Source organism: Sus scrofa, chromosome 6, assembly GCF_054392235.1.
Source record: "Sus scrofa isolate SSC_HxYL_T2T_F1_AM1 chromosome 6, Sscrofa_HxYL_maternal_Yorkshire_Landrace_v2.0, whole genome shotgun sequence".
In the NCBI taxonomy this organism is placed as follows: Eukaryota; Metazoa; Chordata; class Mammalia; order Artiodactyla; family Suidae; genus Sus; species Sus scrofa.
Window position 1 is genome coordinate 86,737,144 of NC_139388.1, and position 113,600 is coordinate 86,850,743.

The 113,600-nt window shown below is 45.1% G+C and overlaps 1 protein-coding gene and 1 pseudogene across 50 annotated transcripts; one reads left to right on the plus strand and one right to left on the minus strand.

The window, feature by feature from the left end:
- Positions 1-14,320: 14,320 nt before the first annotated feature.
- On the minus strand, positions 14,321-24,680 carry LOC100522323 (fatty acid-binding protein, heart pseudogene; annotated as a pseudogene).
- Positions 24,681-25,242: 562 nt separating this feature from the next.
- On the plus strand, positions 25,243-63,885 carry SRRM1 (serine and arginine repetitive matrix 1). 50 transcript variants are annotated; one of them, XM_021095579.2, is made up of 19 exons: positions 25,243-25,289; positions 27,999-28,088; positions 28,382-28,504; positions 28,794-28,923; positions 30,631-30,801; positions 31,625-31,740; positions 34,493-34,696; positions 35,141-35,335; positions 35,615-35,734; positions 37,790-38,064; positions 43,096-43,176; positions 43,644-43,730; positions 48,127-48,271; positions 48,617-48,658; positions 53,660-53,770; positions 54,524-54,988; positions 55,683-55,878; positions 58,001-58,210; positions 59,360-63,885. In XM_021095579.2, exons 5-19 carry the CDS (start codon positions 30,646-30,648, stop codon positions 59,462-59,464), a joined length of 2,508 nt encoding a protein of 835 aa, XP_020951238.1. In that variant the 5' UTR covers positions 25,243-25,289; positions 27,999-28,088; positions 28,382-28,504; positions 28,794-28,923; positions 30,631-30,645; the 3' UTR covers positions 59,465-63,885. The 50 variants fall into 50 exon arrangements, with proteins under 50 accessions (XP_020951238.1, XP_084819451.1, XP_084819453.1 ...); XM_084963325.1 differs by having other exon boundaries at positions 43,647-43,730; XM_084963327.1 differs by having other exon boundaries at positions 37,790-38,058.
- Positions 63,886-113,600: the final 49,715 nt, after the last annotated feature.

Sequence of the window (113,600 nt, forward strand, 5' to 3'; positions counted from 1 at the left end):
TATTTTGTTTCTGACAGGTGCCTTTCCTAACTGGGCAGAGGCTGCCTTATTTGGCCACTGAATCAATAAAAGATATTAAATGCTTACAGAAAAATGTCTAAAAATAAAAAAAGTTTAAATCAAACCTTTATGGAGTTGATTTCAATTAACTTTAGAGCTAACAAATACCTTTTCTAAAAACTTCTTTTCCCTGGCAATGCAAATAGGGTCCCCTGGGAAAGCCACAGCTGTTTCAAACATTGTGTTCTGGAGTTCCCGTTGTGGCTCATCAAAAACAAATCTGACTAGCATCCATGAGGATGCAGGTTTGATCCCTGGACTTGCTCAGTGAGTTAAGGATCTGGTGTTGCTGTGGCTGTGGTATAGGCCAGCAGCTATAGCTCTGATTTGATCCCTAGCCTGGGAACCTCCGTTAGCTGTGGGTATGGCCCTAAAAAGACCAAACAAACAAACATCGAGTTCTCACTTCTGCAGGATGGTGAAAGGGGTAGACTGCCATCCGTGGACCTTGCTGTCTTGATGAAATACTGCAAAGGGAATCCAATTTGCAACAGGCTGAGACGCCAAGGTTTGGGGACTCCTGGCAGTGTAGGAAACACTAGAATGGAACCCAAATCACCAACAAGGATGATTACCATTAACTAAGCTCCTCCTGTGTGCCAGGCACATGATGGGCACTTTCTACCCCTCAGCTCCGTTAACCTTTACAGCTTCCACGCATAGCACCATCATTATTTCTGCTTTTTCTGGAGGAGGAAACAGGTGCAGGGATGTGGCTTGTCCTTCCATGCTGCCATTTGTCCTTCTTTTGGTGATGTTGAGTTTATTTGACTGGTCTAATACTTAAATGGACACGATACAGATGAACAGGAGAAAAAAATTAATTCATATGCACCAAGGTCTCATAAAAATGGGACCCCCTGAAGTGACCAAAGCAAGTTTTTTATGCAATATCATTTTCAGACAGTCATTTGTGAAGATTTAGCAAAACAAAGGGGCTTGCACTTAGGGTAGCAGACTCATGAGGAAGTAACAATGTTTTGTTCCTACAGCTCTCTTAGCCTTGAATTCCCTAACTCTGCTGATAAGGGTGCTTTTTATCCTCCTGATGTAGGGGGGTTACCTTCACATGGGAGTTTGGTTTTGTTTTTTGTTTTGCTTTTTAGGGCCGCACCGTGGCATATGGAGGTTCCCAGGCTAGGGGTCTAATCAGAGCTACAGCTGCTGACCTATGCCAGAGTCACAGCCACACCAGACCCAAGCTACGTCTGCGACCTACACCACAGCTCACAGCAACACTGGATCCTCAACCCACTGAGCGAGGCCAAGGATCGAACCCTCAACCTCATGGTTCCTAGTTGGATTTGTTTCCACTGCGCCATGACGGGAACTCCCACATGGGAGATTTCTCTCACAGATATCCCACACATTTTCTTGTGATAGGAGGAAGTTCAGGGTGTTGGGGAAGCCTCTTGCTTGGGCTCCCAGCTCTGCCCAGAGGTTGGTGCTCAGAGAAGGCTCCATGGAAGAAACAGCATCTATTTTAAGAGAGAAAGACTGAGTAGGAGAGAGTGGGAGGAGAGGAAGGGATGAGAAGAGGAGAGTAAAGCTGGAGGGAGAAGCTGCAGCAGGGCAGATGGCCAAGGAAGCAGCAGGAGAAGGGTGAGGAAAAGAGAGAGGGGCTCCAGGGTAAAGGATCTTCAGTATTTCGCTGTTTGAAAGGCAATAGGGAGCCATGGAAGGTGCTGGAGCATGGAAGTGGCAAGATCAGATCTGTGCTTTAAGGAGATGAATCCTGCTGCAGTGTGCAGAATGGATGGGTGTGGGAGGGACTGGAGGCTGGGAGAACAATTTCCAGTCTATCGCAAGAAGTAACAGGAGCATCTGAGGATCTGTTCATTTTTAAATGCCTTTTCTGAACAGCCCTCTAATTGGGAAGTTTTGTTCTTTTCCTTTTTTAAAGTAGCTATTTGTGGGTGTGCAGTAACCCAACAAAAATGTCTCCAGGAATCGTCTTGGGCCCACTGGATGGGAGCACACAGCGGGGCATTGTGTCAGCTCTGTAGCCCTTTGTCCCAGGACACCCGTTCCCTGCACAGAAAATTTCCTGGCAAAGAAGCAAACTACTGTGGTTCAGCGTCAGATGAATCTACTGTCCAAGCCTGCAGGGCTCTGCCTGCCCACATTTGGGAGAAGCAGGTAAAAATAAGAATGACCTTCAGGTCTCTATTGACATGAAAGCCTCTGTCTGATGACAGACCATATATTAGTTGAGAGGGGCCCTTCCTGGCTCAAACTCAGTCTCTCGAGTGAATTTTACCTCAGTCTCCTGAAGCTTTTAAAGAATGCCGCAGTGCTGGGAGTTTCCTAGTGGTCCAGTGGTTCAGATCCAGAGCCTGCACCCCGGCAGCCTCGGTTCAATCTGAGATCCCATATCCAGCCACTAATTTATTCATTCTTTCTGGCCTCCAGTTCTTGCCATAGGAGGCTTTTGGGGTAAAAGAGATTAAAAAAAAAAAATTAGTGTCTGAGCATTCACAACCTTTAAGGGAAGAATCTGTGAACTGGGCAGTTTGCTCTGCATAATGACCAGCAGAGGGGAAAAGGGGGTGTTGTTTGTTTTGTGTACTTGCTCCCCCCGCCCCCCAGCAGTCCCCAGCAGAGATAGCTCCACCATCCCCTCCAATTCATGGCATTGTCATCTTTGACCATATAGAGCCCCTTCTTAGTTTATGTTTTCCGTGGCAACTTGAATCCCCCAGTTTACTTTTCCACCACAGACATTCCCTTTATTTAATTTGCTTCATTAAAAACAAACAAGGAGGAGTTCTCCTGTGGCAGGTTAAGCATCCAGTGTTGTTATTGTAGCAGCTCAGGTCTTGGCTATGGCACAGGTTCAATCCCTGGCCTGGGAACTTTGACAGGCTGCAGATGCAGCCAGGAAAGAAAGAAATAAAGTGAAAAACAAACAAGCAAAAACTTTCCGCTGGCCATACAGTCCTCTTTAGGCCACCTCTCTGCTTCCCCTGATAGCAAAATTCTTCAAAAGTGCTGCCTGGGGAACAGTCTTGGGAACGATGCGGTGGGGACAGAATGGAATGGAGGAGTGACCATAGGAGTGGACTGAGGGCTTGAGTAGAGTAAAACAGACCCCAGGGAAGTAGAAGGTTGAGGGCCAAGTGAAATTTCTGTCTCGGTCCCTCTGATCAGGTCAGTGGCCAAAGACCTGGGACCCCCAACTGGTAGTTGTCGGACTGTTGACCTGGGTGGCCTTGGGGCTGCTGGTGGCCAGATCTGCAGGAGGATTTCCATGGGGACAGCCATAGGCACTCAGAAGTGGGTTTCCACCAAGGACAGTCATGCCCATACCCATGGCCAAACTCAGGAGAGCATCTGGCATGGGCACACCCATAGTCACAGCCATGGATGTTCACAGGAGGATTTGTCCTATGGCCACTCCCATGACAGCCTCGCCCTCAGAGGACATGGACACGACCATGACACAGCCTATGCACAAGGGCCACAGTGCTGATCTCTGCAGCTCCATTTTTCTTCCTCTTCCATATTCGCCGGGAGCCCAGGCCCCCTGGCATCCCTCTCCACTCCAGACAGTACTCAGTTTTGTTTTGGGTGGGCTCCTGGGAGATGTCTTCCTGCCCCTAGTCCCTCTGCACCTGGAACCTCCTTCTCACCACCTTCTGTTTGCGAGGTGATGGGGTCCTCGGGGAAACGGTCACCTCTCCTTGGGACACTTGGTGGGAGGATAGGCACAGACTCTTGATCCACACGGAAGTCACTGTCGTGAAAGACAAGAACCTCCTGCAAAGCAAGGGAGGGGGCAGGGCCTCAGAAGGCGAGAAGACAGAGCCCAGGGCTCAAAGACGGGCCAGGGAAACCTCAGAACTCGGAAGAGTCAAGTTCAGACCTGCATCTATTGGAGTCTGGCTGTTGATTGGCAGCAGCTTCACGGATGGTCTGGCCATGACGCTTTCTTTTTAGGGGTTTCAGGGGCTGGAGATCCTGAACACAGTGACCATCCTGCTGCATGAAGTGACTCACGAAGTTGAGGACTCTCCCTCGCAGCTCCAGTCTGGCAATAGGGGCGCTGTGGGGTGCAACCTGTGGCCTCCTATCTCAAGGGGGCGCTGTGGGCAGTAAAGTGCAGGTGGGGTGGGTCCTGCTGCTCACAGAGCAAAGATGTCCCATGTCCCTGCTACCTGCGGCAGTGAGGGAGGCATGGCCATTGCAGTCGCTTCTGGAGGTGCTAGGGTGAGTGGTCATGATGGTGCCGACGCTCCACCTTGAGTCCCTGCCCCAAACTTCAAACCTTTAACTCCTCAGGGGGTCTGCGGGGGCTGGGGGCTCTGGGCAGGGACCATTGCAAGGGAAGGTGTTGTTTCCCAGGGAAGTGATCGCTTTGGCACAAGGGCCTTCAAGGAGTGGCAGTCCTACAAGGGGCTATCAAGGTGAAACTGGGAGACTAGAGGGACGGTGCTCTTGGGCGCGGCTGGCCATGCAGCTGGGTTTGGAGGGTGACCTGGGGCCGTGACGGAGGCTGGGAGAGAGAGGGGATGGCAGCCCATCCTGTGTCCCCGACTCTATCTGTCCTCAGAGGATCAAGCTGCCCCACACATGCTTCTCCAAGGTCCGCCTCCCTTTTCCCACCTGATGGTGGAGGGTTCAAGGAAGACTGGGGCACTGGACAAGGGGGAAGCAGGAGGAGCTGAGGATAAACATCAATTAAATTTCAGTCATGTGTCTGATTAGGGAGCGGGAGTGACTAGGGAGGAGGGGGATTAGCTGCTTATCTCACATCCTGATTTGCGTTTCTATTTTCCTATCACTGTTTGAATGGAGAGGAAGGGTGGTGACCAGAAATAAAGATTTCTTAGATTTTCCTTAGATTTTCTTTTTTTTAATTTATTTATTTATTTATTTATTTTTATTTTTATTTTTAGGACCGCACCCATGGCATATGGAATTTCCCAGGCTAGGGGTCAAATCGGAGGTACAGCTGCCGGCCTACCCCACAGCCACAGCAACTCAGGATCTGAGCCTTGTCTGCAACCTACACTACAGCTCTTGGCAATGCTGGATCCTTAACCACTGATCGAGACCAGGGATCTAATCTGCAACCTCATGGTTCCTAGTCAGATCGTTTCTTCTGAGCCACAAAGGGAACTCCATACCCACCTATTATTAAATTGCTATTTTAAAATTCTCTCTCTTGGAATTCCCATCATGGCTCAGCGGTAGCAAACCTGACTAGGATCCATGAGAATGGGGGTCTGATCCCTGGCCTCACTCCGTGGGTAAGGATCCAGCATTGCCGTGAACTGCAGTGTTAGGGCGCAGACACAGCTCAGATCCTGAGTTGCTATGGCTGTGGGGTAGGCCAGCAACTGTAGCTCTGACTGGACCCCTAGCCTGGGAACTTCCATATGCCATGGGTGCAGCCCTAAGAAGCAAAAAAAAAAAAAAAAAAAAATCTCTCTCTTGGCTCAGTTTGCAACTTGTCTTTTTACTCTTGGTGGTAACTCTCTCTGTCTCTTTTTTTTTTTTTTTTCCGTCTTTTGTCTTTTGAGGGCCTCATCCTCGGCATGTGGAGGTTCCCAGGCTAGGGGTCCAATCAGAGCTGTAGCCACCGGCCTACACCACAGCCACAGCAACGCCAGATCGGAGCTGCATCTGCGACCTACACCACAGCTCACGGCAACACCGGATCCTTAACCCACTGAGCAAGGCCAGGGATCAAACCCACAACCTCATGGTACCTAGTCGGATTCATTAACCCCTGCACCACGACGGGAACTCCTTTTGGTGGTATCTCTTGAGGAATACATGTTTTTAATTTAATGGAGTCAAATTTCTATTTCTTTTATGGTTAGCACTTCTGCAAAATAACCATGATGATCCTGTAAAAATAAGCCAGATCATTTCATTCCTCTGCTAAAAAGCCTCTAACGGATTGTCATTTTGTTCCAAGCAAAACCCGAAGTGCTTACCAGAGCCTGCAAGACCCTGTGTGAGGTCGCCCATCACATCTCTCACTTCCTATAACTCCCTCTCTCGCTCTACACCAGCCACTCGCTGGCCACCTTCATATTTTTGAAGCCAAACATACTCCTACCTGAGGACCTTTGCACGTACTGTTCTCTCTGCCCAGATGTGTCCCCACACATCCAGTCTTGCTCCTCCTCCTAAAGCAGTCCTCTCCTCCCAGGTCCCCCTATCAGAGAGGACTTCCATGGTCACCTGACATAAAATAGAATATCTCCCCGATCCACCATCTCCATCCTGTGCTCCTCATTTGTTTTTCCTCATCATCTATCTTCTTCTAGTCGCATCTAACTTCCATAAAAACAAGAATTTTGCTTTGTTTGCTGCTATGTTCCCAAGGTCAAGAGTGGTGCCTGACACATAGTAAGTACTAAAAAAATACTGCTTGGGAGTTCCTGTTGTGGCTCAGTGGTTAATGAACCCAACTAGCATCCATGAGGATGCGGGTTCAGTCCCTGGCCTCCCTCAGTGGGTTAAGGTTAAGGATCCAAGGTTGCTGTGTCTGTGGCGTAGGCCAGCGGCTACTGCTCAGATTTGACCCCGTGCCAGGCAACCTCCATATGCCATGAGTGTGGCTCTAAAAAGACAAAAACATCATAAAAAAAAAAGGATGGCATAAAGTAGGACTTCCAGTAGACCTTGAGTCTCATTACATGCCCAGTGTAAAACATTGGCATAGGCTAAATGACAAGGCCAGAGGCACCATGATATTTCCGAGGCCAACCACGAAAGGCCAAAAAGTTTGTGGTGGGCCAATCCTGGAAATCCCTACCTCTTTTCCTAAATAGTTGGAATAATCCTCCTACTCATTAGTCTATGAAATTATCCTGAAAACTCACCACCCCATGTTTCCAGGCCTCTTGGCTTTTGAAATGACCCACACCCTGTCTCTGGAGTGATTCTCCAGAGCCACTCTCTTGCCTTTTGAGATCCACCAAGGACCTTGTTGTGTCTATGGAATGTGTGTCTTCCAGGCTGCTCCCACCTAGTCTTTGTTTTAGGGTCACACCCACAGCATATGGAAGTTCCCAGGCTAGGGGCTGGATCAGAACTGCAGCTGCCAACCTACACCACAGCAACGTGGGATCCGAGCCGCATCTGTGACCTACACCACAGCCTGTGGCCACGCCAGATCCTTAATCCACTGAGCAAGGCCAGGGATGGAACCTGCATCCTCACGGACCCTATGTTGGGTTCTTAACCCAAGAGCCACAATGGGAACTCCTGCTCTCAACTTCTGAGGTGGCCCACAACTCATCTTTCTCAGTATATGCACTTTTTTTTTTTGTCTTTTTTTTTTAGGGCTGCACCCCAGGCATATGGAGGTTCCCAGACTAGTGGTTGAATCAGAGTTGTAGCTGCAGGCCTACACCACAGCCACAGCAACGCCAGATCTGAGCCTTGCATCTGCAACCTACACCACAGCTCATGGCAACCCTGGATCCTTAACCCACTGAGGGAGGTTGGGGATCGAACCTGTGTCCCCATGGATCCTAATTGGATTCATTGACCCCTAAGCCATGACAGGAACTCTTTCGGTATACCTACTCTTACCTATCACTGTGTCCCTCCACCACCCCAAATTTCTTCTGTACTAAGAAGAAGACCATGAAATTTAATAAGTCCTAAGACCAGGTGTGTGAAAACAGTGGGTTCCATTTCCAGTCTGGGTTTGGGCTGGGTTAGAGTCCCAGCAAGGGTTGGAGTTCCCGTTGTGGCTCAGCGGAAACGAATCTGACTAGGAACCATGAGGTTTCGGCCTTGCTCAGTGGGTTAAGAATCCGGCATTGCTGTGACCTGTGGTGTAGGTCGCAGACATGGCTCGGATCTGGCGTTGCTGTGGCTGTGTCGTAGGCCAGTAGCTACAGCTCTGATTCAACCCCTAGCCTAGGAACCTCTATATGCCTCGGGTGCGGCCCTAAAAGGACAAAAATAAATATAAATAGAGTCCCAGCAAGTGTGTTCAAGCCCCAGTCTGAGTCATGCAGTTTCAGGTGACTCATTTTCCCCTGTCAAATCTTTGTAGAACCCTACAAAGAAAGATTGATATTTATTACATCTTCCAGAGGCCCCTTCTACATATACTCCAACCGCCGCCCCCCCACCCCCACTTTCTTTTCTCTCGGAGTAAACATAATTTCTCCAGGTAGCTCTGGAGACCCTGCCGAGCTGAGCCATCAAAGCCCTCTCTGTCAAACCTCAGGGAAGATGGGGATTCTCTGATCCCAGATAATGGCACCCTCACATTATAGATTACCACTAAATTCCCTTCTTCAGCTCTTACCCCAAAACTGGGTTTGCCTCTTGGTGAGTACTGGTGTAGGAGAAAATGTCCTGATAAAAAGCTGGAAAAGAGAAACCCTGGCCATGATGACAAAGCAAAGTCCAGTCAATGGCCACAACCACCGCCCCCCCCACACACACCTCTGCTTCTGTAAACTTGCTTCTGCATCTACTGCCTTCCCTGACCTCACTCCGGTCCGACCAGCCAAGCACGGACCCGGAAGAGCTAGGCCATAAAAGCCTTGTGAAACCCTTCTTTGGGGCTCAGACTCCGGAGAGTGATGTCCTCTGAACCCACCGGTGTAATAAACCCAGGTTCTCCAACTCTCTGAGTGCTCGCTTGGTTTCTTGCTGGGTAAAAGAGCTGCTGGGGCTGGTACACGACAGCCACAGGGCTGTTGCTAGAGCTGAGACACTGCGGCGCAGGGCTGCTGGGCAGCTGCCGTAACACTGGGAGTTCCTGTTGTGGGGCAGCAGAAACAAATCCAACTATAAACCATGAGGTTGTGGGTTCGATCCCTGGCCCAGCTCTGTGGGTTAAGGATCCAGCGTTACTGTGAGATGTGGTGTGGGTTGCAGACACAACTCGGATCTGGCGTTGTGTGGCTGTGGTGTAGGCCAGCAACCATAGCTCTGATTCAACCCCTAGCCTGTGAATTTCCATATGCTGTAGGTGCAGCCCTGAAAAAAAAGCAAACAAAAACAAAAACAAACCTCTTGGTGAGTACTGAGTCAAAGGACACAACTAAGCCAAAGAAGAGGAGAAGGAAGTATTTATTACATGGAGAACATCAGAGATCTTTCCCAAAGCAGTGACTCCCCAAACAGCAAAACTGGGGAAGTTTTAAGCTGTGGGTACCTGCATATTCATGAAAGGGCTTGGCTGGTTGAGTCCAAGCTTTAGCTGGTTGAAGTCGGAGGTTGGGTGAGTGTCAAAAAAGATTAACGTCATCCTCCCTTAGATTCCAGTAGATCTGGTGGTGGCGTGCTTCTGGCTAACCTTTGCCATTGAAAGAGAACGGGGGTCTTTACAACTGATTTGTTATCTTTGCTGTTGTTACTTCTCTTGCCAGATAACAGATGATGCTTCTGCATTCTTTTGTTCCCTTAAGATCATTAATTACTGAGATCTATTCAAGAGTGAGCACTGTGGCCAGGCTTAGATCACAAAATGCCTTCAGCCCAAAGTAGCTTCTCTTAGGTCCAGAAAGCCATGCCCAGTTCTTTTTCTCTGGGAATATCCTGCCCTGTCTGCTTACACATATTGGGGGCAAGTGACCCCCAGCTCGGATGTCAGTGTCAGAAAGTAAGACACACGAACACAGGGAGATCTCAGCAAGGCTCTTTAGGCGTTCCCGTCATGGAGCAGTGGTTAACGAATCCTACTAGGAACCATGAAGTTGCAGGTTCAATTCCTGGCCTCGCTCAGTGGATTGAGGATCCGGTGTTGCCTTGAGCTGTGGTGTAGGTCAAAGACGTGGCTCAGACCTCGCATTGCTGAGGCTGTGGTGTAGGCCGGCATCTACAGCTCCGATGAGAGCCCTAGCCTGGGAACGTCCATATGCTGTGGGAGCGGCCCTAGAAAAGGCAAAAAAAAAAAAAAAAACCCAAGGCTCTTTATTTCTGCAGAAGGGCGCAAGTGCTCCCTGTCAGTGATGAGCAGGCAAGTGAGCAAGTGCACGAGAAGAAGGAATAACCCATTATTTAATCCCTAACACAAGCAGTACATCTGTCCCCTTCCCATTGGTCAGGTCAGGGCACACATTCTTCTCGGTTGGCTGATCTGAAACAAACTCTTACTGGGAGGAGAGGGAAAAGGGGAAGGGTGGAGGAGGGTGTCTCAGGCAAAGCAGGAGCAAAATGGAATAACCAAGGCTTCCCTTGATAGAAAAGACATAGGTTAATTCTTACCCACAGTCACAACCCCTCAAAAGTTTTAGGCAATCTGCTGCTGCTCCCTGAAAAGGATCATTGCCACCTGTGGGAAACGCAAGGCATGAGGGACAGAATAAATAAAGTGGTCCCCCATTCAACTCACCACAAGACCAAGCTGCCTCTGGGCATTCCTGATAAGGAGGGCTTATCTGCTATGCTTCAGGTCCCCTGGCCGAAGCTCAGCCTCTATCCAACCTTGCCGAATAAAGACGTGGAGACAAATTCTGGGTGAAGGAGAAAAAGATAGCTTTATCGCTTTGCCAGGCAAAAGGGGCCACAGCAGGCTAATGCCTTAAAGACTGTGTCCCCCTTGGAAGAGATTAGGAGGTGGTTTTCTAGTTTGGGGAGTGGAAAATAGGGCCACAGATAAGGATCAGGGTAGAGGCAAGCTTACATTGTTCTCCTACCCCACCCCTGCTTTTTAGGGCCACACCCAAAGCATAAGGAAGTTCCCAGGTTAGAGTCAGAGCTACACCTGCCAGCCTGCATCACGGTCAGGGCAACACGGGTTCAGAGACAAGTCTGCGACCCATACCACATCTCATGGCAAGACAGATCCGTAACCCACTGAGCGAGGCCAGGGTTCCACTGAGCCACAACAGGAAATCCTGCATCATCTTTCAAAGCTGGTGTTTAGTGGCCCCAGGACTCGTTCTGGTGGTCCTCTTCCTTCTTCCTGGAATGAAAAATGCTTCATAAGTAGTTCTTCCATTTGTTGGGCATTTTAGTTCTGCAGAAAGATTCAAAGATATTGTGATGTATGTTCCTTGAGGAAGCAGGATCCTGCCCTAAGGCTGCACTATTGTCTCTTGATGGCTCCTCCTTGGTCTATGCCTCCCCTCCCTTTCCGGATTAGCAACTGCCATTTGGAACTCAGGGAAGGTCGTGGAGGCTGAAGCTTATTCCCTAAAAACAAGAAATGGGGGACACAGGAAGGCTCATGTGCCCAGGAGCCCCACAGGCCCCTGCTTGGTTACAGACCTTGTTTCTCTGGGTCGGTCTTATAAAAGTTTGGGCATTAGAGCCAGCTCTCCAAGAAAGGGCATCTCAGGTCTAAGCTATTTATGGTCTTTCTAGGAACGCCCAAGACAGTATCTCTTTACTCCTCAGCCCTCAGTGGTTTCATCAAGAGCAATAATTTTTTAGATGATGGGGAAGAGATTAACAGTTCAAGCTTGCCATGGAGTTCTCTCGTGGCACAGCAGGTTAAGGATCCGGCATTGTCATTCCAGCCACCTGGGTCACTGCTGTGGCACAGGTTTGATCCCTGGGTGTTTTTTTTTTGTTGTTGTTGTTGTTTTTTGTCTTTTTGTCTTTTGTTGTTGTTGTTGTTGCTATTTCTCGGGCCGCTCCCGCGGCATATGGAGGTTCCCAGGCAAGGGCAGGGACCGAACCCGCAACCTCATGGTTCCTAGTCGGATTCGTTAACCACTGCGCCACGACGGGAACTCCTTTGGGTGTTTAATCAATTAAAAAATTTGCTCTAGGGAGTTCCTGTCCTGGCTCAGTGATTAACGAATCCAACTAGGAACCATGAGGTTGTGGGTTCGATCCCTGGCCTCTCTCTGTGGGTTAAGGATCTGGTGTTGCCATGAGCTGTGGTGTAGGTCGAAGAGGCGGCTTGGGTCTGGCGTTGCTGTGGCTGTGGCAGTGGCATAGGTCAGGAGCTACAGCTCCAATTAGACCCCTAACCTGGGAACCTCCAGATGCTATGGGTGCAGCCCTAGAAAAGGCAAAAAAGACCAAAAAAAATAAAAAATTTGCTCTAGGATTTCGCACTATAGCTCAGTGGGTTAAGAACCTGACATAGCCTCTGTGAGGGTACAGGTTCAATCCCTGGCCTCACTCAATGGTTTATGGATCTGGCATTGCTGCAAGCTGTGGAGTAGGTCGAAGGTGAGGCTCAGATCCAGTATTGTTGTGGCTGCAGTGTAGGCCTCAGCTGCAACTTCGATTCTACCCCTAGCCTGGGAATTTCCATATGCCATAGGTACGGCTGTAAAAAGAAAAATATATATATATAAGAAAACTGTTCTATTATGGAAAAAAGAAAATGGATAAATAATTAATCATGGTTGGATCAGATAAAAAGTAAAAAATTAAAAGGGATTTCTAGACTCTCGATAGAAGACTTTCAGATTCTCAGATAAAAGTCAATTGGGTAGGTGAGTAGCAGAATAAGTCTTAACCTGATTAGCATTAGAAAATTGCTAAAGCATTTTTCTTTCTTATTTTAATACATATATTAAATATATAGTAACATAATATGTATATATGTATATACATATATATATAGTGTGGCTGTATATATATATCTATATATATAGCCACACTCAGGACATGTGGAAGTTCCCAGGCTAGGCATACTGCAGCAGTGACCTGAGCCATTGTAATGACAATGTCAAATCTTTAACCTGCTGTACCACACAGGAACTCCTACTTAAGCATTTTCTCAGATATGCTACTTTTGTTTTTCCTAGAGGGAAGCTGAGAATTAGATCCCATAAAAGGATTTTGTCCTAGACCAAGTTTGGGACAATTTTATCTTTTGCTTATCATTAAATAAGTTTATATTTGTGAAATGTTTGGCATAGTCCTTGGTATATACAAAGCTTTAGATGTCACAGAAAGAGAGAGAGTGGGTGGGGGAAGAGAGAAGGAGAAGGAAGAGGAAAAGGAGAAGAAGCCTTAGCTCTTAACTCTTATTAAGAAAAAATATTCAAAATTTGGAAATAGGCTAAAAGGAATTATTACATTTCCTTTCAATATTTCAGGGCATTGTCTAGCAGACTGTCTCAGTGATTATTCAATTCTTCAAGGAATGTACCTTTATTTCCTTTACTACATACTCTTGGTTAAAACATTTTAAAATTCTGTAAGGGTAGATGGAATTCCCGTCGTGGCTCAGTGGTTAACGAATCCAACTAGGAACCATGAGGTTGCAGATTCGATCCCTGGCCTCCGTCAGTGGGTTAAGGATCCGGCATTGCTGTGAGCTGTGGTGTAGGTCACAGGTGAGGCTCAGATACCTCATTGTTGTGGCTCTGGCATAGGCCGGGGGCTACAACTCTGATTAGACCCTCAGCCTGGGAACCTCCATATGCCTCGGGTGTGGCCCTAGAAAAGGCAAAAAAAAAAAAAATTCTGTAAGTGTAGATATTAACTTATAGAAAAATGAAGGCAGTGCAAATGATTTTTGTCCAAGAGATGAAAAAAAAAATTTACCAGAAAAGATAACCCCCAAAAGTATTGTTTTATTGCCACTTTGGACAATTGGTTTTCCCTTTCTTTCTTTTTTTTGGGGGTGGGGGGGCTCCTGTGTGGCACAGGGAAGTTTCCAGGCTAGGGGTCAAATTGGAGCTGCACCTGTCAGCCTACACTACAGTCACAGCAACGTTGGATCTGAGCAACGTCTGTGAACTACACTGCAGCTTGTGGCAATGCTGGATCCTTAAGCTACTGAGTGAGGCCAGGGATGGAACCTAAATCCTCATGGACACTATGCTGCATTCTTAACTGGCTGAACCACAATGGCACCTCCAACATTTTTTTTTTTTTTTAGGGCCACACTGGGGCACAGGGAGATTCCCATGCTAGGGGTCCAATCGGAGCTACAGCCACCAGCCTACACCACAGCCATAGCCACACCAGATCTGAGCCACATCTGTGACATACACCACAGCTCACAGCAATGCTGGATCCTTAACCCACTGAGCAAGGCCAGGGATTGAACCTGCAACCTCATGGTTCCTAGTCAGATTTGTTTCCACTGCGCCACAATGGGGAACTCCCCAACAATCTTTTTTTTTTCACTGGGTGGCCTTGGCTATTTTATTGACCTCGGAGCACCCTTTGGATGAAGTTAAAAAAAACAAACATACACAAAAAGAACCGGAACTAAACGCAGGCTGGTGCAATCTGACCCCAGGAGAATATCTCCAAAGTGGGTTTTTACAAAATGCCAGAGGAAAAAATGAGGCAATCTGGTGCTGAGTCCAGGAGTAGCCAATCGGCAGGAGTAGTTGATGAAGGGATGGGCAGGTCATGCCTCTTTCTCATAAGTGCGAATGCACACTTCACTGCCGTGGGTGAGTGTCAGGATAAGTTTCCCATCAACTAGTTCCCGAACAAGCGTTGTCTCTTGTCCATTCCACTTCTGCACGTGGACAAGTTTGCTTCCATCCGGTGTCACTATGGACTTGACCTTCCTGTCATCTGCTGTTGTCTCATCAAACGCCACTCCCAGCTTGAAGCTGATCTCTGTGCTCTTGAAGGTGCTTTGTGTTTTTATGGTGACTGTGTCCCCATTCACTTCGATGATTGTGGTAGGCTTGGTCATGTTGGCCACCTGCCTGGTGGCGAAACCCACACCAATTGATTTCATGTAGTCATGGAAATTCTTGCTGTCCACTAGCTTCCAGGTGCCCGCGAAGGCATCCACCACGGTGAGGCTGGGCTAGGCTGAGAAAGAGATGACAGAGCAGGCGTGCAAACATTCTGGGGACTGGCAACAATCATTTTTAAAGTGAGGAATATTCCAGAAAGTTGTTTCTTGGGAAGGGGGGGCAGGATTGAGGATAAGACAGGGAAAGAGGAGTTCCTGTCATGGCTCAGGGTTGTTGTGAGCTGTGGTGTAGGTCGGAGGTGCAGCTGGGATCTGGTGTTGCTGTGCTTGTGGCCTAGGCCGGCAGCTATAGCGGTGATTAGACCCCTAGCCTGGGAACTTCCATTTGCCTCAGGTGTGACCCTGAAAACCAAAAAAAAAAAAGACAGGGAAAGTGCACAAATTATTAAACAGTGCTTGTAATGCTCCCACTCTTGAGCTGAGTTGGGGTGTGTTCAGATGTTCAGAGCCATTTTCTTTTAAATTTTTAATTTATTTTTTCAGCTACCCCCTGCCCCTAACCCGCCCCTGGCATATGGATGTTCCGGGGCTGGGGATCGAATTCCAGCAGGAACTTCGACCTTACCACAGCTAAAGCAATGCCAGATCCATAACCCTCTAAGCCACAGCAGGAACTTCCAGAGTTGTTTTTCCAAAATGTTACACTTTTTTTTCTTTTTGGCCACATTGGTGGCAGGCAGAAGTTCCCCGTCCAAGGATTGAACTCCCGCCATATCAGTGCCCTGAGCCACCCCGGTGACAATGCTGGATCCTTGACACGCTGTGCCACCAGGGAACTCCAAAGATATTACATATTTTACTTGGTATTTTACAAATATAACACAATGTGGGAGAGAAGAAAAATTCCTGACAATATGATTAGATTATTGACAAAAGATCTTAATAGCTGGGATGCAGAGATGGTGGAGTAACATTTTTGAAGTACTGAAGGAAAAGAATTTTGAAACTAAAATTTTATCTCCAGCTATACTGTCATTTAAGTACTTGAGGAAAATAAATATTTATTCAAGTCCTGAAGAATGTTGCCACATAAAAACCTTCTTTGAAATCCCTTCTAAAGTAAGCATAAAGCAAGAAGAGAATTGAATCCAGGAGAAAGCAATGAGATATGGGGAGTAAAGAAGAATATATGACTTAATAGAGTTCCCATTGTGGTGCAGGGGAAACGAATCCGACTAGGAACCATAAGGTTGCGGGTTCGATCCCTGGCTTGTTCAGTGGGTTAAGGATCTGGCATTGCTGTGGCTGTGGTGTAGGCTGGCAGCTGTAGCTCCGATTTGACCCCCTAGTCCGGGAACTTCCATATGCCGTAGGTGCAGCCCTAAAAAAGCAAAATAAATAAGTAAATAATAAAAATAATTACATATAAAAAAGAATATATGACTTAATACATTTCCTTAGCTTCTAAATAGTGATTTCTCCCCATTCCCTCCCTCTCTCTGCTCTAAAAAAAAAAAAACCAAAGTGTTACAAATGTCAGAACGGAAACGCTATAAGCACTTACCTTCTTACCTGGTAATCAGAAAAATCCAAATGAAAACAACAATTAGATAATATTTTAATATCCATAATAATTGCAAGAAATAGAAACTCAAGGGTATTCAAAAGGCCTGTAGGGATATGGTGGAAACAGGATTTTCCCCAAGTTGTTGATGGAGGAGGGTATAAATTATGTGTGCTTTCTCCCTGGCAAGTCTTTTGGCTGTACTTAGTTGAATTAAGTATATCTATGTTTGTCCTACGACTCACCAGTTCTAGTCCTGGGTATATTTGCCATCCTTCTCCCTCCACTCTCCACCCCCAAATACCAAAAAGACCTCTCACTGATTCATAAGGTATATATTTCAGAAAATTTATTTCATGCTGTGTATACATTTGGGGCTTGAGGCAAACCATGTGTCCACCATTAAGAAGACGGATGAGGAAAATGTGGCATTTGATGACACTCTATGCAGTCCTCAGAAATAATGAACTGGATTTACATTCAGTAATATGGTGCGGCATATGGAGTTCCCAGGCCAGGAATCAGATCCGAGCCATAGCCTCGACCTAAGCCACAGCTTTGGCAGCACCAGATCCTTAACCCACTGTGGAGGGTGGGGGAATCGAACTTGCATCCCAGCATTGCCAAGACACCGCCGATCCCATTGTGCCACAGTGGGAACTCCTGTCTTCTTTGCATAAATGTCTATTTAGGTCTTCTGTCCATTTTTTTTCATTAGGTTACCTGTTTTTGTTTTTGTATTTTCTAGGACCGCCCCAGGGCATATGGAGGTTCCCAGGCTAGGGGTCCAATTGGAGCTACAGCCACCGGCTTACACCACAGCCACGGCCACACCAAATCCAAGCCACATCTACAAGCTAGACCACAGCTCACGGCAACACTGGATCCTTAACCCACTGAGCGAGGCCAGGGATCAAACCCACAACCTCATGGTTCCTGGTCGGATTTGTTAACCACTGAGCCACAATGGGAACTCCTCATTGGGTTAATTGTTTTTTGATGTTAAGCTGTCTAAGCTGTTTGTGTATTTTGGAATTAATCCCTTGTTAGTTGCATCATTTGCAAAAATATTCTTCCAGTTCTTAAGTTATCTTTTCTTTTTTTTAATTGCACAATGAATTTTATCACATTTATAGCTGTACAATGATCATTACAACCCGATTTTATAGCATTTTCATCACAAACCCCCAGCCCATCCCCCACCCCTCAACCTGTCTTATTTGGAAACCATGTTTTTCAAAGCCTGTGAGTCACTATCTGCTCTGCAAAGAAGTTCATCGTGTCCTTTTTTTAGATTCCACATGGAGGTGATCGCATTCGATGTTGGTATCTCATGGATATAAGCTGTCTTTTCATTTTGTTTATGGGTTTGTTTGTTTTTTACTGTGAAAAGCTTTTGTTTCTCATTTGTTTATTTTTAGTTTTATTTATTTATTTGTCTTTTTGCCGCTTCTTGGGCTGCTTCCGTGGCATATGGAGGTTCCCAGGCTAGGGGTCGAATCGGAGCTGTAGCCGCCGACCTACGCCAGAGCCACAGCAACTTGGGATCCGAGCCACGTCTGCAACCCACACCACAGCTCACGGCAACACTGGATCCTTAACCCACTGAGCAAGGCCAGGGATCGAACCCGCAACCTCATGGTTCCTAGTCAGATTCGTTAACCACTGCACCCAGACGGGAACTCCTAGTTTTATTTATTTTTTAAAAATGTATTTATTTTTTGGCTGAACTTGGGCATGTGGACGTTCCTGGGCCAGGGATCAAATTCCACGGCTGCCACTAAGAGCCACAGCAGTGACAATGACACATCCTTAACTGGCTGCTCCACGAGGAAACGCCTTATTTTATTTCCATTACTTTAAGAGACGGATCCAAAAAAAATATCTCTGTGATTTATGTTGAAGAGATTTTGCCTATGTTTTCCTCTAGGAGTTTAATAGCATCCAGTCTTACATGTAGGTCTTTAATCCATTCTGAGTTTACTCATCTATGTGGTGTTAGAGAATGTTTTAGTTTCATTCTCTTACATGTAGCTGCCAAGGCCATAGCATCGTTTTTTGTTTTTTTTGTTTGTTTGTTTTTTGGTTTTTTTTGGCTGTGTCTGGGTCATGTGGAAGTTTCTGGGCCAGGGATAGAATCTAAGCCGCAGCAGTAACCCAGCCTTCAGCAGTGACAATACCAAGTGTCCTTAACTTTTAGGCCATCAGGGAGTTCCCAAGGCCATACCATCTTCGTCTTTAAACGGGTGCCTTTGATAGTCCATGAGTTGCTTGCAGGTGTGGAAGCTCCTCACTCTCTTTCCAGCTGCTGCCTGGGCCTTAGGACACTGGAAGAATGATAGGCACGCCTACTGTGGGAACAGGTGTCTCCCTGTGAATGCACATGCTGTCTCTACTACCCCTACTCATCTGTTTGCAGGTTTGACATATAAGTTAGACAGCCCCAATGTGTTGCAGGAAACACATGCTGACAAAGCAAAACTTACTGAGATTTACTGGGAAGAGGCACCCAGGTGGAGAGCAGCAGGGTAGGGGAAGCCAGGAGAAGTGCTCTGCCATGTGGCTCACAGCCTCAGGTTTTATGGGAATGGGGTTAGTTTCTGGGTTGTCTCTGGCCAGTCATCTTGCTCGGTCCATACTTGGTCTGGCCCAGGGTCCCTCTTGGTGGTAAGCACACCTCTCAGCTAAGATGGGTTCCAGCGCCAAGGATCCTGGGAGGTTGGTTGTCTCTTCCCTCCTATCGGCCCCTCCCACATCCTCCCAGTTAGTCTTCAGGGTGGCCCAAGTTCCTTATCAGGGCCTCCTCTTGTAAGACAGCTCATGCAAGTGGCTATTACCGTGCCTGGCCACGGTGGGCAGTTTCAGTCACTGGTTCCCTAACATATATGTTAAGTTGTAGTGATCCTCCTTGGGATGTAAACAAGGGGTCAAGTCATAATTCACACACTTTACACCTGGCCTAAGTGTCTTAATCCAGTGCCCAGGTCCAAGGTCTTCATCATTGGACCATAACTCCTCAAGTATTCCACAAGACCACATGTTCACGCTGTGGCAGTGGGTTAAGAATCCAACTGCAGGAGTTCTCATCTTGGCTCAGTGGTAACAAACCTGACTAGTATCCATGAGGATGTGGGTTTGATCCCCGGCCTCACTCAATGGATTAAGGATCCAATGTTGCCGTGAGCCATGGGGTAGGTAGTAGACAAGACACAGATCTGGTGTTGCTGTGGCTGTGGTGTAGGCCAGCAACTACAGCTCTGATTGGACCCCTAGCCTGGGAACATCCCCAAAAACAAACAAACAAAAAAAGTCAAGAATGATTTGAATCACTGACTGCTTGTGGCCATGACTGTCAGAAGGGTCTTTGGCCTGAAGGTGAAGAAAATTGAGCCAGGCCTCTCTGGCTTTCCCTTCCTCTCACCTGGGTGAGCCTGGAAGGCACTCAAACACCAGATTGAGGAGGCCTGTTTGCTTAATGACTGGTTGGATAAGGTCTGTCTACTTTCCCTCCTCCAGCCATTTGCTTAACATGTATACGAATGTCAAGCCCTTTGGAATGTTGTGGTCTCCACCCTCAGCAGGTCCATGGAACCCTAAACCTGAGTTTTGCTGTATGCTGGCTGTGTGATTTTAGGCAACTAACTTCTCCTTCCTGTTGTAGGAGAAAAATATCCCTATAAAAACATAGAAAGGAGGGAGAGGCTGCGGCCATGATTACTAATGAAAGTCTGGCCAACGGCCCCTAACCACCCCTCCCCTACACATCTGCTTCTGTAAACTTGCTTCTGCATCTACTGCTTGCCTGTCCCCACGCTGGTCCTCCAAGCATGGACCCGGAAGAGCTAGGCCATAAAAGCCTTGTGAAACCCTTCTTTGGGGCTCAGACTCCGGAGAGCGATCTCCTCTGAACCCACCGGTGTAATAAACCCAGGTTCTCCAACTCTCCGAATGCTCGCTTGGTTTCTTGCCGGGTAAAAGAGCTGCTAGGGCTGCTATACGACAGCCACAGGGCTGTCGCTAGAGCTGAGACACTGCGGTGCAGGGCTGCTGGGCAGCTCTCATAACACTGGGTCTCACTTTACTCATCTCTAGCATGAGGATAATACCTGTGTATTAGCTTGTGAGGTCTGCTCTACCAAAGTAACACAGAAGGGTGACTTAAATTTATTTTCATACATTTTGGAGGCTAGAAATCTGAGATCAAGATGTTGGCAGGGTTGTTTTCTTCCAAAACTTCTCCCCTTGGCTTGTAAATGGGCACAGGTGAAACTAACATGGTCTTCTCTATGTGTCTCTGGGTTCTAATTTCCGCTTCTAAGGACACCAATCATCTTGATCAAAGCCCAATTAATGACCTCACTTTAACTTAATTATATCTTTAAAGACCCTATCTCCAAAATGCAGTCATATTACGAGGCACACAGGGTTAGGACTTCAACATTTTGGGAGGACACAATTCATCTCATGACAGCCTACCAGGTATTATTGTGAAGACTGAATATCTAAGGTGTCGAAATCATTAACATAAAGCCTGCCATAGTATGCCCCACAAAATGGTAAATGTTGTGAGTCTAAGGCCCTACAGAAAACAAAGAGACTGTCATCGGAACACAAGAGAACATAGGCGGGAAAAGGAAATTCTCCAATTATGGTTCTTCATTCCCAACCTGATGGATGTTTCTGTTGCTCTTCAAGCCCTTCATTTATTTATTTAGTCTTTTTAGGGCCACACCCAAGGCATATGGAAGTTCTCAGGATAGGGGTCAAATCAGAGCTGTTAGCTGCTGGCCTACGCCACAGCCACAGCAATGCTGGATTTGAGCTGCGTCCAAGCCACCAGCTCACGACAATTCCAGACCTGTAACGCACTGGGTGAAGCCAGGGATCGAACCCATGTCCTCATGGATCCTAGTCAGGTTTGTTACCACTGAGCCATGACAGGAACTCCTTCAAACCCTTCTTTTAAAAATGTGCGGGGAGGTCCCGTCATCGCTCAGTGGTTAATGAATCCGACTAGGAAATGTGAGGTTGCGGGGTTCGATCCCTGGCCTTGCTCAGTGGGTTAAGGATCCACCGTTGCCGTGAGCTGTGGTGTAGGTCACAGATGCGGCTCGGATCCTGCGTTGCTGTGGCTGTGGCATAGGCTGGCGGCTACAGCTCCGATTCGACCCTAGCCTGGGAATTTCATACGCCCAGGAGCGGCCCAAGAAATGGCAAAAAAAAAAAAAAAAAAAAAAAAAAAGACTAAAAAATAAAAATGTGCAGACCGGAGTTCCCCTTGTGGTGCAGCAGAGACAAATCCAACTAGGAACATGAGGTTGTGGGTTCAATCCCTGGCCTTGCTCAGTGGGTTAAGGATCCAGTGTTGTTGTGAGCTGCGGTGTAGGTCACAGACACGGCTCAGATCCATCATTGCTGTGGCTGTGGTGTAGGCTGGCAGCTGTAGCTCTGATTCAATCCCTACCCTGGGAACATCCATATGCTGTGGGTGCGGCCCTAAAAAATAAATAAATAGAAAATAAAAATGTGTGGCCACATTCCTGAATATAACTTCTGTGGGTAGACTTTCTGTGGGCTAGGAAGCAAAGGAGAGTTACAGTTTTCTTTTATGCCTGTTGCTCATACCCTTCCATCTGTATTATAAACTCTCTGAGGACTGTCTTAAACTTCTGTTGCATCTTTTACTATATCTAAGAACACCATGCTGAGCTTGGTGTAAGGGCTCAGTAACATAAAAGAAAAAAAAAATCGTATGTCTTTGTAATTACTTATTTCTAGTAACAAGTCCTGGCCAATCAAAGAGGCGTTGTCTTGAGAGGGTAGATCGCCATCTAGTGACTCTTGTTACTAGACTAGAAAAGTGTGTTTCAGAAAAGCCCAGGTCACTACTTCTATGTCTTATACATTCGATATATTCAAAAACAACTAGAAATCTTCCTATAGTTTGACAGCATGATGTATTCATAATAATGATGAATTCAACTAAGCTTTTATTTTCCTTTAATGCCAAGGGATTCCTGACCTACATCAATCTCGAAATGAAACAGAAATTTACCAAACAAAATACAGACTAAAATAATCTCATGGCTGAGATAAAGGTGACTGATGAATAAAAGCCGATGTATTTTGTTTTCCTTTATTGAGGAAAACAAAAGGGTCAATGACAGAATCACAAGGAAAACCACCAATTACAAGATTGGCAGCAAAAGAGCAGATTCAGTGAAGGGAGGTCAGTATCATAGAGAATATTAAGATGTGGACATTGTGATTTCATAGTCCCATCTGGTTAACTTGCTCTTTCTGTGGAAGCCAGTCTTTGACCCTCTGACAGTGCTTTTGTTTATGCAACAAATTTTATTGAGGTGTTCCTATTGTGGCTCAGCAGAAACAAATCTGACTAGTATCCATGAGGACACAGGTTCAATCCCTGGCCTCGCTCAGTGGGTTAGGGATTCAGCGTTGCCATGAGCTGTGGTGTAGGTTGCAGATGGGGCTCAGCTCCTGTGCTGCTGTGGCTGTGGTGTAGGCTGGCAGCTACAGTTCTGATTCGACCCCTAGTCTGGGAACTTTCATGTGCTAAAGGTGTGGCCCTAAAAAGACAAAAAAAAAAAAAAAAAAAAAAAGACAAAAGCAAACAAACAAACCCACTTTAACGAGCCTACCCTATAGGACAGACACTGTTTTAGGTGCTAGGGCCATATCAATATACAAAACAGACAGACATCCTGACTTTAAGGAGCTTACATTCTAGTGTGGGAAACAGACAATAAACATATTAAAAATAGGTAAATATTAGAAGGTGATAAATGCTGAGGGTGGGGAAAACAGTAGGTTAAGAGGCATCAAGGGTGTAAAGAGAGTTAAGTGATCAATTTCCAGGGTAGCCTCATTGAGAAGGTGATACTTGAGTAAAGCTTGAAATTTGCAAGTAGATATGTGGGGAGAGAGCATTCTGGCAGAAGATACAACCAGAAGTTCAAGCACTGCGCAGTGTTAGGGTACTAGGAAATGAGATTCAAGAAGACGGGGTGTGTGTGTGTGTGTGTGTGTTAGTTCCCATCGTGGCTCAGTGGTTAACGAATCCAACTAGGAATCATGAGGCTGTGGGTTCGATCCCTGGCCTTGCTCAGTGGGTTAAGGATCCGGCATTGTGTAAGCTGTGGTGTAGGTCGCAGACGTGGCTTGGATCCCGAATTGCTGTGACTGTGGCGTAGGCGGGTGGCTACAGCTCCGATTAGACCCCTAGCCTGGGAACCTCCATATGCCAAGGGAGTGGCCCTAGAAAAAAAGGCAAAAAAAAAAAAAAAAAGATGTGGGGGCATTTCCATTTCCTGGGATTCCACCTTTGCTGGAGAAAAGGAGGAGGTATTGGGAGGTTTTGAGCTTGAGTGACTTGCCTAAGGTTTTCCAACGGGCTCACTCTGGTGCATTTAGAACAGATGCTGATCCGCAAGGGTAGAAGCAGGGAAACCAGATAGGAGGCTAGGGCAGAAGTTCAGGCCAAAGATGATGGTGCTTTGAACCTAGACGATAGCAGAGTGGGTTTCTTGATGGTTTGGCAGTGAGATGTGGGAGGAAGAGGAGTCCAGCTTTTTTTTTTTCTTTTTTAGGGCCACACCTTTGGCATACGGAAGTTCTCAGGCTAGGGTTCGAATGGGAGCTACAGCCGCAGGCCTATGCCACAACCACAGCAACAGGAGATCCTTACCCTCCTGTGCAAGGACAGGGACCGAATCCGTGTCATCATGGATACTAGTAGGGATTTGTTACCAATGAGCCACAATGGGAACTCCAAGAGGAATCGAGATTAACAACCAAGGCTTGTATCTTAAACAAAAGGAAAGATACTGCCATCAACTGAGGTAGGGAAGACTTTGGGAGGGACAGGTCGGGTTTTTGGCCTGGTGGAGGGTGGAGGGAGGGAGTTCCAGGCAGAACAGGAGAAACGAGGAGCCCAGTTCCTACTTATGTTACGTTCGTGACGTCTGTCCAAGCGGAAACATTGAACAGGACGTTGCCAATACACGTTCGAAGCTCAGAGGAGAGGCCTTGAGCTGGAAACCTATGAAGTTGTTGGCAGAATTGGTATTTGAAGCCAAGAGAGTGAATACATTAAGTGTGAACAAAAATCAGGAAAGGGAGGCAAGTGTGTGTTGGGGGGTGTGTGTGTGTGTGGTTACGTTACAAAAGATGGCTAGAGAAGGGTCACATGTTCCCTTTCAGAGAAAAAGAGAGTGCATAAAGGAAAGGAGGCAGAAGGCATCCGGTTGCAGGCCCTCGCAGCCAGAGCTGGGCCGGTGAGGCACACGTGAGCTCCGAAAGTCCCGAAGCCTGAAGGCCGGCTTCCTTTCCGTCAGACTCTGCCCGGGGGCCCCGGCTCTCATCAGCTTCCTGCCGGTTCCGAAACTCATCTAACGGACATTTCCAGCTTCTCCCCAAAGCTAAGGAGTTGTAGCGGAAGTCGAGGGTGCGGGACCAAAACGCAGATTTCATTCATAGTACAGAGCTCGACTACTTCAGGGCCGACCTCGATAACTGGAAACTCGTAAAAGCAACACAATCACAACTTTTCTAACGAAAGCGGAGGCCGCAGGCTTCTCCTCTGCGCAAGAGCGGCCTCACAAGCGTCACCCTGAGGTAACAGCCTTTCTCCACAAGCTCTCCATGGAGCCCCCCCCCCCGGGGGGGGGGCAGAAAGCCGCCCCCACTACGGGTCGAAGGAAGGGTCAATTCACGCTGAGCGAACAAGGCTGGTTAAGCGCCACAAAAGGTTTTGCAGGGCGGGGCGACCGGACGACACTCTCTTGCTCGCTCCCATTGGCTGTGGTCGCGAGGCTCTCCTCAAGGACTGGCCACTGGAGAAGCTCGGAGTCCGGTAGCAGCCCGCCTCCCGGAACGCGCGTGCGCACACTTGGCGAGCGCTCTCCACACTGAGCAAGCGCGGCCTCGTGTCCGCTGGAAGGGCGGGTGGAGCAGCGCGAGCTGCGTCCCGGCGCTCGGCTTTCCCTGCCGGTCCCGCCCTCCGTCGCGGTGGCGCGGTGCACCTTGGGATAGGGAGCGATCTCCGAGCGAGGCAGCAAGATGGACGCGGGATTCTTCCGCGTAAGTAGGAGCGCGGGGATCTGGGGTGAGGTGAGGGGCTTATCGAAAAGGCCCAGCAGGAGGCCTAAACTCGAGATGGGGTGGCCAGCGAGCGGAGACTTCGAAGATCCTGAGGATCCTCGTTGCCAGTGGACGCTTCCCCACTACCCTGCGGCGGGGACCGGTGCGCCCCTGCGCAGTCTCCTCCTCCGGGATCGTCCCCCCTACGCGGCAGCGACGGTCGCCGGAAAATGGCGGCGGGAATGGGCCTGAGCGGTACCTTCCCGCCCGCCTCCCTGGCAGGGCCTGCAGGGAGAGCCGCGCGCCCCACCGGGTCCTGGGGCCTAGCGGACGCGCGAGGAGGAAGTCCCTGGGGGGAGGCCGGAGGGAAACCCTGAGGTGACTGGCGGCAGGAGGGCCCTGGGGAGGACAGGTTTGGGGGTACCGCCTCAGGAGAGCGGGTGAGAGGACCGGAAGCAGCCTTGAGCCGCTTTTCTTGAGAAAGCGGGCACCAAACCCCCTCCCCCCGCGCCTCGCGCGCCCTCCCTCTTGGTCTAAGCCTTCCCGAAGGCTCCGGGTCAGAGTTCGCGGGAGCTCCCGCCCAATTTGATAGCCCTTCAGGGAGGGGAATGCAGATAATTTGTAGTTAGAACGTTTGAGTCTGAGACTCCAGGCAGAGGGTGCAACAAAAAGTATGCGCGTTTGTGGAGGCAGGGGTATGGAGTGGATCTACTCTTCGTTCCCGCTCACCGCCCCCCACCCCCTGTGAACGTTCTCTTGAAAATCTTTTTGGTGAAAAGGTTCCTCTTGATTCTCGCCCATCACCTGGAGATGGGGACGTTTTCTCGTCGTAGTTGGCCCTCAGGGCCCATACTTTTACCGGGCGCGTGCTGGACTCTTTTGGTCCCCTTTTACACTCCCGTAGGACCCATTCGAGATCTCGATGGGTGGGAAGTGACACTGATTGGACTAGAGTTTGCAAATTCTTTTTAAGGCAGAACGGACCATATAGAGACCAGTTGATTTAAGTCAGAATCTGTAGTGCATATTGGCTCTTTCCATTCCCTGGAGCATGTTACATGCAGTTTCTGTGTGTTTAAAGGAAAAGATAAAAGAGGGTAAGACCGGGACTTTAAGATATGTCTTGACACTCCAAAGCTAGCATTGAAATGCCTTTTGTCTTGGCTTTAAATGTGCCAACTAGTTTTTCATTAAAGGTTGAAGTGTTATTCCAAGAATTTGATACAGCCGGTTGTTTGATTGTTCTTAGGTTATGCAAACAGTACTATAGTTATTTATGTAATGATCGTTTCCAGTGAGTTTATATCAAATTTTCACACTGCAGATGAACTCTCCATTTTGTGATTTCCATCAAAGTTTTTTTGTGGTAAATACTCAACATATCCTGTAGTCTGAATGTATTCTTTTGAAACAAGTCTGTTCTTTTAATTTTTTCTTGTTATTGTCACTTTCCCTTGGAAGAGAGTTCCAACAGAAAAAGAACAAAGTGGCTGTTTTAAGAATGAGATTTGCTTTTAGTGTTGGTAAAAATCTGGAAGGAAAGGGCAGTGTTTTATATATTGCCTTGGGTTCTTAGAGAAGTTGATTAGATTTGAGCTCTGAATTAAAGATTTTAGGGCAGTTATTCTTTTAGTACACTTCCATCGAGTAATAGACTGAATTTTTCAGTTAAGATGGAAATAGTACCTTTCATTTGCTGAACTTCTGCCACACACCAGTTACTTTATGTATATCGTTTCGGATATTCTCAGCCTTGGGAGGTAGGTTTTAGCAAGTTAGGGAAAGTTTCTCAGACAGGTTAAGTAACTTGCTTTGAGGTCATGTGGTTTACATAGTGACAGAGTTGGGATTCTAATCAGGTTCTTTACTTTCTTAAAAGAATTTTCTCGATCACTTTCCAAAGGATTAGTGGCCAACTCTGAGAACTGATCAGTAGATTTCTTTTTTTTGATGGGCAAGAAGTGGGTTAAGATAAAAAGCGCTTGCGAGAGATACAGGCTGGCAGGCAAGGAGGCTCTCCCAATCAGTAGATTTCATATCACATTGTATATCCGGGTTTAATTGGGTCAGTAGGAATGACAAAATGCAGTCTGGTGGTTACTTGATGGTCTGGTATGTTTGTAAGCTCTCATTTTTTTCCAGTTTGTTTGCAGAAATTGAGTTTATATGGTAGACCTTTATTTTTTATGCACTCTGAGTTCTTCAAGTTGTGAAAACTTAACATACAGTCTTAGGTTCTTCCTTTTTCTGTGTTTATATGCATTGCCACAATAATTTTGTAAGATGATCCTGGCTTTCAGAAGAGGATGAAATGGTCTCGTTTGTAAAGTATAGAAAGTGCTCTCTTTTGAACAAACAAAAAAACCCCTTAAATGCTTTATTAGCATAGAAAGGGGTGTAAAAAGATACATAGCAAACTTGGTTGTGAGGGGGGTGTTTTATGTTGTATTCTATATTGCTGGACTTAATACAATGAATGTATGTTTTGTGTTTTTTAAATACAATCCAGTTTTCAAAATGTTAGCTACTTTGGAAAAAGAGTATGCATTCTGTACCTATGAATATGAGCTAGGGTGTTTCTCTTTACTTTGGTGTTTCCCTTTACTTGATTATCCTATTTTGACTGTAAAGGTCATAGCCATCATTAGCTAATAAAAAGCAGGAATTTAACTTTGAGGTCTTGATTGGAATGTGTTTCTCTTCCTTCAGGGAACAAGTGCAGAACAGGATAATCGGTTCAGCAACAAACAAAAGAAGCTACTGAAGCAGCTGAAATTCGCAGAATGTCTAGAAAAAAAGGTATACTGGATAAAGTGTTCTGCACCTTTACGTAGCACAGTTGATTCAAACATTTTGGGATTGTTTTGGAGATGCACTGTCACATGAATACTAGGGGAAACATTTATAGTCAAACATTTTCCACCTTTTAGTAACAACAGAGAATAGCACAAACAAATAAGAATGAGCTAAATTGTACCAAACTAAACAAAGTATTTCATAAGCTAAAAGGAACTTAGCCAGGACTCTTATGTGAGTTTTCTTTTAGGATTGCAAAGTTGTACTCAGTAATAATTACTTGCATATTTTATCAGGTGGACATGAGCAAAGTAAATTTGGAGGTTATAAAGCCTTGGATAACAAAACGAGTAACAGAAATCCTTGGATTTGAAGATGATGTTGTGATTGAGTTTATATTCAACCAGCTGGAAGTGAAGGTAATAATAAACAAATGGCTCTTATTTCTGAATATGTGAAATAATGTTGTGAATCTATGGAAACTGAATTTTTCTATGGAGTACAAATATAGGAGGGTTATTTTACAATGTTTTTTGTGAAAAGAATTCACTTTGTAAACAACTATTAAGGCTGGAAGTTTAGTGAAGGTACATAGTTTTGAAAGCTACACAGGTGAAAAATCAAACTTATTGTTTGTAATTTTGCTGTTACATGTTAAGTTACTTTGACAGCAATTTTCTAATGATAATGTGATTTATGATTTAAAAGGCCTGAACCAAAATGGAAGTTATTCCTTGCGTCTGAAGTATAGCACCATCACCTTATTAGGTCACAGCAGAGTGAGTGTCCCAATGTCGCTCTGACCCAACTCCCTTGATGATGCAGTGTGTGTTTGGAGGTGAGTTGTGTAAAGTGGCCAAACATCAACAACAACAACAAAAAATACAAACAGGAAAGAGCAATGGGTAAATCTGTACACTGCTCTTTAAAGTACTATTATGAGATGGATTTTTATGTGAAGCATGAGGGGCAATTCTGATTTGATTGGATATTGTTTTTTTAAAATAATCGAAGAACTAAAGTTTTTAGTTGTAGCTGCATGTCAGCTAGTCATCAATTACATTTTAGGCACAGAGTTTTTGTTTACATTATAGTTAACTTCAGACTGAAATAAATTGACAGTATTTTTAGAACCAGTTAATATAATTGTTCCTTTCTTCATACATGAGATGATATGAGATGGCAATAGAATTGATGTTTAAAAAGAATTTTAATAAAAGATAGTTTGCTATTTTGCAACAGCAACCCAAAGGACAGTAAGATGTGTACCATATAAACTTTTGGCAAATATACCAATGTGCATTTACTTTTACGTTAATCCTTTTCCCAAAGAGTTCGCCCTTGTGTTTTGACAGAACAGTTGGCATTTCAACTGATAAGGTATTTCTATTTTTAAAATATAATTTGAAAATTACGTTTTGTTTTGGATATTTTTAAATATTTATTTTTAAGAAAGTGCTTTCTTTAAAATGTATACATTTTACTTAGAAAACCAGGAATATGGGAAAACGTTTTTTAAATGATGATTAGATAGATTTTATTGGATGATGCTTTTCTGATTTGTATTTTAGTGCATTTTTAAAACCTAAGTATCTGGTAGTATTCCCCTTGTAGTGAGCATGAGATTAAAGTTTTAGAACTTATTAAAACAATTTTTTCTTTTTTTGTGGTTGTGTACTCATTATTGCTTGTTCGTCTTTTGCAATTTAGATAAATGATATAACATTAAACTCAAGGTGGTTGAGTTGCAGTAGGGAGTCGGAAGCAAGCCAAGGGAACATCTTTCTCTACAGGGGACTTGGCGATTCCAAACCCCCAAGGTTCCAAGAAGAAACTGAAGACACCTGGAATCTGTACTTGCTTTGTGCTATTGAGCTGTGCTTGTTATACGGACCTTGTTGCTTGACCAACAGATTTAGCATTTAAAAACCCAGTTATTTTTGAGAAGTCTTGACCTCTTAGCCCTTTGTGGACAGTTGAGAATTTGAAGCATTGTTATAATAGGTTATCCTTATATAGAAGTCAGGCTTTCAGCTTAGTCTTCAAAAGTTAAAGAGTGCATGCATAACTTGTTAGTTTTGATAACTGGACAGTAGATATTTTGTAGAAAGTTATCTACAGTGTTAGAAAAGTGAACAGTTTGTGTACTTTTCCATTTCTCATTGAGGGAAAATTTCCAGACAGGCAAACACTTGTTAGCAGACACAAGAATTTGTGGATATTCCATGATGGTTTTTAAAGTTAATAAATGTAAGGCCCACTAACAGCCACATAGTCTAAAAATACTTATGAAATCCACAAAGGATTAACAGGCTGCTCTGATAGCTTTTGGTAGAGTGAGAGAGAATTTGGTAATCTGTGCTAGTGATTATATTGCTGAGAAACTACTAGAAAAAGCTATTTTTAAAATAGTAAAGAATATATATATATATATCTCTAAGCCCCTATGATAGACTTAAAAAATACTAATTGAAATGAGCTTTAGGTTGATTGATTGGTTTGTTTTGGAGTAACCTGTTTCTCTTCCTGTCATGTCTTTTTGCAGAATCCAGATTCCAAAATGATGCAAATCAACCTGACTGGGTTTTTGAATGGAAAAAATGCTAGAGAATTTATGGGAGAACTGTGGCCCCTGCTCTTAAGTGCACAGGAAAACATCGCTGGAATCCCTTCTGCTTTCCTAGAACTGAAGAAAGAAGAAATAAAACAGAGACAGGTAATAGCCTTTTCCTTTTTGTAATGTTTTATTTGAGAGAGCAGTATCCAGACTGTTAAGATGTTTAAAATTTTACATGTCCTGGCTAGGCTTAATAGCCTTTTCTTTTGTGTGTGTGTGTGTGTGTGTCTTACTAGGAATCAAAAAAAAAAAAAAAAAAACCAAACAAACAAAGAAAAGGAGTTCCCATCATGGCGCATCTGAAATGAATCCAACTAGGAACCATGAGGTTGCGGATTCGATCCCTGGCCTCAGAGGGATCAGAGGCTACAGCTCAGATTAGACGCCTAGTCTAGGAACCTCCATATGCTGCAGATGTGACCCTAGAAAATACAAAAAAGAAAAAAACTTACTAGGGTTGCACTTGCGGCATATGGAGGTTCCCAGGCTCCGGGTCCAATCAGAGCTGTAGCTGCCAGCCTATTCCACAGCCACAGCAGTGCAGGATCCGAGCTATGTCTGCGACCTACACCACAGTTTATGGCAACACCGGATCCTTAACCCACTGAGCGAAGCCAAGGATCGAACTCCACAACCTCATGGTTCCTCATCGTTTCCATTGCACCACGATGGGAACTCCGAAAACAGCCATTTTCTTTAGTTAAGCCATTCAGTATTAATTTTCAGCAAGTATTTGAATTATTCATTACTAGTTCTAAAGTTTACCTTTAGCGGGGATGAAGAAAGAACGGTCTTGTTGAAAGCAGAGGCTGATGAAACGACAAATAGTATTGGTGTTTATCCAATGTGCAGTCAGTTTTCCGTTTGCTTGTTGATTGTAAATGTTCGATTGTGTTTTACTTTGAAAATCTGATCTTTACAGATTGAACAAGAAAAGTTAGCATCTATGAAAAAGCAAGATGAAGACAAGGATAAGAGGGATAAAGAAGAAAAAGAGAGCAGCAGAGAAAAAAGGGAGAGATCTCGAAGCCCAAGAAGGTACAGGACAATCTGCATACATACCTAATATTTTATGAGTATGTTAGAGTATTCTCTATGCAGAAAGTTACACAGCTAAAAAAGGAGCTGGAGGAGTTCCCGTCGTGGCGCAGTGGTTAACGAATCCGACTAGGAACCATGAGGTTGCGGGTTCGGTCCCTGCCCTTGCTCAGTGGGTTAACGATCCGGCGTTGCTGTGAGCTGTGGTGTAGGTTGCAGACGCGGCTCAGATCCCGAGTTGCTGTGGCTCTGGCGTAGGCCGGTGGTTACAGCTCCGATTGGACCCCTAGCCTGGGAACCTCCATATGCCGCGGGAGTGGCCCAAGAAATAGCAACAACAACAACAAGACAAAAGACAAAAGACAAAAAAAAAAAAAAGGAGCTGGAGTTCCCGTTGTGGCTCAGTGGTTAACGAATCTAACCATGAGGTTGCGGGTTCGATCCCTGGCCTTGCTCTGTGGGTTAAGGATCCGGCGTTGCCGTGAGCTGTGGTGTAGGTTGCAGACGAGGCTCGTATCCCAAGTTGCTGTGGCTCTGGCGTGGGCTGGCGGCTACAGCTCCGATTAGACCCCCAACCCCGGGAACCTCCATGTGCTGCAGGAGTGGCCCTAGAAAAGGCAAAAAGACAAAAAAATAATTAAAAAAGGAGCTAATAGCACTGTTCAGGAAATTTCTTCTATCATAAAATTTTCATGGTGAGCTATTGCTTGCCTCTGGGCCAAAATACTTCATCTTTTGAGACAGATCATCATTTGACTGTAATAATTATCTCTTAAATCTTGGTGAATCAGTCAACCCTTAATTCTTAAATCAGAATGTAGACTTCTCATTCATATTGCTTTACTTTAAATTATTTTGAGTTATTATTTTTTCCATTGATTCAAAGTTTTATTACTCTTTATGTCTTGTTCTCTTTTGTATTTAAAGTTCAGTTGATTTACAGTGTTGTGCCAATCTCTACTGCAGAGTTATTTAATGTATTCCAGTTCTTCCTTCTCCATTTTTAAATTAGAAATCTATGCCCATTAGCTCTTTATATTATACTTACCTGATTCTGTTTTCTTTTCTTTTCTTTTTTTTTGCTTTTTGGGCTGCACCTGTGGCATATGGACGTTCCCAGGCTGGGAGTCCAATCAGAACTACAGCTGCTGGCCTATGCCACAGCCACAGCAACGCCAGAGCTGAGCTGCATCTGCACCCTACACCACAGCTCACAGCAGGATCCTTAGCCCACTGAGCTAGGCCAGGGATTGAACCTGCATCCTCATGGATCCTAGTTGCATTCATTAACCGCTGAGCCAAGAAGGGAACTCTTGTTTTGCTTTTCTTAGGTGATTGTTCTGAACCCAAAACAGGTCATTTGCTTTCTTCCTTCCACTGAGACTGGTTAGCCCCCCCACCTTTTTTTTTTTTGTCTGCACTTGTATGTGGAAGTTCCTGGGCCAGGGACCAGACCTGCTCCACAGCAGTGACAAGGGGGGATCTTTAACTCCTAGGTCACAAGGGAACTCCCAAGTTTCCCATTATAAAATCCATGATTCAAGAGTTGTGGTGTAGTGGGTTGCGGATCCAGCATTGTCACTGCAGTGGCTGGGGTTGCTGCTATGGTGCAGGTTTGATCTCTGGCCTGGGAACTTGCACATGCTGAGGGCATGGCCAATAAGTAGAATAAGTAAGTAAATAAATAAAATCCATGATTTGGCTTCTGTAGTTGTGATGAAGGGTGAGAATTCCATTAGACATTTCATTTTTAGAGTTCTGCTAATTTTAATTTCTTCATAAATCTGCCAGAATTAGTAAAGGGAGAAAGTAATTTTTCTTCGTCCCCTTCATTTATAGATTTGATATTAAAAGCTGCTTATCAGGAGTCCTTCTCAGTGGCTCTGCGGTAATGAACCCGACTAGTATCCATGAGGATGCAGGTTCGATCCCTGGCTTCGCTCAGTGGGTTAAAGGATCTGGCGTTGCCGTGAGCTGTGGTGTAGGTCACAGATGAGGTTTGGATCTGGTATTATTGTGGCTGTGGTATAAGGCCAGCAGCTGTAACTCTGATTCCCACCCCTAGCCAAGGAACTTCCATATGCTGAGGGTACGGCCCTGAGAAGAACCCCCCCCCCCAAAAAAAAGCTGCTTATCAGAGAAGCAGTATTATTCCTAGAGTTACGCACAAATCATGGTAACTATTTGACTATTGATGGATCAGGTCTGCTGTTTTACTTCAGGTTAGGGAAACTACTGTTGAAATGGAAAGGCTTCTCTTTCAAAAAAGCTGTCTTAGCCAAGTTTGAAATGCTTCTTTTCGGAAGAACATATTGCTTTAGTTGCAGCAGATGTTATCCTAGAATACTTGGACTCTACCTGATGAACTCTGATGGGATCTGTCTGCATCCAATTTCTGTTTTGTTGGGTTTAATTTCATTATATTTCCTTCCTTTTAAGCACCCTCTTCCTCTGAAAAGTTGCTCTTTGCTTTCTTCATTTCTGGAGGTGATTAAGAACCTAAATCTAGAATCCTTAGTATGTTGTAACTGGTATATTTCGGAGAATATTATAATCTTCATTTGCTTGTTTTTCTGGTTTTCTCTTGGCCTTTTTCCTCTTAAGTAAATGTGATAGGATATCTTATTTCCATAGGGAACTTCTCAGATATAAACAACAGTAGTGTAATTAAAAAGATTAATCTCACTTCTTTTGACCCTCTTCCCCAGTCCACATTATTCAAAAAACCTGAAAAAAATTGCTTTCATCCTAGACGCAAATCCAGATCTCCTTCCCCTAGAAGACGATCTTCCCCTGTCAGGAGAGAGAGAAAGCGCAGTCATTCTCGATCTCCCCGTCACAGAACCAAGAGCCGGAGTCCTTCCCCTGCTCCAGAGAAGAAGGAAAAAACTCCGGAGCTCCCAGAGCCATCAGTGAAAGTGAAAGAACCTTCAGTACAAGAGGCCACTTCTACTAGGCAAGTACATAATAAATGTCTGCAGTTTTAGGCTGTTATTCGGTGAGTGTAAATAGGTGTACCTCTGAGTTAGAAATGTAAGCTTACTAATTTTCTTTTTAGGTTATTTAAATTACAAAGTTAGATTGTTGAGAAATTTAAATTGTATAGGAGAGTATAAGTAAAATGCCCCCAAGATGACCACTGTTATCTGCTGTTTTTTTAATTTCCAATATTATATACTGTAACTTGCCCCCGTCCCAATATTATGGACAACTTTGCAGTTTTAAGAAATGGATGTGGTTAGAATTGTTGGTTGTTCACTGAATTTTACTGATGTGTATATATCTTTCTAGACATCTTCATGAATTTTGAAAACCAAAGAAAGATAAACTTTTTGTATCATTGTATTATGACTTGGGATTCTGAGAAGAGGGGGAAAGTAAGCTTTTTTTCCCCCCACAGTGACATCCTGAAAGTTCCCAAGCCTGAACCTGTACCAGAGCCTAAAGAACCTTCTCCAGAGAAGAATTCCAAAAAGGAAAAGGAAAAGGAGAAGACCAGACCAAGATCTCGGTCACGTTCCAAGTCAAGATCCCGGACACGTTCTCGCTCTCCTTCTCATACTCGACCTAGAAGGCGCCATAGATCCCGATCAAGGTGGGTAATGGCTGTAATATCTGCCTAGATCTTAAATTTTATGTGCTAACTCTCCTAGATAGAATTGGGTAAATTATTTCAAAGCAGTAGAAAAATTTTGCACAAATGTTAAACTTTGAATTTAGAGAGAATTTGAGGGCACTTTGTATGGTCTGTAAAAATCTACACACTCATATCCCTTGAAAACCGTTTTTTGGATGTAGTTGTCAAGAAAACTATGTCAAGGTGTTTGTTCTTGCTCAAGATTTATTCAGATTCTAATTCTGTTTGTTATGGTAGATCATACTCCCCTAGAAGGCGGCCAAGCCCAAGAAGACGGCCATCTCCTCGAAGAAGAACTCCACCGAGACGAATGCCTCCTCCACCAAGGCATAGAAGGAGTAGATCTCCAGTGAGACGGTGAGAGGTGGTTTTTTGTTTTGGAAGTGACCATATATTTGTTTTAGGCTAATCTTTGAATTAGTGTCATCCTGGGAAAAAAGAAGTCATGAGTGGTATTAAGCAATGTCTTATAAAGATCATCCTCATTTGAGGTTGTAGTGCTGTTACTTGTGCAATGCTAAGCAACACTAATCCAGATTTGGAAAATTAAAAACAAATTCACTATCTTATTGATACTTGTTATCTGTGTTAACCTTGATCTTTTCAGATGCTACCAAGAAATCCTATCAAGTAAGGGAATTGGCTGCCTTACCCTTTCTTTGGGTTTTAACCATTAGCTTCTAAATATAGATGACTGCAGAGCCAGTTGATTGCTCTACCAGTATTAAAATAATTCACTTGATTTATACTCTTAAAGATTTTTTTCATATTTAAGAAGTAGTGAGCAGTTATTATAAACAGTTAAAACAAGTAAAACGAACTTAGAGTTACCCAGTCCCATTCCATAGATATAACTATTGTTAGCAATTTGAAGAGGCCGCATAAAAGTAACCCTGTCAATACCAGTGTTCCTTTTTAAAAATCATTTTTAAATTAGCATAAGGTGGAAGTTGCTGTTGTGGCTTAGTGGTTAGGAACCCAACTAGTATCCATGAGGATGCAGGTTCCATTCCTAGCCTCGCTCAGTGGGTTAAAGGATTCAGCATCACTGCAAGCTGTGGCATAGGTCGCAGATGTGGCTTGGTTCTGGTGTTGCTGTGGCTGTGGTGTAGGCTGGCAGCTGCAGCTCTGATTTGACCCCTAGCCCAGGAACTTTCACGTGCTACAGTTGTGGCCCTAAAAAGAAAAATCAATAAATGAATAAATTAGCATAATCTATCACTTGTAATAGAAAAATTGTTACATCTGCCCAAAGTGGAGGCATGGTGTACTGGTAGCAGAGCTTTGTACCTTTTAAATTTTTTTTAATTTTTAAATTAAAAAAAAAAAATTATGGCTGCACCCAAGGCATGTGGAAGTTCCTGAGCCAGGGACTGAATCCTAGCCATAGCTGCAACCTATGTGCAGTTGCAGCAATGCCAGATTCTTAACCCACTGTGCCATGGCGAGAACTCTAGTTTTGTGCTTTCTTGACAATACATTTCACCTGTTTTTGGAAGGACCTGATAATTATGCTTCAGATTATACTTAGGACAGAGTTTTTGGTTTTCGAGTTTATTGAACCATTTTTTATAACTACTGCTAAAAATTACGGAATTGATGTTACCATTGATAAATAAATAAGACTAAGGATGTAAATGGTCAGCCAGTTTAGGCGTCATACTTTTCTAAAAATGATTGTTCCTTAGAAAAGTAGAGCTACTGCTTTCTAGTAGAAGATTAGTGGAAACAGCTATTTCTTACATTGGAGTTTTGCAAAAAGTGTGTTTTAATTGCTTACTGAGCCATTTAGCAGTCAAATAATTTGCAGATTGTGTAAGATTCCCTTTCAGCCAGTTTTTATCTCACACTTAAGGTAGGGTTTCTTTTTTTCAGGTTCTCAGGAATTCTTCCGCCAAAGGTGAATTCTGCAGGTACACATAATTGCACAGAACTTACCACAAATTTTGCCGCAGAATTCGAGAGGCCCCTGCTTCTAAGTTTATGTAGCTAAATGAATTCCTAATCCTGCACATCTTTTTTTTTAAAAATGCAGCCTAAAGGTTGACATTTTATTATTGAGTGAAAAAATACTTTGCCATCCAAATTTTATATGCAAACTCCAAAACACTCATTATTCCAAGGAAGGAAGAGACTGGCTAGTTATTATATTGTAGCACTGGACATATTTTATAGCTGGAAATAAAAATCAAACAGAAGCATTTATCAGAATAAGTTATTTGTAGTTAGTCTCAGAACTAGCTGTTTCCTGCCTAGGTTATGGTGTTGTTTCCCTTTAAAAAATTAATGTGCTTAGCTACATAAACTCAAAAGTTGGATACAAATAGCTGTATTTTTGTGTAAACTGTACATTCCTGTAAGGTCGTTCTCGGTACGTATGCAGTTAATGAATATGAGCACTTTATTCCACAGAAGAAGGCGTTCATCAGCATCCTTGTCTGGAAGTAGCTCATCATCATCTTCGTCTCGTTCCCGGTCACCGCCAAAGAAGGCTCCAAAGAGGACATCCAGCCCCCCTCGAAAAACTCGTAGGCTATCTCCTTCAGCAAGTCCTCCAAGGCGAAGGCATAGGCCCTCACCTCCAGCAACTCCACCACCAAAAACTCGTCATTCCCCAACACCCCAGCAGTCAAATCGTACAAGGAAGAGTCGTGTTTCTGTCTCTCCAGGGAGGACTTCAGGTAAAGGTAAAAATCAATATGTTCTTTCTTTGTTCATTTGGCTACAAAATACCTAGTCGTCATTGTTGTCAAAGTATGAAGTAGCTGGGTAATATTCGTATGTGATGTTTTTATAAATTTGCTGAGAAGCTCACCTTTTCTTTCGTGCTGTAAGTTCTTGGGGTTTGTTAATGGAGTCTACATGGTAAAGCGTTTTGCTCTTAGCATGCCCTCGGCGTTGAGTAGGTGGAGAGATGTGCTATTACCAGGCGTGGGCTGTTTGAGTTGAGGTAACTTAACTGAAGTTTGTGTTGTCATGGTAAGGGAACATTTTATTATTATGAGACCAGTTAACTTTTTTTTTTTTTTTTTTTTTAACCCAGAAGATTTTTTGTTTGATACCTTAATTGAGGACTTCATATTTTGTTTTAATTCTTTCTTGGCCACATTGTACTCCCCAGGGCTGGACATGGTGTCCTCCTAAAAGCTGATTTCTGCTTTTTAATTTAGGCTCTAGGCAGGGTCCTTTTGAGTGTTGTCCTTGCTTTATTCTGCAAATTGACTTTTGAGGAATTTATGATCTGTGATCCTGCCAGGTAACCAAGCAAGTAGAATGCCAAGTTAGTCTGAGTGAAGGTTGTGGTCTATTGGGGCTTGTTTCTTCAGCATTAAATCACAGAGAGAAAAACTATGGTGGCCATTTGAATTGAGCCTCTGGTGCTTAGGGCTGGAATTATAAACACAGTCTGATACGTGAGTAGTGGAAAAGGGGGGAGATCTTAAAAGAACTGTTTTAGTAATTAAATTTTAAGGAGCAATCTGTAAATATACTGGGGTTGCTCTGATCACATTAAATTTTCAAGTTATAATTGAAGAAAACAGGGATGGCCAAAATCTTGACTATAGGTTTTTATGAAGTTGATGAGAGCAGAATTTCTAATCAGCACCCTCTTGCTGCATTTGTGTTCACCTCACCCTCACCCCCACAAGTACAATGTGGTGATAGTTAGAAAAGCAAATTTTTCTTTTGAGCTCTGTTACTGTGAGTTGTAGTCACTGTCAGAATGAAATGGGGACTGGCAGGTAATGGTAATTTGTAAAGAGTAATATATTCTGAATTTTAACAGGTTAATTTGTTAACATAAGTATGTGGAACGTTTTTGTTAGATTGGCTCTTTAGACTTAGGCAGCTGGCTGAAAATAGAGAAACCTTTACGTCTTCTAGGTTCAGGCTTAAGTGTGGGAGAGGTGTCCTAGGATCACGTATTTTCATTGTACCATGTCCTATATTACTTTTTGCTCGAAATAGTTTTCAGTCACCATTACCAAATCTGATGCCTGTTGTCTTCACCTGTTTTTTGTTTTGTTTTGTTTTGTTTTTAATCTTAGGAAGTGCTTTGTTTGTCTTTTTAGGACTGTACCTGTGGCATATGGAGGTTTCCAGACTAGGGGTCAAATGGAGCTGTAGCTGCTGGCCTGCACCACAGCTCATGGTGATACCGGATCCTTAACCCACTGAGCGAGGCCAGGGATCAAACCCAGGTCCTCATGGATACTGATTGGGTTTGTTAACAGCTGAGCCATGACAGGAACTCCTCTTAGGAAGTTTTTATACTTATGAATATTTCTTTGTTTCCTTTGTCTAGAGCCAGAAAGTTCTTTAGTGAAAAAAATAGCATGAATATTTCTTTTTTTTTTTTTTTTTTTTTTAATTTTCTTTTGCTTTTTAGAGCTGTACCTGCAGCATATGGACGTTCCTAGGCTAGGGGTCGAATAGGAGCTGTAGCTGCTGGCATGCAGACCACAGCCACAGCAACATGGAATTCAAGCTGTGTCTGCGACCTACACCACAGCTCATGGCATGGCAGTGACGGATCCCCGACCCACTGAGCTAGGACAAGGATGAAACTCATATCCTCATGGATGCTAGTCAGATTGTTTCCAGGGCTCCCTGATGGCAACTTTTGAATGTTCCTATTTGTTACTTTGCAAAAACACATCAAATTATAAGGTTTTTTTTCTAGCTGTGCCTGCGGCATGTGGAAGTTTCTGGGCCAGGGATCAAACCTGAGCCATATCAGTGACCCAGGCTGCTGCAGTGACATCACCAGATATTTAACTCACTGTGCCACAAGGGAACGCCAAATTAGAATTTTTCTATCTACATTGTATAGTCAAAGTGTAATGAAAGTACAAGAGCAGAAAGACTTGAGTTCTTAAATAGGTCATTAAAAATTATTTTGTTTTCTTTGTTAGGGTCTCCACAGGTACCAATTTGTGTTTTGAAATGTCAAGGGGAATGGGCTGCTGCTTTTTTGGAAACAAGTCACAGTGGATGCCTACGTAGGAGAGAAGTCACAGTGAAAGACAAGGGAATATTCCTGTGAATTACAGGATAGTCTTCTGTGCCCTAACAAAAACCCAGCCAAAAAGACTGCACTGCCCTTAATCCACTGAAGCTGAATATTGGTTTTAACTACTTGGAAAATAAATAGCTTTTTACAGTAAAATGATCCCAGCTCTTTGTAATGGAATTTCAGAGCTGGGAAAGACTTCAGAGAGTGTTACCAAGAAACAGGTTCTCAGGTTAAGTGATTTGGTCAAGGTCAATCAGCCAGGCCTAGAATTTGGATCCTTATTCCAAGTTGAAAAATCTATATTTTTCCCAACTCTCCTACTTAAAAAGACCTGTTTTAATGGCTTGAGGAGAGCCATAGAAGGTAGGGTAAAATTCTTAAGTTTTTGTATTCAGTAGTATGATTTTTTTTTTTTTTTTTTTGCAGTTCTCAATTGCTAATAAGAACAGTGGTACCATTAAAATGTAATAGATTTTACTTTTGTATTTCATGTGGTAGTTACCAGTCAGGACTTGTACGATTCTGCTGTTCATTGTGGGGGAATGGAATGGGAGGAAGGCAAAAAAAGTATTTTGGAGAGTTAGAGGTAAATTATCTGGAGTACAATATATATTCTCTCCTGAAAGGGTCCTCAGGAGGCTTTTTGTAATCAGTGGCATGTCAGACTTGAATTGGCGTTATCTCAGTGCATAAAATAGTGTCCTTTGAAGTCAGTGGAATATTGAATGAAGTTTGTTTACAGAGTATCTATGCCTAAGGTGGTGGTGATAATTTTGAGTTTCGGTCAGTATAGCCATATAAATTGTGCTCTGTCAGCATTTAATGATTATTTTACTAATTCTGTTCACAGACTTACCTTTGCAAGTGATCTTTTGAGTAAGTCTGTAAGATTAATGATTAATAGGACTATTGAAGTAAATTTAAAATTCTGGTTTTTCAGTTGACTTGGGAGATTTCAGGCTTCATGATAGTTTGCCCCTTGAATACTAATAATAAAACATTAACTTTTTATTTATTTATTTATTTTTGTCTTTTCTAGGGCCACACCCACAGCATATGGAGGTTCCCAGGCTAGGGGTCAAATCCGAGCTGTAACTGCTGGCCTTTGCCAGAGCCACAGCAACTCGGGATCCGAGCCACGTCTGCAACCCATACCACAGCTCACGGCAACGCCGGATCCTTAACCCACTGAGCAAGACCAGGGATTGAACCCGCAACGTCGTGATTCCTGGTCGGATTTGTTAACCACTGAGCCACGACGGGAACTCCAGGATTGGCACTTTAACTGCACCAAATCCTAACCTCTAGATTTCTCTTATTTCACCGCATCCAAGGTTCAGTTCTGGTCTGGGAACTGAGATCCCATTTCAAGCTGCTGCACACCTTGGCCAAAACAAAACAAAACAAAACAAAAACTGACCTGAAAAATATCTTTAAGTTCTTAAAATTTTAAAGGCATTTCCATTTTATTTCTTTGAATTTGTTAAAATGCAGATTTTAAATGCAGTCTTGCTGTTATATATCACAATTGGTGATTACAGAATTGGAATTCTTGCTGTGGCATAGTTGGGTTAAGAATCCGCCTACAGTGGCTCAGGTTGGTGCTCAGGTGCGAGGTGTGGGTTTGATTCCAGCCCTATGTGGCAACTTAAAAAGGATCCGGCATTGTCAGAGCTGAGGCTCGAACTCAGTCCCTGAAACTACCACATGCCACTGATGTGGCGATTAAAAAAAAAAAAAAAAAGTATTGTGGTAAATTAATTCTTCAGTTGGATTACTTCAAAGATAGAATATGTATATATAATAAAATGTATCGAGATTCTAGGTTAAGTATTCCATGGCAGTTGATTTATTTTTTAAAAAATAGGTTTAAGGATCCTGAGGGCATCATATTGTCCTCAAGTTTAGTTCTTAGAGGGATGTTCTCAAATGATGTTATAGGTCAGTCTAGGGTAAGGCTAATGATTATATCCGTATATACCCTTTTGACTTTTACTGAAGCAAGGGATGGCTAGTATAAACAGATAGTAGTTGTTAGAAATTAAAAGCCTGTGCCATAGAACTAGTGTCTTAGATTCATATCCCAGATTTTGGTTGAGGTCACTTCTTTTTTCTCTTTTTTTAATAATTACCACCCCCGAGGCATGTGTATGTTCCCCAGGCCTGGAATCAAATCTGCCGCAGTGCTGGATCCTTAACCCATTGTGCCGTGGGTTCATTAACCCTGAGCCGCGATGGGAACTCCAGATCTTATGTCTTTTTTGGGGGGGGGGAGCATATGGAGATTCCCACCCTAGAGGTGGAATTGGAGCTGTAGCTGCCAGCCTACACTACAGCCATAGCAATGTGGGATCCAGGCCACGTCTGAGACCTACACCACAGCTCACGGCAATGCCGGATCCTTAACCCACTGAGCGAGGCCAGGGGTTGAACCTGCAACCTCATGGTTCCTAGTGAGATTTGTTTCTGCTGCGCCACAACAGGAATTCCCATTGTAGAACTTTCTGAGGCGGTTCACCAAATGTTTACAAATTCTTGCTTCTACTTCAGGTAACAAGAACAGTGTCTTACAGGAACTTTTTAATTGTCAATAAATGATTTAGGAGAATAGTCACACTTCTTTCCATACTGTTAAGAAGATGCATAGCTTTTTTGTTTGTTTCTGTATGTATGTAAGTGCGGGTTTTTTTATTCTTTTTAGTGACAAAACATAAAGGTACTGAGAAAAGAGAGTCTCCTTCACCAGCACCCAAGCCTAGAAAAGTAGAATTATCCGAGTCGGGTAAGTTTTGGTTTGTTTTTTTTTTTAAGTTGAATTAGATTCTAGTTAAAGATATAAGATATGGCTTAATGGTTAAGACCTAGGTCTTTGAAGTCAAACCAACTGGTTTAAATCCCAGCCTCACTACTACCTGCTTTTTGTTTGTTTTAGTTAGTTTATGTAAACCTTTTTTTCATCTCCAAAATGCAGAAAACAGTACCATCCTTTAGGTCTTTGGTGGTTAACTGATATAATACTTAAAAGTGCTTGATACCCAGCCTAAACTGCCGCAAATGCCTAAATAAGTTTATTTTTATTACATTTGCTGAAAAAAGTCTAAATTAGCATTTTAATCTCCTCCTTCATATATATAACTATTTTGCTTCGCCCAACCAGATAAAGATTTGAGAGCATTTCCCAATTCAAATAGGTAACATTTTTTGTATGCATAACTAAAGAAACACTTTCTAAATGCATCCATCTTTCAGAAGAAGATAAAGGTGGCAAAATGGCTGCAGCAGATTCTGTGCAGCAGAGACGCCAATACAGACGACAGAACCAGCAATCTTCATCTGGTACGGACAGTGGTTACATTTTTCCTATCTGGATATCCTGATAAAAATACTTTAAAACATTGGAGGAGTTCCCTTGTGGTGCATTGGGTTAAGGATCTGGCATTGTCATTGCAGCAGCTTGGGTGTGGGTTCGATCTCTGGCCCAGGAACTTCCACATGCTCCTAACAAAGCCAAACAACAGCAAAAAATCTGAAGTGTATTAAGCGTACCTAGGAGAAATATTTTTGTGCCTACATAGGAATGTTAGGAGGAAGTGTTAGTTTTGGAGTTTTGTTTTTAAGTACTTACAGAAAACTTAATTTTTTTTAGGAGTTCCCATTGTGGCTCAGTAGCAATGAACCCGACTAGTATCTGAGGATTCGGGTTTCATCCCTGGCCTTGCACAGTGGGTTAAGGGTCCGGCATTGACTGTGAGCTGTGGTGTAGGTGTAAGATGCAGCTCAGATCCTACATTGCTGTGGCTGTGGCCTAGGCCAGCAGCTGCAACTCCAATTCAATCCCTAGCCTGGGAACCTCAATATGCTGCAGATGTAGCCCTAAAAAGTAAAGGAAAACCAAAAAAAAACCCCAAAACTTAATTTTCTTTTAAATTGTTACAGAAGTAAAACAGGAATAAAATTGGGAAAGTATTTCCTTCCTCAGTCCTCCTTTTTTTTTTTTTTTTTTTTTTTTTTTTTTTTTTTTTTTTTTTTGGTCTTTTTAGGGCCATACCCACGGCATATGGAAGTTCCTAGGCTAGGGGTTGCAGCTGCAACATACACCACAGCTCACAGCAGTGTTGGAGCCTCAGCCCTCTGAGTGAGGCCAGGGATCAAACCCACCACCTCATGGATACTAGTCTGGTTTGTTACTGCTGAGCCACAACAAACTGAGGAACTCCCTCTCAGTCCTTATTCTTATTCCCCAAAACTTTATTCAGGAATATTTCTATACATGTATAATTATATGGGATTTTTTAAAAAAAACAAAGCACACAGGCTCAAACCATAGATCATTGCCTGCCTTTTGAATTTAATATATTTGGACACCTTTCTCTGTAGTTCTTAAGGATTTACCTCATTTCTTTTACTAGCTGCATCATTTTTCTTTTCTTTTGAGGGAGGGGGCTGCTACGCTTGTGGCATGTGAAAGATCCTGGGCCAGGGATCAAACCCATGCCACAGAAGCGGCTTAAGCCACTGCAGTGACAACGCTGGATCCTTGACCCACTAGTTGCAGCATTTAAATTTTTTTTTTTTTTTTTGTCTTTTGTCTTTTTGTTGTTGTTGTTGCTATTTCTTGGGCTGCTCCCACGGCATATGGAGGTTCCCAGGCTAGGGGTTGAATCGGAGCTGTAGCCACCGGCCTACACCAGAGCCACAGCAACGCGGGATCCGAGCCGCGTCTGCAACCTACACCACAGCTCACGGCAACGCCGGATCGTTAACCCACTGAGCAAGGACAGGGACCGAACCCGCAACCTCATGGTTCCTAATCGGATTCGTTAACCACTGCGCCACGACGGGAACTCCTAAATATTTTTTTAATACTATAATCCACTTGCCTATTTGGACATTTAGACTGTTTCTAGTGTGTCTGTGTGTGTGTATGTTTATCTGTTTGTGTAGTATGCCTATAAGATAATAATTACGAGTGGAATTTCTGAACTAAAAAGTATGTGCACAGCTTTTTTTTTTATCTTTATCACATCTGTGTTGTATAATGATCATCACAATCCAATTTCACAGGATTTCCATCCCACAACCCAAGTACAACCCCCCACTCCCCCACACTGTCTCCTCATAAGTTTTTCAATGTCTATGAGTCAGCGTCTGTTCTGCAAAGAAGATCAGTCTGTCCTTTTTTCAGATTCCACATGTCAGTGAAAGCATTTGATGTTGGTGTCTCATTGTATGGCTGACTTCACTTAGCATGATAATTTCTAGGTCCATCTATGTTGCTAAAAATGCTGATATTTCGTTCCTTTTAATGGCTGAGTAATATTCCATTGTGTGTATGTACCACATCTTGATCCACTCCTCTGTCGGTAGACATTTAGGTTGTTTCCATGTCTTGGCTATTGTAAATAGTGCTGCAATGAACATCGGAGTACATGTGTCTTTGCGAGTCATGGTTTTCTCTGGATAGATGCCCAGGAGTGGGATTGCTGGATCAAATCATAGTTTTATTTTTAGTGTTCTGAGGAATCGCCATACTGTTTTCCACAGTGGTTGCACCAATTTACAATCCCACCAACAGTGTACTAGGGTTCCTTTTCCTCCACATCCTCTCCAGCACTTAAGTGTTTGTAGACTTTGATGATGGCCATTCTGGCTGGTGTAAGGTGGTACCTCATAGTGGTTTTGCCTTGCATTTCTCTAATAATGAGTGATGTTGAACATCTTTTCATGTGTTTTTTGGCCATATGTATGTCTTTGGAGAGCTGTCTGTTTAGATCTTCTGTCCATTTTTTGATAGGGTTTTTTGTTTTTTTTTGGTATGGAGCTGCAGAAGGTGTTTATAAATTTTGGAGATTAATCCCTTGTCAGTTGATTCATTTGCAAAGATTTTCTCCCATTCTGTGGGGTGTCTTTTCGTTTTGTTTAGGGTTTCCTTTGCTGTGTGCACAGCTTTTTGAACCATAAATCCTGATTTTATTAGCTCAATTGATATTCGTGCCTGAGTCTAGGCAGTACTTTTCATTTATAAAATGGGAATCAAAGCATCCCACAGTGGCATTAAATCAGTTAAAAGCTATACTGCTTTTGCAGCTCTTTATGAGTGTGTGGGCACACGCGTGTGCTGCACTCAGGGCACACAGAAGTTCCCCGGCCAGGAATTGAACTTGTACCACAGCAGTGACAAGACTGGATCCTTGACCCAGTAAGCCACCAGGGAACTCCCTTCCCCCCTTTAAATAGTTCCTTGAATTTTAATTTTACCACTCTTTCCATGAACTGGTTTATAGTTGTATGACTTTAAATAAGAGATGCCTTCTGGAATATAAATATTTTCAAAAAGCTTTTTAAAAAATGTCATTACATCAGCGCTCTGGAAAATAATTAAAATTGACTGAAAATGTTTTCTGTTGCCTTGAAATCCAAAAAAAATCAAAATGAACTTGTATTTATTAGTAAGGTAAAATATCAACTAAGCAAATTAAACAGTGATTTTTACTTTTGGTTATTTAATATAATCTTACATGAAGTATAATGAAATACACATTTTTCTGTGCTCTTTAAAAAAGTAAATGACTAATCCTTAAAGATTATATTTAAAAACTATTACCCAAAAAAGTACCTGTATTTATAGTTTAAGGAATCTCTAAAGGGAACTTGTTGAAGATGATGTTAGTTGTGGAAATGTTTGAAAATGCATATAAGTTTTGGACATTGGGTTGTTGGGACTTGTTATTTTAACTTAAGGAAACCATATGCAAACAGCCTTTTTCTCTTTACAGTCCTAGATTGCTACCAGGGCTGTAGGAAATTTCACATGCATTTTGTATGTTTAATAAATGATTGGGATATGGAAGTAAATTATTTAAACCCTAGTAAGAATTTCAGTAGCCTTAAAAGTACATAGAGTGGATTTCTTTGGTGGCTCAGTGGGTTAGGGATCTGGCATTGTCACTGCTGTGTTGGACATTCAATCCCCAGGCCAGAAACTTCTGCGTACCACAGGCGTGGCCAAAAGTATAAGTGCATAGAATAATAAGAATTAATAGCAGAGTTCCATTGTGGCCCAGAAGTTCCCACTGTGGCCCAGCCATAATGAACCTGACTAGTATCCATGGCGATTTGGGTTTGGTCCCTGGCCTTGCTCAGTGGGTTAAGGATCTGGCATTGCTGTGGCCAGCAGCTGCAGCTCCAATTCGACCCTAGTCTGGGGAACTTCCATATGTCACAGATACGGTCCTAAAAAAAAAAAAAAAAAAAAAAAGGAAGAAGAAGAAGAATTAAGTAATTGTACCTGTTGTTTTTTTTTTTTGTTTTTTATGTACCTGTTGTTTTTTTAAAACAATTTTTCATTGTTGTTTTAGGCCACATCCACAACAGGTGAAAGTTCCTGGGTGAGGGATTGAACCCCTGTCACAGCAGTGACCATGCTGGATCTGTAACCCACTGAGCCACCAGGGAAATCCTTGAGATGCTTTTGAAGCTGTACTTAGTTATTTGGAAAATTGTTAAAATTCTTAGGGACCCTTGTGTCTTGTTGGATTGTGCTGTGGAAATGATTTGTATAACTTAATTATATAATAGTAAGGATGTGTATTGTTCAGAACTGATGGCTTGTGTATGTGCTTGCTAATGTTAGTGGACTCGATTTGCTAACTTAGATATTCTGCTTAGATTCAGAAAACTAGATTCTTAAGCATAGACCTAATGTTAATTTTTATTTATTGTATGGTTGTAGATTCTGGCTCCTCCTCTTCCTCAGAAGACGAGCGACCCAAAAGGTCCCACGTGAAGAATGGTGAGGTTGGCAGGCGGCGGAGACATACCCCTTCCCGGAGTGCCTCTCCATCACCTCGAAAGCGCCAGAAAGAGACTTCCCCTCGGTAATGTCTTGGTGTTCTGCAGTTGTGATAAAACTTATGGGATGGGCTATGGGCTTGTTTAGAATTTGGTAACTTCTTCATTTCAGGGACCCACAATAAGAGATAGTCAGATTTGGGGGTATTTGGGTTTTCTTTGTTCAGTGGTCATTACTATTTAATGAAAGCCTAGTAACTTTTGTATGTGTGCATGACTAGAACAGACCAGTTAAATCATAGCATTAACTTCTGACCATCTTTGAACATGTTTTAAAAAAGAAAAATCTCCATTAGTGATACCTAACACCATTAAAGTGATTAATTTGGTGAATGGAATTCTTGACACTTGTTTTTCTCCACTGCTCTCAGGATGCAGATGGGAAAGCGATGGCAATCGCCAATGACCAAAAGGTTGGTTAGACACTATTTTGTAAATTAGGGTTACATGTGAAAGTTTTAGTGACTTAATTTACTGTTTAGGTAACATCCCATTCCTAGATGTATAGTGGAGAAGTTCCTTACTTGTTCTTGGTTTGATTTTCTTTCTTTTTCTTTTTTCTGTTTTTCTCTTTTCTTTCTCTTCCTTTTTTTGCCTGAGGCTTGATACTGTATCTCAGTTCCCAGACCAGGGATTGAACCTGGACCACAGCATAAAAGCGCTGAGTCCTAACCACTAGACCCCCAGGGAACTCCCTTGATTAGATTTCCTTACACATCAGATTAATGATAGAAGTGTATACACAGTGTTCATTTCAGAGCATCATTTGAATTTAGATCAAGAGATTGGATAATAATAGCTTCTTAGATTTAGTGGGGAGGTACTTTGTGGTCACTTTAGGGAAGACAAGGAAACTTGAGAGAGATATTTAGAAGATAAAAATGATTGTAGGGCTTTGGCCCTATTTAATTTCCTATGGTAGAAAGGTAGGTTGCATATCCTATGGAAGCTTTTTTGATCATCAGTGTCTTTGTGACCATAAAGCTTTAACATTTTAGAACTGGGTGATACACAGAAATCTCTAATTTAGGCATATCTCGTAAGTGAGAAAATGGGCCCAGAAGTAGTAAAGTGAGTTTCTTAGGGTTACAGAGTGACAAAGCTGTATCTTAGACCTGTGCCATTTACATACCATTTCACTGTCTTTGTTAGTCTTCTGCCTTGTGGGTCTTTGCTGCCACTAAATTTCTTAAGCGTTTATCCTTCCTGAAACATCACATTGCCCTATTTATAGCTCAGTTTTTGAAGTTGTGTTGTTTTTTAGATAGTCTCACTAATAAGTGTTTTCTTGGAAAGGTTCTTTTGGAATCAGTTGGCAATGTTTATGATGGAACAAAGCAGTGTGTTTGCTGTGGAAGTAACTTACTTGACAATAAAAAATTAAAACCTTTTTAAAAATTTCGATGCAAAGGTATTCTGTTCCCAGGTGTAATTATCCCTTGCTTTGGCAAAAGTGGTAATACAACAGCTAAAAAGTCTTTACAAAATCAGGTTAGTGGTTAACATTTCTTCTCTTTTTCCCCCTAGTATAGTTAATGATGCTGGGAATTGCCCCAGGTATCTAGGATTTAGAGATGGGAGGAGGAATTATTTGAAATCATACTTTAGTATTTATTGTATTTTTCTTAAAGAAAGTACAGTCTGGCTTTGAATATTTCATATATTAAGTTTGAAGGTTGAAAAACAACATTTTGGGTATTGAACACTCGTTCCCTAACAGCTAAAAGGCATACTGATCATACTTAAAGAGGCAGTTGTTGAATCTGTAACTTCTTGTCTTCATTTACCATTACTAGTAAAGCGAGGTTTTTCTTTTTTTTTTTTTTTTTAATTGGTGCTTTTTTTTTTTTTTTTTTGTCTTTTTTTGTCTTTTTGTCTTTTCTAGGGCCCCACTCTCGGCATATGGAGGTTCCCAGGCTAGGGGTCCAATTGTAGCTATAGCCAAGGGCCTATTCCAGAGCCACAACAACGTGGGATCTGACCGTGTCTGCGACCTACACCACAGCTCACGGCAACGCCAGATCCTCAACCCACTGAGCAAGGCCAGGGATCAAATCTGCAACCTTATGGTTCCTAGTCAGATTCATTAACCACTGAGCCACGACAGGAACTCCTGAAGTGAGGTTTTTCTGAAGAGATCTCTTCAGCGATAGCACCTATCTCATTCTGATAAGACTTGTCTATTCCTACATACTCCAGGGAGGATGGCTACTTGATGTATTCAGGCTTATTGAAACTGGTTCTTGAACAATTTGGGTGGCAGACTTATACATACAGTTGAGGGCTTGAGTTGAAAGTAGATAACTAGAAAATATTTACCCCCTTTTTTTAAAACCCCTGAACTGTGTGCCTTTTCAGCTCAGGTAAGAACCTGTAGCCTTCAGGTCGTAGAGCCACTGGGTGTCAAGATTCTAGTTATGGGAGTTCCCGTCGTGGCTCAGTGGTTAACCAATCCGACTAGGAACCATGAGGTTGCAGGTTCGATCCCTGGCCTTACTCAGTGGGTTAAGGATCCAGCGTTGCCGTGAGCTGTGGTGTAGGTTGCAGACGCAGCTCGGATCCCGAGTTGCTGTGGACGTGGTGTGGGCCAGCAGCTACAGCTCAGATTTGACCCCTAGCCTGGGAACCTCCATATGCTGCCGGAGTGGCTCAAGAAATGGCAAAAAGACAAAGAAAGAAAGAAAGAAAGATGACTTATGCTTAAAAAAAAAAAAAAAACTAGTTACAAATGATTTTTCTTATGTAGTTCCTTAAGTATGCTAGTTTGGTTATGGTTTTATTTGTTCTCATTCTCTTGTGGTTATTTTTCTCACATGGAAACCTAGGACATTGAAAGTTATCACTGAAAGGGACCTTTTAGTTATGTAAATAGGCCTTTCATTTTACAAATGAAACTGAAGCACAGTATAAGTATCTCAGGTCATTAGAGTTTCATAATAGATTCTAACCTAAGCCCTCTTGTTTAATGAGATATTTTGAAAAGAAGCCACATATTCAACAGTAAGAGCCTCTTACGCTATTATACATACTGATAACACATTGGGAGTTCTACTTTCTATCATCTCATTCTCAGAGTTTGTGAGCGTAAACCTTTTTCTTCTTTTTGAATCAAAACCCAAATGACTTTTCTCATTTGAACTCTTCGTTACCTATTGACTACAGTACTGTGGTCCATCTTGTTTCTCTAGGTTGTGTAATTCTCAGATTAGCCCTGCTAGTAAAGTAACTTCTCCTTTACTGTTCTTTCTTGTAATTAATAGTTTGGTGGTCTACGTTTTGTCTAAAGTTTATCTGTCTTGATATATTGCTTTTTTTAGTTTTTATTTTAAATCTGTTCAAAGTGAAGTCTTCATCCTTACAAGGCATAAGCAGAGTTATTAATGAATTTGAGAGGTTTCATTTTTCTTGTAACAGAACTGTTCTTAGTTTTAATGAGGAATCAAGACCAGTAAGCTTGAGTTCCTATTGTGGCTCAGCGGATTAAGAATCCAGCTAGCGTCCATGAAGATAGGGTTGGGGTTCGATCCCTGGCCTTGCTCAGTGGATTAAGGATCCGGTGTTGCCATGAACTGTCGTGTAGGTCGAAGATGTGGCTCAGATCTGGTGTTGCTGTGGCTGTGGTGTAAGCCGGCCGCTGAGGTTCCTAGCTTGGGAACCTCTGTATGCCACAGGTGCAGCCCTAAAAAAGACAAGTAAACTTTAGAGAATGTTTCCAGGTTCACAGGAAACATCAATCCTTTACTGGACAAGAAATTAAGAACTAATTATAGTTGACCCTTGAACAGTCTGCTTTTGAACATGCAAGTCCACGTAGACGTGATTTTTTTTTTTCCCCAATAAATGCATATTGTGGTATATGCTACATGATCCTTGGTTGGTTGAGTCTGCTAGTGCAGAATCTGGATACAGAGGGTCAACTCTAAAGTTGTTTGGAGGTTTTCAACTGCACATATTCAGTGCTGGTAACTACCTGCCCTCTTGCACCCACATAGGCATTGTTAAAGGGTCAGTTGTACAATATTTGACTACTTTGAATACACAAATTTAGCTAACAGATGGCAAACTGACTTGGTATTTGAGTCTACTGGGAGACTGTTAGAACTTAGAGTGTAGTTGGTTTATCATATATTTCATGTGTGCTTTTTGTGTTAACAGCTCAGAATTAAGGTCTGTGAGTTTTATCTATATTTTAACCACTTTGTCCCCAATGATGTTGTCATTGCTCAGACAGTTTGGTCCTTTGTATTTAGGGTAGTGTTTTTAGTTAATACTGTGCAACTCAACCCGTGGGAATATATCAAAAAGAACAAAAATCAATAATTTGTAGCAGTAATACCCAGATTTGGAGCCTTAAAACCACTGATGACTTTAAATTTTAAATTTCTGTATTACAACATTGTATTTTTCTAGGCTTTAAAGCAGTTGTTCCTAACAAGGAATCAATCACCTGGAGAATGCTTTTATCATATATCAGCTTGGTGTTGACATTGTGGCTCAGTGGTAACAACCTGACTAGTATCCATGAGGGTGTGGGTTTGATCCCTGTCCCCACTCAATTGATTAAAGATCTGGGGTTGCTATGAGCAGTGGTGTAGGTTGTAGATGCAGCCTGGGTCTGGCATTGCTGTGGCTGTGGTGTATGCCAGGAGCTGCAGCTCTGATTCGACCCCTAGCCTAGGAACTTCCATATGCAGCACATGTGGCCCTAAAAAGACCAAAAAAAAAAAAAAAAAGAATATGTACCACTAGACCATAGCCCAGACTTAGTGAACACAAAGTTAAAATAAGCTTTGAAGCTTTTCTTTTTCTTTTGTCTTTTTAGGGCGACACCTAAAGCTTATGGAGGTTCCCAGGTTAGGGATCAAATCTGAGCTGCAGCTGCCAGCCTGTACCACAGCCAGAGCAACATGGGATCCAAGTCACATCTGTGACCTACACTACAGCTCACAGCCACGCCAGATCCTTAACCCACTGAGCGAGGCCAGGGAGCAAACCTTCTTCCTTGTGGATACTGGTCAGATTTGTTTCCGCTGAGCCACCAAGAGAACTCCCCCAGCTGTTTCTGCTGAACATTACAATTGAAAAGCAGTGCTCTAAGGCAGTATTTTCAACTTTTTTCACTTTCTTTCATGTTAAGAATGTTTTATATCATGACCCAGACTGCATATTTACGTACTGAAACAAGTTTCACAAGACAAAAATTATTGCCCTTGACACAAGTAAATCACTTTATTTATTTACTTATAAATTCTGTTCCGTACCCAGGGCCTTGACTACACTAGTTTGTATAAGACTGCTCTGAGGGAGAGAATGACAGTTGCTGCACTTTGGGGTAACAGTGGTTGAAACTAAATTATCTTGACCCCTCAATTATAAATGCTGCTGACTCTGAATCAACTGTTTTTTTGGTTTAGTGGTAGACGGAGGAGAAGTCCTTCCCCACCACCCACCAGAAGGCGACGTTCTCCCTCTCCTGCTCCTCCACCTCGACGACGCAGGTCTCCCACGCCACCACCACGACGAAGGTACTTTATTGGAAATGCTAGTAGGGCAACTTTTAATCTTTGTGATTGAAATATTTTATGTGAGTTGCATTGCTTACCTGTTTACAAAGTACATCGTTCTACAGTTCCATTTATATGAATAATGGATCCTTAACCCAGTGAGCGAGGCCAGGGATCGAACCCACAACCTCATGGTTCCTAGTCTGATTTGTTTCCACTGCGGCAAGACGGGAACTCCTGTGCTGAATGACTTTCGACAAACTTGAATTCAGTTTGAACTAAAATTTCACAATTAACCAGAATGCCCTGTTTGTAGTCATCTAGCATAAATAGGAATTTACTAAGAGTTTTGTTTTGTTTTGTTTTAACCTTAAATGAAAGTGAAGGTATTGCATTTCCACTGGGAATTCTGTTTGTCTAGTGCTGTGAGTGCATAGTTTTCTTTGCATTATATTTCTTTAGTTTCTTGGACTTCTCAGCTTAATGTTTGTGGGGTTTTTTGGTTTTGTTTCATTTCGTTTTGTTTTTGCCTTTTAGGGCCGCACTTGGGGTATATGGAGGTTCCCAGGCTAGGGGTCAAATCTCAGCTATAGCTGCCAGCCTGTACCACAGCCACAGCAATGGGGATCCGAGCCAAGTCTGTGACCTATACCATAGCCGATCCTTAACCCACTGATAGAGGCCAGGGCTTGAACCTGCGTTCTCATGGATGCTAGTCAGATTCAACTAACCACTGAGCCACAACGGGAACTCCTAATGTTGTTTTTTTCCTAGGACTCCTTCTCCTCCCCCACGTCGACGCTCACCTTCCCCAAGAAGATACTCTCCTCCAATACAGAGGAGATACTCTCCTTCTCCACCTCCAAAGAGAAGAACAGCGTCACCCCCTCCTCCCCCTAAACGAAGGGCATCACCATCTCCGCCACCAAAGCGTCGGGTCTCCCATTCGCCACCTCCCAAACAAAGAAGCTCCCCAGTCACTAAGAGACGTTCACCTTCATTGTCATCAAAGCATAGGAAAGGGCCTTCCCCAAGCCGGTCTACCCGGGAAGCCCGGTCACCACAACCAAACAAACGGCATTCGCCCTCACCACGGCCTCGAGCTCCGCAGACTTGCTCAAGTCCTCCGCCTGCTCGAAGAGGAGCATCGTCATCACCCCAAAGAAGGCAGTCCCCATCTCCAAGTTCTAGGCCCATTAGGAGAGTCTCCAGGACTCCGGAACCCAAAAAGACAAAAAAGTAAAAATATTTTATGCTTTTTTTGGTTAGGAACACTTTTAACCTGTGTAGTTCTTCATGTTTAGAAGCTTCCCACCCCCTGTTTACTGGGAAGTCACATAAAAGAATAGCTGTGAATACAAATGTTTAAGGCACTGAGTACTGCTGTTTGTTTCATAGATTCTTTTCTGTTTTTTTTTTTTTTTTTTTTCTTAGTTTTTTAAAGTATAGTTGATTTATACTGTTTTGTCAAGTTTTGTTGTACAGCAAAGCAACCTAGTCGCACACATTTCCCTGTGCTGGACCTTCTTTTCAGTTTTAAATGTCATAGAATTTTACTTGGATCTCAGAGGTAGCAAGTTTATTGAGGATTGTGCTTCCAAACCTAGCTTTGAAGTGATACGTAGCATATTTCTTTCATGTCTATGTAAGACCGATGAAAGCAGTCTTAAATAGGAGCTGGCATTCCTCATTTCATACAGGAAGGATCATTAACAGAATAGATAGGGCATTGTGGGACTTGAGCTACTCTCCAGCAGTCTTAGATGATACAAATTCGTTAGGTATTAGTATAGACAACCAGCAAACTAAGTGCTATAAAATATTTAAAATTTAGATCCGGTTTTTAATGGTAGTTGGTCTTTTTCTCTTAAGAAAGAAGGATATCTTTTTGGACAGTAACTTTTATTTTTTCCTTTTTTTTTCCTTTTTTTAGAGTTGCCTCACCAAGCCCTCAGTCAGTAAGGAGGGTCTCATCTTCTCGATCTGTCTCGGGATCTCCTGAGCCAGCAGCTAAAAAACCCCCAGCACCTCCATCTCCTGTCCAGTCTCAGTCACCTTCTACCAACTGGTCACCAGCAGTACCAGTCAAAAAGGCTAAAAGCCCGACACCAAGCCCATCACCGGCAAGGGTATGTCTGCCCTGTTTGAGCATCCTTTATAATTGTACATGGTCACTTTGAAGGAGAGAATTTGTCTTTTATGGTTCAGAGCACCCACGGCATGTGGAAGTCCTGGGCCAGGGATGAAACCCATGCCATATAGCAGCAGCAATGCCAGATCCTTAACCCACTGAGCCACGATGGACTTCAAAAGGAGGCACAAAATAAGTGGTAGTGGTTATTTCATAGTCCATGCTCAATACTCTAGACATCCATTAATTTGCAGTATGTCTAATCCTATTATATTAAATTCTATAATCTTGTTGGTCAAGATTGGACTATGTAGAAAATTTAGGAAAAAAACAGGGAAAAATATCCATGAATCTATTATGTTGGGAGAAAATAGCTTGGCATTTTTGCTGTTTTCTCTGGTGTTTGAAAGGTTTTAGGATAGTTATGATCAGGCAGTAAGTTTTGATCTTAGATCATGTCCATCAGTATGATTCCATTTTTATAAAGGACAGAGTTCCCACTGTGATGCAGTGAGATTGGCGGTGTCTCTGCAGCACCAGGACAAAGGTTCAATTCCTGGCCCAGCACAGTGGGTTAAAAGATCTGGCATTGCCAGTTGTCACAACTGTGGCTCAGATGTGATCCTGGGAACTTAATATGTCGTGGGGCAGCCAAAAAAAAAAGAAGACCCTTTTTATAAAGGAAAGGTATGTCGCAAGAGGGATACCAACAGTGGTTACATGTTAGGAGAATGATGAGTGATTTTAATTTTTCTTCTTCACATTTTAAGGCTCTGATTTTTCCTAACATGGAAATAAATTATTTCTTTCATAAAAAGAATCTTGCAGCTTATGAAATACTAGCTGGAATGGGAAGTACTTTATTGTCCCATGTAAGTCTTTGGCAAGCTAAGTAAATAAGAATGACATGTTTGTTTCTACATTGTCATGTTTAAATATCATTGGGATATTAAAATATCAGCTTAAGTTGTTTTCCTTTCTTTGTGAGTCATTAATCATGGCAGGTTCCATGTATTGTGTAAAATCAATGGTTAGTTGTTCATCTTAATAGGGTTGAATTATTGTGCAAACTAACTGAAAGGGTTGAGGAATTTTAAGTAATTGCTTAGAAATGTGAGATTTAAAAATTACAGACCTGGGGTTCCTGTTGTGGCGCAGTGGAAACAAATCCGACTAGGAACCTTGAGGTTGCGGGTTCGATCCCTGGCCTCGCTCAGTAAGGAGCTGGCATTGCTGTGAGCTGTGGTGTGGGTCGCAGGTGCAGCTCACATCCTGGGTTGCTTTGGCTGTGGTGTAGGCTGGTAGCTGTAGCCCCGATTGGATCCCTAGCCTGGGAACCTCCATATGCCGTGGGTGCAGCCCTAAAAAGCAAAAAAAAAAAAGATTAAAAAAAAAAAAAGATAAAAATTACAGGCTAGGTTTAATTATAGCAGAGCCTACCCTTTGCATGAACTTGGAATACATATATAATGAAGAATAAACCACCTGCATTCTAGAGATAGATCAGATGGTGACTAGAGATGTGGCTTTCACACAACCTTGTATTTAGGATAATAGTTACTTATTAAAAGCCTACATGTTGTGCTGGTATTATGGGTAATTTAAATATATTCCTATTTAATTCTCATAACAGCTCTGTCAAGGATTATTATAGCTATTTTGGGTTGACAGGCCTCAGAACAAGTGAAGCAATTTATCTGAGGGCAAATAGTTTAATAGCTTCAGAAATCAGAATTTAACTGAGACCTTGTCGAGTTTTCTTCCTTCTGTTGTACATGGTGCTTTTACATCTGAGGTTAGACCCTGCCTCATGTCAGACTTGGGCTACCTTGTGGTTAGGAGACATGGTTTAATGTGAAGTAAGTTCAGGATATTTTTTTAAATATCATTTACTTTCAAGGTCCATTTCAACTCTTAGAAGTCTTTGATTTCAGCAATAGTTCCCGTCTTTAGGAATACTTTTCTTAGTGGAGGTTAGCCCTGGGCTGTCTTTCCCCGTGAAGCAGTATGAAATCCTGAGATTAGTCCAGTTGGTTATTCCCCTGAGGAAATGAAATGTTTAATTGGATGGAATTCTAATCATGTTGATGGTATTTCTTTTGTTTTTCTGGGATTTCTAGAATTCAGACCCAGAAGGAGGTGGAAAGAAAAAGAAAAAAAAGAAGGATAAGAAACATAAAAAGGATAAGAAGCACAAGAAGCATAAAAAACACAAGAAGGAAAAGGCTGTGGCTGCAGCCGCTGCAGCTGCTGTGACCCCTACAGCCATTGCTGCTCCCACAACCACATCAGCACAGGAAGAACCGGAGGCAGAGCCAGAGCCTAAGAAGGTGCTTATGGATACTGTCTTAATTTTATACAAATTGCTAAATTAATTCAGTTTGGAGAAGTAGCTCAGTAATTTTTTCTGGTAATTGGATGTCCAGCTGTTCGGTTCTCTTCTGACTCATTTCTCCATGACTACCTGCCAAGAACTAGAATTTGCTAAGGCTTCAGATAAGAATAAAAATGGCAGGAGTTCCTATTGTGGTTCATTTAGCAAGTTAAGAACCTGACTCATATTCATGAAGATAAGGGTTTGATCCTTGGCCTCACTCATTGGGTTAAGGATCTGACCTTGCTGCAAGCTGTGATGTAGGTAACAGACATGGCCTGGATATGGTGTTGCTGTAGGCTGGCTGCTGCAGCTCCAGTTCGACCCCTAGCCTGGGAACTTCTATGTGCCACAGGCCTAAAGACACCCCCCTCCCCCACAAAAAGAATTTTGGTCTTTATCAGAGAAAAGTGAGTTTACAAACTAACGTCAAAAAATAAGATGTCAGGGAGTTCCTGTCATGGCTCAGTGGTTAATGAATCCGACTAGGAACCATGAGGTTGTGGGTTCGATCCCTGGCCTTGCTCAGTGGGTTAAGGATCCGGCGTTGCCATGAGCTGTGGTGTGGGTTGCAGATGCGGCTCAGATCCCGCGTTGCTGTGGCTCTGGTGTAGGCCGGTGGCTACAGCTCCGATTCAATCCCTAGCCTGGGAACCTCCATATGCTTCGGGAGTGGCCCTAGAAAAGGCAAAAAGACCAAAAAAAAAAAAAAAAAAAGTCAGATATTGATCTGTATCAACCATTGCTTGGTTGCTGATAGGCAGGTTATACCTGTTCTTTTTTGGGGGGCTGCGCCTGTGGCATATGGAAGTTCCTAGGCCAGGGATCACATCTGAGCCGCAGTTGCTACATATGCCACAGATATGGCCCTAGAAAGGGAGGGGAAAATACAAAAGGCCTTATGTATATTTCTAAAAAGAGCTTTGAGATAATTAAATATAAATACACCATATAATTCACCCATTTAAAGTATATAATTAAATGATTTCTTTTTAGTATATCCATAGAGTTGTGCAGCCATCGTGACAGTATTATTCTTCTCTGTACTCAGCATTTTCCACCAGTATCTCAAGGTTTGATGATACAACTTTTCTGTTTTTTTTAGGAGACTGAAAGTGAGGCCGAAGATAACCTTGATGACTTAGAAAAGCACCTGCGCGAAAAGGCCCTGAGATCAATGCGGAAGGCTCAAGTGTCCCCACAGTCCTAGGTGGAAATGTTTGTTATGATGTAAATTTTATTTGGTTTGTACGCAATTCAATTTCAAAATTGCTAAAATGTGTTTGAGCTTTAGACTATAACATTTGTTGTAATAATTGCTAGGTTGAAGTTCACCATGTTAAAAAAAAAAAAAAAAAAAAAAGGGCATGGATTTACATTGCAAAAGGTGTCCACAGTGTATTAGTGACATTCTTTCATTGACAGCTGACATAAATTCATTTAGAGTGAAATATTTTAAGCCAAAAAGAAAAAGATCCCCTTTTTAAAAAAGGGGGTTTAAATACTGTTGGCATTCTTATGGTTCCTTTAAATGCCTCTGGCTCTTCCCAGAGGTTTTTCTTTCTATATACTTTTCCTTTCTTTTTTTTTTTTTTTTTTTTTTTCTCCTTCTTCTCATTTGAGTCTTAGCACCCATTTAAGTTATGATGCTTCCAACCTTGTATGGTTTGCGAGCTTGCCCAGAAATAAGACCACTGTTGAATTACCACAAAAGTATAAATGAATATTTTAATGCCACAATCTTTCCTGTTGCCTGTGGAGTCTCTGCTGAACTTAATCAGGATTCGAGCTCTAGAATGAGACAGAAAATGAAAGCATGTTGTTTGCCAGGACACTGTGGGTTTATACTGATGTGTAACAAGTTGATTTGGAACACTGGAATTTCATTTTTTTTTTTTTTTTTTTTTTTTTTTTTTTTTTTGTAAAGGCAATTATCTAGTCCCAGGAAGGATCCTTCAGTTATATAAAATTTTGATTTATGAAATGTCATGGCTCCATTCATAATTTTGTCTTGTTCTTCCGATTGGTATATACAACTTTCAGAGCTCTTGTATTTGGAAAGCTGGAAGGGCCCAGACTTTGAAATAGTGTCTTGTTTTCACTGTTTTGTTTTGTTTTTTTTTTTGTTTTTGTTTTTGTTTTTTAAACTAAAGCTATATAAAGCTTGTGGATTAAACAGAATAAATTTCTAAATTTAAAAATACTGGCCACTCACTTTTACTTACCCATCTCAATATTGCAGGAAACATAACTTTGAAATCTTACAGTGCCTATATTTTTACCTCCTTGGCACCTTTGGCACAGTGAGGATTGGGCAAAGGAAATACAAGGTGATGAAATTGTCTTACCGTCTTTGTTTTAATAATTAATATGATAAGTGTTTTGAAGGGAAGGTGCACAGTGAGATTGAAACATGTATTATGGGCAGGGCAGGTCAGCTGGGCATAGAACAGAGTATTAGGCAGAGCAGGCAGTATCTTTGTACCCCACAAGGCAGAAGGAGCTCAGCACATTCCAGAAAGTTAATGAAGACTGATGACTGGAGCAACCCCTTTGTATCAGGCGCGCGTGTGTGTGTGTGTGTGTGTGTGTGTGAGAGAGAGAGAGAGAGAGAGAGAGACACCTTTGGCTCTATGCAGGTAATTTTTGCATTTAAGATTTTAGCAGAGCAATGTAATTTGAGGAAACTTGGGAGTTGATAACATTGTACAAGATAGAACAGCAATATTTATATGAAAGAAGTAAAGTAATTTTTGACAAGTGAATCTAAGCTTAGCAGGTTGACATGAGAAACTAATTTGATTTATAATTTTCTGGCAGCTGAAGCAAAGAGAGGGAGAATGTCCACATCTTAATTTTAGGAAAACGCAGTGGGAAGTTTTATTTTTATTTTTATTTTTTTTTTATTTTTATTTTTTATTTTTTTTAACCTAAAGGACATGGGCATATCAGGGCTGTTTTTACAGCTGGGTTTTTAGAGTGATTGATAACAAGGCCAAAAGCTCAATGAAGCTGCTTTAGTAGGGACTAAACTCAGGTATCTAGAGTGACTTCCCATGATTGATGATAGAATCTTAAATTTGTATGTAGCAACCTAAGGATTTTCAAAATCTTCCACATGACCCCCCCTTTCGATAATTCTGTGATGTTGGAAAGGCACAGATTATCAAGTTTCTAAGATGCTTGCTGCTGATTTACCCCTAAGAATATGATCAAACCAGTGAACATCAGTGGGATACTTGCATCTCTCTAGCCTTTCATTCAATTCTTTATTCACTTACCCATTTATTCAGTTGTATTCACTCTTCCACTTGATTAAACTTCTTGTTAAGGGTATCAGTAACTTATTTTGCCAAAATGAAGAATCAGTTCTCCATCCTTTACCAGCCCTCTTCCCAGGATTTGACTCAGTCATTCACTCCTTTGTCAAAACACTTCCCTGTCTTGGATTCTGAGTCAACACTGGTTTACCTTCTAGATGCAGCAACCCCTCCTACCTCATTGGCTTAGTTGTTCATTTATTTCTAGTGGATCCTTTCAGACATGAAGTGATGGAGTTTGTAGAGAAAGCCAATGTAGACCAAGAAAGATTAATTCATAGTCTTTTGTGTTTTTATTTATTTGTCTTTTTTGGCTGCCTCGTGGCACATGGGGTTTCCAGGCCAGGATCAGATCGAAGCTGCAGCTGGGACCTCTGCTGCGGCTGCAGCATTGCCAGGTCCTTTAATCCTCTGGCCAGGGATCAAACCTGTGTCCTGGCGCTGCCTAGATGCCACCGGTCCTATTGTGCCACAGCAGGAACTCCCCAAGTCTCTTGACTTTAAATGTTGTCTTTTTGTTGACATTTAATTGTGTTGATTTTAAATGTCATCTTTTTGTCTAGAATGGAATTTCTTTCCGTTCTAAATTTCCCCCTCACCTAGACCCCTGTCCAGCCATCTGGTTGATCTCTTCATTTGGACATCTAGAAGGCATACAGAATTGAACATGTCCTCTGATCTTACCCCTGTCTCATTTTGGTACCTGTCACTCATTTACTCAAAGTTGAGTTGATACTATCAATAGCAGTATGTCCACCCTCCAATACTTAATGCACACAAGATCATTCCATTCCCAGCAGCCTAAGTTAGATCATAGTACTGCCTAAAATCCTCAGATGCTCTTTTCTGCCTCAAGGTAAAAACCAAATTTCTTAACATGGCCTGCAAGACCCAGTAGCATCTGCTTTGGCATCTTCGTCTCCACTCCACAATTCGCTCAAGCCATACCTGCCTTCTTGCTTTTCCTTTCATCAGTCAAAGTTGAACTCTCACTCAGGGCCATTGTTTTCACTGTTCCCTCATCCTGGAAGGCATCTCCTCCCAATCTGGCTTGTTTCTTTTTTTTTCCAGAGAGGCCTCGTTAACTTCCTCCTCTCTATTTTCATCTGTAGCAATTATTGCTACCTGAAATGATAGATTTTTGGACCCTAGGAACTTGGTATTTATGACTATGTCCCTAGTACCTGGTACATTGTGGAAACACATGTACTTGATGTACAGAGGAATAATAAGTATACCTGATGTCATTGCCTCTACTTGCCAGGCCTACTAGCGTTTGAGTTAAAAAAGAAGACATAGTGATTGCTGCCCTTTATTTGCCTACTAGGGATAAAAACATGCAAACAACTGATTGGACAGAACATAGTGTCGAGTCTGATAGACCAAAGTTTCTACTGTAGCTTTCTACTCTGACCTTGGTCAAGTTGCTTGACCTCTAAGCTCTGCCATTTCCTCTCCTATAGAAGTTAAATGGTGGAATCTACCCCAGAGTTGTTATAGAGGATTTAAATGTGTTAGTTAATACAGGTAAAGCAATGGTAGTACAAAGTGAGGTTCCCATTTTCTTAGCTTATATAATTGTTTTAGTAACTATGGCAAATTTTAGTTAAGGTGTCTAGAAAGCATTTTATTTTAATTTTGCTTTTTAGGGCCATACCTGTGGGCCTATGAAGTTGCCAAGCTAGGGGTCAAATAGGAGCTGCAGCTGCCGGCCTACACCACAGCTCACAGCAACACTGGATCCTTAACCCACTGAGTGAGGCCAGGGATCGAACCCGTGTCCTCATGGATACTGGTTGGGTTCATAACCTGCTGAGCCGCAATGGAAACTCCTAAAAAGGATTTGAACCATCCATTCTATTGGTTTTTTGTTGTTGTTTTAGTAAAGCTCACCATTTTAAAGTGTGTAGTTCACTGGTACTTAATGTGTTTACAAGGTTATACAACCATCACCACTATCTATTGCAGAACGTTTTCATCACCCTAAAAAGAAACTGTGCCCATTAGCAGTCACTTCCATTCTCTCAGCAGTTCCATCAGCCCCAGTTCCTGGCACAACTACTTTCTGTCTATAGATTTGTCTATTCTGGACAGATATTTCATTGGAATCATACGATATGTGGCCTTTTGTGTGTGGCTTCTGTCATTTAACATGTGTTCATCCATGATACTTCATTTTTTTTTTAATTGCAAAGTGGTGTTCCCTTATGGATATACCAAATTTTGTTTATCCATTCATTAGTTGGACGTTTGAGCTGTTTCTACTTTCCAGCTATTATGAATAAAGCTGCTGTGAATATTTGCATATAAATTTTTGTGTGGACATAGATATTCTCTTGGGTATATATACCTAGCAATGGGAGGTTTCTGGGACATACAGTAACTCAACTTTTTAAGAAACAGACTATTTTCCAAAGCAGCTCCACCATCCTAACATTGTTACTGGTAGTGTATGAGGGTTATAATTTCTCCACACCCTTGCCAGCACTTGTTATCTGTCATTTTAATGATGACCCCCACAGTGTGAACTAGTATCTCATTGTTTGATTTGCATTTCCTTGATGGCTAATGTTGAGCATCTTTTCATGTGCCGACAGACTTCAGTGCCGTGTTTAGCTGATTTGAATTTGTATGAAAATATTTCTGAGGAGTTCCCATTGTGGCTCAGAGGTAATGAACCCGATTAGGATCCATGAGGATGCAGGTTCCATCCCTGGCCTTGCTCAGAAGGTTAAGGATTCGGTGTTAACATGAGCTGCAGTGTAGGTCACCGACGAGGCTCGGATCTAGTGTGGCTGTGGTTGTGGCGTAGGCCCACAGCTGTAACTCTTGATTTGACCCTCAGCCTGGGAACATCCGTATGCCAAATGTGCTGCTAAAAAAAAAAAGAAAAAGAAAAAAAAATCTGAAATTGTGGCTGTAGGGCTCTCAGAATTTCTGTAGGGTAGAGCTGATAAGGCTTTTGTAAAGTGCTTTGTAGAACTTTCATACCCATTGTGGAGGTTGGGGCCAGGGGACTATGGCCAAATAAAAATTTGTTCCCATTTTGTAAAGAGGATCATGAGACTCAGGGAGAGGGAGAGTGTGACTGACTTAAGGTAGGTCTAGGTTTGGGGTTTGTTTGTTTTCATGTCTTTATTTATTTATTTTTTAATTGTTATTTCCCCAATACAATTTTTTTTTTCTACTATACAGTATGGTGACCCAGTTACACATACATGTACACATATTTTCTCACATTATCATGCTCCATCATAAGTGACTAGACATAGTTCCCAGTGCTACACAGCAGGATCTCATTGCTAATCCATTCCAGAGGCAATAGTTTGCATCTATTAACCCCAAGCTCCCATTCCAACCCACTCCCTCCCCTTCCCCCTTTTTGTTTGTTTGTTTTGATTTTTGGCTGCACCTGTGACATATGGAAGTTCTCGTGTCAGGGATCAAATCCAAGCTGCAGTTGCGACCTATGTCACAGCTGCCGCAACGCCCACAATCCTTAACCCACTGCTCTGGGCTGGGGATCAAACCTATGCTGCCACAGAAACAATCCTGGATTTTTTTTTTTTTTTTTTTTTTTTTTTTGGTCTTTTTGCCATTTCTTGGGCCGCTCCTGTGGCATATGGAGGTTTTCAGGCTAGGGGTCCAATCGGAGCTGTAGCCCCCGGCCTACGCCAGAGCCACAGCAACGCAGGATCTGAGCCGCATCTGCAACCTACACCACAGCTCACAGCAATGCCGGATCCTTAACCCACTGAGCAAGGGCAGGGACCGAACCCGCAACTTCATGGTTCCTAGTCGGATTTGCTAACCACTGCGCCACGACGGGAACTCCCAATCCTGGATTCTTAACCCGCTATGCCACAGTGGGAACTTCAAGGTAGGTCTAGTTAATATTGTCCTTCCTGCCATCTGATAAACTCCGTTCTGTCTCTTTTTTTTAATTAAAAGATTTTTTTTGTCTTTTTGGTCTTTTTAGGCCATATGGAGGTTCCCAGGCTAGGGGTCTAGTTGGAGCTACAGCTGCCAGCCTACACCAGAGCCATAGCAACGCCAGATATGAGCCTTGTCTGCGATCTACACCACAGCTCACAGTGAGGCCAGATCCTTAACCCGCTGAGCAGGGCCGAACCCGCAACCTCATGGCTCCTAGTTGGATTCGTTTCCGCTGAGCCACACTGGGAGCGCCTGATAAACTCTATTCTCAATACATTTGTCTGGTATTAGAACAGAGTTAAAATAAATGGTGAATATAGAGACTGCCCAAAAATGTGGTTCTCGGAAAGGCATTGGAATTAAGGATGGAGCTTATTATTACCCTGAAAATATCAAAGTTTAGAAATTTGAAAGGCATTAATATTTTAAGGACCCAATTCTGCCCCTTCTCTGAAAGACCAGCTTTGAGTCCATAAGACTTTTCTGTCTTTTGAAAGCTTAAATAAGTAAATACAGTATTTTTCCTTTGAAAGACTCATCTTTGCTCATATCAGACATTGCCTTTTTGTTCTCAGGAACTCAATTATTGCTGTACTCTGAACTGATCTTCCATCCAAATCAGTTTTTAAAGGAAAGATAAATTGAGAGGATCTGGAATACAGGTTTTTCCAAAGCTCTTTGCAGAAACCTTCCACATTTGGCAATATGTAGGAAGCTGGTGGGCTTTCACATCATAAGGGGTTTTTGCTAAGATGCCCTTCTCTTTCAGGTGTATCAGGGGAGGAGGAGCTGATGTACTGATTCCCAAGAGTGGTGCCATTGATACCTCTCTTCAACTGGAAACTTCTTTAAGAAAGTGTATTGCAGATTGCAGGTTGAGACTCAGCAGTGAATTGTAAAATTGAATGTGTCAGGGGCAGGGCCAAGGGATGGGGAGTTCCCTGGTGGCTCAGCTGGTTAAGAATCCAGCATTGTCACAGCCGAGGCTTGAGTAGTGGCTTGGTGCAGGTTTAGCCTCTGGCCTGGGAACTTCCGCATACCTTGGGTATGGCCAAAAAAATGAAATAGTGAACTTGAATATGAATTACGTATAGTAGGTTATGCATTATTTCATGAAGTGAGTGTCTGTGTGCATATGTGTGTTTGTGTACTGGGTTACAATGTAAAATGTATTGTAATGTGATTGACAGTCAACAGAATGGAAAGCCACTACCTTACGGATCAGCTAGTCCAGCGGTTTTTACCCTGCCCTGAAGAGCCCCTGAGTGGAGGGAGTTATGATTAAGATTTTCTCTGTAGGATGGGGCCACGAGTAGCACTAGATCTTTGTTGAGGGATTGAGGATGATACAAGTAAATTTTGCAAGGGCTTTGTTCCTTTTTTTTTTTTTTTTTTTTGAGGGCCACAGCTGTGGCATATGGAGGTTCACAGACTAGGGGTCTAATCGGAGCTACAGCTGCAGGCCTATGCCACAGCCAAAACGCCAGATCCAAGCCGTGTCTGTGACCTACACCACAGCTCATGGCAACTCCAGATCCTTAACCCACTGAGCAGGGCCAGGAATTCAACCTCATCCTCACAGATGCTAGTCAGATTCGTTTCTGCTGAGCCATGATGGAATTCCCCGCCCCCCTTTTTTTTAAACTTTGATCTCTGTTGGATTCTGAGTTGTTCGTTTTTGCCACATCCACTCCTTGTAGACATTCCTAGGCCAGGGATCGAACCTGTGCCACAGCAGCAACCCAAGCTGCTGCCGTGTCAACACTAGATTTTTAACCCATTGTGCCACAAGAGAATTCCTGGATTCTGTTTAATAAAGGGTTCCACAAGAACCATGCAAAAACCACCCATGTATCCTAGGCTTTGTCATCAACAAAGTCTAAAGAGGGAAACTGACTGCCCCAAGGTATCTTCCTACCCTTCACACTACCACAGCCAAGGGGCTGCAGAGTGTACCCAGCTTTAATTCTGTTGTAGTGAAAGGACACAGACTGAGAATAGCCAGGTGCCTCTGAAGCAGGCACTGTGACTCAGGGTGAATATAGGAGATGTGGGAGGAAGACCCCAAGTGTGAAAGACATGCATTGTTTCCTTCCCTAGCTCCTAGCCGGGTGGGGACCCTTACCGCATTTTCAGCACAGAGGCTTTGGCTTTCATAGCCAACATGAGCAGGGGGTTGGTGAGCCTGACCCGTGGGAGCCCACCCAGATGCCAGGATGTGCTGAGCAGCTGCCAGGTGCTCAAGGCTACTTCAGGGTCTGGTCCCTGTGATGTCCCACTTCCATTCTTTGCTCTTCTCTGCCTGGGATATCCTTTCTTGATTCCAAATGTCCATATCCTTTTCGGACTTAGAAGTGTGTTTAAGGAGTAACCCTTGTGGCTCAGCAGAAATGCATCTGACTAGTATCCAAGAGGACGAGGGTTCAATCCCTGGCCTCGATCAGTGGGTCAAGGATCCTGCGTTGCCATGAGCTATGGTGTAGGTCGCAGACGCGGCTCGGATCTTGAGTTGCTGTGGCTGTGATGTAGGCAGACGGCTATAGCTCTGATTCAACTCCTGGCCTGGGAACCACCATATGCTGCAGGTGCAGCGCTAAAAAGACAACAACAGCAGCAAAAGAAGTGTATTTAAGTTTATGATTTCTGAGTTCCTGTTTTGGCTCAGTGGTAACAAATCTGACCGGTGTCTATGTGGGTGAGGGTTAGATCTCTGGCCCTGCTCAGTGAGTTAAGGATCCAGCATTGCTCTGAGTTGTGGTGTAGGTTGCAGACATGCCTTGGATCCCACGTTGCTGTGGCTGTGGTGTAGGCCAGCAGCTGTAGCTCTGATTTGACCCCTAGCCTGGGAACATCCATATGCCGAGGGTGCAGCCCTGAAAATCAAAAAACAAAAATGATGGTTTCTAATTATATATCTTAAAAAGTACATGCTTGGAGTTCCCGTCGTGGCGCAGTGGTCAACGAATCCGACTAGGAACCATGAGGTTGCGGGTTCGATCCCTGGCCTTGCTCAGTGGGTTAAGGATCCGGTGTTGCCGTGAGCTGTTGTGTAAGTTGCAGACACAGCTGGGATCTGATATTGCTGTGGCTGTGGCGTAGGCTGGCAGCTATCGCTCCGATTGGACCCCTAGCCTGGGAACCTCCATATGCCGAGGGAGCAGCCCAAGAAATGGCAAAAAGACAAAAAAAAAAAAAGCACATGTGCACTTTTAGAGGATTTGGAGGAAAAAAAAAAAAAAAAAAACACTTGGTTATCCCATCATCTGAAAATAACCAATGACACCTAACCTCAGGTCGAGATCTCTCCCTGACTACGCCTAACCCACGCTGAGCTCCCTTCCTCAGATTTGGAACAAACTGGGTGTTTTTCCTTATATATTTAGAAGTATGTGTGTAGTGGGATGGACTGGGAGTTTGGGGTTAGTAGATGCAAACTATTGCATTTGGAGAGGATAAGCAATGAGATCCTGTTGTATATATAGCACAGGGAAATATATCTAGTCACTTGTGATGGAACATGATGGAGGATAGTAGGAGAAAAGCAATGTGTGTGTGTGTGTGTGTGTGTATGACTGGGTCATGTCACTTTGCTGTACAGCAGAAATTGATAGAACAATGTAAATAACTGTAATAGAAAAAGTAAAAACCTAAAAAAAGAAGTACATATGTAGCCACAAACATCAGGATCAAACCATGTACATATAATGTTTAATATTCTTTTTGCCATTGGGCAAATCATGAACTGAAATTGCAGAATACATCTTAAATGTTTTCTACAACCAGGAAAATTAGACAACAGATAAAACTGAATTACCCCATGCCAACATCAATACACAGCTACAGTAATCCTTTTGTCTAGTTCTTATCTAGTTCTTTTATTTAAAAAAAATATCAGATGCTTCCATTTATTGAAACCCTTACCTCTATAGGTGAAACAGTGATAATGGTACCCACCCCACAGGATTTTGAGGAGGATTAAATGAGATGAAGAAAATACAGTCCCTGCTCCAGTGGAGCTCATGGCATATGGCCGGGATGGGGGTGGGTGGGACAGAGGGGCGATCAAGTTACTAGTGCTAAAACCAAAAAAAACCAAAGATGAGAGCAGTGCAGTGTAGCAGTGGTGAGCAGCGTCTCAGCCAAAGGCATACTGTGAGCCTGGGCACCTGACGTCACCTCCTCCCTCAGCCTCAGTTTCCAGTTGGCTTTCTGTTAGAATTGTCCCACATGTGCCTGCCTGTGTTTTCAATGTGTGTGTTGCAGGGAGATGAGCTCCCCCCTACTCTGCCCATCTTAAGCCACCTCCAGCCTCAGTTCCCTCTTCTGTAAAATGGGCATAGATTCAGTATGATAATGCATGTCAAGGGCTTAGCTTGTGCCTGGCCCCTCATGGGGTCTTCTTCAATGAGAGTTACGACCAAGTTTCATCAAGTCTCAATGCTGGCAATTGGAGGATGCACCACCATCTATATATTATCCCTTTCACTGTAAAGACATTGTGATTCCAGAGGTCAGACTGCGGTGGGAAAGTCTTAAATTATATCTTTTCGTAATCTTATGGATATCTTTGTATCTTAGATTGTATATAGTGTTGTGCACAGAAGGGTCTGGAACACTGAAGAAGGAACACATCTGTCATACTCTCAATTTCTCTCTCCAGGTCTCTCCCTTCCAGCTCCCTTCATTTTGTCTCACTCTCCGGTTTTCCAGACGCTTCGCCCATTCTTCCACTAGGTGGCGCCCTGGCCCTGGGTGTCTGCAGCGGGAGCTGACGCCCTAAAGTTAGTCTGCTCCTCCCGCTTCCCCTTTCCTTCCTCTTTCCCTTAACTCCATCCCTATCTTTTTTTCCCTCCAGAGGCAGAAAGAGGCCTAATTCAGTGCTCAGAGACTCTCCGGAAGGTTCCAGAGCTTGAAGAACAGGCCCAGGGCCTTTGCAGCTCACTGACCCCAATCCATCCCAACTTGGAATTCTTTCACAGCCAGGCCCCAGCTCTCTCCAGTTCAGACTTGCACACCTTCAGCGAAACTCGCTGCTTTCCGAGGATACTGTTCTGGAAGGAATCCATGTAGTCCATGCACCTGAGCTCTGAAGATAAACCCAGCTGGGTTCTAATGTCCCCAGTTTGCTCCTTTTTCAGCCAGCGACTCAAACTCTTCTCTGTGTTGTTTCTGGGTGAATCCTCAGGGTCTGGCACTCCTCTGGTAAATGACTACGTAAAGGAACACACTCAATTGTCCTCTGCGTCAGTTTCTGCACTTGTGAAATGAGTTAATGATAGTACTTACCTCATAAACTTGTGAGGATTGCACACTAAGGACCTGAGGGAGGCTTAGCCTCATACCTGGCACATGGCAAGCCTTCTACAAATACTTCGTTCATTTTCTTACCTATGGATAGTTCTATTCCTTTCATCTAAAAGTTCTCCTTTAGAGCAATCTGAATGTTGATTCCTAAGACTTCCACACTCAGGCCTTGGTCTTAGCCCTGTCCTTGGAGCTAAGAAGGACATTTACTCCCTTTTCCAAATGATTCAGCTCTGCAGACATGTGTGCCTACTGTGTGCCAAGTACCAGGGTCACCAAGACAACAAAGACATGACCAGGGTTCCCTCTGTGGCTCAGTGGTAACAAACCCAACTAGCATCCGTGAGGATGCGGGTTCGATCCCTGGCCTTGCTCAGTGGGTTAAGGATCTAGCATTGTCGTGAGCTGTGGTGTAGGTTGCAGACGCGACTCGGATCTGGCGTTGCTGTGGCTGTGGTGTAGGCTGGCAGCTGTAGCTCTGATTCGACCCCTGGCCTGGGAACCTCCATATCCTGCACATGTGGCCCTAAAAAGCAAGAAAGCAAACAAAGACACAACCATGATTTGGTCCTTTGGGTGCCTCTTTGTTTAGCCAGGGAAAGAGACAAGCAACAGTGGGTGCTCAGTGATGTTTCTGAATGAATAATAGGACTTATTTATTGAGCGTTTATTGCACCTCATTTTCTTCTTCTGCCCGTGTTCCTGGGCATTCTAATCCCATTTTATAGATGAAAGCACAGAAAGGTCTCATAAGATGGTGAGTCCAGAACCAGGATTTGGATCCTGTCTGACTGCAGAACTCACACCTGAATCTCTAAGCCCTGTTATTATTATTTTTTAAGTGTTTACATCTTCAATAGTCCTCATAAATGCAGGGCTTTTTTGGGGTTTTTTTTGGCCACTCTGCAGCATATGGAAATTCCCAAGCCTGAACCGCAGTTGCGACCTACACCACAGCTGAGGTAAGGCTGGATCCTTTAACCCACTTTGCTGGGCTGGGGATCAAGCCTGTGTCCTGGTGCTGCAGAGACACCATTGATCCTGTTGTGCCACAGTGGGAACTCCGTAAGTGGAGTTTTTTGTTTTTGGGTGTGTCCACAGCATATGGAAGTTCCTAGGCCAGGGAGTGAACCCAAGCCACAGCAGTGACAATGCCAGATCCTTAACCTGCTGCACAAGACACCTCCCTCTAAGCTGTTATCACTTCACCTTGGAGGATGCTCAAGCCCATGGGAGAATTTCTGTTCCTGAGCATTCCACCACCACTACCATGATTTCATGGCTAGTCCCAGCATCTGTTCCCCATCTCTCCCACCATCAGAGCCCTATTTGGCTCTACTGGAATCCCATGTGATTGGCTGGGGATGGGGGTGACCTCCAGCTCCAGGGCAGGCTCTGATGGCTTAGGCCAAGCAATGCGTCTTTCCCATATCCTGTCACTAAACCAGAGCCAGTGATTTGTCAAAAGAAGTCAGCAGGGCTTTTGGGGGAGAGAAGCTGCTTTTTGCTTCTTCAGAAGTAGTGGGAGGGATACTGTTTCCTGGAGAGTGTGCTGAAGGGATGTGAGAGCTGGAGGTACAGCAGCTCTTTTGCCAAAAGAGGATTCATTTTGAGGATGAAGACAACATATAGAGGAAGGCAGAGCCCAGACACTTCATAGTGAAATAGCACCCAGTCTGTGGTTTTGTTTGTTTGTTTGTTTGTTTGTTCCTGGCATGCAGAAGTTCCTGGGCCAGGAATGGAATCTGCACCATAGCAGTGACAATGACAGATCCTTAACCACTAGGTCACCAGGGAACTGCCCCAGTCTGTGTTTTTATTAGTTCCTATTGTTGTGTAACCAATCACCCTAAATTTTTTTTTTTTTCTCTTTAGGGCCATACTTGCAGTACATGGAAGTTTCCAGGCTAGGGGTTTGAATGGGAGCTACAGCTGCTGGCCTACGCCACAGCCACAGCCACAGCCACAGCCACGCAGGATCTGAGCCATGTCTGCAACCTACACCACCACTCACGGCAACGCTGAATCTTTAACACGCTGAGCAAGGCCGGGGATCAAACCTGTATCCTCATGGATCCTGAGCCACAACGGGAGCTCTTGAGCTGGGTTTTCTGATCCATGCTAATCAAAGAGCCCTGGTTAGTACACCCAGTACCTCCTGGGATGTGCCTTCATCTTCCTGGCCTCATTCTCCAGACCTGCCTTGTCTGACTGAGTCCCTCTTAAGTGCAGAGGTGAAAACTGGGCTTAGGCTCCAAGAGGGGTCTTTCATCTTATGACAAAGTATGTGGCCCAGGTCCATGACCCACGGTGACGATGGCTGTAGGAAAACTGCTCTGTTGATTCATGATCCATCATATTCATTTTTCCATTGGCTGCTCATGCCAAGACATGACTTTTCCATCCTGGACCTATCCTTAAACATTTGGCAACAATTTCCATGTCTCTCCGGATTGGTCCCCTTTAGAGGGACAAAGAAATCAACCTCATGGCCAAGTGGGAAGAGCTCTGGGTCCACTTCCACCTTGGCCACCTTGCTATGTGACCCTGAGCGGGTCCCTGCTTCCCTCTGGGCCTTGGCGCCCTCCCTTATGAAAGGAGAGGTTTGGGCTAACCTGCCTGAGCAGGCTTCTAGGATTTTCTTAGTTCCCTCCTGTCCAGAAGAGACATGACATTTCAGGAGTAGCTTCACCCAGACCATCCGGGTCTGTGTGGGCCTTCACATCTTAGCATACACGTCATGTCCTTTGCATCTGCATCTCATCTGATCCTCCCAGAAGCCAATGAAGAAACAGGACCAGGCAGACCTGCAGGACAGACGTGGTTTTGCCTCCGGGGCCTTCAATACAAGAGCCCCCATCATTTTTTGAGTATTTTCTCCTCGTTGTGTGCCAAGAACTTCATGGATGTTCCTTTCGTCTCATTCTCACGTCAATCCTGATGGGTGGTTACTATAATTACCCCTGTCCACAGATAAGGACGATGACGTGCATGGAGGGGGTGAAGTAACTGTCCAAGGGACAGGAAGCAAAAGGGAGCGGTGGAGCTGGGATTCGAACCTGGCTGGAGGGCCTCAGGGACTCCCTGTGTTTTGCACCACACCACACTCCCTCTTGGTATTTAACAGGTGTGCAGGGCTGGGGCTGGAGCTGGGGCGGGGCAAAGCTAGGAAGCCTGAGACTTGGGTTCGCGAACAAACTCTGGATACTCACCTGTTCTGCGGCCAGGGCAAAGCTCACATCGCTCTGAGCGTCGGTCTCCTTATCCTTACAATGCGGATAGTGATTCTCAGGGGAATTTTGAGGCCTGGGGACAAACATTTGCTGTGAGGGCCCCTGTGGACGGCCAAGAGCTGCCTAAATGTAAGAGATGCTTGTTTTTCTTCATCCCGGAGCAGGAGCTGGGGTTGGAAGGCCGACCAGGGTGTGCCAAGTGTCCCAGAGTGGCTGTTTTCAACCTTGGCGTGCATGAAAGCCCCTGGGAAGGAAGAGGCAGGGCGGGAGGAAAGGCCAGAGCCCCAGGTTCTTATCTAGAACTTCCCTCCACGGGAAGAGAAACTCCGGACTGCCACCACCAAGTTCCAAGCATTCCAGCCGGCTCAGCGGGAGGAAGCCTGTCATCGCCTGACCTTGCAGCAGCCCTAGAGGGGCCGGGGCGGCGGGGGGGGGGGTGGTGGTGGCAGTAATCCTCTCCTCCCAGCCTCTGTCCCTGCCCTGCCCTGGTCTCACTGTCCAGGGCATGGCCCGAGGCCCAGCCCCCAGGCCTGTCCTACCAACAGGCCAACCATACCAGGGGGCGGCTTTCGAGAGTGACTGGGACTTGGAATCGGGGTTCCCAGGCTCTGGTTCTGGTTTAGTCCTTTCCTCTCTGGACCTCAGGGTCTCCTCTGTGAAACAGGGACATCAGTGAAGGTCGCCAGTAAACGGCAGTTCTGGGATGGGACAGATGTGCCCGTCCTGGGGTCAAGCAAGAGCCACCTGCTGCACACGTCATGGAGTGCTCCCTGCTTCTGCTTCCCGGGCTGCCGGAGAAACACACACACATGCTGCCCTCTTGGTTGGCGGTCAACAGCACTCTGGCCCAGGAAGTCCAGGTTCAAGCCATCTTTGTAATTTTGTGTCTGATTCTTCTTGAATTCTTGCTCCCAGTTGGGCTGCAAGGTCCTCAAGGATGAGAGACTGGGTGTTTCTGTGTGCCAAAGGGAGTTAAGGATCTGGTGTTGTCACTGCAGCAGCTCAGGTCACTGCTGTGGCTCGGGTTTAATCCCTGGCCCAGAAACTTCCATATACCGAGGACAAAGAAGGATGAGAGGGAGTTCCCATTGTGGCTCAGGGAATTAAAAACCCAACTAGGGAGTTCCCGTCTTGGTGCAGCAGAAACAATCCAACTAGGAACCATGAGGTTGCGGGTTCAATCCCTGACCTCACTCAATGGGTTAAGGATCTGGCATTGCTGTGAGCTGTGGTGTAGGTCCCAGAGGTGGCTCGGATCCCGTGTTGCTGTAGCTGTGGCATAGGCCAGCAGCTGTAGCTCCAATTAGACCCTTAGCCTGGGAACCTCCATATGCCTCGGGTGCGGCCCTAAAAAGACCAAAAACAAACAAACAAACAAAAAAAACCCAAAAAACCCCAAAACACCCAACTACTATCCACAAGGATGCAGATTTGATCCCTCACCTCACTCAGTGGATTAAGGATCTGTCATTGCTGTGAACTGTGGTGTAGGTCACAGACATGCCGTAGATCCTGCGTTGCTGTGGCTGTGGTGCAGGCTGGCAGCTACAGCTCTGATTTGACCCCTAGCCTGGGAATTTCCATATGCTGCTGGTGTGGCCCTAAAAAGAAAAATAAAAAAAAAAATTTTTTTTAAATGTTTTTTGGTCTTTTGTCTTTTTAGGGCTGGATCCTTAACCCACTGAGCGAGGCCAGAGATCAAACCCGCAACCTCATAGTTCCTAGTCGGATTCATTTCCGATGTGCCACGACGGGAGCTCCCCAAGAAAGAGAAAAATTAAAAAAAGATCGAGAAACCAGGAGTCTGGGGCCTGTTTACTTCTGTGTTCCCTTCTGAGCCTAATATAGGATCCAGCAGACTGAACTGCAGACCTGTTTACTGACTGCACTGCTGGGCCATCCTTGAGTCCTTTGATGAGCTGTCACTCCACTCCCAGTGCCAGTTGGAAAGTGTTCTGGCCACACAGGGGGAATCTTACCTTCTGCCCACGGCTCCACCCCGCTCAGACGGTGTGACTTAACACAGGGCCCTTCCTCTCTCCCAGGTGGGCACCAAAGCGCCAAGTGAAGGGAGCAGTGGAGATTCCTGGCTGGTGGGGCTCGGCCAAGGGCATGAGCTGGTACTCCAGCCTTCGCCCCACCCCCGGAGCCGCTCTGTCCTTTTTTTTTTTCCCCCTGCACCCACAGCATGTGGAAGTTCCTAGGCCAGGGATGGAAACCATGCCACAGCAGTGACCAGAGCCCCTGCAGTGACAATGCCAAATCCATAACCCACGGCAACACCAGGGAACTCTCGTCCTTCATTTTTAACTTTTACACATTGGGCTTCCATGCGAGGTTTCTCTTTTGTTTTTAAGGCTTTCCTGAGGCAAAAGTGATACACACTAAACTGGTGTATTTAAAGTGTATGATTTGATACGTTTTGACACATACACACACACACATGCGCACACACACTTGGGAAACCAGCTACAATCAAGAGAGGGAACATATCCATTACCCTCAAGAACTCCTTGGAGTTCCCTTCATGACTCAGCAGAAATGAATCTGACTAGCATCCATGAGGACACAGGTTCGAGCCCTGGCCTCACTCAGTGGGTTAAGGATCTGGCATATAAATCGCAGATGCAGCTGGGATCTGGCGTTGCTGTGGCTGTGGTGTAGGCCGGCAGCTGTAGCTCTGATTTGACCCCTAGCCTGGGAACCTCCATATGCCGAGGGTACAGCCCTAAAAAATTTTTTAAAAGAAACCTCTCCTGCCCCTTTCTAATTCCCCCATTGCCTAGGAGCCACACAATAGCTGGCGTGTTTTTTTTTTTTCTCTTTTTTTTAATTACTCAATGAATTTATTACATTTATAGTTGTACAATGATCACCACAATCCAGTTTTACGGTATTTCCACCCCGTACCCCCAGTGCATCCCCCCACTTCCCAACCTCTCTCCTTTGGAAACCATAATTTTTTCGAAGTCTGTGAGTCAGTATCTGTTCCACAAAGAAGTTCATTGTGTCCTTTTTTCAGATTCCCCATGTAAGTGATAACGTTTGATGTTGGTGTCTCATTGTCTGACTTCACTTAGCATGATAATTTCTAGGTCCATCCATGTTGTTAAAAATGCCGTTGTTTCGTTCCTTTTAATGGCTGAGTAATATTCCATTGTGTATATATATGTACCCAGTTGCAGTTTTCTAGATTTTTTTTTTTATGTAAACAAACCCATACAGTATGTACTGATTTGTGTTGGCTTCTTTCATTCAGCACAATTGTTTTGAGATTCACCTGTGTTGGCACGTGTATGAATAGCCCATTCCTTTCTAATGCTGCCTGTGTCATGCTATACGGATGCACCATATTTCGTTTACCCACTGACTTGTTGGTGGGCACTTGGGTAGTTTCCCACTTGCAGCTATTACAAATGAATGTTCCTGCTGTGAACACTCCTTCTCACAAGATTTTATCTGAAAAAGTTGCACGGTTAAAAAAAAAAAAAAAGCCGAGAGTTCCCTGGTGGCTCAGTGGGTTTAAGATCCAGCAGTGTCACGGCAGTGGCTTGGGTTGCTGCTGTGGCGCAGGTTCAATCCCTGGCCCGGGAACTTCTGTATGCTGTGAGCATGGAAAAGAAGAAGAAGGGGGAGGGGGAGGAGGAGGAGAAAAAGAAGCCGCATAACATGATCTCCAAAGTCACGGGCTTTTAAGGACAGGAAAGCTGTCGTGGGGAGTCATGTTCTAAGGGAAGTGCCATTTTCGAGATCCTGTGGGTGCCAAGCAGCTGACCGCATGGACTCATTCCAGCCCAGCATGTCTGGGACGCAGGTGCCATTGTTTCTCCCAGTTTACAGACAAAACAGCTGAGCCATAGAGGTGTCTGATGACACACATCGAGCCTATGGCAGAGCCGTGACTCAGCCCCAGGGTCTGATGGCCTCTGGGAAGAGAACCAGCACTGGTTCTTTTGCTTACTTTGACTCACGGAGTGGTTGGGATGGATATTTGCGTTGTATCCTCATGCTGGGCTCACTGGGGACACCCAGTCGAGCCTGGAAGGCACAGTGGGGAGGGGTGCAGAGCAGCAGCAGGAAGTGAGTTCGCCACGGTCCTGAGGGGCACCGGGCCGGGCAGAGGCAGGCAGGCAGGAGCCCCTTGTTGTGCAGAGGCGGCTGGACCCTCCACGTGTGTTCTCTCCTGTAACGTTCACAGTAATCCTGTGACATGGAAGATTATCTCCATTTTATTTTATTTTTTTATTTTTATTATTTTATGGCCATACCCACAGCAAACAGAAGTTCTAGGGACTGAATCCAAGTTGCAGCTTCAACCTACACCAAAGCTGCACCTACACCGGATCCTTAAGCCACTGCGCTGGGGATCAAACCCAAGCCTCTGAAGCCACTCAAGCCACTGCGGTTGGGTTCTTAACCCACTGTGCCACAGTGGGAACTCCTCCATTTTATAGATGAGAAAACTGAGGGTCAGGAGAATCTGTCAGTCAGGCTTCTGTCGGCGTCAAGTAATAGAAAAGCCAACTGAAAGTGTCTTAAGCCATAAATACATTCACCTGACAAAACCCCCAAAGTGCCAGATGTTATCTGGGGTCCCCAGAACCCAGGCTCCTTCCCTCACTGTAGGCTTCATCCTCTGTGCTGGGCTCATCCCTCCCTCGCAGCCCCCAGAACGGTGGCAACAGTTTCAGGGGTCACAAGCCAACAATGGCATCTGCAGCCACCCAGAGAACTCTCTCCCCAGTCACCCCCCCCACCTTTTTTTTTTTTTTTTTTCAGCTGAGCCCAAGGCATGTAGAAGTTCCCCAGCCGGGGATGGAACCCGTGCCACAGCAGTGACAAGGTCGGGTCCTTAACCCGCTGCAGCCGGGAGAGAACGCCCTTTTTATTTTTTCTGTCACCCCTTTTAAGAGGGAAGAGTCCCACCTGGCAGCTCCCAGCAGACTCCCCCTCACTTCTCAAGGGCCAGAATTGCCTAAGCTAATCCTCCAATCAGGAGCCACCTTTTGGGTGGGGTCCCGGAGGTGGGTGCTGACCGGAGGGTCTGGTCCTGAGGAAGTAAGGGTCTGCCTCAGAGAAGGGACTTGCTCAAGGATGCAGGCGGTTGGAGGCGGAGCCGAGCCCTAAAACCCAGAGGTGCTCCACCCTGCCTGTTAACCTTCCAAGATTTTATTATCCTCCTTCCACAGGAGAGGAAATAGAGGCTCCTGTTGTAGAAACCAGGCACTTCCCAGCCCCGCTGCTCCATTAGCACAGTCCGTGCCAGCGGTGTATTATCCCACCACCTACGAGGTAAGATGCTATCCTTACACCCATTTTACAGAGGGAGACACAGAGGCACAGAGAATAAGATGCTTGCCTAAGGTCACACCGCCAGAAAGTGGTGATCCTGGTATTTGAACCCTGCCTGGTATTCCAGAAGTCCACCACACACAAAGGTCAAAGGTGGGGCAGGGGGAAGGGTCAGGTGGGCAAGTCAGAGGGCAGGTGGGATGGCCTCCAGGGAGAGCTGAGCAGTCACAGGGGAATGCTGGCTGCTTGAAAAGCCCAGTGGCCGGAACCCGGCTGGGGCCAGGCCAGCTGGCAGGCCAAGCCCAATCTGCAACATGAGCCCAGGAGCTGTCACTGTCCACCCACCTCGCCTGCTTCTCCGGTTCCAGGTCTCTTGCCTGGGCCCCTGCAGGAGCCCAAAGTATAGATTTAGGTTTTATCGGTAACAAGTGCTCATAGGACAGCTCAGCAAACCACAGATGCTTGCAGTCCAGAGGAACTTCAAGGAATTTTGGGTCTGATGCTCCATTTTACAGATGGGAAAACTGAGGCCAATCTTGCGTAAAAGCTTGGTTGGTTGGTTAATTTTTTTATCTGTTTTATTCACTTCCTCATCCCTGTCACCTAGAATAATGTGTGTCACATAGTAGGCATTCAATAAACATTTGTAGAATGAACGACTGATTCTTTGAATAAATGTGGTACTTAGCATTGCAGCAGCAAGCTGCTGTCAGGAGTTTCTGTTGAGGCTCAGCGAGTTAAGAGCCTGACTAGTATTCATGAGGATGCAGGTTCGATTCCTGGCCTCGCTCAGTGGGTTAAGGATCTGGCTTTGCTGCAAGCTGTGGTGTAGGTTGAAGATGTGTCTTGGATCTGGTGTTGCTGTGAGTTTGGTATAGGCTGGCAGCTGCAGCTCTGAGTCGGACCTTAGCCTGGGAACTTCCTTATGCCTCAGGTGCGGCCCTAAAAAGAAACAAACAAACAGAAAACCAGTAAGAAAGCTGGCTGTCAGAAGAGGGTGTCTTCTCCAGCTCCTGACATAACATGTGGGAGGACCACGTGGGTCAGAGTTCCCGTCGTCGTGGCTCAGTGGTTAGCAAATCCCACTAGGGACCGTGGGGTTGTGGGTTCGATCCCTGGCCTCGTTCAGTGGGTTAAGGATCCGGCGTTGCTGTGAGCTGTGGTGCAGGTCGCAGACGAGGCTCAGATCCTGAGTTGCTGTGGCTGTGGTGTAGGCTGGCGGCTACAGCTCCGGTTGGACCCCTAGCCTGGGAACCTCCATATGCCTCGGGAGCAAAAGAGAAAAAAAAAAAAAAAGTAGCTTGTCAAAATATAACCTCAGAAGGCGGACAGGCTCTCACAGACACAATATTCAATATGTTTTCCCCAACACACACACACACACACACACACACACACACACACACACACACGCACAGGCTCTCACAGACACAATATTCAATATGTTTTCCCCAACACACACACACACACACACACACACACCAAGCATCACTTTAGTTACAAAGACAGAACCGCCTCAGTCTCCTTAAGCATAAATGGGAGGCAGGAGGTGGGGAGGTTCCTGGCAGGATGCTTGTGTGAGGGCAAAGGGTAGGAAAAGCAGCTGGAGCTCCAAGGGGCCAGAAACACACCAGAAAATAAAAAATGACATTATTCGCCACCACCCCTGCCCATCTGGTCCGCATGCCCACATTTTTCTCCCTTTCGCTGATCACGAGCTTTCTCAGGGCTCCCGGCTGCCTCAGCCCCAGCTTTATAGGTCCTCTCAGTTCCAACACCCAACAGAGGCCAGGATCTAGGTTTCAATTTCAAATTCTAGGAACGTGAATGTGATTGGCCAGCTGGGACGGGGTGCTGCCTCTGGTCCAGAGGCCACCAGCCATGCCCAGGGTTTTAGAAGCAGACTTTGAGACCGGGGTGTGGGTGGCTTCTGGATGTGGAATATGGAAGGTGAAGGAAGTGGTCTCTCCCCAGTCCAGCCGACTGATCTAATCCCTTCCCAGCCCACATCCTTCAGACAAGAAGTCTTGATCATCTCCCCTAACGGCACCCACACAGCACAATGTCATCCATTGTCCCTTGTTACTCATTATGGATTGAGGGCTCGTAAGTCATCCCTTCTTGTGAACTACACGCTGCTCATTTGCTCACGTCTATAGCTACAGCATTTACACAATTTTACATCAAGGCGACCACCTGCTGCTTCCTTCTCCTCCTTTGGCTGCAAACCTCATATGAGAGAGGATCTGATTGGTTCTCCCACTCCAACTTGTCAGGGCTTCTCCTGTTGGCCAGAGCATTCACTCCAGCTCCCCCACTGGCTGCCAGCCAACCAATAGGATGGCTTTCTGAGGACCAGAGGCCCGCCCATCCGTGGACAGTAATGGTTGGGGTCGTGTTTTAGCTTTGGCTTCTGCAAGTGTTTCCTCCTCTTGTTCTGATTTTTCTATGGGCCCAGACCAGTTCCCTATGTTCCTACCCGCCCCCCCCCCCAATTCCTTGTTTCATTGTTCACGGAGGTTTATTTTTCTCCTTCCTGCCGTTTCCCCACCTTTTTCCTGGCAATCGAACATTTTGGACACAGCTCTGTTCATTTCAAGCAATAGCCACAAGTATCACTTTGAGCGAGTCCCTCTTTGAGCCTCAGTTTTCCCGTGTGTAAATTGGGGCTACTTATTTCCATCTCACAGAGTTATTGTGGTCATGAAAGGAGTCCATGTATGAGCGAGGTCTTGTCACAGAACTGGACCTTAAACAAACTCGGTGTTGGTCCTGCCTTTTGGCATCAGCCCTTCGTTAAAGTGGTCCAAAGTCCTGAGGGACAGAGCTGGGCCAGGAGAGAGAAGAGGTTTGAGTTCACGCCACAGCTGGGCATCTAACTTGCTGTGTGATCTTGGGAAATTCCCTTCCCTTCTCTGGGATCAGTTTCCTCATCCGACAAGTGAGAGTTGGAGCAGAGGAGGATTTCTCAGACTGCAAAATGGGTTTAATAGCATACCATACACAAAAAGAGAAAGAGGTCAGCTAGACCTCTTGGGGAAAGCCATTTAACACCTATTGGAACAGTAAAAGCTCTGGGTCTGTGCTGTCCAATATGGTGTCCTCTAGCCACATGTGATTATTTATTTCGGCTGTGCCCACAGCATATGGAAAGTTCCCAGGCCAGCTATCGAACCCAAGCCACAGCAGTGACTATGCTGAATCCTTAACTGCTAGGCCACCAGGGAACTCACCACATATGATTATTTAGATTCTGTTAACTAAAAGAACTAGAACTGGGAGTTCCTAATGTGGTGCAGTGGGTTAAGAATCCAACTGCAGGAGTTCCTGTCATGGCTCAGTGGTAACAAACCTGACTAGTATCCATGAGGATGCAGGTTTGATCCCTGGCCTTGCTCAGTGGGTTAAGGATCTGGAGTTGCCACGAGCTGTGGTATAGGCTGAAGATGTGGCTCAGATCTGCTGTTGCTGTGGCTGTGGCATAGGCTGGTGGCTGCAGCTCCAATTCCACCCCAGTCTGGAAACTTACATATGCCATGGGTGTGGCCCAAAAAAGACAAAAGAAAAAAAAAAGAATCCAACTGCAGTGGCTCAGGTTACTGTGGAGGCACAAGTGTGATCCTGGCCAGCACAATGGGTTAAAGGGTCTGGTATTGCTGCAGCTCAGATTCAATCCCAGGCCCAAGGACTTCCATATGCCCTGGTGTGACCATAAAAAAAAAAAATGAACTAGAACTTAGAATTCAGTTCCTCCTTGGCCACATTTCCAGTGCTCAGTGGACCCCTGTGGCCGGTGGCACCAACTTGCACAGCATCTTCTCTTGCTCTCAGGATGGTGTCTGATGGTGCTGCAGTGAGGGGAGGCTGCTTCACTTTAACTCAGCACTTCCCACATGCATTTGATCACACTACCTCTATGGAACATCTATGACCAGTGTAAGGAATAAAACTGCTCCCAGGAATGTGATCTGGAAGATACTGAGCTGGAGGATGTCTCGGGCCTTCCAACACCAAGAGCAGAAAAGGGGAAATGTCCTGGCAACCGAATTCCTCTTTGGGGAGGAAACCACCTGTTTCCAGCAGTTCTTTTGGCTAAAAAACATTGCAATCGTGGGAAGCGATCCCCGTCAATGCAGCTAGGATGCCCTGGGAAGGGGAGTGGACCGAGAACCTCATTGTTCAGGATAGTGAAAGAAGTGGAATTTAGAGGGGGAGATGGAAGAGGAGATGAGGGCGGGTTGAAGGTGAGAGAAGGTCTGACAATCTGGTAGGGAGATGGAGTCAAAGCAGGAGGGAAGACCAGGGGTCAAGTCGGCAGAAGGACTCTTGAGAACAGAGAGCTCTGATGTTAATATCGTCTGTACACAGCTGCATTGCAATGCAGCTCCCCTCACCCATACCTATGAATCAGTGAATATCTACCACAGCTTGACACATGACCTTGGGGAAAGTTGGTTTTTTTTGGTTTGTCTTTCTTTTGGGGCCTGCACCCACGGCATATGGAAGTTGCCAGGGTAGGGGTCAAATCAGAGCTACAGCTGCCGGCCTATGCCACAGACACAGCAACTCAGGATCTGAGTCGTATCTTCGACCTACACCGCAGCTCACAGCAAAGCCAGATCCTTAACCCACTGAGCAAGGGAAAGGTTCGAATCCGCGTCCTCATGGATGCTAGCTGGATTCATCACTGATGAGCCATGACAGGAACTCCTTGGGGAAAGTTTTTAAAAAGGGCTGCCAGTGGGATGGAAAGGGCCTTCAAGGGAGTTGAGAGCTGAAGGAGATTAAGAATTCATGGGGAGTTCCCATGGTGGCTTAGCGGAAATGAGTCCAACTAGCATCCATGAGGATCCAGGTCTGATCCCTGGTTTTGTTCAGTGGGTTACGGATCGAGCATTGCCACGAGCTGTGGTGTAGGTCACAAATGCGGCTGGGATCCGGCTTTGCTGTGGCTGTGGCATAGGCTGGCTGGCTGCTGTAGTTCTGATTCGATCCCTAGCCTGGGAACCTCTATATGCCATGGGTGGTGCGGTCCTAAAAAGACAGGAAAAAAAAAAAAAGAATTCATGGGATTTGGGGGTTGGTAGATGCAACTATTACATTTAGAGTGGATAAGCAACGAGGTTCTACTGTATAGCACAGGGAACTAATCCAATCTCTTGGGATAGAACCTGATAGAAGATAGTATGAGAAAAAGAATGTATATGCATGACTGGGGTCACTCTACTGTACAGCAGAAATTGGCACAACACTGTAAATCAACTATACTTTAAAGGATGTTTAAAAAATTCAGCAGAAGTAGGCTATATGGAAGGAGGTATTGATGAGATTGCCTAGGAGAAATGGACCCCCTTCCCAAGAGTCCTCAGAGAGTTTAGGGGGTGTGGTGATTCTCAAACATGGCCCCCAGGAGTTCCCAGGTGGTTCAGTGGGTTAAGGATCCAGTATCATTACTCCTGTGGCTCTGGTTACAGCTGTGTCGCCAGTTTGATCCCTGGCCTGGGAACCTATATATGCTGTGGGCGCAGGCAAAAAAAAAAAGTGGGGTTTTGTATTCCATCCCTTGAATGTGGATTTTGTGTCCAACTGATAGAATATGGTGTAAGTGGCCCAAATCTTAAGAGACTAGAAGGTTCCACTTCCTATTTCTAGGAACGCTTATTCTTGGAATCCAGCTGTCATGCTGTGCCCAGGACACATTAAAAGGTCACATGTAAGTATCCATCAGTCCCAGCTGACATCCTGGCTGGTAAGCCGTGTCAACTGCCAGGCATGTGAATTGAAGAAGCCTGTAAATCACTCCACCTCCATTCGCCATCTGGCTACAACCACATGAAGACCCGGCAAGAGAACCCAACCTAGTTGAGTGCAATCAACCCATAAATCTGTGAGAAATAATAGCAAATGACACTGTTTACACTGTGGAATTTTTTGGTTGATTCATTTCACCGCTATAGTTTCACTGGAACAGGAGACAAGCCATGAGTCCCATCACAGTGAGTTAGGAGATGAGAGCCAGCTTTTCCTAAAATCTTAAAGGACAGGGGACCCTCAGCAAGCTCCTATACTTGGAGGATGACAGGGGTGACATCTGGAGGAACGTGGTGTTAGATGAAGTTTCTGCTGTGACCTTGGGCAGTTGGCCCAGGGACTCGCCAGGTGAGAGAGAGAAACGTGTCCACAATGACGCAGAAGTTTCTGTCTTGGGCAACTGTCCCCAGTGACAGCAGGAGCTGAAATTGGGAGAGAGGAAGAGGACAAGTAGGGTTAGAGGAAGATGATGAGCCCAGTTTTGGATACAGTGTTACATTTGGAAAGTGTCCTCTGTAAATACCAGACCTTGCTCATAGGAAGAAAGAGGACTTCCTGCCAGAAGCTTCGACTCATGTTCCCAGAGCAAAGATTTGAGGAGTCTGAACACCAAAACAAATTCACAAATGCCAACACTAATTCATTCTTTCATTCTTTTTTTTTTTTTTTTTTGGTCTTTTTTGTCCTTTTTAGGGCCGCACTCATGGCATATGGATGTTCCCAGGCTAGGAGTCGAATCAGAGTTGTAGCTGCCAGCCACGGCCACAGCCACAGCAATGCAGGATCCGAGCTGCATCATAGCTCATGGCCACGCTGGATCGTTAACCCACGGAGCCAGAGATCGAACCTGCATTCTCATGGTTGCTAGTTGGATTCTCTGTTTTGCTTTGTTTGCTTTTTAGGTCCGCACCTGCAGCATGTGGAGGTTCCCAGGGTAGGGGTCAAATTGGAGCTGCGGCTGCTGGACTACACCACAGCCACGGCCACACCAAATCCAAGCCACATCTGCGAGCTACACCACAGCTCTCAGCAACACTGGATCCTTAACCCACTGAGTGAGGCCAGGGATCAAACCCACAGCCTCATGGTTCCTAGTCAGATTCTTTTCCGCTGTGCCACAACAGGAACTCCGGATACTAGTCGGATTCATAACCTGCTAAACCATGACGGGAACTCCATCATTCTTTTATTCTTTCATTCTTCCATTCCTTCACTCATTTAGCAACCCATTCAGATAAGTAGGCTTAGAAGCACAGACCCTGGGGCCAGACTGCCTGGGTTCAAAGCCCAGCTCTACCTCTTACTGCCTGCGTGGCCTTGGGCAGTGACTTCATCTCGTAACTCAACTTCTTTATCTCTAAAAGGGAATGATAATAACAGTACCTGTATTATTATAGAGATGAAAAGAGTACATACTTGGAAAACTTTATTATAAAGATTAAAAGAATTCCTGGAACGTAAGTACCTGTTACATGTTATATGTAATATTAATATAAATACAATATATATGTAACACGTTGTTGTAATATTCAACCAATAATTTTTGAGCACCTACTCTGTGCTTGATCCCTTGCTTCCCTGAGGATGCAGCAATGAGCAGAGCTGACCAAGCCCTGCCCCATGAGGCTTACATTCTAGTTCTTTGTTTTTTGTTTGTCTCTCTCTCTCTCTCTCTTTTTTTTTTTTTTTTTTTTTTTTGCTTTTTTAGGGCCACACCCATGGCATATGGAGGTTCCCAGGCTAAGGGTCAAATCGGAGCTGTAGCCGCCAGCCTATGACACAGGTGCAGCAATACCAGATACGAGCCATGTCTGTGACCTACACCACAGCTCACGGCAATGCCAGATCCTTAACCCGCTGAGCAAGGACAGGGATGGAACCTGCGTCCTCATGGAGGCTAGGCAGATTCCTTTCTGTAGAGCCATGACGGGGATTCCAACTTTCTAGTTCTATTCAGCACGTGGACCCTACGTTTCTTCAGGTTTTCTTTCATGTGTAGCGTCCCATTTGATTCTCAGAAAGGCTCCATGAGGTTGGCACCACAGTGATCTTATTCCCATTCAACGGAGGTGGAAACTGAGGCCCAGAGAGGAGCACTGTTGACTTTTTTGCATAGCTGCCCAGTCTGCTGGCCCAAATCCATGTGTTCCTTCAGTAGTGGCACTCTTACATGCCTGGTCCAGTGGCCCCTTCTCCTGTTGCCTAGCTGTGCTTCCTCTGCCCAGAAGCACTCCAGCTAACCTCTGAGTGGGGATCTAACCTCTGAGTGGGGATCTCCGCAGCCCTCTCGGGGCAGAGGTTGTGAAGCCACATGTTCAGGGCCCTGGGCTCACGCTGCCCCTCTGCCTGCCTGGTCTCCTAGGTGAAGGGGGTGTTTTTCCACTTCATGGCACCACCCCACCCATTATCATCCTCAAGGATGCCTGAAATTCCACCATTCATGATTCATTCTTTCAAGTTGAGCAATAGCTCCCAGGAACATCTAATATCCCAAATCCCTCTAGGCTGGGTTGCTAAGAGCTGGCCTTAAAGATGATGACCTTCCTGCTATAGAGGAGGAAACTCTGGTCCCGAAGGAAAAGTGACCTGCCCCATGCCACATAACCAGTCAGTGGCAAAGTCAGGGCTAGAAGCTGACAGGCTTCCTTGCCCCGGAGGAGGGGTGCTGGTCCCCTGCATCTCCTGCTAATTTACAGGCTGCCAAGAGCTTCCACCCCAGAGCTCACCTGATTCTGGCTGTCCCTGTGAGCAGGCCAGCCTCCTCCCTGATGTCCATGTGAGTTGCTTGAAGCTGTCACTGTCATGACCTCTTCCCATAACATAATAATAAAGTTCCCTGCTTTATTATTTAGGGAACTAGCTTAAAGGGACTGTTCATTGGTCCCTGCTGTTGGATCCGCAGAGTAGCCCTGGTTTCTGGCTTTTCCAAGGCCTAGTTTAATTTCTCCTCCCATTCTATAGGCAGCCCCAGATCCTTCCAAGGCATCCTTGTTGTTGAAGTAAGCCAGATTTGCTTTCTGCTGCTGTCTTCTAAAGAATTCTAGGAGTTCCTGCTGTGGCATAGTGGATTAAGAATCAGACTGTAGGAGTTCCCACTGTGGTGCAGCAGAAACGAATCTGACTAAGGACCATGAGGTTGTGGGTTCGGTCCCTGGCCTCGCTCAGTGGGTTAAAGATCTGGTGTTTCTGTGAGCTGTGGTGTAGGTCGCAGATACAGCTCCAATCTGGCATTGCTGTGCCTGTGGCATGGGCTGGCAGCTGCAGCTCCGACCTGACCCCTAGCCTGGGAACTTCCATATGCTGCGGGTGTGGCCCTAAAAAGCAAAAAAAAAAAAAAAAAAAAAAAAAAAAAAAGGGAATCTGACTGCAGTGGCTCTGGCTGCTGCAAAGGCACGGGTTCAATCCCTGGCCTGGCACAGTGGGTTAAAGGATCTGGCATTGCTGCAACTGTGCTGTACGTCACAGCTGTGGCTCAGATTCAGTGCCTAGCCTGGGAACTTCCATATGCCACAGGTCTAGCCATTAAAAAAAAGAAGAAGAAGAATTCTGATTGCCATAGCTTCATTACAGATGAGAAGAATGAGGTGTGGACGGGAAATGTGAATAATAAGAGGTAGTGCCGGGACTGAAGCGCAGGTGTCTGCCTCATTGCCCAGGCTTTTGCCTCCCACCGCACGGGCCCCTCTGAGTGCCTGGGGGCTGAGGAAGGAGGATGGGAGAGAGGAGTGCAAGGGACCAGGCCTGAACACAGATGGCACAGGGGTTAATGAAGAGGACTGGGAGTCAGAGAGGCCTGGGTTTAAACGCTGGAGCCGTCACTTACTAGTTACAAAGCCTTGAGCAAACCTTTATTTTGTTTTTTTAAATTTTATAACGATTTTCTTTTTTTCCATTATGGCTGGTTTACAGTGTTCTGTCAATTTTCTACTCTCCAGCAAGGTGACCCAGTCACACATACGTGTATACATTCCTTTTTCTCACATTGTCATGCTCTGTCATCAGTGACTAGATAGACTTCCCATTGAACAAATCATTTAATCTCCTCAGAAACTTTCTTCCCACAGCTGTAGCATAAGAAAAAAACAAAAACAAAAACCTAAACCAGCCTTTTAGAAGTTCCCGATGTGGTGCAACAGGATCAGCAGTATCTTTTCAGCATTAGAATGCGTTTTCGATCCCCGGCCTGGTACAGTGGGCCTGGGAACTCCACATGCCACAGGGAAGCCAAAAAAAAAAAAAAAAGGAAATAGAAAGAAAGAAAGAAAACAAAATAAAATATGAAATAGAAACATTAAAAAAAAACTTTTAAAGACACAGACCAACAGGAATATTTTTGGTGAGTAGAATGCTGGGTAGGTTTAACCTTCACACACCTCTCTTGGCTGGGTCCTCCTGTGCAGTGAACAACCTGGACAACTGTACACAGCAGTCCTATAGACAGATAATACCTGCCTTATATTGTTGTTATAAAAACTCAATGAGAGGAGTTCCTGTCATGGCACAGTGGTTAACGAATCTGACTAGGAACTATGAGGATGCAGGTTCGATCCCTGGCCTTGCTCAGTGGGTTAAGGATCTGGCATTGCCGTGAGCTGTGGTGTGGGTTGCAGATGCAGCTCGGATCCCGTGTTTCTGTGGCTCTGGTGTAGGCTGGTGGCTACAGCTCCGATTTGACCCCTAGCCTGGGAACCTCCACATGCCGTGGGAGTGGCCCTAGAAGAGGCAAAAAGACAAAAAAAAAACAAAACAAAAAAACTCAATGAGATAATGTATGTAAAGTCATTGGCACGGTGCCCAACACTTAGTAAGCACTCAATAAATAGTAGCTAAGTATTATGACACTATCATCATGGGCTCTTCTGGAAGGTCTCTGGCAGTCTGTGGTGAAATCGCAGGTCCTAGCTTCCTCCTTTCCTCACTGCCACTTCCAAACCTCACAACCTTTCCTGAATGGACTTGGTGCCCTGCTTCTCCCTCCAGTGCTCTGCAGGCTGGGCTGGGCCCTGGGGAACAGGGTTCTGGCCTTGTCTAGCACACCATGGTTTTCAGTTTGGCGAAGGCCCCAGATATGCCAGGGCCTGGCTGGCCTGTCCTTCCTGCTCCAAGTTTCTGAGGGTTCCAGCGTGGTGCCTGCCCTCCAGCCTCCTCCTTCAGCCCTGAGGCAGATGGAAATCAGAACACAGCATATCTTGGGGGCCCACATACAGCAGGCCTCCTCTGGCCCCCTCCCTCCTCTCTGGGCAGGCCCAAGCAGCCAGAGACAGGAATGGCTGCACCCGGGGCCTCTGGGAAAGCCACATGTGCCAGCCCAGTGCCTGCCAGCTCCCAGGCTGATCTCACAATGGCTCCTTTCACCAGGGAGAGGAGCTGGGCTGCCTGGAGCCTGAGGGGTGATGTCCCAGGCCCGGGGCATGGAGGAGGAGGTCAGGAACGAAGGAAGGGGCGGCCAAGGCTGAGAGAGGGAGCTGCCCCGCCCCACCTCACTGCCACTGATGCCGAGGTGACCACCCTGCAGCCAGGGCCACAGAGATCAGATTCCCTGGGGCCTGGGGGTGGGGGACCAGTAGGTGCGGGAGCGGATGGAGGGAAAGAGTTAGTCATGGAGTTCGGGGGGCAGGGAGGCTGGGCCCTCAGCCCACGCTCTTGCTGGCATCTGCGTGCCCATAGCAAAAGGGTGACGTGGTCTTGGTCCTTGAAACAGCCCTTCTAGTAACAAATGGGGCATTCCTGCCAGGCATCTTTTGCATCCCCCCACTCCCAGCCCCACCCTGACCCTCCATGCCTTCGGCCCCCAGGCCTCCAGGACCTCCTAAAGGACTTGCATCTTCCTTCAAGTATCTCTGCCCCCGGGAGCTCTCCCTTCTCCACTCCTAGTTCCCAACTCTCATCTAAACTGTTCGGTCCCTGAATTAAAGCCTTCGCTGGCTCCCCGCTGCCCAAAGGACCATGACCTCAAAGTCCAGATTATCGTCTTTGCCCACCCATCACCCGTTCCTTTTCCTTATTATCTCTACATTCCTTTATTCCCCAGAAGTCACCCCTCTCCACCCTGTCCATGCGGTTTGGATGGGGCTCATGTCTAGGAAAAGGCATGTGATCCCCAACCTGGCCAATCAGAGTAGTTCACCCCCACACCCCATACAGGGGTTGGTTCAGGCCTAGTCATGTGACCCAGATCTGTCCAGGAAGATTCAATTCCAGAACCTGTGTTTAAACATTTGGAGAAATGAGTCTTTCCTTCCACTGGGCTGGGACTTGGGAGGGTGTCAGTTTGGAGCTGCCTCTGTTTCGAGAGGGGAAAAAGAGGGAGAAGCAGAAAAAGAGAGACTGAGGAGTTCCCGTTGTGGCTAAGTGGGTTAAGAATCCAACTAGTATCCATGAAGATGTGGGTTTGATCCCTGGCCTTGCTCTGTGGGTTAAGGATCTGGCGTTGCTGTGAACCGTGGTGTAGGTCACAGACGTGGCTTGGATCTGGTGTTGCTGTGGCTGTGGTGCAGGCTAGTGGCTACAGCTCTGTTGTGACCCCCTAGCCTGGGAACGTCCATAGGCCACTGGTGCAGCCCTAAACACACACACACACACAAACACAAAAACACACACAGATCAAGGGAGTTTCCGTTGTGGCTCAGAGGGTTAAAAATCCAACTAGTATCCATGAGGATGTGGGTTTGATCCCTGGCCTCTCTCAGTGGGTTAAAGCGTCCGGCGTTGGTGTGAGCTCTGGTGTAGGTCACAGATGCAGCTCCAATTAGATCCCTGGCCTGGGAATTTCAATATCCCATGGGTGTAGCCCTAAAAAGAACGGAAAAAAAAAAAAAAGAGTTCCTGTCATGTCTCAGTGGAAAACAAACCTGACTAGGATCCATGAAGATGCAGGTTCAATCCCTGGCTGTGCTCAGTGGGTTAAGGATCCGGCATTGCTGTGACTGTGGTGCAGGCCAGTGGCTGCAGCTCCAATTCAACCCCTAGCCTGAGGACCATCATGTGCCAAGGGTGCGACCCCAAAAAGACAAAAAGGAAAAAAAGGAAAAAAAAATAGAGACCATGTCCTGGTAGTTTTGAACCCTTAGATCCAGCTCTATCTGAAGCAGAAAAATGAATTCTTCAATGTGGGGGCCAAATTTGCTTTTTCCTTAAGCTTCTTGGGATTGTGTTTTCTGTGTCATGCAACCAATTCAAAGGCCTTCCCTAGCCTTGCCGCCCACCACCTCTGCTTTTCCATTTGCCTTGCTCTGGAGATACTCAACCCGCCAGTCCCCCAACCACCCCAATTACCCTGGGACCCCTACAAGGCTCTCTGCCCGGGGTGAACATACTTCTCCCTTTTGCACTTGCTCAGCTCTTAAAGGTCCAGGTCAAATGTCTGGTTCCTCCATAGAGTCTTTCCAGCTCCGCCCCAGGCAGAATTTGCTCTTTGCCCATGTCCAACCATGATTCAGCTGGACTACAGTGACCTGTTTGTACATCCATCTCCTTCTCTAGATTATTGAACATCTTGAGGGCAAGAACTGTGATTTTGCTTTCTTTTCTCAGTGCCCAGTACCTGGCCTGGCCCATAGTAGGCACTCAGTAAATGCTTGTGGAATGATGTGAGTTGCCGTCAGAATGGGCGGTGGGGATGGGGCCCTGTCTCTGGTACTGCTATTAGGCAGCTCTGTGGCCCATCCCTACCTCTGTGCAAATGCTATTTCCTCAACTTAAAATATCTGTTTCCCTTCAGTCTAAAAATCCTGCTCATCCATCAAGGAGCCCGATGCCCTTAATGGGTGATAGGAGGGCTGCTTTGAAGTTGAACAGACTTGAGTTCAAAACCTGGCCCTTCCATATGGCACTCGTAATATGAGGCAAATCAAAGCTTCCTTGAAGTTCCCTTGCAGCGTAGTGGGTTAAGGATCCTGCATTGTCACTGCTGTGGCTCAGGCTGCTGCTGCTGTGGCGTGGGTTTGATCCCAGCCGGGGAACTTCCATATGCTGCGGGCGAGGCCAAAAAGAAAAACAAAATCAAGGCCAAAAATAATATCCTTGAGCCTCTGTTTCCTTCAAATGGCAAACACATAGCGCTTATTATGCACTGGGCCTTGTTCGAAGTTCTTCACAGTCCTGGACCCTCTGGTTCTTTTGTTCGGCCTCTTAATCAATGAGGAAACAAGCCCAGAGAAGTTAGGTGTTGCCTGAGGCCATGACTAGGAAGTGGCAGATCTGGGGCTGGAACTCACAGAGCCCATCTCCAGAGCTGTCCTGCCCCTCGCGAAATGGGGACAATACCAGATTCTTCTTCATAAGGTTTTTGTGAAGTTCAACCTTCACATAACAGCTGAGCACCACTGTTACTGCTGGTGTGTTCTGGGCCTTGTCCAGTTCAGTCTTCCGGGAACATCCTGGACCTCAGGGTCAGGCTGGAAGGGAGTGAGGCTGTGGCTGGTCCAGGACAGTGTCCACTTGGCTCTGGTTGCATTTTGGAGCTCTTTCTGCTTGGCAGAAGGACTCTGCTCATAATGCTCATTTGTCCAGACTGTGGTTCAATGGCTTCTACATTCTCTGCACGCACTGCCCCAGGCCCAGAAGGGATGGAGGGGGACAGTGCAGGCTCCAGCCAGGAAAATTTCTGGGAACTAAGAGATCATGGGGTGGCCAGATGGGATGGAGGGGGATAGTGCAGGCTCCAGCTAGGGGAAAATTTCTGGGAACTAAGAGGTCATGGGGTGGCCAGATGGCCTCGTTTCGAGAAACCCCTGCCACCGCCTGGGTGTGAGAATTTGAGCCTATCTCATAATCTCCTTGGGCCTCAGTTTCTTCACCTGTGAAATGGGGATAATAATGGTACCTACTTGATGTCGTGTGAGGATGAACGAAGATGATATGTTTTGCAGGAGGTGCTGTGGATACTCGGTGACAGTTGATGATTTGCCTCACTCTGCCAGGCTGTCTGAGGCTCAGTCCTGGCTTTTCTGTTTCCTAGCAGTGCACCCTTGAACAAGTTACTCAACCTCTTTGGGCTTGGTTTCTCACTTGTGAATCGGGGACAATGACAAAACAATAATAAAACACCTCTGTGTCTGGCACATTAAGAATGTTCCATATATAGCAAAAATAAAATCATTAAAAATAAAGAAGTAAAAAAAAAAGAATGCTCTGTAAGTTTTAGTGCTTGTTGTTATTATTCTCCAGCTATAAGACCTTGGGCAACAATTTGCCCCTCCCGAAGCCTCAGATGCCCCATCTATTGAGTCAAGTTTAGACTTGCTTACCAGCCATTTCCTAAGAGAGTTCTGGGTTTCAGCCCACCCCACTGAATCATTCCCTCTGGGAGAGAGGCCAGGTGTCCTTTCCTCAAGGGAGCCTCTGTGTCCTTCTTGTTCTTGTTGTGCTCACCTCTGTGTCCCCAGAGCCTGGCCCGGTCCTGGCACATGGCGGGCCCTCACTAAATGTTTACTGAATTTATGGCTTTTTGTTTTCTTTTGGCTTTGTTATTTTAGGGCTGCAGGTGCGGCATATGGAAGTTCTTGGGCTAGGAGTCGAATCAGAGCTGCAGCTGCCAGCCTACACCATAGCTACAGCAACTCAAGATCAGAGCCCTGTCTGTGACCTGTACCACAGCTCGTGACAATGCCAGATCCTTGACCCACTGATCCTTAACCCTTAGCCCAGGGATCAAACCTGCATCCTCATGGATACCAGTTGGGTTCTTTTCTGCTGAGCCACAGTGGGAACTTCATGTGTGTGTGTGTGTGTGTGTGTGTGTGTGTGCATACACACACACATATATGAAACAAACACTAACTTAGTGCTTTTTCTGCGCCAGGTCCTCTTCTGAGGTCTTTATAAATGCACTCACTCTCTGCAATCTTAGAGAAAAGTACTCTTTTATTTTTTTACTTTTTATTTTTATGGCCACACCCGTGGCCTATGGAAGTTCCTAGACCCGGGATTGCATCCCAACCGCAGCTGTGACTTACACCCCAGCTGTGGTAATGCCAGATCCTTTAACCCACGTCGACAGTTTGGAGATCAAACCAGTGCCTCTGCAGCAACCCAAGCCTCTGCAGTTGGAGTCTTTTTTTTTCTTTTCTTCTTCTTTTTAGGGCCGCAAGCTGTGGCATATGGATGTTCCTGGGCTAGGGGTTGAATTGGAGCTTCAGCTGCTGCCCTACGCCACAGCCACGGCAATCCTAGACCTGAGCCACATCTGAGAACTATGTGGCAGATGATAGCAATGCTGGATCCTTAACCCACTGAGCGAGGCCAGGGATCAAACTTGAGTCCTTGTGGATGCTAGTCGGGTTCTCTAACTGCTGAGCTGCAACAAGAACTCCATTTATGTTGGGTTTTAACCTGCTGAGCCGCGGTGGGAACTCCCGAGGGAAGCACTCTCTCACAGGTACGCAACTGGGGCAGGGAGTTAATATTCCCGGAACTCACATACAGGCCTTTTGGCTCCAGGTTCAGCTTCTGACCTTCTCTGACCCAGTCTCCTCTGCTCAGGAGCTGAAGGGTCCCCAGTACCCACCCATCCACAGGCACCCATGATGCCTCTTCTGGGATGGGATCCAACCATCCTTGGGGCAAGAGGCAGGGGCTGGCTGTGGGATGTGGGAATCTGAGCAATGGGCTCAGCCTCTGGAGTACAGCCTGCCAAACACCTGCCAGTCTGCCAACTCCAAAAACGGCCTGGGTGCTGTTCACATCCTGCTGCTCTTCCAGAGCCGGAGGAGAGAACAGGAAAGTCTGAGAAGCCTGGCTTCGTGGCTGACTCATCAGGAGGTGGGGCGAGCAGGCGGGCGGGGCGGGCGAGGAGTGCATTCAATTCATCCTTTTCCTTTCTTGGACATTCACTCAAATAGAATAAGGCCAGGCCCTGAATCCCACCCAGGGCCACAAGGCACCCCCAGGCCATGGCAGGAGGAAACTCGTGTTCCATTAAAACCAAGCCACGTCACTCCTCTGGGAAGACAAGGGTCTTTGCGTGGCCCAGATACAGCAATGGTCACTTTGGGCGTGAAAGGCACTGCCCTCTCACTGGCCACAGCCTGGAGGCCGGGAGGGTGGAGGGAGGCCTTGGGTATGGAAATAAGGGGTGGCTTGAAGCCTGAAAGTGGAGGAGGGGATGCAAACAGAGAAATGCAGCCAGATGAAAGAAGCAAATTGTCCAGCACCTGGAAGTTCCTGGGATAGAAATGTTTGTAGGACTTTGAAGAAGGATATTTAATATTCAAATTTCAGCTTTTAGTGGTGGCTCCCCCACTGGCACTACTGATCTCTCCCAGACCATCTGCTGTATGCCAGCCTTGCAACAGTGCTAAATAGTGAGGGTGGGGAGGTAGTTCAGCATTCCAGAAGTGGGCCTGCGGGTGTGAGCAGCACACACAGGACACTAGTGGTGCCTGGAGACTGAGAATTTGGTGGATGCAGCCCTGAGGCTGGTGAGATGCGCTGTGTGCAACCTGCACCTCTCCTTAGATTCTCTGAGCCTTGATTTTATCTGTAAAATGGGAATAACAACATAGACTCATTTTCTTCAGCACCTACTATGTGCTAGGCACTGATGTAAGTATACCTTATGTAGATAATCCTAATTTAATTCTTATTGCAACCCTATGAAACAGGTTCTATTTTCAGATGAGGAAACTGAGGCTTAAGCAGTTTAAACAGCTGGTTAAGTTTATACAGTGAGTAGCAGAGGTGTGAAAACCCAGGAGGTGTTCCCTCCAGAAAATATGCTGTTAACTATGACACAGATCACACCTACCTATTGAGGCAGGTGGGATTGTTTAAAGGATTTATGCATGTAAATCTCTCGGAACAGTGCCTGGCATATAGTAAGTGCTCAATGAATTAAAGGTGAGCTCTTGAGCTAGGCCGTGAAGATGGGAACACCTGACTCAATTGGCTTAAACATTAAGGAAATTCATTATTTCAACAGGTAGTCCCTGGGCATTCCTGTCCTCTGGATTGATTGATTGAGTGGTTCAGTGATGGTATAAGGACCTAGAAGCTTTCTGTCCCCTGTTCTGCACATTGGCTTCAGTCCAAGGGTGGCTGCCCTCTTGGTGGCAAAGTGGCTGCCAGCAACTGGCATCCACACCTAGAACATCCTGCATCCTTACTCTTCCCCACCAAAAGAAAGACTGTATCCCTAAACCAGACAGTTAAGGTTTTCCCTTCAGCTTGATTGGGCAAGCTGTGTCATGTGGTCATCCCTGGACCAACAACAGCACCAAGACAATGGCAGGAGCTAATTGGCTTAGCCTCCTCTGGCTCCACCCCGGTACTGAAATTGGAGGAAGCGTTCCCAGAATAGGGGGGCTAGCAGGAGGAGGACTCTGTTGGGAAGGTGTAAGGTGGATTCAGTTTTAAATAGTTAGTGACTCTTGTTAGCTGGAGTTCCTAGGGGACCCCCAAGTTACACAAAGAATTTTAATACAGCATACTCATCCAGTGGCTGGTGGTGCCAGATCCAGAGGAGGAAGAGGTTTATTTGGACTGAGGGTGGAGGTGTGTTTCTAGGAGGATCCCTGGAGGCTTCGCCTCTGAATCCTGAAATATGAGAAAGATTTCCTTAGCCAGGAAAGCCTGGGAAGAGGGTCAAAGGGTATGGCATATGAACAAAAATCTTTGGGCTTTGGAAAAGCTGGGGCTCGTGGCCAGAGCAGCCTGAAGGGAGGGAGGGGGAATGTGAGATAGAGCCCACAGGGCACAAAACTCACTCCTCACCTCACCTCTGGGCTGAGAGGACCAGAATAACAGCTGACGTTATCCAGCTTGCCGTGTGTGCGTCCTTCCTGTGCATTTAATCCTCAGGACAGCTCTAGTAGGACGTACTGTTTACTACCCCACTTCACAGATGGGGAAAGTGAGACACAGAGTAAGTAATTTACCTAAGATCACACAGCTGGCCAGGGCAGACCTGGGCTACAGATCGAGGCCGTAGATCCCCAAGCCTGTGCTTTGAACGTGCCCTATACCTCCCCGACCAGGTCCCCGTCCCGGCAGGAGGAGAGCAGCAGCGAGAGACATTCCATCAGGCCAGTGCGTCATGCCATGAGTCACTGCGGCTGGCGGTGGCCCAAACAGGGGGACCCACATGTGGGAGACAAAGGCTTGGGGAGGTTTTGTCTCTGGCAGGCAAGGAGCTGGCCCCCCTCCTGAGTCCTGAAAGACAGAGAGAAGATGGGGGAACTGATGTGAAAGGGGCTGAGAGCCAGGAGATCTTCCTTCCTAGGACCTGAGTTCTCCAAGTCTCCGTTCTCGCTTTTGAAATAATAAGAATAGTCATGATTTCAAATATCATGCCATTAGGAGGAGGCAGATGGAACCCGGTAAAGAATACAAAGCTGCTTTTTACCACGTCATTCAAAGGTTATTTGTGTTTCTTGTTAAAGCAGAGATCCTGGATTGGAAATGTTAGCAGGGATCGCCTTTGCAGCTTCGCTCTTTGTTCTGCGTTTCTACTCCCCACGCCCAACCTTCTCTACACTGAACGTATTTTACTTTATAATGGACTCCTCCCCCTGCCCCAAGAACATTAAAATTCATTATTAAAATTCCCGTATGGCATGTATCTATGCAAACCCATGCACATGTGCCTAGAATGTCTTTGGAAAGCAACCCGGGAAAATGATTGTGTGCAGCCTGGGGGAGGGGAAATGAGCGATGGAGGAGGGGGACGGGCTGCCTTTGTGCTCTAGCCTCCTCGGGACTGCTTGTATTATTATTTATTTATCTTACCAAACGCTTGCATAACCTCTCAAAAAAGTTTTGTGGATTTTTTTTTTTTTTTTTTTTTGAGGCCAGAGAAACAACCAGACACAAGCCCCATATCCCCATAGGGTCCTATGGTATCATATGTGGGATCCTTCTCTGGGTTCCTCGCTCCCCTATTCTGTTCTGGCTCCTTTAAGAGACACCACTTTGGGAGATACTCTGGGTCCCACTGGAAGGCTGACTTGCCTTGTCTCCCAGCCAAGTGGCTGCATCTACGGATGCGGGTGCCAGGCAGCTCGGGGAGCAGAACCACGGGGATGGCCCCCTGCCTGCCCCACTTTGCACTCCTTCCCCAGGGTTGGTATTAATGAGCTGTCTTCCCCCACTCAACCCAGACACCCCGGCCCAGCTGCTGCCTTCACTGTCTCCTCACTGGACGTCCACACCAAGGAGAAGACCTCGTTCTTAGGGCAGTACAAGGTCCTCCCCGATGGGCCCTACCCTCCTGTCCAGTTTCAGCCTCTTCATTCCCTGATCACAGACTGACGGCTGTGTATCCGAAGGGCCTCCCTTCTCTCACCCCAGGCCATGGATTGGCTGTTCCCTCCACCTCCCCAGTCCTTCTCCCTCATCTGCCCAGCTAGTTTCTATTGATCATGCAAACCTCATCTTAGATGAGACCTCCTCCAAGAAGCCCTCCTTGAACTGTTCCGTCAGGGCCCTCCTCTGGGCTCCCATAACACACTGGGATTCTATCCTGTAGAATTCTAGCTGTGTCACTTTTACACTGACTGTGTCGGCCTTCCCATTGTGGCTCAGCGGGTTAAGAATCTGACTAGTGTCCATGAGGATGTGGGTTCGATCCCTGGCCTTGCTCAATGGGTCAAGGATCAGGTGTTGCCACAAGCTCTAGATGCCACTCAAATCCGGCGTGGCTGTGGCTGTGGCTGTGGCCGGCAGCTGCAACTCCAATTCAACTCCTAACCCAGGAACTTCCATATGCCAAGGGTGCAGCCCTAAAAAGAAAAATAAAATATGCGGACTGTGTCATTCTGGGCTAAAGACCTAACCTCTCTGTGCCTCAGTTTCTTCATTTGTGAAACAGTGCTTAGCTCAGAGTTCTCGTAAAGATTACATGACTTCATATAGATAAACTACCCAGAATAGCGCCTGGTACATAGTGAACGCTGGATAACTTGTGGTTTTTATCACTTGATATTTGGAATGGCCTGTTTAACTGTCTCCCCCACTGGACTGCTATAAGCTTCTTGAACTCTGTGGGTGGCTCACATTATCCTGATGTTCACCCAGGGCTTGGTACATGCATCCTCAAAAAATTCTTGTGAAATAAATAATCCACTCAGATCCATAAACATTTCTTGAGCATTTGCACAGCATGTGCAGTAGCTAACACTCCTTATCAGACACAGAGCAACTAAGTACCTTCTATGCAATATTTCATTCAATCCTGGTCACGAGGGTTTGAGTTAGGTGCTTGTAGGATTCCCACTTCACTGATGGGTAAACTTTTTGTCTTCTTAACCTGTTTCATTTGTTCATCACGTCACCTCCTGACATATTATGCATCTGCCTGTTTGTGAGAGAGCCTGCCTCCCCCTAGAACGGACGTTCTGTGAGAGCACACGCTACTTTCTGTTCCAGGTTGCGACGTTCACAGAGCCTAAAAGAATGTCTGGCTCAGAGCTGGTGCTCAGTTTCTGTCTGCGTAGACATCATTGCCTCCTGAAAAACCTTCCTTGACTGTCTTCCTCTCCAGGCAAAGACAGATGCCCCTCTTCTGTGCTTTCACAGCACATGGAAAGCCCGAGTACCTCCCCTCAACTAGCAGTAATCAGGCTTTGCTGCTATTGCTTCTTTTAAAAAATTATTTTTTCTTTTTTGCTTTTAAGGGTTGCACCTGCAGTCCACGGAAGTTCCCAGGCTAGGGTGGCATCCGAGCTGCGGCTGCCGGCCTACACCACAGTCACAGCATCCTGGGGTCTGAGCTGCATCTGTGACCTACACCACAGCTCACGGCAACGCTGGATCCTTAATCCATGAGTGAGGCTAGGGATGGAACCCACGTCCTCGTGGATACTAATCATGTTCGTTACCACTGAGCCACGACGGGAACTCCCACTTCTTCAATTTGTATTATTTCCTGGCCAGCCGGCAAACTCTGGGAGGGCAGAACCTGTGGTTAATGATAATAATAACAGACATTTGTTGAGTACTTCGCATGGGCCAGCTCTTGACTTGGTGAAATCAATTCATTCCATTGTTTCAAGGAGCCGACTACGTAGCATGTGGCTCCCATTTTATGGAGGAGGAAAACTGAGGCTCATGGAGTAGAAGAGGTTTGCTTCGGGGGAGGTGACTCATGAGTCACTTGCTAGCTGTGCCTAGCCCAGGCAGTGCAAATGTAGCGTTGGGATTCTCAACAATTGTACACATTGCCTCTTCAGAAAAGACAACCGTCATTTATGCCACAAACTGAGCGGGGAACACTTGGCAAATATCTTCCACATGCCTGTGACAAGCAGGAAGCAGAAAGGTGGTTCCCAGGTCTTGTGCTGCTTCCTGGCCCACTGGGACAACGGGGAGTGGGGTGCTGGGCCATTCTTGGCGGAGGGAGGAATCATACCAGGCTTTTTGGAAAGGGCATCACAGTGCTTCTTCCTCCTCACTCTCCGACACGGTCTGAGGCTCAGAATCCCTGCAAAGACCCGTGTGTGAGCTGGTGCAACCGTGTTTCCTGCCTGGCCCAGCCCCGACAGCCAGACTGGGGCATTGATCTAAGAGGGCTGGTGTATTTTCCTGGCTATTAGCAAAAGGGAAACCAACCAACCCACAAAAAGTCCTTCAAAAGAGAGAAGTCATCGAGCGAGTTTTGCCATCTCAGTCACTCCCAGAGGAGGTGAAAGAAATTCCCTAGATTTCACTCAGGGATCCAGCTTTTCCTCTCTCTGGACCCCCATGATGTTTATTTTATTTATTTATTTTTTGGCTGTGCCCACGGCATAATGAAGTTCCTGGGCCAAGGACAGAAGCCGCCCCACAGCAATAACAATGCCGCGTCCTTAACCCACTGAGCCACCAGGGAACTCTGATGTTTATCTTAATTTAAAATAATTTCAACCTAACAGAAAAGTTGTAAGAATACAAAAGCGGAGTTCTTGTTGTGACTCAGCTGGTTAAGAACCCGACATAGTGTCCGTGAGGATTCAAGTTTGATCTCTGGCCTCAATCAGTGGGTTAAGGATCTGGAGTTGCTGTGGCTGTGGCGTAGGCTGGCAGCTGTAGCTTTGATTCAATCCCTAGCTGGGGAACATATGCTGCAAGTGAAACCCTAAAAAGACAAAAAGATATGTATATGTATATACAAAACTATTAAATACCTTTCGCCTAGAATCACAATTTTTTTTTTGCATTTTACCACATTATTTTCTCTCACCAGAGATAAATTGATATTAGATATAGATAGATACATAGGTACATAGATACATAGAAAGATATGGATACATATATGTACTTTTAGGATCACACTACAGTATCTGAACCATCTGAGGATAGATTGCAAACATCACAGCCCTGTACCCCTTAACACTTCAGTATGTATTTCCTAAGAACAGGGATTTTTTTTGTTTGTTTTTGTTTTTTGTCTTTTTAGGGACACACCCGTGGCATATGGAGGTTCCCAGGCTAGGGGTCCAATCGGAGTTGTAGCCAACCGGCCTACACCACAGCCACAGCAACACCAGATCCGAGCTGCATCTGCGACCTACACCACAGCTCACGGCAACGCCGGATCCTTAACCCACTGAGCAAGGCCAGGGATCGAACCTGCAACCTCATGTTTCCCAGTAGGATTTGTTTCTGCTGCACCAGGATGGGAACTCCAGAACGAGGATATTTTACACAACCACAGTACAGCAATGAAATTCAGGAAATTTAACATTGATACAATAACACCGTAATTACTACCCGTATTGCAATTTTGTCAGTTGACGCAGTAATGCATATTACGGTATTCTTTTCGCTTTAGTACCAGCTCCAGGCAGAGGCTGTGTGCTGTGTTTGGCTGTCACATCCTTTTACTATCCTGTAATCTGGAACCGCACCCTACCTTCCTTTCCTTTCCCGACACTAGAACCTTGAAGAATACTGAGCAGTTACTTTACAGAATGTTGCTCAGTTTGGGAGTGTCTGATGTCTCCTTCCGATTAGCTTTGGGTCGTGCATTCTCAGCTGGAATATTATAAAAGTGGCACCGCGTGCTTCTCAGGGTGTCACTTCCAGAAGCCCCTGATGTCTGTCTGCCTGGAGAGTGATCATTTTGCTCACCCGGTTAAGAAGTGGTCTGGTTTCTCTACTGTATAACGATTTTCCCCCTTGCCAGGAAGAAGCAATCTGTTGAGGACACTTTAAGGTCATGTAAATATCCTGTTCCTGCTGATTCTTCTAATGTTTATTTCTGATCAGCAGGAAGAGGTGCCCTGTCCCCTTTCACCTTCTTTGTCCCTGTCATCCTCCCCCACTGTGGAGCTGAGATGCAACCTCTCCCAGCACACGATTATGCAAATCTTGGACATGTTTATGCCACATGGGAGCCCTGCTGGTTGCACCCAGGGACTCCGGTCCCTGCCTTGACAGGGTGGATACAGCAGCCGAAGGGTATGGGCAGGTTCAGGAAAAGAAAAGTCTATATTATTTTATTTTATTTTTATTTTTTGCTTTTTAGGGCCGCACCCATGGCATGTGGAAGTTCCCAGGCTAGGGGTGGAATCAGAGCTACTGCTGCTGGCCACAGCCACGGCCACAGCCACGCCAGATCCGAGCCAAGTCTGCAAACTACACCACAGCGCATGGCAAGGCAGGATCCTTAACCCACTGATCAAGGCCAGGGATCAAAGCCGCGTCCTCATGGATATGGGTTGGGTTCTTCACCTGCTGAGCCACAATGGGAACTCCCTGAAAAGTCTCCTTTTAGAGCCTCACCTGAAAATGAAGAAGCAAACCAGGCAGGAAAGTGTGGGGCTCAAACTTCGGGACTCTGGGGCGCATCTGTGATCAGCTCAGAAAAGGTTATTGTCTCGTTAGGGACTGTCCCCTGTGTATACACAAATTCTGGCAGTCCTGGTCCAAATACGGACATCGCCACAAGAAAGGTAGCACTATGTGAGGAGATTAGCAACTGTTTCATATGGGATGCCAACCGACCAACCAAGCCTGGGCCTCCAAGTACCACCAAGCCAGTAACGAGTGAGGGAGGTGGACCTCGGGGCGTGGGATGCAGCTGGGAAAATGGACCTGCTGTTTTTCTGTTTCCCTGGCTTGTGGGTCTCCTCTGGCTGCTGAGACTCGGCACAGCTCGGAGCTGGGGGACTTGTTTGTTCTTTGGAAGCATGAAGGACACTTCTCAGCTTTGAAAAAATACAGTTGCCTGCTTGAATTTCAGATAGTTTAACGCCCCCTCCGCTATCTAGCTGTGATCTAAAGAACTGATTGTTCAGGTCTGCGAGTACCTAATAAATGAGCTGGGATTGCGCAAGGATGGAGAAGAAATGTCTCTATTTAACTCAAACTTTAAGGCTGGAAGGAATTGTTGATTTTTTGGTCCCTGATGTTGCAGGGAAGCACTGGGTGGTGGAGACCCCCCCTCTTCTGGCATTCTCCTGGGGCAACAGCTGACTGTCGCTGCACCCTCAGGCAGTAGGAAATGGGCACCTCATCTGCGTCAAGGCCACAGCCTCCAATGGTAAGAGCTATTTCTCTCTGTTGAAGGACATACTCATGGTCTTGGGTCAAGGAGCAAGGGGCAGAGCAGGCCTCTGGGGGTAGTCTGCTGAAGGCAGGGCACTGCCCACAGGGTGGCTATAGGTGATGGGAGGGGGCAGTTGTAAAGTGCACTGTCCCAAGAATAGACTTGGGTTCAAATCCCAGCTCCGCCTCTTACTTACCAGCTCTTCGACTTGGACAAGTGATTGAATTTCCCTAAGCCTCAGTTTCCTCCTCTGCAAAATGGGTGCAGTAATAATAGTGGACGTGGGCTGTAGGTGTTAAATGAGATTGCAGATGCAGAGCACTCCATCAGGCACAGATTAAGTGCTCGATGCACCTCTAACCATAGTGTAAGCACCAATAATAATAATAGTGGTGATGATAATCATCATTATTATTATTATTTCTGAGCTGTCGGGCTCTGTTAGGCTTAGCTAGGAGGTTGAAACTGGGGCAGAGGTGGGAGTGAGATGTGGGCCAAGGGAGGAGCGAGTGGCCCTGAAGTGAGGTCACCGGGTACAGAATGCTATCATCTTGGTGGCCAGCTCCACTAGTTCCTACTCCCATCAGCAGCTCCATTCTCAGCAGCCTTGAACATGACTGTGTATTATTCCATATTCTATATTATTATTATCTTCCATTATTCTATATTATCCATTTATATAGATGAACTATATTTTATTCGAGTAATTTTGGGGGGGACATGCCTGTGGCATGTGGGAAGTTCCTGGGTCAGGGATTGAACCTATACCACAGCAGCGACCTGAGCTGCAGCAGTGACAACCCCAGATTCTTAACCCACGGCACCACAAGACAATTCCTAATTGAGTAATTTTTAACAGCTGCAGAATATTCCAGTGATTGGATGGATCATATTTTGATAGAGGAGCAAAGTGGTGTCTTAGAATCAGAATAGGCTTTATTTGTAGCGACACAGGTGGACCTAGAGTTTATCACACTAAGTATGTCAGAAAGAGAAAGACAAAACCATATAATATCACTTATATGTGGAATCTAAAATATGCCAAGGGGAGGAGTGTGGGGGGGGAAGGATTAGAAGTTTGGGATTAGCTAGTGTAATCTCTTATGAACAGGAAGGATAAACATCAAGGTTCTACTGTAGAGCACAGGGAACCATATTAAAACTCCTGTGATTAAACCATAACAGAAAAGAATCTGAAAAAGAATATGGAAAGTTCTTCAACCCATTTGGCACAGTGGGTCAAGGATCCAGCATTGGTGCAGCTGTGGCATAGGTCACGGCTGTAGGGCAGGTTTGATCCCTGGCCTGGGAACTTCCACATGCCACTGGTCTTGCTGAAAAAAAAAATAATAATAATTAACAAAATAATTTAAAAAAGAATATATATGTGTGTATAACTGAGTCACTTTATAGTACAGCAGGAATTAACCCAATATTGTAAATCAACTATACTTCAATACAATTTGAAAGAAAAAGAATCAGAACAGGCTTTGAAGATAGAGGTCTTCGATCGTTTGTTTAGTCGATATTTTTTGAGCATCACATTTGGGCCAGGTCTTGTGCTATGTGCCGGTCATAAAGGGTAGAGAAGATAGACTTGGACCTGCCCTTACAATGCTTATTATAGAGGGGTGACAAGCATACCACTGGACCTAGGTTTAAACCTTGGCTGTGTCATCCTTTTTTTTGGTCTTTTTAGGGGTGCACTTGCGGCATATGGAGATTCCCAGGCTAGGGGTCAAATCGGAGCTATAGGTGCTGACCTACATCAGAGCCACAGCAACTCAGAATCTGTGTCAGGTCTTCGACTGGCACCACAGCTCACCGCAATGCCAGATCCTTAACCCAATGAGAAAGGCCACGGATCTAACCCACACCCTCACGGTTCCTAGTCGGATTCGTTTCCACTGCACCATAACGGGAACTCCTTGGCTGTGTCATATTAAAAAAGTCACATGCCTTTCTGGAGCTATAGTTTCCATGTATGGAAAATGTCTAGTGTTACAAGCACAATATTCAGCCAAGAAACGTTAGTTCTCTCTTTTAATGATTAGTGTTTTATATATAAAGAATATAAAAATAAATGATTATATATTATAATTAATATATAAAATTCTTTTGCCTTTATGGGTAATATAGCTATAGATAGCTTCCAAAAATGTCACCTTTTTTGGGGAGAGGGGATGTGTTATTCATCACATGGGATGATTCCCGTTATCCAGTTAAAGAAATTTTTCTAGACCCTCTGCTACTCTTCAGTGTTCACGAGACAAAGTGGACAAGAGCCATTGAATTGGCGGGAGTTCTCAGCAAACATGTCACTAAACTAGCCAGACCTTTTGTTTTTTTCTGCCTATTTAGCATTCCTCCAATACACCGTGGAAATTCTCGCCTCAGTGCCTTTGCACTTGCTGTTTTCTCTGCTCAGAGCACTGTTGACCCAGGCATTGCCTTCACTGCTTTCAGGTCCTTACTTAAATATCATCTTATCAGAGAGGCTCTTCCTAGTCCATCCTTTTCCTCTGCTTTATTCTTCCTCGTAACTCTTATTACCTCCTGACAGAGGCACCTGGGCCTGGGTATTGGTTTATTAGCTGTCTTCCTAACCAGAATATCATCTTTATAAAAGCCAACGTGTTGTCTGTCCCGGACCTGAAACAGTGCCTGGCACGTAGGGAGGCCCTCAATAAAAATGTGTGGCAGGCGTAAATAAAGAGATCAAGTGGGACTACTCACAATACTTGTGGTATATGCTAGTGTCTGCAAACAGTAAAAAGCCCTTCGAATGGGAGGAAGAGTAAGAATAATTGGAAACTCGATACAGTACCTTATTTGGGTGTAAGCCATTGCAGATCTTGGCTGGGGTGTATGTGAATGGGGGTTGGGGTCGGGGAGGCAGTATTTCCTCGCTGCCAAGCTGCAGCAAGAGGCTAATGGCCTCATGGGGATCCAATCCAATTAAGGTCCTGGCTCCAAGTCAACTCGGGTTCCCTTCCTAGCTGCAGTAGCTTCCAAGTGACAAAATGAAACCTGTAACTTTCCCAAGATGAGACAGTCTCCAGGCGAGCCGGGCAGAAAGGGGCTGAGGGTAGGGTTTCTGCTCCCAGGGGAACAGATGTGCATTGCACCCAGATGGTTCTAATACCGTGTGTGTGTGTGTGTGTGTGTGTGTGTGTGTGTGTGTGTGTGTGTGTGTCTGTAAATCAGGCACAGAGGCTGGTCTCCACTCTAAAGACCAGTGCACACAGAGAGGCAGCTGGATGCAGTGGAAAAGAGTCAGAGGCAAAGTGATGGGTTCTGCTCCCACCCAGTTGTGTGACAGGGCAGGAAACCAAGAAGACAGGGAGGGTGAACCCTGCCCCAGGTCACATAGCTCCTACTGCAGAACTGGAAAGGCAGGAGTTCCCATTGTGCCTCAGTGGTAATGGACCCTACTAGCATCCATGAGGACTAGGGTTGCATCCCTGGCCTCACTCTGTGGGTAAAGGATCTGGCGTTGCCATGAACTGTGGTGTGGGTCACAGATGAAGCTTGGATCTGGTGTTGCTGTGGCTGTGGAATATGCCAGCAACTGCAGTTCCGATTCAACCCCTAGCCTGGAAGTTCCATGTGTCATGGGTGTGGTCCTAAAAACACACACACACGAAAGAACTGGAAAGACAACTGTCCATAAATTTAGGCTTAATTGCACTCAGAATACTCTTTAAACTGTTTTTTAAAGCCAATTTTTGGAGAGGTAATACATACACAAAAGATAGAAATTTAAATTAATGTAAAAAACAGTATATAGTAAACAAAAGTACATCTCTGTTCCCGTTGACCTAGTTTTCCTCTCTGGGGTAAACACTTATGTCCAATGTCTTGTGCTTCCTTCCAGAGAGAAATTCACATGTGATACACAGTTATGAAAAGATGATTATGGCATGTGTCTGTGAAATACAGACATGCGAAGATGATATGTGAGTATTACATTAAATTTTAGACTAAGATAGAAAGACCTAATATCACAATGATTTTGAATCTTTCTATCCAAGAAGAGGTTACGCTTCTCCATTTATGCAAGCATTTTCAAGATTTTCTTGTGAATAGGAGTTCCCGTCATGGCTCAGCGGTAACAAACCCAACCAGTATCCGTGAAGACATGGGTTGAATCCCAGGCCTCACTCAGTGGGTTAAGGATCCGGCATTGCCATAAGCTGTGGTGTAGGTCACAGATGCCATTTGAATCCTGCATTGCTCTGACTGTGATGTAGACTGGTAGCTATAGCTCTGATTCGACCCCTAGCCTGGGAACTTCCGTATGCCATGGGTGTGGCCCTAAAAAGACCAAAAAAAAAAAAAGATTTTTTTTTTTGTGACTATGTATATTAAGTCACATGTATGTGTTCTCAAAAGCTTTGTCATTTTTAAAAATAGAACTCCACGTTATTATTGAGATACTTTCCTGTTTACCAGATATGTTTATGTTTTTGGTTGCTTTAATAATTGAGACATTTTCTTCCATTATAATGTCTAACTGGTGGAGCTTTGAATATAGGAAGGCATTACTTTTTTTTTTTTTAAATGAACTTTATATCTTATGACTTTCATGAGGTTGCTTATTATTGATAAGTGATTTCCAGTTGTTTTTCTTCAGAACTGACATTGAAGACAGCCCAGGAGATGCTGTGCTCTGGTGCTTTGTTAATAAACTCTTTTTGATGCAGATCTTACATCTGTGTACACTTCCCCTTCTCTCTCTGACTCAACATTAGTCTCTGTTATAGGCATTATTTTCACACTTGACAGAAGAAAATGAGGTTTGGTAAAGTGAAATGATTTGCCTAAGCTAGTGAGTGGCGGAGTTGGAAATTGAACTGAGGCCCTTTATGCAAAGTCTTTTGATCTTAGAACGCTGAGACAAAGGAGAGAAGTAGTTGGAGAGGGGTTTGGGCAGAAGAAGCAGAAGGCAAATTTTGTTGTTGTTGCTGTTGTTCTCTTTATGGCTGCACCTGTGGCATATGGATGTTCCCAGGCCAGGGGTTGAATCAGAGCTGCAGCTGCCGGCCTACACCACAGCCACAGCAACACCAGCTCCTAGCCGCATCTGTGCCCTACACTGCAGCTGGTGGCCATGCTGGATCCTTAACTCACTGAGCAAGGCCAGGGATTGAACCTGCATCCTCATGGACACCATGTCAGGTTCTTAACCTGCTGAGCTGCAATGGGAACTCCATGGTGACATTTTCTGAAGGACCACACCGTGCCAAAAATTTATGTACTATCTTTTTGAATGCTCATGAGAACCCTTTGAGGCTAGCATTATAAACAGATGGTTGGCCAGGGCCTGAGTGACAAGGGCAAAGAGATCTGGGTTTGATTATTGGCTCTGCCACTTTCCAGCTCTATGACCCTAGGCACACTACTTGACTTTGAGCCTCAGTTTCTTCACTGCATCCTTGTTACGGATAGTACCTGAATGCACCTCCTCTCAATGAGGGTCCATGTGCTGGAGTGTGTGGCCAGGAAGAACCCCTCAGTCTGTGCACTCACACACTGGAACGCTGTTTCTAGACATTAGAAAAGCTGAACTGGAGTTCCCGTCGTGGCGCAGTGGTTAACGAATCCGACTAGGAACCATGAGGTTGCGGGTTCGGTCCCTGCCCTTGCTCAGTGGGTTAACGATCCGGTGTTGCCGTGAGCTGTGGTGTAGCTTGCAGGCGCGGCTCGGATCCCGAGTTGCTGTGGCTCTGGCGTAGGCTGGTGGCTACAGCTCCGATTCGACCCCTAGCCTGGGAACCTCCGTATGCCGCGGGATCGGCCCAAGAAATAGCAAAGACAAAAAAAAAAAAGAAAAGCTGAACTGAAATCTCTCCAACCCCTTTTTTTTTTCTCTCCTGTCTTTCTGTCTTTTCTAGGGCTGCTCCCACAGCATATGGAGGTTCCCAGGCTAGGGGTCTAATTGGACCTGTAGCCGCCGGCCTACACCAGAGCCGCAGCAATGTGGGATCCGAGCCTCGTCTGCAACCTACACCACAGCTCACGGCAACGCTGGATCCTTAACCCACTGAGCGAGGCCAGGGATTGAACCCACAACCTCATGGTTCCTAGTCGGATTTGTTTCTGCGGTACGATGAGGGGAACTCCAGATATTGCATTTTTTACAAATTGAAGGTTTTTAGCAACCCTGTGTTGAACAAGTCTATTGGCACTATTTCCCCAACAGCATTATTTTTATTTTTAATTAATTAATTATTATTATTTCTTTTTAGGGCATATGGAAGTTACCAGGCTAGGGGTCGAATCGGAGCCTCAGCTGCCGGCCTACGCCACAGCCACAGCCACTTTAGATCCCAGCTGCATCTGCGACCCATGCTGAAGCTCACAGCAATGCCAAATTGTTAACCCACTGAGTGGGGCCAGGGATCAAACCTTCATCCTCATGGATACTAGTCAGTTTCATTACCACTGAGCCACAATGGGAATGCCTAATTTATGTATTTTTATGTATTTTTAAAATGTACACATCTATAATGTGCCAAGTACTCTAAGTCCTTTACATGCATCATCTCAGTTAATCCTTAGAATTATCCTGTAAAATTGTATTATTATTATCCTTATCTTAGAATCGAAGGCTTAGAGACTAATTTACTATTTGACTCATTGTCACTTAGCTAGCTGAGAACCCGTATTTGCAAACAGGTCTAGTGCACCAATAGAATTATCTTAAAATTAAGGTATGGAATAACTTGCTCAAAATCACACAGCTGAGAAACATTTTGCTCAAATAAAGATGGCTATAGGTGTTCCCTTGTGGTGCGGCAGATTAAGGATCCAGCATTGTCACTGCAGTGGCTTGAGTTGCTGCTGTGCTGTGGGTTCAATCCCTAGCCGGGGAACTTCCACATGCGGTGAGTGAGAGTGCTTCACCCCCCAAAAAGAGAGACAATGGATATAAAGTTCCTTTCACTCCAAGAATCTCACAGTATACCAAGGAAGAAGACACTGGTATGATTAGCAATGATAGCCTTTATCAAATGTTTTATCAAACATTTTATCAAATGTTTATTTTTAAATGCTTTACATTGATTATTTCATTTAATCCTCACAGTGACTTTATTAGTAAGTCTATCAGTTATAATAAAGTTTATTATAGTCTGTCGTAGTGATGAGGAAACTCGCTCGAGCTATGTAACTCATCTATCTGAGATTCAAAATCAGGCAGTTTGCTAAGAAATCTCACAATGGTACCTGCACCACCACCTCCTTGATGGTGATATAGAATCCAGACCAGTGCACTGGTGCAAGGAAACTCCTTGGAGCAGGGGGATGTTTGAGTTGGGCCTTGAAGAATGGGTAGAAGCTTACCTTTCCCCACATCCACTTAGCATACAGTGTGGTGAAGAGACCGTTGTGGGTTCAAATCTCGTGTCTGTCATCTTCCCAGCTGAATGATTTTGTGTTTATGTCCTCCATTCCCCAGTCTCCTTAATTGTTAAATGGGGACAATGAAAACTATTCATCTGAAACATCATGAGGGGTAACTGTCATTGGATGTAGAAGCCAATCACCACTAGGTGTTGGGCATGCAGCATGGGAGCTCAGTGGCTGAGATGATGGACAGATGAGTGTGAGACCAACAGCTAATCCCTATGGAGAGCTTACCATGTGCCAGGCATTGCACATGAATTTATTTATCAATGATCCTATTTACTTATTGACAGTCATAACTATTATTAGGTACTATTTTTAGGCCCTTTCTTTTTTTCTGTTTAGGGCCACACTTGCGGCATATGGCAGTTCCCAGGCTAGGGATTCAACCAGAGCTGCAGCTGCTGGCCTACACCACAGCCACAGCAACACAGGATCGGAGCTGCTTCTGCGACCTACACCACAGCTCATGACAACGCTGAATCATTAACCCACGAGCAAGGCAAGGGATCGAACCCACATCCTCATGGATAGTAGTTGAGTTAGTAACCCACTGAGCCACAACGGGAACTCCTTTAGACCCATTTTACAGAGAAGAAAAGTTACCACAATGAGGTTAAATAAGTTATCCTGAGCTAAAAATGAGAGTGGCATGACTGGAACCCAGGGAGTCTGGCCCAGAGTCCACACATAGCACTTGACTGCCTAAATTGTAGATAGTGGGGTTGAGACAATTGGCCAGCAGCACCACAGCATCAGGAGTGGAAAAAAGGGGGACGTGTGTCACCAGGGGAGGCTTTTTGGACGTGCCACCCTGTCCTTTGGAAAACCTGACTTCTTGTTTAGCGGCAATCATAAACAAACACAAACCATCTGGCTTTTCAGTGGGGCAAACAAGACCTGCCAAAGGGCTTGTTAGGGGTACAGGAAACCACAGCTTAAACATGGCAATTCACCCATTCTGTAAGTTTTTATTGTGTACCATGAGCTGGGACTATTAGCTTTAATCAAACAAAAATCCCTGCCTCTCATGGAGTTTGTGTTTGGGGCAGGAGATAGACGATATGCAAATAAATAAGTAAAATATATGTCAGAGAATGATAAGTGTTTTGGAGAGGCAAAGTGGAGGATAGAGTGAGATGGAGCCGCTTACAGTACTCAGTAGGATGGTATTTGGGGAGATTTCTCTGGGTAGGTGGTATTTGTGCAAAGACCTGAAGGAAGCAGGGAATGAGATTTGCAGATATCCGGGGTGTGTGTGGGGGAGGAAAATGTTCCACAGAGGGAAGAGAGCAAGTGCAAAGGCCCTGAGGCATGAGTGTGTTTGGCACATTCAAGGAATAATAGCAAGAGGCAGGTGTGGCTGGGGTGGAGCGCAAAGGGGAGAGAAGAGACAAGGTCAGAAGGTGGTGGGGGTGGAGGAGGGAGGAGAACCCATCCCCTATCTTCAAGATTTGTGTGCGTGTTATGAAAACAAAGGAGTATAGAATGGAAAACATGCATGCATTTCAAAATTGGAATATGAGACCAGAATGCAGTGTGTTTGCCGACCCTCCTCCACATAAGCATCCTGTT

What these genes read in the sequence shown, in the direction of transcription:
- SRRM1 (XM_021095556.2), top strand. Translation starts at nt 25,269, where the DNA reads ATGGACGCGGGATTCTTCCGC. An exon ending in AGGGAGGACTTCAGGTAAAG is followed by an intron (nt 38,065 to 43,095) that starts GTAAAAATCAAT and finishes TATTCTTTTTAG; the next exon opens with TGACAAAACATAAAGGTACT. An exon ending in CAATCGCCAATGACCAAAAG is followed by an intron (nt 48,659 to 53,659) that starts GTTGGTTAGACA and finishes TTTTTGGTTTAG; the next exon opens with TGGTAGACGGAGGAGAAGTC.